The sequence below is a fragment of the Rhinatrema bivittatum genome, chromosome 14 (assembly GCF_901001135.1).
Source record: "Rhinatrema bivittatum chromosome 14, aRhiBiv1.1, whole genome shotgun sequence".
Lineage (NCBI taxonomy): Eukaryota > Metazoa > Chordata > Amphibia > Gymnophiona > Rhinatrematidae > Rhinatrema > Rhinatrema bivittatum.
Window position 1 is genome coordinate 72,080,409 of NC_042628.1, and position 144,179 is coordinate 72,224,587.

At 47.3% G+C, this 144,179-nt stretch overlaps 1 protein-coding gene across 1 annotated transcript; it reads right to left on the bottom strand.

The window, feature by feature from the left end:
• Positions 1-11,188: 11,188 nt before the first annotated feature.
• On the bottom strand, positions 11,189-111,625 carry LOC115076066 (B-cell receptor CD22-like). The gene is made up of 13 exons (XM_029577179.1): positions 111,565-111,625; positions 104,414-104,794; positions 90,961-91,254; positions 90,287-90,568; positions 83,915-84,175; positions 70,275-70,553; positions 58,727-58,993; positions 56,008-56,271; positions 51,983-52,079; positions 33,930-34,011; positions 20,162-20,298; positions 18,356-18,449; positions 11,189-13,098 (listed from the first exon to the last, which is right to left on the bottom strand). The coding sequence occupies exons 1-13, from the start codon at positions 111,596-111,598 to the stop codon at positions 12,925-12,927; spliced, it is 2,646 nt and encodes an 881-aa protein (XP_029433039.1). The 5' UTR covers positions 111,599-111,625; the 3' UTR covers positions 11,189-12,924.
• Between the last annotated feature and the right edge of the window lie 32,554 nt (positions 111,626-144,179).

The following is a 144,179-nucleotide window of genomic DNA, read 5'->3' on the forward strand; positions in this document are numbered from 1 at the left end:
TCTTTGCCTCCTGGTAATTCTCCTTTGTTCCTGTTTCCTGATCCTCGCTGACTCCAGTTCCAGGTTTCCTCGTTCTTGTGTTCCTGATCCTCAACATATCCTCGGATTGCCTCCTCGGACCTTGACTTCTGGTTTGCCTGACCACGCCGTTAACTCTCTCCAAGCCTGGACCTCTGCATTGCTTGACTACTCCGTTGCCTCTCTCCAGACCCAGACCTCTGCATTGCTTGACTACGTTCTTGACTCTCTCTCCTCGTCCAGACCTCAGCCTTGCTTGCCACTGCTTCCAGATTGCCACCAGCCCTGCCTCCAGCTTGCCCTATGACGCCTCTTTAGTCTACGTCCTGGACTTGGCCTATTCAGGCTTTGCCTGTTATTGCTCGAGTGCCCCTTATCTGACTTTGGTTCTATTGGCGCCCGGGTCTCCGGGACTCTGCCTCGTCCAGTACAGACTTCTTCTCTCCTCTGTTGCTGCCTCTGGGCTGACCTCGATCCTTCCATCGACGATGAAATACAGAGGCCCACCTAAGTCCAGCCGGCCCCGGCACCCAAAGGCTCAACCCACGGGGAACGAGGGCTGGTATTGGTGAAGCGCCAGTCAACCTCCGTCCTTCAGCCCACTCCGCCTGCCAATGATGGGGACCCGTAGGATCCCTCCTACAGGATGTGTCAACCCCACCTCGGCCCAAGGGTCCACCTCCGGTGCAACATTAAGAAAGGTGGAAGGAAGGCAAAACGGTTACCAGCATGGTTAAAAGGTGAGGTGAAAGAGGCTATTTTAGCCAAAAAACATCCTTCAAAAACTGGAAGAAGGATCCATCTGAAGAAAATAGGAAAAAACATAAGCATTGTCAAGTTAAGTGTAAAACATTGATAAGACAGGCGAAGAGAGAATTTGAAATGAAGTTGGCCATAGAGGCAAAAACTCATTATAAAAACGTTTTAAAAATATGTGAGGGAGTACATTAGACCGTTAGATGACCAATGAGTTAAAGGGGCTCTTAGGGAAGATAAGGCCATTGCAGAAAGACTAAATGAATTCTTTGCTTCAGTGTTTACTAATGAGGATGTTGGGGAGATACCAGTTCCGGAGATGATTTTTGAGGGTGATGAGTCAGATGAACTGAACCAAATCACTGTAAACCTGGAAGATGTAGTAGGCCAGATTGACAAACTAAAGAGTAGCAAATCACCTGGACTAGATGGTATGCATCCTAGGGTAGTGAAGGAACTCAAATTTGTTAGTTAAAATTGGTAACCTATCATTAAAATCACCCATTGTACCTGAAGACTGGAGGGTGGCCAATGTAACCCCAATATTTAAAAAGGGCTCCAGGGGCGATCCGGGAAACTATAGACCAGTGAGCCTGACTTCAGTGCCGGAAAAAATAGTGGAAACTATTCTAAAGATCAAAACCGAGAACATACAGAAAGACATGGTTTAATGGAACACAGTCAATATGGATTTATCCAAGGGAAGTCTTGCCTAACAAATCTGCTTCATTTTTTTGAAGGGGTTAATAAACATGTGGATAAAGGTGAACTGGTAGATGTAGTGTATTTGGATTTTCAGAAGGCGTTTGACAAAGTCCCTTATGAGAGGCTTCTACGAAAACTAAAAGGTCATGGGATAGGAGGCGATGTCCTTTCGTGGATTGCAAGCTGGTTAAAAGACAGGAAATAGAGTGTAGGATTAAATGGTCAATTTTCTCAGTGGAAAAGGGTAAACAGTGGCGAGCCTCAGGGATCTGTACTTGGACCGGTGCTTTTCAATATATATATAAATGATCTGGAAAGGAATAAGAGGAGTGAGGTTATCAAATTTGCGGACGATACAAAATTATTCAGAGTAGTTAAATCACAAGCGGATTGTGATACATTACAGGAGGACCTTGCAAGACTGGAAGATTGGGCATCCAAATGGCAGATGAAATTTAATGTGGACAAGTGCAAGGTGATGCATATAGAGAAAAATAACCCTTGCTGTAGTTACACGATGTTAGATTCCATACTAGGAGCTACCACCCAGGAAAAAGATCTAGGCATCATAGTGGATAATACTTTAAAATCGTCGGCTCAGTGTGCTGCGGCAGTCAAAAAAGCAAACAGGATGTTAGGAATTATTAGGAAGGGAATGGTTAATAAAATAGAAAATGTCATAATGTTCTGTATCGCTCCATGGTGAGACCGCACCTTGAATACTGTGTATAGTTCTGGTCGCCACATCTCATAAAAGATATAGTTGTGATGGAGAAGGTACAGAGAAAGGCGACCAAAATGATAAAGGGGATGGAACAGCTCCCCTATGAGGAAAGGCTGAAGAGGTTAAGGCTGTTCAGCTTGGAGAAGAGACGGCTGAGGGGGGATATGATAGAGGTCTTTAAGATCATGAGAGGTCTTGAATGAGTAGATGTGAATCGGTTATTTACACTTTTGGATAATAAAAGGACTAGGGAGCACTCCATGAAGTTAGCAAGTAGCACATTTAAGACTAAGCCCTACCATGCTACCTCACCAATATCATCGAAAATAAATCATTCAAAAAAGAACTGAAAACCTGGATCTTCAGCCAGACTTTCAATGATGATTTAAGCAAATTACACTTGTGATGCCTTAAGCCTCCCCTCCTTCTCCCTTCTTCTCTTTTCCGCATATTTACCCCTTCCTCCTCCCACTGCCTCCCCCTCTTGCCCTCCCCTTGCCCCTACCCCTCACCTCTTTTCCCCCTTCTTCCTCCCCCTCCGTCCCCCCTACCCCTACCTCCTACCCCATCCCCCCCTTCTTTCCTTCATTTCCCACTCATACTTTCTTGTATTTAGAGCACGAGTTTGTATCTACCTTCCTCGTTTTTCGTTTCTATACTCATTTTCGTTATTTGGCTTAAGTTATTTTAGTTATTTCCTGTTACAACCTGCTCCATGACCTGTTATATGCATATACCTTTGTTTCACAACTTGTTCTATGTACCATTGTTTCGTTTCAATGTAAACCGGGGTGAAGGCTTGCGCTAAACCTCGGTATATAAAAGCTTCAAATAAATAAAATAAATAAATAATCTAAGAAAATTCTTTTTCACTCAACGCACAATAAAGCTCTGGAATTTGTTGCCAGAGGATGTGGTTAGTGCAGTTAGTGTAGCTGCATATTCATTGTGGATATCCTGAAAACCCGGCTGGCTGGTGGGCCCCCAGGACAGGGTTAGGGACCACTGTTCTAAAGCATCTTTGCACTGTGCCCCCTGATCAGGGGCACAACAGCGAGCATAGGTTGGAAAATGAAACATACGAGCATGGTTTCCTTCCCCTGATCTTGAGAATGCCTCTTTCAATCCATATCCGCAGAAGTCCTTGCGTTATACGTCTAGCCTCTGTGAGCGGGACGGTTCTCAGCCAGGGAATACCTTGAATACCTTGCCTTCCCCAGGCATCAATGACGTTCAGATGCAGGAACCTGAGCATGATAAAACAGATCTGTGGCACCGTAGTTTGCGGGCGCTACACCTGCTTTTTTGGACAGGGAATGACTGAACAACTGGACTAAGGGATGAAAAATGGGACTTTACTTAAGTACATCTAAACAGAGAAAATATCATCCTATCCGCCAAATTCTGGGAGGAAGCTCTAACACTACCCCATTAGTTTAAATGGATCAGGAATAAGAAATAGCTAGAAACAGACTAAATGTTGCACCCGTCGGTTGCAGACGGCTGCGACATTTGCTGCTCACCTCATTTTACCCAGTAGCTTCAATTCTGGCTAAGATGGCCGTCTCTGCCTCTGCACGCCGACCTCCATGGCGTTCCCGGTACGGGCGAGGGCGATCCCGGTTGCCATCTTGAACCCGGAGTGACCGGGTGCGCGCCTGCCTCCTTCTTGTGCATGTCATGGCGGGAACCTCGGGGGCGTCCCCTCCACATGACGTCACTGCCTACGTGTATTTATGCTAACCGGACCTTCCTACCTACGAGTTAGCAAGGATTCCATCTTTCTATTCCTTTCTCTGAGACGCTTCGCATCGCTGTACCGGCGTTCCTGGCTGAGTGACTCAGGTACCCGCTCCTCGGGGGCCTTGCTGCACTCAGGGCTATCCGCTCCTCAGAGAGCCTCTCCTGCCTGTCTCACCTTCTTCAGCTAAGTGAGTTCTCCTGCATCGGATCTCCGCTGCTGCTGCTACGTATTCTCTGCTGCATCGTGAGTACAAGACCTACTCTTCGTTACCTCATCTATCCTGCTGTGTGGGATCCAGGAGCGGATTGGCCTATCGGGGAGTCGGGCATCCCCCGGTGGGCCGGTCGCTCCAGTCACGTGGTCTGCTGTGCGCGGCCGTGACAAAGCTGCACTCGGCAGACCACGAGATGTGTCCTGGGCTGGCCTGGGCGGCGAATACCCGGGCCGGTTGTCCTCGAGAATCCGCCGCTGGTGGGATCCTTAGGTTACCCTGCTCTGTGGACCACTACCAGAGCTACAACGCACAAGCTATATCTGAAGCAAGTACTTTCCGGGTTACCCCGCCTAGCGGATTACTACCGGATTTAGGCTGTCTTGTACCAGCTACTCACATCTGCCTCCAGCCTACCCCGCACGGCAGATCACTACCAGAGCCACCACGCACAAGATTATCAAGAAGCCAGGATTCCCCGAGTTACCCCGCCCTGCAGACCACTACCGTAGAATCCATCCCAGGTCTTCTAATTCCAGGACTGAGTTCACAACCCGCTCCTCGGGTTTCTCTTTGCTGTAATAATAAATATTCTCTGACTCCTGTGTCCATCACTACTGAGACCCTGCCTGTCGTGGAGAATCCCCACAGGGCTCCTCCCTGTGGGTGGAGTCAGCTCTCTGCACGACCCAAGGGCCCACAAACCAAGTTAAAACATAGCACTCAATTTAAATTGGAAGCTTAGAGTAGCAAATTCTTCAGAAGATCTGATGTTGTAAATAAGAACTTGTAATAGGACCTTTTCTGGGTCAAGAACATTTGAAAGGTAGCTCCTTTCAAATCTTAACCTGATTGCAACTGCAAGGATACTCACAAAGTCAAACAAAAGGGACCACATAACACCGATCCTTAAGAAGCTCCATTGGCTCCCAGTCAAATTCAGAATCCTCTACAAGCTTTTAGTAATCACCCACAAAGCCATTCTTAACATCTCTCCGCTGGACCTCTCGACCCCCCTGCAACTTCATACTTCAACCCGTCCTCTGAGATTAGCGCAAAGAGGGACTCTTAGAACACCTACATTCAAATCCTCCTTTAGTAAAAGAGCCTTTCCCACCGCAGGCCCCAAACAGTGGAACCTGCTCCCACCGGACCTTAAGCTGGATCAATGCCCAATTACATTCAAGAAGGGACTTAAGACGCTACTGTTCAGACAAGCCTTCCCATAACACTCGTCCTTGCCTCATCCTCCACGGACCTTCTCTTCCCAAGCTCAGATGCCTTAAGCACATTTACTTCCGCTGCCTAAGCCATCTAATATATGCATATGAGTTTCATTAAATCTATGGTAACTCTCTTCCATCCTCCCCCCCTCATCCTCCAACCCCCCTTCCTACCCCCTTCCTCGGACTACCCTGTTGCACCAAAAAAGCCAATTCTTATCAGTTCTTACCAGTTTGGTACGTTACTTCCCCATGCTTAAGCTGTATCCAAGTTTTTCTCTCCCCCTGTTCTATGTAAGACAATTTTGTCACTAACTGGAGTGATAATTAACTCTGTTATTTGAACTTCGGTATAGAAAAGCAATAAATAAAGAAAGAAAGAAAGAACAGTAGTAATTGCATCTTCTCCTAAAGCATTTCCAGCACCTTTGGAAGTCTGGAGGATTTCAGTCCTTCCGCCTCATTTCAATTTACTTCTTGGCCAGTATCACTGAAGTTACTAACAGGAAGGGAAAGCATGTAGAGGAATGGCTTTGGGAATGCTTTCCAACAGAGATCTGTAGAAGGGATGTGGGTAGGAGAAAGGAATTGTGATCGTGTGTTTATGGAAAGGTGGGGTGGGGTGTGGAGAGTGGGTGTTTTGTGTGAGGGGCTGTACATATGTGGATGTGTGGGGTGTTTAGGTTATGGGAGGTGTGTGTGTGAATATATGGAGGGTGAAAGTCTGTATGCAATTCTGGGTGCGTGGGGATGTATCTGAGGGCTAGAAAATGTGTTTGGGTGGGTAGGAGGCTGGTTGTGGGGTGTGTTTTTGGGGGTATGGCTCTGTGTATAGGAAGTGTGTGTGGAAGAGGATGAGGGTGGCATGGAGGGTTATAGGTGTAAGGGAGGGTGTGTGCATGAGGGTGCGGGGGCTATGGTGGGCTATATCAGGTGATGCAAGCGAGGGTATGTGGAGGTAAGTGGGGGGGTGTATATGCATGTTTGAGTGGACAGGAGCTTGTGTGGCTGTGGGTTTTGTGGGGGATTGTGTGTGTAGGGAAGTTTGAGGATGTAATTGTGGGAGTGTGTGGGGTGTCTCTGTAAATGTCGGAGTACGATGTGTCATGGGAGGTAGCTTGGAAGGCATCGTTCACCAGCTGCCTCGATTACTTTGTGTGTCTCTTTCTGTGGGAAGAGGTAGAGATGTGGGTGTAGTTATGGATGTGTGTGTGTGTGTGTGACTTTGGAACTGTGGAGAAGATGAATTTCAAGGTGCTTTGCCAGCTGCTTCAGTTATTTTTCTCTATCTCTGTGTTGCTCCTTGCCAAGGTGCAGGAAATGTGAAGAAAGATGGAGCAGAGGGCAGCATTCATTGGGATTGTGTATGTGTGTATGCGATGGATGAGGGTGTATGTAATTGGTATGTGCATGTGTGTGATGAGTGAGGGTGTATGTAATTGGTATGTGTGTGTATGCGATGGATGAGGGTGTATGTAATTGGTGTGTGTGTGTGTGTGTGTGTGTGATGAGTGAGGGTGTATGTAATTGGTAGGTGTGTGTGTGTGTGTATGCGATGGATGAGGGTGTATGTAATTGGTATGTGTGTGTGTGATGAGTGAGGGTGTATGTAATTGGTATGTGCATGTGTGTGATGAGTGAGGGTGTATGTAATTGGTGTGTGTGTGTGATGAGTGAGGGTGTATGTAATTGGTATGTGTGTGTGCGTGTGTGATGAGTGAGGGTGTATGTAATTGGTAGGTGTGTGTTTGCGATGGATGAGGGTGTATGTAATTGGTATGTGTGTGTGTGTGATGAGTGAGGGTGTATGTAATTGGTAGGTGTGTGTGTGTTTATACGATGGATGAGGGTGTATGTAATTGGTAGGTGTGTGTGTATGCAATGGATGGGTGTGTGTGTGTGTGTGTGATGAGTGAGGGTGTATGTAATTGGTAGGTGTGTGTGTATGCGATGGATGAGGGTGTATATAATTGGTATGTATGTGTGTGTGCGTGTGTGATGAGTGAGGGTGTATGTAATTGGTATGTGTATGTGTGTGTATGCGATGGATGAGGGTGTATGTAATTGGTATGTATGTGTGTGTGTGTGATGAGTGACGGTGTATGTAATTGTGTATATCGGAGGTATAAGGTTCTGTGTGTGTATGGAAGTGTATATGGGGGTATAAGGCTGTGGGGAGGGGTGTGATGGGTGAGGGTGTATATAATTGGATTATGGGAGATTTTGGGGGGATGGGGGCTCTGTGTGTGTGTATATGGGGGATATAAATCTGTGGGGTGATGGAGTGTATAATTTGATTATGTGAGATTTGGGGGATGGGGAGGTATAAGGCTGTGTGTGTGGGTGTGTATGTGGGAGGATTAAGGATGTGTGTGTGTGAGATGGGTGAGAGTATGCACTGGGGGGTGATAGGGTGTGTATGTATATGGGAGGTATAAGAGTTTGTGTGGGGGTGTATGAAATTGGGGGTGTGGGGGTGTAGGTGAGGGACATGTTTTGGGGAGGGAGTGTATGAGGGAGGTACAAGGCTGTGTGTAGGTGTGAGGGAGGTGTTTCTTAGTGTGGTAGCAGTTGTAAGGGTTTTGTTAGGGGGTTGTTTCTGTAGGAATGTGTAGGGGGGGTGAGAGGGTTAAAATCCTTTGAAAGGTCTCCTCAATATATTTACTGCTGTAGTTGCTGTTTCCCCCGAGATTAAAATGAAGTTTCCTGCTCATTATTTTATAGGAATGCCTTTTATTTTCTCTGTTAGCTTTGGGAAATGGGAATAGTGACCCCGAAAGACCTCACCTCAACATAAGGTTTAAGCTGTTACAAGTCCTCTCCTGATGTCCACGTTTTGCTGTCAGATCGGGAGAGGAGATTATCCTTTAGGCCTGTTATTCAGTTTTAGTTGAGCATCCCAATCACTTCAACATCAAGGGGGTCATTTTCCAAGGCGTTACCACGGGAGATAAATGCACGTTACAATGTGCGCTAGAGGCCAGTAAAGGTTTATTGTCATCCACGACAATTCTGAATGGCTTATTGAGGGGGGGAGGGGGAGGGGGAGAGAGAGAGAGAGAGAGAGAGAGAGAGAGAGAGAGAGAGAGAGAGAGAGAGAGAGAGAGAGAGAGAGAGAGAGAGAGAACCTTGCTATAGTGTCTCTTCCCTAGACAGGTATTTGTATCCCTATGAGAGGCCCACCTAGTAACTCGAGGTGGAGATTAGGTATGAGTGTAGGGGGTTGGGGGCCACTTTCACATTCAACGTGAGACGTACGAACAGAACAGTGGTCTCTTGTGAAGATTTGATGGCCTTCGGGGTGAGGAAACTCACTCCAAGATGAGATTTGGGCAATGTTCTCTCAAACTAGCTTGATGGACACTCTACCTGGGCAACATCAAGCTAGGTGGAGAGAACATTGTCCAATTCTCATCTTGGAGTGAGTTTCCTCACTCCAAAGGCCATCAAATCTTCACAAGAGACCACTGTTCTGTTCGTACGTCTCACGTTGAATGTGAAAGTGGCCCCCAACCCCCTACACTCATACCTAATCTCCACCTCGAGTTACTAGGTGGGCCTCTCATAGGGATACAAATACCTGTCTAGGGAAGAGACACTATAGCAAGGCGCTCTCTCTCTCGCTCGCTCTCTCTCTCGCTCTCTCTCTCATACTGACAATATATCATGCACTGCGATGATTCTGTGGGTGTTTTATTGCGCACCAGGAACACTTCGCGAGTTGCGCAAATGTATTCGTGAATGGCGAAAACATCGCGGCACGCGAAGTTTTCCCCTGCACGAAAAAAGCCTCATTTGCATGGGAAACGCCCCTTAATGCGTTACCAATGCGATATTGGAAAATGAGGCCCCAAGCCTCTCGCATACAGCACTAATAATCTGCCTTCAAGATATCAACAACCTCCTTACAAGCCTTAACTTAATACTAATAAAACGGAGCTACATCTCGTCTCGCAAGACAGTAACCACACAGTTTCCAACACGCTCTCCAAAAGTCAACCATCCTTCTCCCCTCAAGTCAGAAACCTCTGAGTCTTAATGGACAACCAATTGAACCTAAAAAGATTCATCAACAACACCGCAAAGGAAGGTTTTTTTAAATTACAAGTTCTAAAACGGCTGAGACCACTCCTTCACTTCCAAGACTACCGTTCAGTTCTACAAGCAATTATCTTTTCAAAAATTGACTATTGCAATTCCCTGCTACTAGGCCTTCCAGCGAACACCATTAAACCCTTACAGATGTTGCAAAAGGCCTCAGCCAGGATATTGACCAAGACCAACAAAAGAGAACATATTACTCCCATCCTAATGAATCTGCATTGGTTCCCAATCAAATTCAGAATAATGTATAAAGTACTAACAATCATACATAAAACCATTCACAATCTCAGTCCACTGGAGCTCAAGATCCCATTTCAGCTACATTTACCCTCCAGACCGGTGAGGTCTGCACATAGGAATACACTCCTTGCCCCACCCATTAAATCTTCTTTAAGAAAACGAGCTCTATCCACCTTGGGGCCGACGCAATGGAACTCTCTTCCACCAGAACTCCGGCTAGAACAATGCCATACTACCTTCAAAAAGAGACTTAAAACTTGGCTGTTCGACCAAGCTTTTCTTTCATACAGAGGATCTTCCTAGGTCATTACCTTTCACACCAACAGACTAGCATTCAGGCTAGTACTCCAACCCGACAGATGATCAATCTAATTAAGCTCCGATTTCACCTTGACCCTTAGTTAACTCTAGATTCACAGACCTTCAGCCAGTTAATCTCTGGCCCCATGAAAAAATCCTATTATTTGTTTTTTGACCCCGTTCCATGGCTCCAAGTTATTCTTTCCTTGTTAAATGTAAAAGCATTCTTACATGCTAGTTAATGTTATTCTGTAAACCGAAGTGATATGTAATTTTCTACATGAATTTCGGTATATAAAAGTGTAAAAATAAATAATCTTGCTGGAAGCCGATTTGGTTTCCACTTTCCAACTTAAATTTCACTGGTTACAAATGGAAAGTCGACAGAACGTAGACAAGGACATTCCTCAAAAGTGCAGAGTTAATGGACCCTGTACTTTCACTGGAAAGCAGCATTACTCTGAGAATAGTCATTTAATTTTGGCAAAAATGACAGGAGACGGGTGGAACCTTAAAAGATGAACCAATTTACTGAGAACAGAGTCCACTTGGACAATTTTGGCAGCGATGCTTGAGGTATAAATATGGAACAAATCAATAACCTAGAGAACCTACCTGAGGCTCTATGACTGTATGTTGTCTAAATTGTAACTCGTGATTCGAGGGGAAACAAAGTCTTGCTTACTCATGTGCAATGTTTAGTGGGAGTTGTAATGCTTAAAATGTTACTTTCATAACTGTCAAAATTGAGGTGCTGATGCCTTGTTTGCCCATAGAGCCCCAGGCTGGCACTGCTTTATAATCTGCATCTCAGTCTCTTCCAAAAAAAATGATTTGCAAAATAATATATTCTTCTGTGACTCCATATTGTCTAAGGTAACATGATGTGCCAGAGTATTATACCTGCCAGTGACCTGCTAGGTTTGTGAATCTGAAAAAAATAAAGTTATTTAAAAAAAATTGCAAGAAAACACCAATCAGCGTCTTTCCTATGGTGTCAGTACTGTAGAGTAGAATAGTGGATTGTTTTTCCTCCCAGGACAAGCAGGATGGTAGTCCTCACATATGGGTGACATCATCAGATGGAGCCCTGTCATGGAATACTTTTGTCAAAGTTTCTAGAACTTTGACTGGCATACTATACTGAGCATGCCCAGCATGACACTAACCCTGTGACCACCAGGGGTCCCCCTTCAGTCTCTCTGATGATGTCACCCATATGTGAGAACTACCATCCTGCTGTCCTGAGAGAACACCTGTTACAGGTAAACAACTCTGCTATCTCAGCACTGATCAGCATATTTCTCATGGCATCTGTGCTATAGAGTAGAATAGTGGATTATTTTATTCCAGCACTGATCAGCGTGTTTCCCTCATGGTGTCTGTGGTATAGACACAGTTCTTTTACAGGAAAACCTATTTAACGTATGCCATGTGTTATTTCCAATCGTTGTTTTGCCTCCTGTAAAAAGCTGGTGTTTGACTTAGGAACACAGCAAGCACAAGAAGACTGGTTTGCTGTTACCTTTCAAGTATATTGATGAGACTCCATACATCTATTCAGCATATTTTTCATGCATTAAAAAAAAAAATTCAAATCGATGATATCTGTGCTCAACAGTGATATGCTGATAGCACAAATGCTCAAATTTTGTCACTAGCAACTAAGCAACAGCATTAAAAACGATCTTGATACAGTCACAGAACTAAAGTGAAAGCAGTTGATAAAAATACTATTGGATTTTAAAAGCTGGCCACAGCACAGCATGCAGCAGTGAGCATTTGATGAAACAGACGAGAAGTCACTTATTGGATTTTGACGCGCAGTTTAAGAGAAGTGAATTCTAACGCTGGTGATTGTGCTTCACAAGGTCTGTGTGGAGGAGGGTGCAGTCTTTAATGAGAGAAGATCTTGACATGTCCCCTCTGCTGACAAGAACATACATCGGGTGGCTCTTCTGTGAGTCCCAGTTCATATCTGCTCACTCAGCTCACTGGATAAAAAATCACATATATATATTTTTACAGGCTTGGTTAGTGCACAAAGAAAGAGGGTGGATGCATGGAACAGCCTCTCAGTACTCAATATTGAGGAGAGCATGGGACAGTCACAGAGCGGTTACCTGGGGAGAGGGTAATTCTGGAGATCTGACAGTCTGCAGGACTGGGCCGGGATGTCTGCATTTACCCTTGCATTCTCAGTTCTTTCTCTCCGTTGGAATTTCAAAGCATTTAAGCAAGTGGGTTTGAAGTTCACCTGGAAGGTGTTTCATTTCAAACTCATTTGAACACAGGACTGCTTCTATGGCCAAGTCCATAAGCAGCCCTGACTGATACATGGGGGGTAACCTGCACGGCGCGGCAGATACTACCATGGGAAGCTTGCTGGGCAGACCGGATGGACCATTGGTCCTTGTCTGCCGTCATTTCTATGTTTCTATGTGAGATGGTTTGATTAAAGCCTTGCAGTACAGCAGCACAGATCACTGGTAAACGTCCTCACCTCCCCACCGCACCCGTGCATGTACTCTCACACACGCCAACGATTTCATTGAAACAGTTTGGAAACCCAATAAAATTCCCTCTGTCTAGGTTTTTGGAAGTTTTTGTGCTACAGGAGAAAGAAAAAAAGAAGGCAATTTCTTGGGTGGAGATTAGTTATCCATGGGTCTGGAATAGCTTGCAAAGCGATATTTGGGAATTAAATCCCCTGCCCCCAGAAGAGGACACTGCTTCCCCTTGCTCTGGTCTTTGTCCCGTGCCTTGGGCTGGCTCTCACTGCCGATTGCATCGTGTGCATAAGAAAGCGAGGACAATCCGTCCATGAGTAATCCATACTGGAAGGAAGTTGGCCAGCGATTCTGGGATCATGCCTGGCGGTTATCCCAGGGAGGGCGTCTCAGTGCCTCAGGGCTGCGTACTGGACCATGGTGTCATTGGAGTCAGAGCTGGACTTCCAGTCGCGCTGTTTCAGGTTAATGATGGAGGCGTAATGGATGTCCTCTTCCTTTTCGCCATTACTGCGGGTAGTGCTCATTTCACCAAAGTTCTCGTAGTCTGCGTTCGGTTTGCCCTGGGAACAGGAAACCAAATGTACGTGACAGACAGACAGCCTCACTGCAGAACAGTAGCAGCAGTGCAAGCTTCCTTCACATGCACACTAACTTAGCACTGCTTTTTCAAATATTTTAGAACATATTTTTCTACAGTAAGTTAAAAACTTTATTAAATGCCAGGGTTAACATGGACAAAATGCATGCTAAAACAAGAATAAAAACCAGTGCTAAAATCAGTGCTAGCGCATGCACATCCCATGTAAAAGAAGGCAATAGCTATTCGCAATCAAACTGACTGACAGGTGAGATAAGGATGATGTCAGCCAATCAGCGTTCACTTCTGGTCTAAGCCCTGCCCACTCCCATAGGAGTGAATGGGGCATAGCCCCACCCCTGGTCACACCCATCCCAGCCCTGGCCCCAACTCTAGCTCCGCCCCAGGCCCCGCCCATGCTCCTCCCCCAATAGAAGTGAATGGAGTGGACCCACGCCCCATCCCCAAACCAACCCCCTATGATGTCACTGTGGCCCTTCCCATTCCCGGCCCCAAGACAAACCCCCCTATGATGTCACAGGTATGACATCACCGGAAGTCCACCCCCTCACAACACCCCAAAAAACACACCCCCTAGAACGTCATTAGAAAGGGCCCTGTCACTTTTTAATGACGACAGAATTAATGGACTCTGGCTATTTTTTATGATCTCACTGGAAGTACAATACAAAACCCAACTCACCACCAAAAATACGTCCCCTAGAACATCAGCAGAAATGTCCCTGTTGCTTTTTAATGATGACAGAGCCGGAAGCATGCTTTCTTTCTAGGCCCTCTGTTTTAAAAGTTACTAGCTGTGAGGTGGCAGGAACCTGTGTCTAATTCTGTACATAGTGAATGGGAGAATCTCTCCCCTTCACTGTAGATACACATGCCCCAACCCTCTGGCAGAGTGAAATCTGAGCAGAGCATAATTAACAGCAGGGTGTTGAGTGTTGGAAGTTGTGGGACTTCAAAAGTGAATAAAACAAGGATTTAGTTTTCTTTTAAAAAACAGGCCTCTGTATTTACAGCCATATAAAACAAGCATGCACCAACAGATCTTAAAGAAATTTTATTATGAACCAGGCGCTGTAGGTAGCCAATCAGTCCCTTTTTTTTTATCTTGGTCACTGTCTGATTACATGTTTTAGCAGCCTGAAAAAGAGGATTTATACGAGCAAAACTACCTACAGTGTCTGTAGGGAGGCAGAGTTCGCGGGCTCACGAAACATTTAGGGGGGGCCTTCCTCCACTTTGCCAAACCCGTCAGGCCTTCTGTGACATCGCACTTACCTGCTTGCCTAGCCAGGAAGGCCTCGAATTTGGGCGAAAAACCCCCGGGGCCCCCAAAAGGGCACTTGGGGCTGCTAGGGCCTGAGACATCCAGACCTTTTTCCCTAGGTCGAACCATGGGAGACAGGAGCGGCGGGGACCCCCCAAACCCCGTGGAGAAGCCCCCCCTATTCGGCTCCACTTCTGCGGCCATAGCCACTCCCTCCTGTGATCTCAGCACCACCGCCGTGGTCCGCGAATGACTCCACAGCTTTGCTTGTCTTTCAGACCCCCCCCCGACCCCCCTAAAGCCCACTCCATGCAGAGGAGGAGGTCATTCAGGCCGACCGACGGGCTACCACAGGCCCTGCAGGTCTCTCTGAGCTGCTTGTCTGTCATAACAAGCACCAAGAAATAAAGCAAAGCAAAATAAAAACCCAAACAGGCAATCCTATGCCTGCCACACTTTCCCATGGCCCGGATCGCGAGGGGGAGGGGCGCACCACACGGCAGCTGTCAAACCCTGAGGAGGGCGCAATGCCCCAAGAATTTCCCACCGGCGCGGTGAACAGGCCGCTGCCACAACTGAAAACCGCGTGGCTCGTTCGGGAGGACAGCCAGCCCCCACCGGAGTGAATCTGCCCCGACCAGGACCACCCTCCTCCGAATCATCCCCCGATCCGCCCCCTTACTGCCCGGCCTGCACGCAACGATCTCGCCAAGGTTTCAGCCTGCTAGGCCGCACAGCCTGCCGCATGCATCTACTGATGCAAAAACAAAGATTTAAAGGCCCAGACACACAGGAAAGCACAAAAATAAAAGTAAGGGTACTTCCCTGTCCTGGGCAGGCCCACCCAGGGAACCAGACCACTGGCTGTCAGTGGCCCCAGGGTCGCAGGCTGAAGCTGGCCAGGGGCATCCAACCCCCCGTTCGCCCTTCTGCAGGAGCCTGTCACCTCGGGGAGCAATCTTCCTTAATATATCCAGTCAGTCAGGACTGCAGGGTTAGCACCTCTGCCATCTGCTGGAGGTAGAGAAATACTGAGGGACTGCAGGTGGCGCTCTCGTATATACGACAGTGCCCAAAGCTTTGCTCTCTGCCTCCATCTGCTGGTAGGGATGAATAAAACCCGCTTGTCTGGACTGATCTGGGCTTGTTCAGAAACCCTGTAAACTCCAGTTACCCACCCCAGCCCCTGAGAAAGCCAAGGGATGGGGGTCTTCCTCTGAAGTTTTGCTGAGCAGGAATCTCTCCCTTTCAAATAGTGAGGAAGGGGGGGGGGGGGGAGGGAAGGGGTCACAGGAGAGATGTCAATGACAATATTTCCAGGAAGACGGCAACCCTGCCTCACTCCCGGGTCTCCCACCCTGGCCCAACCTCTTCCCCCCGAGGAAATGGGAGATGGGTGAATGTGTGAGGCCCGCTCCCAGCCACTCGTTTCCCTTACCCCTCCCTTTTCTCCCGTCTTTTCTTCCCTTCCCTCCCCTGTCATTCCCTCCTCCTCTCCCATTCCCGCTCCCCTTTCCTCCCCTCCCCCCCGCCCTCTCACTCAGACTCTCTCTCCCCATCCTCCCCTTGCCACAGTGGCCTGGAGTGTAAAATTGTGCGCAGGCTGGGGATGCACAGCACCAGAGCGTGTAACGTTCAGTCATGGGCGCCCGCCTGCACGAGCTTACACTTACATTTCACTTGCCGCGCTTTGCCACAATGGCCTGACCAGCGAGACTGGTGCTGCGCATCCCGACTCTGGGCATAATCTCACACGCCAGGCCAGAATGGCAGGGCCTGACCAGCGAAAGGAAAGGGTAAGATCTCCAGGGCTATGCCCAAGTCAGGATGCCCAGTGCCAGTCTCGCAAGCAGGGCCATTTCGGTCACTCTCCTTCCAACTTCCAGCACCCGCCTCCCTATTCCTATTTGTAAAGCACCGAGCTGCATCAGTGCAGATTTTAAGTTAACTCACATATTTTAGCATGCTTTTTTTTTTTTTCCTCCTGCTTGATTTGCATCTCATTAGCTTACTTCATCCTGCAGTATCACGGGTTTCCAGTGCATATGAAAAGCCTTTACTAGCACAGATTTCAGCACAGGTTTTATTACATCGGCCCCCCATGTTCCACCGCAGAACAGGTATAACACGGGCAGTAACAGTGCAGGCTTGAAATACACACACTCACATTCACACTCACATGGCCTCATCACAGCAGCGGAAGCAGCAGTGCAAGCTTCCCTCTCACAAACACACACATACTCACATTCACATTCGCACGGCCCCATCACAGAAAAAGATACTGCACAGGCAGCAGCAGTGCAAGCTTCCCTCTCACAAACACACACATACTCACATTCACATTCACACGGCCCCATCACGGAAAAGATACTGCACAGGCAGCAGCAGTGCAAGCTTCCCTCTCACAAACACACACATACTCACATTCACATTCACACGGCCCCATCACAGAAAAAGATACTGCACAGGCAGCAGCAGTGCAAGCTTCCCTCTCACAAACACACACATACTCACATTCACATTCGCACGGCCCCATCACGGAAAAGATACTGCACAGGCAGCAGCAGTGCAAGCTTCCCTCACACAAACACACACATACTCACATTCACATGGCCCCATCACGGAAAAAGATGCTGCACAGGCAGCAGCAGTGCAAGCTTCCCTCACACAAACACACACATACTCACATTCACATTCACACGGCCCCATCACGGAAAAGATACTGCACAGGCAGCAGCAGTGCAAGCTTCCCTCTCACAAACACACACATATACTCACATTCACATTCACACGGCCCCATCACGGAAAAGATACTGCACAGGCAGCAGCAGTGCAAGCTTCCCTCACACAAACACACACATACTCACATTCACATGGCCCCATCACGGAAAAAGATGCTGCACAGGCAGCAGCAGTGCAAGCTTCCCTCACACAAACACACACATACTCACATTCACATTCACACGGCCCCATCACGGAAAAGATACTGCACAGGCAGCAGCAGTGCAAGCTTCCCTCTCACAAACACACACATACTCACATTCACATTCACACGGCCCCATCACGGAAAAGATACTGCACAGGCAGCAGCAGTGCAAGCTTCCCTCTCACAAACACACACATACTCACATTCACACGGCCCCATCACGGAAAAGATACTGCACAGGCAGCAGCAGTGCAAGCTTCCCTCACACAAACACACACATACTCACATTCACATTCGCATGGCCCCATCACAGAAAAAGATACTGCACAGGCAGCAGCAGTGCAAGCTTCCCTCTCACAAACACACACATACTCACATTCACATTCACACGGCCCCATCACGGAAAAAGATGCTGCACAGGCAGCAGCAGTGCAAGCTTCCCTCACACAAACACACACATACTCACATTCACATTCACACGGCCTCATCACAGAAAAAGATACTGCACAGGCAGCAGCAGTGCAAGCTTCCCTCACACAAACACACACATACTCACATTCACATTCGCACGGCCCCATCACAGAAAAAGATACTGCACAGGCAGCAGCAGTGCAAGCTTCCCTCACACAAACACACACATACTCACATTCACATTCACACGGCCCCATCACAGAAAAAGATGCTGCACAGGCAGCAGCAGTGCAAGCTTCCCTCACACAAACACACACATACTCACATTCACATTCACACGGCCCCATCACGGAAAAGATACTGCACAGGCAGCAGCAGTGCAAGCTTCCCTCTCACAAACACACACATACTCACATTCACATTCACACGGCCCCATCACAGAAAAAGATACTGCACAGGCAGCAGCAGTGCAAGCTTCCCTCACACAAACACACACATACTCACATTCACATTCGCACGGCCCCATCACAGCACTGGCAGCAGCAGTGCAAGCTTTCCCCCCTCACACCTCCCTGCACTCCAGAGAACGGGGATCATGTTCACTGCCCACTCCATTACCTGCAAAGACCTGCCAGGCCTCTGGACCGTGCTGTAAATAGCCCCGGCGTCCTGAGCTTGCAGGCTGATGCTTCTTCGATTCTTTGCTGACATTCTGGAAGAAATAAACCCCCAGTCACAATTTCACTGCTGCTCCCTGCTAGCGAGGAGGTAAGGGCTCAGTAGGGAAAGGGTTTAGGCGCTTCGCTTACCTCTGGGAGTTAGGCACCTAAATCAGCCCATCTGAAGAGTGACTAGAGTCGATTGCTTACATTTTGGAGCCTAAAATGGGTGGCTGAGGGGGCAGAGTTAGGCTGGTAACAAGTCAGGCATTTAGGCTGATTGCCAGCCCGTGTCACCTAACTTACATTTTTATATGTTTGGCAGAAAAGCTGAGCATTGTTTGAAAATCCCTTTGGGGGATTTACTTTATAAAACAGGTGTAGGCAGTTCTGGTCTTGGAGTACCACAAACAGGTCTGATTTTCAGGACCTCCACAATGAATATGCATGAGATAGATTTACATGCACTGCCGCCACTGTTTGCAAATATTCAGCTGAAGGCTGGGGGAGCGGGAGGGCATGAAGGAGGCCTCCTAGAGCACAGTGAGGGAGCTGCAAGTGATTGATAGGAAGGAAGAGGAGGTAAATGCAGAAATGAGGTGAGGTGACCAGGAGGCGGGAGAGGGATGGATGGGAGAGGCGAGGATGAAGTGAATGCATCTCCCTGAAATCAGCAAGGCAAACCTTGTTTATCTGACGCGATGAAAGAAAATCAGGGGATGAGGGTGCATGAAAATCATATGGGAGGGAAAATGACAGGAGCTGAGTGGCTCCTTATAGACACCTTTCAAGGACAGAGTCCACTTCATCAGATGATGGGTAAAATGGGTAAAATATATACAGAACAAAGAGAAAGCATTGGATTAGGCAGGACATGGCGTGGAGAGAGTGTTAATAGGTAAGTGTGAACAGACAGGAAGGACTGCAGAGGAGAACTACACGGGGAAGGGTTGCAAAAGATAATTCATAGGCTGATCCAGTAAAAGGTTTCAGGATCTGCCTAGAATCCCATGGCTGGAAGGAAACTTTCAGTGCATCGAACACTGCGATGAACGAGGAAGGCTGTACAAGGTTTTTTAATACGAAGACACATTTTGCTCTTGGGTTGCCGCACAATTTGAATTGGTGTGATATGATTAGACTTTTTCTGAAACTATTTCAGCACTTAGGGTAAATGACACCATTCCTATTCTTCCATTATACATTTACGAGTGTTTTTATGATCATTTTAAATGCCTTGTTTTGACCGTGCCTGGCTTGCTCTCTGAAATTTCTGTGGTCTGCTAATACCTCGCACCACGTTTCATGTCTTGACCCAGGTCATCGGGAGCAGGGCGAGCCAGTGCTGGCTTTGCTCAGTTCATCCATGGAATTAAATTAGTGATAACCCCAAGAACAGGGGAAGTAACAATTCCCCAATGCAAATCAAACCCAGCTCAACCTGCCCCTGCTGGTCTGCAGGCAGCGGGTAACCCTACAGTGTAATGAAGCACTGAGGGGTTCAGGGCTGAGAAATCTGTAGATTCCAGTTCCAAACACCAGGACAGAGTTAATAAGGCTTTTCTCCTGTTCTGTGTCTGTGGGGAAAATGCTTAGTAAACTATTCCCCACCGTTTTTTGCCCACAGCAATTCCCTTGAGCCGATCACCTGGCACCATCTGGTGGCCCTGCTTGAGTAATGCACTGTTCCAAGACACTTTCACAAGGATGTCCGTTTCCTAGGGAAGCTGCAGATGTTATGCTCTTGAATAAATAATAGTAATACCGGGAGATCTCTGACGCTGCTTCAGTGTAGCTGGGGGAAAACTGGAGGGAAGCGTAAGTGACCCGATCTTCGGAGGCGCAGTGCACAGACGCCCGGTTCTGTCTCACTCTTTCATCGGCGGTTTCGTCTCTGCTGTGCTGGAAAACACACCCACACAAAAAAACAAACCCCAAAACATTATTTGGGCTGCAACGTCTGGAGGAATTTATTACCCTTTTCCCATGCCCTGACAAGTCAAAATCAGGTCAGGTGTCATATCGCAGGATGGGAGAGGACTGATGAGAACTGCAAACCATCCGAATTTCAAGATATCCAGAATGAATATTCATGAATGATTTGCATACATTTGGGCTAAGAACCAGCTAAATGTGTATATTTGGATGCATTTATTTATTTTGTTGGACTTATTGCCTGTGCTTTTGAATTTCAGCCAAGGTGGGATGCAACATATTAGAAAGTAGCAATATTTTGATTATCTCAAAAACCAAACTAGACAAATCACCAGTCCCCCTGAAGAGGAGTGAAGCACTGTCTCACAATGCCATTGCTGCTTTTAAAATTAGTGCAAAGTACTAATTCTACTTCTACTAAGAAAAAGAAAAAAAAATAGCAAGCAGGTGGACAATTAAAAGATAATCTGATTGTTCTGGGCAGGAGAAGCTAGACTGCCAGAGGATGTGGTAAAAGCTGTTAGTGTAGCTGGGTTTAAAAAAAGTTTGGAGAAGTTCCTGGAAGAAAAGTTAACTAGGGGAACTCCACCGCTTTTACCTGGGATAAGCAGCTTAGGATCTATTTACCCTTTGGGATCCTTCCAGGTACTCATGACCTGACTGTTGAAGACAGGATGCTGGGCTTGATGGACCAGACCCAGCATGGCAAAACCTATGTTCTTATGACTATGGCAAGGGTAGACTCCCTTCCTCCAGGCCATTGGGAACAAGGATGTCAGTCACGCTCTGACACCATTATTTTGCATTAAGAAACTCCCAGAATCCTTGAAAGCGGGGCGTGGCAGAAGTGACTCAGACTCTGCCATTGATGCTGACCTGGAACCAGCTGGTCGCCCTGTCTACTAAGGGTTGATACTAGCTCCATTCTTTACAGACAGGCTGATCCAGTCCTGATTTTACCCCGCTGCCGAGTAGGCAGTTTCAGGCCTATTCCTTTCTTTTCTATTTTTGTTACTTGGCAGTTTGCTCTTGTTCTTCTGGGCTTCCAGTTGGAAGCAGCCTCTGCTTACCTATGGCACTATAAGTTTCCAAAAATAGAACGGCAAAGCCACCACAGGGGAAATGTATCAAAAAGGCAAGAAGTGGAAAGTCATTCATATAAAACATGGGTTCACAAAGAAGTGACAACAGACCCAGGTTTATTTCCCTTATCCTTGGTGAATTTAATCTTCATGTTGTCGACCCCTCTATTGTCCATCAAAACGCCTTTCTTTAATCTCCGACTCTGCTCTACCACCTCTACTCACCAGGATGGTCACTGCCTTGACCTAGTCTTTGCTTCCAACTGCTGTCTCTCAGACTTTGCCGCCTCAGTTCTTCTGATCTCAGACCATCACCTGATAATTTTCACATTAAATCACCCTCCCCCACAAACTTATCCAGTCACCACTTACACCTTTAGGAATCTCCAAGCTGTTGACCTTTGCATCTTTTCCAATGCTGTTTCATCTCTCCTTTCCTCCACAACTTTGTCTGAATCTGTTGATGAAGCAGTTCCTTCTTATAGCATTATACTCTCTTCAGCCTTAGGCACTCTTGCCCCTCCTCTTACCCGTCCTGTAAGGAGCACTAAACCCAGCCTTGGCTCACCCCCAGAACTTGCTACCTACGTTCCTGCAGCCGCGCTGCAGAATGTCTCTGGCTAAAATCATGTGTCCATGCACGACTTCATACTCTTCAAATTAATGATGACCACTTTCCAGTATGCTATTGCTCTTGCCAAACAAGACTACTATGTCCATCTGACAAACTCTCTTACATCCAACCCTTACAGTGTCTTTGCTTCCTCAAACTTCCCTCACCTCCCTCTCTCTGTCCAGACTATTGCTGACTATTTCCATGACAAGATTCACCAAATTAGTCTTGAGTTCTCAACTATTTCACTATTACCTGCCTCTCCCCCACTTCCTTCCTTCCTCTACCCTTCCCCTAGCCTCCGCTACTCTCTCCTCCTTTCCCTAAGTCATAGTGGAAGAAACTGCTCATCTTCTCTCTTCCTCCAAACTCACTACTTGTTCCTCTGACCCTGTTCCCACCCGATTTCTCAGCTCCATCTCCACTGCAGTCATCCCTTCCATCTGTCACATCCTCAATCTATCACTCTCCATTGCTACTGTTCCTGCTGCCTTCAAACATGCTGTGATCACACCACTCCTTAAAAAACCCTCACTGGATCCTACCTGTCCTGCCAACTATCGGCCCATCTCCCTTCTGCCTCCAAACTACTTGAACATGCTGTTCACCACAACTGTGTTGACTTGCTTATATCTCAAGCCATTCTTGAACCACTCCAGTCTGGTTTTTGCCCTCTACATTCAACTGAATCAGCCCTTGCTAAAGTTTCCAATGACCTGTTCATGGCTGAAGCCAAAGGTTTTTAATCTGTCCTTATCCTCCTTGACCTGTCTGCTGCTTTTGACACTGTTGATCATCACCTACTCCTTGATACTCTGTCCTCACTTGGATTTCGGTTCTCTGTCCTGTCTTGGTTCTCTTCTACCTTTTCCATAGCACTTTTAGTGCTTCCTCTGGCGGTTCTTCCTCTATTGCCATTCCACTATGAATTGGTGTGCCTCAGGGCTCTGCCCTGGGCCCTCTTCTCTTCTCATTATATACTAATTCCCTTGGTGTTCTGATTTCCTCTCATAGCTTTCAATACCATTTTTATGCTGATGATTCCCAGATCTACCTTTGTACACCAGAAATCTGTCCCAATTGTAAGCCTCCCTGTCTGACATTGCTGCCTGGATGTTACGCTGCCACCTTAAACTCAACATGGCCAAGATGGAGCTTCTTATCTTTTCCCCTAAGCCCATCTCCCCTCTTCCTTTCTCTGTTTCTGTAGATAACATGGTCATCACCCTGGTCCCATCCACCCATAACCTTGGAGTCCTCTTCGACTCCTTTCTAGCCTCTTCAACTCCTCTCTATCCTCTATGCATATCCAAAACACTGTTAAAAATTGTCGTTTCTTTCTTTATAACATTGCCAAAATCTGTCCTTTCCTTTCTGAACACACTACTAAAACTCTTATCCGCTCTCTCATCTCCTCCCACTTAGACTGTTGCAACCTGCTCCTCACAGGTCTTTTGGCAAACCATCTCTCTCCCTACAATGTATCCTAAATTTAGCTGCATGACTTATCTTCCGCCAGAGTTGCTATGCTCACATAACCCCTCTTCTGAAGTCACTCCCACGTACAGTTCAAGCTCCTCTTTCTCCCCTACAAATACCTTCACTCTGCAGCACCTCACTACCTCTCCTGTCTTATCTCTCTCTACACCTCTCCTCGTCCACGCTGCTCGTCGGATAAATCACTCCTATCCGTGCCCTTCTCCATTGCCAATTCCAGACTCCATGCTTTCCACTTGGCTGCACCGTGAACTTGGAAGAGTCTTCCTGAACTGCTGCATCATGCTTCATCTCTTGCCATCTTTAAATCCCATCTAAAGACCCACCTTTGTGAAACCACTTTTAAATGCCATGCCTATTTGTCTGCTTTTAGTCTTGCTAACTCACTTTTCTTTTTAATGATTGTCTTGCTTTATAAAATACCCCAAATCTTGTCTTGTATGATTGTCATATTCGATTTTAAGCTCTAAAGAGCAGGGACTGTCTTTTTTTATGTTTATACAGTGCTGCATATGTTGTACAGTGCTATAGAAATGTTAAGTAGTAGTAATAGTAGTGCATACAAGCTAAGATGAGTATAACAGTACCTACTAGATATCTTCTGCAGACATAATAAAAATAACTAGAAACAGGCAATTAGAAGGTTAACCCAACAGGGCCATGTTTCAGAATAATGCCCGCTTCAGGGGTTGCTCATTTCAATAAAATGAAATTCTAACCAGAAGATGGGAACGGCTGTCTTCCATCACTGTGTTAGGGTATAAGACCTCTGGTAGTGTTATATTTTAATTAAAACTAGTGTGGCGTCTGTACCACAGATATCTGTTAGCTAGCAGGAAACATGGATGGTCTTTATCTGCTGTCATGTTCTATGCATCAAACATTATTTTTTATATTTAATTTTTATTGAGCAAACAAGGAAATTATACATAACCAACCATCTTGACAATAACATAATCAGTCCAGAACAAACACTTTTTTGTTTCTCAGTGCATATATGATATGTTACATCAGAAGGACCCTTTGAAAGGTCTCTCTGCCAGCGCTGTGCAGTGAGAACTGGTCGCCTCCACCCAGCCAATGGCTATTTGTCATGTGCCCTGACACAACACCAACATGACTACCAACTCTGATAGTCAAATAAGAGACAGGCTAAAAGTAGTCACTATAAGAAAATCTGTGCTTTGAAAGACATTAATTCTATTTTCCCATATAAATTAATTGTATTTCAGAAAGCCAGCCCCTGAGGGAGCATTATTGCCGAATCATGGCCATGTTGGGTTAACCCTTTAATTAATGGTTTCTTGTTATTTTTATCCTGTCTTTAATGAGCGCAGAGGGCGTCAGATATGTACTGTTCTACTCAGCTTGTATGTGAAATAAACCAGGATTTGATCATTGGATTTGTACCGGATATCCATTCTTTTAAATAAAATAAATACATTTTTATTACTTCTATCCAAATGCACATTTTATGTAATTTACTGTCCACCACTTCTTGCCTTTTTTATTCACAGCTAGTTCATAACCCCCTGCCAACTCAGCCCAGCTATTGCAGTGATATTCCTTAGCCAGAGACCACAAACCATGGCCTTCTCCAAACCAGGTGTGACCCCTGTTAGGTCACTAAAGTGTGTGCTATTTGGTAATCATGAGAACTTTCCAGCAATGGAAGGCCCCAGAGAGGTGCGAGATAGGAAAATTTGGTTCTTACCTGATAATTTTCGTTCCTGTAGTACCAAGGATCAGTCCAGACTCCTGGGTTTATTCATCCGTGCCAGCAGGCGGAGACAGAGAAAGTAAAACTGACACTGCTTTATATATCCTGATGCCACCTGCAGTTCCTCAGTATTAATCTGTACCAAAGCTAAAAGCAAACAAACCATCATAAAAAACATTTGAATCTAAACTTGATAACAAACAACTTCTGATATCTGTAATGTACAACAGTTAAGCGGATGACTCTCCACCCTCCTTAATACCTGGGCGGGACTCTGGACTGATCCTTGGTACTACAGGAATGAAAATTATCAAGTAAGAACCAAATTTTCTTTTTCTTGTACGTACCGGATCAGTCCAGACTCCTGGAATGTATCAAAGCTTCCTAAACAGGGTGGGGCCTGGAGAGTCCCGCTCGTAACACGCTTTCGCCAAAGGACCAAGACTCCTGATCTGCCACATCCAGGGTACTTGCCAGGTTCTTATGGTCTGGATTGGCCACTGTTGGAAACAGGATGCTGGGCTTGATGGACCATTGGTCTGACCCAGTATGGCATGTTCTTATGTTCTTATGTCTTGCAAATGTATGCAGCGACTTCCAAGTCGCCGCTCTACAAATTTCTTGTGGTGATACCAAGTGAGCCTCTGCCCAAGAGGCCGACTGAGATCAGGTGGAATGAATCCTCAAGCCCTCCGGTACTGGCTTACCTTTGAGAATATAAGTGGATCCAATAGCTTCCTTAAGCCATCTGGCAATGGTGGCTTTGGATGCTTGAAGCCCCTTCTTCACAAAACAAAACAAAACAAAAAGATAGTCAGATCACTAAATCCATTCGTGATCTTAAGATAGCGAAGTAACGCTCGATGGACGTCCAATAGCCTAAGCTCACGAGCGTTGGGCTCAGAGGTTGCCAAATCCGAAAAGGCTGGCAGCTCAATTGACTGATTAATAGGGATGTGCAGAGCAAAAGTTTATGTTCATAAGTCCATAAGTCGAAAGGGGGTCCCATTTGCGGTCAATATGGACATATGGAGAATTCCATAAGTTGAGTCTATGTCCATATGTGCAAATAAAAATGTAAACCCCTCACCCTCCTTAATCCCCCCCCCAAAGACTTACCACAACTCCCTGGTGGTCCAGCGAGGAGTCAGGACGCCATTTCTGACCTCCTTTGCAAGGAGCACGTGACGTCGGCGCCACGTCGGAGTGACGCGGCGTCACGTGATTCCCCGCGCGATCGCTCCGGGACCCTCGTTCGACCCAAAAGGAACTTTTGGCCAGCTTGGGGGGGCCTCCTGACACCCCCAAGCTGGCCAAAAGTTCCTTTTGGGTGCAACGAGGGTCCCCCGGAGCGATCGCGCGGGGAATCACGTGACGCCGCGTCACTCCGACGTGACACGGCGTCACGTGATTCCCCGCGCGATCGCTCCGGGACCCTCCATTCGACCCAAAAGGAACTTTTGGCCAGCTTGGGGGGTGTCAGGAGGCCCCCCCAAGCTGGCCAAAAGTTCCTTTTGGGTCGAACGGAGGGTCCCGGAGCGATCGCGCGGGGAATCACGTGACACCGCGTCACTGTGACGTGGCACCGACGTCACGTGCTCCTCGCAAAGGAGTTCAGAAATGGCGTCCTGACTCCTCGCTGGACCACCAGGGAGTTGTGGTAAGTCTTTGGGGGGGGATTAAGGAAGGTGAGGGGTTTAAATTTTTATTTTGGATCAACAATCGCGATTTCCAACGTATTCAACATAGCTATGTTGAATAAGTTGGAAATCCAATCGTTTTCGCCTCATCACTTTTTTAAGTTAAAAAAAAAAAAAAAAGCGTTTTACATTTAAGTTCAAAACGAATGCACACCCCTACTGATTAATATTAAAAGAAGATACCACCTTCAGGAGACAGGATGGTACTGTCCGTAAAGACACCCCCCTGACCGATATCTTCAGAAAGGGATCACGACATGACAAAGCCTGCAACTCTGAGATTCTCCTTGCAGAGCAAATGGCTACCAAGAAAACAACCTACCAAGTGACATCCTTAAGAGTAGCCCTGCGGATAGGTTCAAAAGGAGCAACACACAAACCTCAAAGTACCAGGTTGAGATTCCAAAGAGGACAAACTCTCTTCACCGGCGGTCACAAATTTTTTACATCTTGAATAAATGGACCACATCAGAATGAGAGGATAAGCGGTAACCATCCAGGTTTCCCCTCAACGATGTCAAAGCTGCCACTTAAACTAAGAGAGTTGAATGCAAGGCCCTTGATCAGACCATTCTGTAGGAAAGATAACACGTCTTCCACGGAAGCACGCAAAGCCTGAATCTTTTTCGCCACACACCAGGACTCAAATACCTTCCAGACTCGGACATACGACACTGAGGTGGACTTGCGCCGAGATTGAAGGAGAGTAGTAATCACCGGTTCCGGGTATCCTCTTGACCTTAAATGCTTCCTCTCAAAAGCCATGCTGCTAGACAAAAACGATCTGCCTGTTTGGAAAATATGGGACCCTGATGTAGTAGACCTGGAAGATGATTGAATCACAACGGCCCCTCGACTGCTAGGTTTATCAGATCTGCGAACCAAGGACAGCGTGGCCACTCCAGGGCCACTAGCACCACCTCTCCTGGATGTCTCTCTATTTGCCACAGAATCTTGCCCACTAAGGGCCAAGGAGGGAATATATATAGCAGAACTCCCCGTGGCCAGAGAAGGACCAGAGCATCTACGCCCTCGGCATCGTATTCCCTGCGTCTGCTGAAGAACCGAGGAGACTTTGCATTGTGACAGGTCGCCATCAGATCGACCCAAGGACAGCCCCATTTCTCGCAAAGAGCTGCATCTCCGCATCTGACAACTCCCATTCTCCCGGATCTAAGAGCATGCGACTGAGATAATCGGCTTGTACATTCTCAACTCCAGCAATATGAGACGCCGGTAACTGTACTAAATGCTGTTCTGCCCACAGGATCAAGTCCTGAATTTCCAGCGACACCGCATGGCTCCTAGTGCCTCCTTGTTTGTAGATGTTGTCCGAGAGAACTCGTATCAAACGTCCCTGAAGTAAAGGCTGAAAAGCAAGCAAAGCCAAATGCACCACCTTGGCTTCCAAGCGATTGATAGACCAGGACGCCTCCACGTTCGATCAAGTGCCCTGAGCCGCTTGACTCTGACAAACTGCTCCCCAACTAGAGAGACTTGCATCCGTGGTCAGGATCACTCAATCTAGAATCTCCAAGGAAACCCCCTGCCGGAGGTTGGGTGTGTGTAGCCACCACAACAGACTGTCCTTGGTCTCTGGAGGGAGAGGAACAGGTTGGTGATACTTTGCAGACACTGGACTCCACTGTGCCAGAAGCACTCTCTGGAGGGGACACATATGAACAAAGGCCCATGGCACCAGCTCCAACATGGAAGTCATGGAACCGAGGACCTGTAACACATCCCAACCTCTGGGAACTCACAACTGCACCAATCGCTGAACTTGAGATAGTAGCTTGCGTACTCTCTCATTCGTCAGAAAGACTCTACCTTTGCTGGTGTCAAAAAACGCTCCCAGACACTCCAGAGTTTGGGATGGAACCAGGTAGCTCTTGGCCAAATTCATCACCCAGCCTAACAACCGCAAGGTCCGGAGTACCGCTTGCACTGCTGTATGGAAACTGGCCTCCGACTTCACCCGAATGAGCCAATTGTCCAGATAAGGATGGATGAAGATACCCTGTCATCGTAACGCCACCGCAATGACCACCATGATCTTGGTAAAGACATGAGGCGCCGTGGCCAATCAGAACGGGAGCGCCTGAAACTGGAAGTGCTGCCCCAGGACCTTAAACCTCAGGTAGCGTTGATGGTGCCTGGAAATGGGAATGTGAAGATACGCCTCTGTCAGATCTAATGAAGCCAGGAATTCCTGAGTGTGTACCGCTGCTATCACCGAGCGTAACATTTCCATCTAAAAACGGGGAACCCTCAACACTGTGTTCACTCGTTTCAAATCGAGAATGGGGCAAAAGGCTCCCTCCTTCTTCGGAACCACAAAGTAAATTGAATACCGCCCCATTCAAAGTTCCTCCGGAAGCACCAGGGCCACCGCCCCCAAGAGCGGCAACCTGTGCAAAGTCTCCTGGACTGCTCGGTGCTTCTGCAGTGAGCCACAGGGGAAGATTAGGAACAGGCCACGGACGGGCCGAGCAAATTCTAAGGCGTAACCATCCCTTATCACTCTGAGAACCCACTGATCCTGCATGACCTTGGCCCATTCTCCATAAAACCATGCTAGTTGCCCTCCTATAAAAGGAATAGCAGAGTGGACCGGCCTCCTTTCATTGAGCTGTCTTGGGATCGGAATCGAAAGGACTGCCCCCAGGACTGACCTCTAGGCGAAAAGGACCTCTGTGCCGCTGCCGCGGAGCGTGGTTGTCGAAACCTGTGATTGTCCCGAAAACGCGGCCGAGTAGGAAAACTCCGCCTACCCTGAGGTCTGTCTTCAGGTAAGCGAGGGTACCTTAGTATCTCCTAATTGCTTCACAATCTGATCCAATTCTTTCCAAAGAGGAGATGACCCTTAAATGGTAAAGACGCCAGCTGGGTCTTAGATAAAACATCAGCAGACCAGTTACGAAGCCAGAGGAGGTGCCTTGCTGACACCGCCGCTCCCATAATACGGGACGGACCACATCATACAATGCATCGGCTACAAATGCGATCGCCGCTTCTAACCGGTCTGCCTGAGCTGCTTGTGCACCCGTAGGTGTCTGCTCCTCCTGGGAACGCTGCACCCAGCGTAAGCATGCTCTCTGCATGAGGCTGGAACAAATAGCCGCACGGAGACTCAAAGCCGAAACCTCAAAAATCCTTTTGAGATGAATCTCCAGCTTGCAATCCTGGTCATCCTTCAGAGCTGCCACTCCCGCAACCGGAATGGTCATCTTCTTAGTGATGGTGGAGACCGCGGCGTCCACCTTCGGTAGGGCAAACAACTCCAGAGTCTGCTCCGGCAAGGCATAAAGCTTGGCCATAGCCCTACCGACTTTCAGACCCGTGTCTGGATTATTCCACTCTTGCTCCACCAAAGCCTTAGCGGATTCATGGTACAGGAACCTGGAGGAGGGTTGCTGCTTGCCCTGCAAAACTGGGTCCACACTGTCTTTGTGAGAGTCATCCGATGGATGCTGGAGTCCCAGCTCCTCCAGAACCTGATGAATGAGCGGTGCTAGTTCTTCCCTGCAAAACAACCGCAGGATCTTGGGGTCATCCCTCTCTACCGCAGGCCCAGGATCCAGATCGTCACCGTGGTCGGCGTCCACTATGTCCGGGTCCGCCGACCGAGTACCGGCCAGTGACGTCCCTGTACCGGCGGGAACTTCCTGTGGCGCCTCCATGGGCACTCACAATCCTCTAGCGGGTGCAGTGGCTACCTGTGATGCTTCGTGCATGCTCTGACTTGCACCAAAATTGGGTAGCGACCCGTCCTGAGAGACACCAGGCTCCAGGAGTAAAGGGGAAGGGTGTTGGCCCCCTCAGCAGGCCCAAACCCCTCATATTGTGCCAAAAATGCCTTGTGCATAAGCAGCACAAATTGAGGCGAAAAAGGGGCCAGAGCCCGCCCACTATCAGCCGGTGTCAAAAAGGGGCCCCCTGTCCCTCATCAGGACCTGGGAGCATCGGGGAAAGCACCGGAGGAAGATCCTCTCCAGGCCCTGAAAAACGTGGGCCTGACCGCCGGGGGATCCAAGATGGCCGCCGTTCCTGTGTCGAGACGGCTCACGCAGCCAGAAGTGCTGGGAGCTGCAGGGGAAGGAGCAGGACCACCCCTCCTGCGTTTGGCCGGCACCAGGAGCTCTGGGGGACCCTCCCCCCCGAAACGCATGCCGCACGCCGCACACAAATTGTGGCGATTTAGCCATGCCAGAGTCGAACCGCACGCGCGACAAGCCACTCCCCTCACCATTGCGTTGCCAACGGCCCGATGAAAAAGTAAAAGAAAAAAATCAGAAAATAATTTGCAAAACCCGATGAAAAACCCGTCGAAATCCCGCTGAGGGAGTGGGACAGCCGACCCAAGCTGTCGTCCCTACCTGTTCCTTCTAACTCCTTTTTTCTTCAAACTTTACTGCTCTAAAAGCAGCCTCACTGAAAAGTTCCTCCTCCTATTACCAAAGAGAGCTGTCCCAGCTCAATTCAGATAAATAATTAAAACAGAAGAGGAAAGTGAGGAACACAAATTTAGGGAGTCAACACGTGATAGGGAGGGATCCGGACCACCGGATGTGCACCTCACGGTTACTTGGGGAGCGGGTGTACAAAAGGGTCACCGCCCCCCAGCCGTCCCGCCTCAACCAAGCAGGGTAGAGGTTCCTCACGAGCAACCCCGACCCCTGGGAGGAAGGTTCAAATTAGAATCCAAACCCCCCCCCCCTCCCAAAACACCAATAAAAAAGAAAAAATACTGGACCAAAACTGCAGGTTTAAGCATTAGTCACCCACTGCTGGAGACAGAGAAAATCTGAGGAACTGCAGTGTCAGTTTTACTTTCTCTGCCTCCGCCTGCTGGCACGGATGAATAAACCCAGGAGTCTGGACTGATCCGGAAGGTACAGGGAAAAGGAGGGATATAGAGGAGGGTCCTTTCCCCAAAGGGAATGGCTTTGGAGGTGGTATATACGGTAGTATATATTAGGGATGTGAATCGTTTTTTGACGATTTAAAATATCGTCCGATATATTTTAAATCGTCAAAAAATCGTTAGGGCCACGATACAATACCAATTCCCCCGATTTATCGTTAAAAAATCGTAAATCGGGGGAAGGGGGAGGGCAGGAAAACCGGCACACTAAAACCCCCTAAAACCCACCCCCGACCCTTTAAATTAAATCCCCCACCCTCCCGAACCCCCCCCCCCTCAATGCTTTAAATTACCTGGGGATCCGGCGGTGGTCCAGAACGGCGGCGGTCCGGAACGGCCCCCTCAATAGAATCGTGTTGTCTTCAGCCGGTGCCATTTTTCAAAATGGCCACCGCAAAATGGCGGCGGCCATAGAAAAAAATGATTCGACGGAGGAGGTCGTTCCGGACCCCCGCTGGACTTTTGGCAAGTCTTGTGGGGGTCAGGAGGCCCCCCCAAGCTGGCCAAAAGTTTCCTGGGAGTCCAGCGGGGTTCCGGGAGCGATTTCTCGCCGCGAATCGTTTTCGTACGGAAAATGGCGCTGGCCATACGCGTATGGCCGGCGCCATTTTCCGTACGGAAAATGGCGCCAGCAGGAGATCGACTGCAGGAGGTCGTACGAAAACGATTCGCGGCGAGAAATCGCTCCCGGAACCCCGCTGGACTCCCAGGAAACTTTTGGCCAGCTTGGGGGGGCCTCCTGACCCCCACAAGACTTGCCAAAAGTCCAGCAGGGGTCCGGAACAACCTCCTCCGTTGAATCGTTTTTGTCTATGGCTGCCGCCATTTTGCGGCGGCCATTTTGAAAAATGGCGCCGGCTGAAGACAACACGATTCTATTGAGGGGGCCGTTCCGGACCGCCGCCGTTCTGGACCACCGCCGGATCCCCAGGTAATTTAAAGCATTTGGGGGGGGTTCGGGAGGGTGGGGGATTTAATTTAAAGGGTCGGGGTGGGTTTTAGGGGGGTTTAGTGTGCCGGCTCACGATTTTAACGATTTTTCACGATAGTTTACACACCCAAACGGCAACAATACGATTCCCTCCCCCTCCCAGCCGAAATCGATCGTTAAGACGATCGAGGACACGATTCACATCTCTAGTATATATAGTAAGGACCTTTGGGAAACGGTTTTTCTTGGAATTATAGTTTAAGACTCTGGAGAACTCTCTAAAAAGCAGTATTTGAACAGTTTTACTGATTTTGTGCTGCCTATTGGATGGGCCAAGAACTTGGGACTCTAAAATAAATTTTCTTTCCTTGTTTTTTGTGGCTTTTTTTTTTTTTTTTTTTTTTTTTTAAACTCTTTTTGAGCCTTACAGCATACGCTATCCCCCACAGGATGATTCCTGATCCAGGTCTGCAGACCATTTCCCCCTTACCCTTCAGTGCCTGAAGGCGGCCCCCTGTGAAGTGTGTGTGTGTGTGTGTGTGTGTGTGTGTGGGCGGGGGGGCGGGTTTGTTAAACAGGCCACTGAGCAATGGCTGAGACTCCCTTCCCATGGGATCTGTGAATGCTGCCTACAGCATCTCCAAACCCAGCAAGTCTGGGGAAGACCGGACCCAGGAGTAGAACCCAGGCAGGAAACCTCCAGGTGAGCATGAAATAGGATTAAATAAATAAATGAGATACCTCCATGCTTAATGTCCCGGGGGGTGGGGTTTAAACAGCCGTCAGAGCTAAAGTGGACAAAAAGGGGGAAAGGAGAGGTACTGTTGTAGCCAGAGACCTGCAGACGTAAGCAATGCTCCCGCTGTGTCTGGACTGTGGGGCAGCTCTTCTGCAGTCTGAACGCACTGGGCAGGCAGGCACATGGCATCCATCCAGACAATGGGAGGGCTGAAACACCGCAGGTGGAGGACTCTTGCACAGCTTAGAGGGAACACGTCCCTTTTTTTCAATGGGCTTGGCCTCTGTTGCTGAACTTCAGGCCCAAAAGTACCAGCGCAGCTCATTAGATAGCAAAGCGTTAAGTTCTACCGCCAGCAGTGAACCAGGGATCTGCTGACAAACCCTTACCTTCTTAGTCATCACAAAAAAGGAATCATTTCTCTCATCCTCTGGGTTCTGGATAATAGTTGGCATTCTCTGCTGCTTTTTCCTGTAAAAGAATGAAACGGTGGATTTCAGAATTCTGTCCAATGCCCCTCTCCAATGGGATTTTCAATTTGCTACCCACAGAATTACACATTGTCCATCGTACTCAGCCTTCTGGCAAGGGCACGTGATACTTGTTGTTGATTTCGGCCCTTTGTCCATCCTATTCTCCGCTGATATTAGCAGCAGCTCAGGATATGTCTAAGACAGGAAGGGAATTGTAGGGATAACATGGGCATTAGAAGAGCACTGAAAACGCAACAAATCTCTGAATAAGACACATGTGAGGAAAGAGAAGAGGGGCAGGAGAGAACAATAAGGTTGTTTTAAGGCAGCAGAAATAGTACGAGCAAAGAAAATACAAATAGCGCAGGCAGGGGACAGACTGAATTATTAGGATAAAGAAAGAGAGGGAACGAGGGGCAAAGGCCTGAATAGAAGAGAAAATAGAGGAGATATAACCTTATATAAGGGACATACAAAGGGGAGCTAGTTAAAAGGAGGAAGCGAGGATAGTGACGCAGAAGGCAGAAACTTTCAGCTAGTTCTTTTGCTCAGTATTTGCAGAAGGGGAGGCTGTAAAGTGATCTCGGATCTATTTACAGGGGAGGGAGCACTTGAAGGAAGAAAATGAGCGTGAAGGCGGCCATGGGATTGGATGAAGCAGACCCCACGATACTGGAAGAGCTCAAAAAGGTGCTCGCTGCGCCCCTCACAGCTCTGTTTGACGTACCCTTGAAGGAGGTGGGGGTGAGGATCTGAGGCACTGGAGGACAGCAGTTTTAATCCCTCGCCAGAAAAGCGTGGACAAAGAGGAGGCAGGTACCTATGGACCCCAGGCGGTAAGAAAAAGAGTGCCACACCTTGAAGCAAGTAGCTTATAGGACTCCAGTCAGCACAGCTTCAGACAAACTCGGCTCATCGTCATCCAGAGCCATCTGTTATTGTGAAGGCAAGCAGCTCTCTCTGTCCCCGCATTCTTTGGTTTGCCCAAGTTTCCAAGCCAGGACCACTTTTAATGCTTTACGCTTTCTCTCCTTTTCCCTTCTATCATGCTCTCCAGTAATAAAAGCTTAGTACATTTGACCCTCAATCAGCTGATTTGTCACCTCAGCCTATGACTATCAAATGTTACATAGAAACATAGAAATGACGGCAGAAGAAAACCAATAGGCCCATCCAGTCTGCCCAGCAAGCTTTCACACTTATTTTCTCATACTTATCTGTTACTCCGACCGCTGAGTTCAGGGCCCTTATTGATAGCTTTTTTATTCTAATTTCCTTCCACCCCTGCCATTGATGCAGAGAGCCAGTGTTGGAGCTGCATCAAAGTGAAGTATAAGACTTAATGTTTGAGGGTAGTAACTGTCATATCGAGCAATTTACCCCAATGTTTGTATACTCATACTGCTCAGATCAGTGCCTTGTTAGATGTTGGCTGGATGTAAATCCTATTTCTTCATTACCCCCTGCCGTTGAAGCAGTGAACTATGCTGGATATGCATTCAAAGTGAAGTATCAGGCTTAATTTGTTAGGGGTAGTAACTGCCGCAACAAGCAAGCTACTCCCACGCTTATTTGTTTACCCAGACTGTGCAATTCAGTCCTTGTTTGTTGTTGTCTGAATATAAATCTTTTCTTCATTCCCCCTTTCTTCTTTTCTTCATTCCCCCTGCCGTTGAAGCAGTGAGCTGCGCTGGATATGCTTTCCAAGTGAAGTAACAGGCTTAAATTGGTTTGGGGTAGTAACCGCCGCAACAAGCAAGCTATTCCCACGCTTATTTGTTTACCCAGACTGTGCAATTCAGTCCTTGTTGGTTGTTGTCTGAATGGAAATCCTCTTATCTTCATTCCCCTGCCGTTGAAGCAGAGATAACATTGAAGCAGAGATTTATGCTGAATATGCATTGAAAGTGAAGTATCAGGCTTAATTGGTTTGGGGTAGTAACCGCCGCAACAAGCAAGCTATTCCCATGCTTATTTGTTTACCGAGGCTGTGCTACCTTGTTGGTTGTTGCCTGAATGCAAATCCTCTTTTCCACTTTTCCTCTTGCCGTTGAAGCATAGAGCAATGTTGGAGTCTCATTAACCGTGTGAACGTTTATTGAATAAGGGTATTAACCACCAGGTAGTAGCCGTCATTCCCGCAGCCACCTCCATACCTCTTCTCTTCATTCCCACTCCAGGCTTTATGGATCAGCAGCTTTACAGCACCCCTTCCTGCTCTATACTCTTTGGTTCAGGTGTGTGTGAGCCACAAGTGCTATGCTCAGCTGCCCAGTCATGGTCCTCTCTTTCCCATTGGCTGAGCTATGTCTCTAAGAACCTGGGAACTACTATAGCCTTTCCCTGGCTCCCTTTGCTGTCTGGAGGCTGCCTTTCTGAGCTCTCTCTGAGCAGAGAGGAGCTGCATTTTCTGCTTCTTTCTCTCCTCTAGGAAGGGGAGAATCTTTTTCCCTTACTTTCTCCAGGGGAGTTGGACTTGCTGATGCTGCCTCACCCAAGGTAAACCATTTTTAACTTTCTGCTGAGGAATTTTCCCAGGCAAGGCACCTGGGGTGGGGCAGATGTAGCTGCGGTATTTCCCTCTCCCCTCCCCCCCCTCCATTTTCTTTAGTTTATCTTTAGTTGTATTTCTTTAGAGTTTAGTTTTGGTAGTTTTGTTTTGTGCTTGATTCAGTTTGTTCATTTGTTTTTGCATAGTTTGCAGGGTTGTTTGCTTGTGGTTTAGCTTTGCAGTTGTGTGTTTGTTTCTTAGATTGTGTAGGGTTGTTTGTGGTTTCTGTTTGTCCCTTTGTAGTTGTGTGTTTGGTTTGTCCCTTTTGTGTTCTTTTAAGTTCATAGTTTTGATTAGTTTGCCACCCTTTTTTTGTTTGAGTTTTTCCCTCCCCTATAGAGGCACCACCACTGTGCACAGCTTTATTTCCTAAGACCTCAGACCGGTTCCTCCATTGTTTCCTGGTCTCCTGAGCTTGCTACCCCTTCCACTGACCAAGGCTCGCTCTATCCATATTTTTCCCTCTACCCCCTGCCCATCCCTTTATTATTTTTACACAAGCACATCGAGGACCAAGGAGGCTGAGCGTTCCAGAAGAGGCACAATACGAGAGACACCATTAAGGCCCTTGTTTCACAGAGAGGGCCCTCCCCACATCATCACAGGCTGCTCCACTGATGCCTTGGGGCCAAACTTAAGGTCATCATGCTCCAGAAGGGCCCAGCCAGGTGGAAGCATAAGGACTCCAGCACACAACCTAAGCTTAGGAAGAAGGAGCCGCAATCTGCCCAGGTGCCCTGTCAGGAGTTGGAACTCAAGAGTCCAGGGGAGGGGACCTCGGGAGGATTTCAACGACCATCGGAGATTGGCATTGCCCAACTGGTCCAGAGGGTACAGTGGGCCCACCGCCGAGGTAAGACAGGAATGGAGGGAGCCCGCTCCATTCCACAACCAAAAGAGACACCTGCCGAGACGGATCCCCCCTCCCTCAGAGATAGTCCCTCAAGATGCAGTTAAACCCCAGGGAGGGCACACAGCAGAACCAATGAATCCCACGAGGGACCCCCAGGGCGAGCAACCCCAGACCAACTTAAGTCGGAACCTCGTGGGTAAGTCCAAGGATAGACTTCTCCAAGCCAATGCCAGCAAGGACCCCATGGGTAGCCCCCATGGTGAGTCCCCTGCAGGAGTCCATGACCCTTCTCTATCAGATGCCGGCACAGCGAATAGCAATTCAGACCGGAAGTAGGCCTATCCCACCCACCACCTCACCCCAAGGCAGCCAGGACTTCAGGGGTCTCGGGGGAGAAGCCCAGGGGGAAAGAAGATGCAGAAGAGGGGAGGAACCGGGCCCAAGCACACCAACCAGGGCCTTAAAATCCTATGCAGCCATTGTGGCTGGACCCCTCCCCACCGGAAATGGCAGGACCAAGCCAACAACACCCCCCCCACACACACACACACATCATCACAGGAGGGCGTTGTGGCCTGAGCCGTAAGCACGCTATTCAGTGCAAAATGTTAGCTACAGATGACATCCATTCATATGCCTTGGCAGCGGCACAGATAGTGGGGACAGAGAACGTCCACTCTGCCAGCAAGGAATTGGCAGATCAGTGATCTATCTACGCACCCTAGCCGCAATACACAAAGCCATAGTTACTGGGCTAGTAGTTGACAATATTTTCCACTCTCCAGAGCCCCTTGACGCACAAGGGGTAAGAGTAGTCCTTTCAAACGTCCCACCATTCCTGACAGAGGCCGGGCTGAGGCAGCAGCTCAGCTCCCTAGGGGAAGTGAGGTGGAAGGGAGTGGTCAGTGGAGTGCCTCAGGGATCTGTATTGGGACCCTTACTTTTCAACATATTTATAAATGATCTGGAAAGAAATACGACGAGTGAGGTAATCAAATTTGCAGATGATACAAAATTGTTCAGAGTAGTTAAATCACAGGCAGATTGTGATAAATTGCAGGAAGACCTTGTGAGACTGGAAAATTGGGCATCCAAATGGCAGATGAAATTTAATGTGGATAAGTGCAAGGTGATGCATATAGGGAAAAATAACCCATGCTATAATTACACAATGTTGGGCTCCATATTAGGTGCTACAACCCAAGAAAGAGATCTAGGTGTCATAGTGGATAACACATTGAAATCGTCGATTCAGTGTGCTGCGGCAGTCAAAAAAGCAAACAGAATGTTAGGAATTATTAAAAAAGGGAATGGTTAATAAAACGGAAAATGTCATAATGCCTCTGTATCGCTCCATGGTGAGACCGCACCTTGAATACTGTGTACAATTCTGGTCGCCGCATCTCAAAAAAGATATAATTGCGATGGAGAAGGTACAGAGAAGGGCTACCAAAATGATAAGGGGAATGGAACAACTCCCCTATGAGGAAAGACGAAAGAGGTTAGGGCTGTTCAGCTTGGAGAAGAGACGACTGAGGGGGGATATGATAGAGGTGTTTAAAATCATGAGAGGTCTAGAACGGGTAGATGTGAATCGGTTTTTTACTCTTTTGGATAATAGAAAGACTAGGGGGCACTCCATGAAGTTAGCATGTGGCACATTTAAAACTAATCGGAGAAAGTTCTTTTTCACTCAACGCACAATTAAACTCTGGAATTTGTTGCCAGAGGATGTGGTTAGTGCAGTTAGTATAGCTGTGTTTAAAAAAGGATTGGATAAGTTCTTGGACGAGAAGTCCATTACCTGCTATTAATTAAGTTGACTTATATAATAACCACCGCTATTACTAGCAACGGTAACATGGAATAGACTTAGTTTTTAGGTACTTGCCAGGTTCTTTTGGCCTGGATTGGCCACTGTTGGAGACAGGATGCTGGGCTTGATGGACCCTTGGTCTGACCCAGTATGGCATGTTCTTATGAAATTAAAAGGTGAAAAGGCTCAATGGGTGAAGGCAGATGAAGAAATGGCAGAAATATTAAACAAATACTTCAGTTCGGTATTCACTAAAGAAGACCCCGGAGAAGGACCGGCACTAATTAACAAGAAACTGGAGGGGAATGGAATGGGTGAAACTCCGTTTACGGAAGAGAATGTATGGGAAGAGCTAGGAAAACTGAAGGTGGACAAAGCCATGGGGCCTGATGAGGTTCATCCCAGGATGCTGAGGGAGCTCAGAGATGTGCTGGCGGCTCCGCTGTGTGACCTGTTCAATAGATCCCTGGAAACAGGAGTGGTGCTGAGTGATTGGAGAAGAGCGACGGTGGTCCTGCTTCACAAGAATGGGAGCAGAGAAGAGGCTGGAAACTACAGGCCGGTTAGCCTCACCTCAGTGGTGGGAAAAGTATTGGAGTCGCTGCTGAAGGAAAGAATAGTGAACTATCTATAAGCAGCAGAATTGATGGACCAGAGGCAGCATGGTTTCACCAAGGGAAGGTCCTGTTAGACAAATATGATCGACGTTTTTGATTGGGTGACTAAGGAATTGGATCGAGGAAGAGCACTCGATATCATCTACTTGGATTTTAGCAAAGCTTTTGATACGGTCCCGCACAGGAGGCTTGTGAATAAAATGAGAAGCTTGGGTATGAGTGCCAAGGTAGTGGCCTGGATAGGAAACTGGTTGAAGGACAGAAGTCAATGTGTGATGGTAAATGGAACTTACTCTAAAGAGAGAGCGGTGATGAGTGGAGTGCCGCAAGGGTCGGTGTTAGGACTGGTCCTGTTCAATATTTTTGTGAGCGACATCGCGGACAGGATAGAAAGTAAGGTTTGTCTATTTGCGGATGATACTAAAATCTGCAACACAGTGGACACGCCGGAAGGAGTGGAGAGAATGAGACGGGATTTAAGGAAGCTCGAAGACTGGTCGAAGTTATGGCAGCTTAGATTCAATGCCAAGAAGTGCAGAGTCATGCATATGGGCTGTGGAAATCCAAAAGAATTGTATTCGATGGGGGGTGAAGGGCTGATGTGCAAGGAGCAGGAGAGAGACCTTGGGGTGATAGTGTCTAACGATCTGAAGTCGACGAAACAATGTGCCAAGGCGATAGCTAAAGCCAGAAGAATGCTGGGAGAGAGCAATAAAGAGAAAGAAAAGGGAAGTAATTATCCCCTTATACAGGTCCTTGGTGAGGCCTCACCTGGAGTACTGTGCTCAGTTCTGGAGACCGTATCTCCGAAGGGACAGAGACAGGATGGAGGCGGTCCAGAGAAGGGCGACCAAAAAGATGGATGGTCTTCATCGAATGACTTATGAGGAGAGATTAAAGAATCTAAATATGTATACCCTGGAGGGAAGGAGGAGCAGGGGTGATATGATACAGACGTTTGGATATTTGAAAGGTTTTAATGATCCAAAGTCAACGACCAACATTTTCCGTTGGAAAAAAATCAGCAGAACCAGGGGTCACGATTTAAAACTCCAGGAGGAAAGACTCAGAAACAATGTCAGGAAGTATTTCTTCACGAGAGGGTTGTGGATGCCTGGAACGCCCTTCCGGAGGAAGTGGTGAAGACCAAAACTGTGAAGGATTTCAAAGGGGCGTGGGATAAACACTGTGGATCCATAAGCCTGGAGGATGGGAATGGCTTGCAGGAATGTCGGCTACTGCCTAGTTATTAATACCCTTATTCAATAAATGTTCACACGGTTAATGCGACTCCAACATTGCTCTATGCTTCAACGGCAAGAGGAAATGTGGAAAAGAGAATTTGCATTCAGGCAACAACCAACAAGGTAGCACAGTCTGGGTAAAGAAATAAGCGTGGGAGTAGCTTGCTTATTGTGGCAGTTACTACCCCTAACAAATTAAGCCTGATACTTCACTTTGAATGCATATCCAGCGCAGCTCACTGCTTCAATGGCAGGGGGGAATGAAGAAATAGGATTTACATCCAGACAACATCTAACAAGGCATTGATCTGAGCAGTATGAGTATACAAACATCAGGGAACTTGCTCGATACAACTATTACTACCCTCAAACTTTAAGCCTTATACTTCACTTTGATGCAGCTCCAACACTGCTCTCTGCATCAATGGCGGGGGTGGAAGGAAATTAGAATCAGAAAGCTACCAATAAGGGCCCTGAACTCAGCAGTCGGAGTAACAGATAAGTATGAGAAAATAAGTGTGAAAGCTTGCTGGGCAGACTGGATGGGCCTATTGGTCGTCTTCTGCCGTCATTTCTATGTTTCTATATGTTTCTTTGTTCTCATCTTCACCACCTCTTCTGGGAGGGCATTCCAGACATCCACCACCCTCTCCATGAAGAAATATTTCCTGACGTTGGCTTTGAGTCGTCTCTCTGGAGTTTCATATTGTGACCTCTAGTTCTACTGTTTTCTTTCAAATGGAAAAGGTTTGAAGTTTGTGCATCGTTAATACCTGTCAAGTATCTGAAGGTCTGTATCATATCTCTCCTGCACCTCCTCCTCCAGGGTACACATATTTAGATTTTTCAGCCTCTCTTCTCAGATCTTCTGAAACAGGCCCCCCCCCCATTTTGGTTGCCTTCCTCTGGACTGTTTTCATCCTGTCTCTATCCTTTTTGAGATTCGTTCGCCAGAACTGAACACAGTACTCCAGGTGAGGCTCACAAAGGATCTGTACAATATCTGTACATATCCGCTCATCATTCAATAAAGAATTGTTCAATCTACAAAATTGTCTGTTCTCTTTTTGTAATAAGGTAAACACCCCAAAGATATGAATGTGGTCAGACCATGTGATAGGTCCAATGCCTACACTTCTACAATCTTAACATGAATTAGATCTATTCTCGAGTAGGATTTACGGACCATGGAGAAACAGGAATAATCCCTAGCTAACGGATTGGGTAATAACCCCCATGGCTCCATGATAATCTTCACTTTAGCTCTCTGTGCTTTCAACCCAATCACTGGATTCGGGTGATTATCCACATTTGAGTTAAGGGTAATATTGAAATCTCCTCCCACTATGACATATACCTCTAGCATATCACTCAATTGCTTCCCAAGCTGTATGAAAAACTTCCCATGTCCCATGTTGGGAGCATATATATTTACCATCATTATCACCAATTTACCCATTTTAATTTTCAGTGCCAAATATCAGCCTTCTTTGTAATTCCTCATTTCCAGTATTTCGAACCTTAAGGTTACTGGAGAGCATAATACCCACTCCCCCATGTTTTTGTTATATAGCACTAGAAGCAAGGAAAATGTGAGGAAAATGTTTAATTTAGAGCAGATGTTCATTCTTTCTCTTAAAATGTGTTTCTTGTATCAAAAACGATTGAGGCTGGCCTAGCTCGTGCCTTCTCCATCAAACGTTGTCTCTTTTTGGGTACGTTAAGACCCTTAAGAAACCAGAGTAATATCAGCCATTTCAACCATAAACCATGATCTTACTCTCATTATTCCAGCCATCCCACTCAGCCTGCACACTCATCTCCCTCCCAATCCCCCATCTCTCCCTCGCTCTCTTCTCTCCCCTCCCCCAGTATCACCAAACACGTGTGCCTATCCCATGTGCACTTCCCTTGAGGAATAATGCCTTCCCCATATCATCACCACTCTACTATTTATACCACTCAACACCATTCCTATTAAAGCAAGAACAGAGTTCAACCTTTAATTATAAAAAGTATATTTAAGAAGTTGGCAAAACCCCAAATGAGCTTATTACGCGTTTCCATATAGCATCTGCCAGTGCTATCTCTAGGATCCAGGTGACCCAAAAGCCCCACGACTTATTTTCCAGATTTACGTGAAAGTAGTTCACTATCAGAGTTTCTCTGCAGCCTTTTCCCACTCTGCAAGTGTGATATTTCCCACCCTGGTAAAGCTTTCTCCTCTCTTTTCTGCAAACTATTCACCGCCTCTTCCAATGCGATGTGCTTCCACTTACAGTGAATGATATTCCAAACAGGTATGACCACTTGTGTCGTATATTTTCAGCTCTCAAAGTATCTGTGATTGGTTTCAATCCTTTATGGTATTGAAGAGTAATTGCTGAGAGATCACTGAATAGCTGAAGATGCTTATTTTTCCAGGTAATCTTGCCCATGCTTCTTGCTTTTTGCATTAGGCTATTATGTCCCTTGATTTATTGTGGTTTATTCTACCCAGTGCCTGATGCGCTCAATCCACTATTACCAATGATTGCCTCATTAGTCTCAAAATTTAAAATGAGCCCACACACTTCCTGGACAACTTGAACACAAACAACACACTCCTCCTCACCGGGTACCCCCCGATGCGTATATTATTTCTACGTGACCTGTTCTCCGTCTTCCATTTTATCCATCATCTCACCATTTGCCTTTCTCAGTCGTTGCAGTTCTTTGCCTTGCTGTGCCTTCTTGTCTGCCTGTCCCTTCACTCTTTGCTCCAAATCCAGAACTCTCTGCCCCAGCTCATCCACTTTCTGGCGCAATTCTCCCTCCAAAATGTGAATCTCTGTTTTTACAGTGGCAATATCATGTTTCAGGTCTTCAAACCATGGCAAGAAATCTGCTTGAGTCAGCCCCTCCTGGCCCGACAAGGCCTCTGCCAACTGCTCCGGCGTGGCAGGATCTGCTGCCTGCTCAACGCAACCCTCCAGGCCCACCTCCTTCATATGCACCATTGCACTGCTGAAGGAAAACTCCTTTAAATCGATTGGATTTTTTTCCCATGTGCCATGATCACACAATCAATATCTGGATTTGCCACTGTTGGAAACAGGATGCTGGGCTTGATGGACCCTTGGTCTGACCCAGTATGGCATTTTCTTATGTTCTTATGTTCTTATGTAACCTCTTTAACCCTTCCTCACAGGGGAGCCACTGTATCCCCTATATCATTTTGGTTGTACCTTTTCAGTTCAACTATGCCTTTTTTGAGATGTAGCCACTAGAATTGCACATAGTACTCTAGGTAGGATTATGACATTCTCCATTCTTTTCCTAATAATTCCTCACATTCTGTTTGCTTTTTTGACGATTACAGCGCACTGAGCCGAGGATTTCAAAGTATTGCCCACAATGATGCCCCAGATCCTATTCCTGTGTGGTCGCACTTTCTTTGGAACCTACAGTGCGGGTTACTTTTTCCCATGTGCATCACTTTGCACTTATCCACATTAAATTTCATCTGCTTTTTGGATGCCCAGTCTCCAAGGTCCTCCTGCAATTTCTCACAATCCACTTGTGATTTAACAACTCTTGTGTCATTGGCAAATTTGATCATCTCACTCATTCCCCTTTCCAGAATATTTATCATTATGTTAAAAAGCACCAGTCCTGGTATAGATCCCTGAGGCATAATCCACAATAATACATTGACGCCTATCCCATGACTTTTTATTTTTCTCAAGAGTCTTTCATGGGAGACTTTGTCAAACACTTTCTGAAAATTCAAATGCACTATATCCACCAGCTCACCATTATATGTTTATTAATCCCTTCAAAAAATGTAACAGATTGGTGAGGCAAGACTCCCGGTGTAAATCTATGCTGCCAATGTCGTATTAAACCTTGTCTTTCAATAAATTGTGATTTTGTTCTTTAGAATAGTTTTTACAATTTTTCCTGGCACTGAAGTCAGGCTTATCAGTCTATAGTTTTCTGCATCACTGCCCTTTTTAAAGATTGGTGTCACAGTGTTCACCTTCCATTCTTCAGGTACAATAGATGATTTTAATGATAGATTGCAAATTACTAGTACTAGATCTGCAATTTCATTTTTCAGTTCTTTCAGAACTCTGGGGTGTAAACCATCTGATCCAGGTAATTTGCTACTCTTTAGTTTCTCAATTGGCCCTACTTCATCATTTGCTTCAGTTCTTCTGAATCATCAACATGAAATACTGTTTCTGAGACAGCTGTCTAGCCAACATCCTCTTCAGTAAACATTGAAGCAAAGAAATCTTTCCGCTATGGCCTAAGTGTCGCTTCAAATCCATGATTGTCTAACTATCCAACTGTCTCTCTCACAGGTTTCCTGCTTCAGATATATTTTAATAAGTTTTTGTCTCTATGGTCAGCTTCTTTACAAATTATCTTTTTGCCTTACTTATCAATGCTTTACTTCTAGCTTGCCAGTGTTTATGCTTTTTTTCCTATTTTCTTCAGTTGGATGCTTTTTATTATTTTTGAAAGAAAGCTCTTTTGCCTAAAATAATCTCTTTAACCTCACCTTTTAACCATGCCATGGAATACATCTGGTCTGGGCTTCCAAGATGGTATTTTTAAACATTGATCAAAACAGAAATGCTGTAACACCACAATTTATATACTGAAAATTACTAATCACCACATGTGAAGGAACATTTTTTTAATTATACCAGACCTCATAAACAGGCATATATTGTAATGCTAAATAGCATGTGTTCAAGTTTGCCAGAGTTTATAATCACAGGTCATTGATAGTTTTTTTTCAATGTGCTTTCAAGTGTACTTTCGTGAAACCATTGCACCAACGGTGAGAATAAAAGTTGTCTCTTTTTTTTATATTAATTAATAAATATTCAATGTCTTTTTTTACGTAGACTTAGCTTAATAAATGGTGAAGAAACGCCATGTTCTTCCTGTGAGGCTAGTATGGAACAAAGCCCGACACTGGATCCGTGTTTCGGCTCATGCCTTCGTCGGGGGGCCGAAAATAGCTGTCAATACAGAAATGCGCAATTACTCAAACGTTAATCCAAAAATAATTTAATACTTATCGATTGTGGCGGGCAACATCAGTACACCAACTTGATACGGAACGGCTTGTGATGGCGGCGTCTGCCGATCATACGTTTCTTCAACAAAGTCAAAATGGGAGCGCGCCTTTACTTAAACGTGCTCGTGGCCAATCATGAGACACGGCGTCAATGGTGACGTAGCTGTCAACAGGTGGCATTTAAACCAAAGAAAACCATTCCACCGCAATATTGAGCCCCTGCGGTTGTGTGGTATTTAGTTTAAAAATCCATTGTTGTTCTCTAAGATGTAAGATGTAAGATATGACAATGTCAGACCCAATGATCCGCGATATAATAATTTTAGATCCACCAATAGAAGATCTAATCGTCGTTTTTTTCGGAACCGCTCACAAGCTTGGTCAGATACGGGAGGCCGGCCACAGACACGCTCACAGAGCACATTAAACCAACAGTCATAAATTTATCATCCTGTCAGTTGACTCCAGCTCAAATTCAGGTGTTGGAAAAAGGATTGTCTTTTGTTCCCTTTTACGTTTATGATCCTTTTCAATCTCGCTGTGATCTATACAGTTTTTTCAGGAAATTATTGATAAAGCTATTTTTTCACAACCATCCACCGACTATTGATATCTCTATGGTTTTTCCTAAATCATCGTGGATACCACCAGGACCACCGGACCCTCATATTAAAACTTTCATGGATTTGGTCTTACATGATTTGGGAATTGCAGAATCTATTCGTGATCCACCTAGATTCAATTTATCTAAGGAACAGCATTCAGCTCTCATTACATTAAAGAACATGACAGCTGTGACAATAAAACAAGCTGATAAGGGAGGTGCCGTTACAGTTATGGACAGTGTTTATTATCAGGACAAAGTTATGTCACATATTTCAGACATTAATAACTATTGTTTACTATCTGAGGATCTGGGTCCGGCTCTTTTATTGAAAATTGAAGAAATTGTAGAAGATGCGTTTATTGTTGGATTTTTGACTTCTAAAGAAAAAACATTTTTGATTAATTCAGCGTATAGCACTCCTACTATATACATGCTGCCCAAAATCCATAAAGACACTGTGGATCCACCCGGTAGACCTATTGTGAGTACTGTCGGTTCTTTGCTCGAACCCCTTTCGGTGTTCGTTGATAAGTTCTTGCAACCACTGATTCCAATGATAACCTCTTATGTAAAGGATACCAAATCCATGCTTAATATTTTGACCTCCATACAATCGTCAACTGAGGTGATATTGGTTACCCTTGATATACGTGCCTTGTATACTAGTATTCCCCAGCAACAATCCCTTAATATTGTTGAACAGAATTTAGAGACAAGAATGCGTCCTCATCGTGTACCAACCACTTTTTTGTTTGCTTTGGCAGAATTGGCGCTGAAAGAAAACTATTTTGTCTTTAATGGATGCTTTTATAAGCAAATTCATGGTACTGCCATGGGCACTACCATGGCTCCCAGCTTGGCTAACCTATTTATGGCTCATTTTGAAACAACACACGTATATTCTTCTCCTTTTTTTTCTCACATTTCTAATTGGGTTCGTTACATCGACGACATTTTCTTTTTATGGCATAGCAGTGTTCAACATTTACATCAATTTTTGGATTGGTTGAATTTGGTTGATAAGAATATTTTTTTTACTTTGCATTATCATCATTCTCATATTAATTTTTTGGACATTTTGATCACGAAACAAGATGATCATTTAATTACTTCGGTATATAAAAAACCATCTGATTGCAATACTTTACTGCATTTTTCAAGTTGGCACTCCTACAGTCTTAAAATGAATCTGCCCATAGGACAATTTTTCCGGCTACGACGCTTATGTTCTGAAAAATTTGATTTCCATGTACAAGCACAACATTTAGCCACAAATTTATTACAACGAGATTATCCATCTCACATTATTAAGAAAGCATGGAAACGTGCATCTAATGTACATCGCCAATGGTTGCTGTTAGATAAGCCGTCTACTGCTGATGAACATCCGCTTGTATGTACTATTCGCTTCTCTTCAAAATCTGCCACTATAGCGACCATAATACGGAAATATTGGCATGTATTACAAACACATACGATTTTCGCTGAATTGCCGATAATCATGTATAGCCGAGGCAGAAACTTAAGAGAGATACTCACTCATTCATTTTTTTCACCTGGTCATGCTGTTGTACAGGATTTACCTATTGGCCATTGGCCTTGCCATAAATGCTCCTTATGTTCACTTACCTTAGCAGGTCCTGATTGGACGGATATTCAAGGAAGAACATGGTCGGCTAGAGCTCAGATTGTCAGACTACTCATGTGATTTACATTATCAAATGCCCCTGTGATAAATTATATGTTGGCCGCACTAAACGCTCCATACGGACAAGACTTATTGAACACAGAAGTTGCCTACAAACTGAAAAAATTCAAGCTCCTATTGTAGCACATTGTCTCTCTAAACAACATCAGTTTATGGATTTAAAGTGGAGGGTAATAGATTGCATTGTATTATCAGGGAGGGGAGGTGATCCACAAAAGATATTGAACATTAGAGAACAACAATGGATTTTTAAACTAAATACCACACAACCGCAGGGGCTCAATATTGCGGTGGAATGGTTTTCTTTGGTTTAAATGCCACCTGTTGACAGCTACGTCACCATTGACGCCGTGTCTCATGATTGGCCACGAGCACGTTTAAGTAAAGGCGCGCTCCCATTTTGACTTTGTTGAAGAAACGTATGATCGGCAGACGCCGCCATCACAAGCTGTTCCGTATCAAGTTGGTGTACTGATGTTGCCCGCCACAATCGATAAGTATTAAATTATTTTTGGATTAACGTTTTGAGTAATTGCGCATTTCTGTATTGACAGTTATTTTCGGCCCCCGACGAAGGCATGAGCCGAAACACGGATCCAGTGTCGGGCTTTGTTCCATACTAGCCTCACAGGAAGAACATGGCGTTTCTTCACCATTTATTAAGCTAAGTCTACGTAAAAAAGACATTGAATATTTATTAATTAATATAAAAAAAAGAGACAACTTTTATTCTCACCGTTGGTGCAATGGTTTCACGAAAGTACACTTGAAAGCACATTGAAAAAAAACTATCAATGACCTGTGATTATAAACTCTGGCAAACTTGAACACATGCTATTTAGCATTACAATATATGCCTGTTTATGAGGTCTGGTATAATTAAAAAAATGTTCCTTCACATGTGGTGATTAGTAATTTTCAGTATATAAATTGTGGTGTTACAGCATTTTCTGTTTTGATCAATGTGTAACTGTTTCCACATTCAAAACATTTTTGAAGAGAGTCTTCTTTGATCACATTCATTTTTAAACATTGTCCATGCCTGATGTCAACTCTTAACATTTGTAGTTGCACCTTTTAGTTTTTTTACAGTATTTTTCTCATTTTGTCAAAGTCTTCTCTTTTGAAAATTAAATGCTAGAACAGTAGATTTACTTAATGTCCTCCCTCCAGTCATTAAGTCAAATTTGATTGCATTATGATCACTGTTGCTGAGCGGCCCCACTACCGTTACCTTTCACACCAAATCCTGTGCTCCACCAAGAAATGTTCTGCTCTCTAGCAGGACCTCCCCCCCTCTCTCTTCAGTTGGAAACTCCAAGAGGAGGGGGCAGGAAGGAGAGAAAACCTTTCCTTCCCTGATCTTATCCAATCTTTGCCCTTGGGCAAACTTGTTTCTTGTCCTGCTTAACTGTTAAACAGGAAAGGGACCTGGGAGAATTATCTCAGATGACCTGAAAGTTGTCAGCCCTCATTTATTGTCCATCATAGCACCTTTGATAAATGAGGACCCATTGGGGACACATGCCTTTGCACGGTCAGTGAGGTGGATGCAGTTTCTACCTATTTAGCTGTTTCTCACTTTCTGGATGATGATATATTGCGAGTTCATCTTTGACTATCAATGTGCCAAAGCAACATGGAAAGCTTAAGCAGAGAAATTATCAGAAAAAGGAAATAATATTTCTCTTTTATAGGTCATTAGTTAGAATGTACTTTAAATGTTCTGTAGGTCATACATTTATAAGAAGATTGAGAAAAGGGCTACTAAAATCTTAGGGGTAGATTTTCAAATAGCGCAAATTGGCTTACTTTTGCTGGCGCATCAGGCGCCAGCAAAAGTACGCTGGATTTTAGTAGATACGCGCGGAGCTGCGCGTATCCGCTAAAAACCTGGATCTGTGCGCGCAAGGCTATCGATTTTGTATAGCCGGCGCGCGCCGAGCCGCGCAGCCTACCCCCGTTCCCTCCGAGGCCGCTCCGAAATCGGAGCGGCCTCGGAGGGAACTTCCTTTTGCCCTCCCCTCACCTTCCCCTCCCTTTCCCTACCTAACCCACCCGCCCGGCCCTGTCTAAGCCCCCCCCTTACCTTTGTCGGGGGATTTACGCCTCCCTGAGGGAGAAGTAAATCCCCGCGCGCCAGCGGGCCTCTTGCGCGCCGGGACGCGACCTGGGGGCGGGTACAGAGGGCGCGGCCACGCCCCCGGACCGCCCCGGGCCATAGCCACGCCCCCGTACCCGCCCCCAAAACGCTGCCGACACGCCCCGAAAACGCCGCTGCGCTCGGTCCCGCCCCCGACACGCCCCCCTCCGAAAACCTCGGGACTTATGCGAGTCCCGGGGCTCTGCGCACGCCGGTAGGCCTATGTAAAATAGGCTCACTGGCGCGCAGGGCCCTGCTCGCCTAAATCCGCCCGGATTTGGGCGGATTTAGGCGAGCAGGGCTCTGAAAATCCGCCCCATAATATCCCTACACAGAGATGCTTATGAAATTCAAAAAGTATTCACCAGAGGAATGAGGGGGAACATGATAGAAGCAATATCATATTTAGAAAGCTTCAATAAAGTTCAGTAAGGTACAATTTTTCATAGAAAACGAAAATTCATGGATAAAGGGTCATGATAGAGAAAGGGTGGTTCAGAGGACAAATAGGGAGTTCCTGCTGTACTGAGAGGTAGGTGGATGCCTGGAATATTCTTAACAGAAATGGTTAGAAACCAAAACAGTGCTAGACCTTACATATGCCTGAAACAGATAGAGAGCAATGGTAAAAATAAGATTGAAATTTTGAGCAAAAAAGAGGGGTGGGAGGGGGGGGGGAGTGTCTAGGAGTTTATTTAAGGATGGGAATTTGTAAGCTCAACCACCCAGAACAGAGGAAGACCAAAGAAGGCAGAAATTGAGCAATCTCCTGCAGGTGATCAAGCTAGCATGGCTGACATCTGGGAAATCTCCTTAGCCACAGCAGTGAAAACAGGAACAGCCAGGCAGATTGAATGAATGAATTGATCCTTATCTTCTATCGTCTACTATGTTGCTATGTTTCATTTTTTGCTAGCCTCTACAGAAAGCGTCTCAGGTTAGACACAGATTATTCTAACGTTAAAAGGGGTTTAAGATACAAATGGAACATATGCAAGCTCCTTCCTAAAAGAAGGATTAAATGAGGACCTCACTGTCATAGCATGCATTGATATATCATGTGATGTCATATTTATAGGGATGTTACTATCTCCATATATTGTAAATAGTCACTATTCAGTGCACAATGTTACTGAATACGAGTGCAACTAGGGTTGCCAACAAGCTCCAGGTCATGAAGGCCATTTCTAGTTTTGCCTCTACTGCCTCCATGGATTTGTAGTTCCAATTTCTTTAAGAAAAGCAGAGGTTACAAATCACATGGATGCACTGGAATAAACCGGGACTTAGCACAGCCTGTCCCTGACAACTTGGTGACTTCTTTCTGGCATCTATAGCCAAGGAACATCTTACCACAGCATGAAACGAAGAATGAGCAGAAGCAGGAAGACCAAGCAGATAAGGAGTCCAATCCCCAGGGCTACAAACTTGATGATGCTTGTGGAACTGTCTGAAGAAGGGAAAAACAGACATGGTGAGCTTCAGAGCATCAGTCATTTCCATTGCATCACAAGATAATAAAGAGAAAATGAGCAATTTGGCCTAGAAGTATCATGCAACTGTGTATCAAAATACCTCCACGGATGACTGACCTAATCATCCTGTTGATATCACTTTGCCAGCACCACATTTATTTATTTATTTATTTATTTATTTAGAATTTTTATATACCGACATTCTTACATTAAAATGCAAATCATACCGCAAATACACATAAAATATTTGCAGCACAAATCCACAACCTGTCTTTTTCCCTTGTTTCCATTCTTGAACCTGCATCAGCTGTCGGAATGTGATATTTGTTTCACGCACCCTTTCCTACCTCATGCTGTAGCTACTGGGTTTTTAACCCTTAAAATAAAGGTATGATAGACTCTGATTTTCCAGAAGAAAAGTCATCAGCCACCTCTAAGCGGTTCTCCCTGATAAGTTTCTAGAGCAGCTACTGTCCCTGTCCAGTCAGACCAGCTCTCACCTCAACCACAGTGAGAAACAGTAGGATGGGATGAATAAGGCAAATTTGTTTCATTTGGGGGGCCCTGAAACAAATTGGGGGCCCCTGAATGAAACAAACCTTATTTGTTGAATTTGTTTGAGTACAAAATGCATCGGGCCGAAGCCTAGCGTGACACTGGCACCTCAGTCTAAGCTTAGGTCCAAAGCCGGGGCCTTGCCTAAGGCATAGGCCAAGGCCTATGCCTTAGGCAAGGCCCCAGGTCTTACCCCCAGGCAAGGGACTCAGGTCTTACCTGGCCTTTGGGTATCCTTGGCCCGGACTCAGGCCTGACTTGGACACAGGCCCGGTGCTGCGACCCGGCCCAGAGGCCAGGTCCCAATGCTTGGGCCTTGGCCCAGACCCAGGCCCAACACCAGAGCATGACCTGGAGGCTGGATCCTGAAGCCGAGGACTTGTCGTCCTCTTTTCTTCCGATGATGTTTGCTGGAGTAGCGCCAGACTTAATTTACTCCGGGGCACTCACCCCAGTGGACAGCACCTTTTTTATGTTTCACAATGTGTACAGCATTGCCTTACATCAAAATGGCGTTGTTCATTGGGGTGAATAGAGTGGAGTTAATTAACTCCAGTGCAACCCCAGTGGATGGCGTCAGAAGAGAAGAAGGTGACGAAGAAGCAGCTGTGAGGCCTGGGTTCTGGGCCTAGGCTTAGGTCGAGGCCCCAGCTTTTGGACTCGGCCTCTAGGCCAGGCCTGGGTTTGGGCCGAGGCCTCAGCATCGGGACCTGGCCTCTGGGACAGGTCGCAGGGTCGAGCCTGGGTCTGAGCTCTGGCCTAGGCCGAGGTTCAGGTACCAGGACCTGGCCTCCAGCTTGGGTCAGGGCTCTGGCCTAGGCCAAGCCCCAGGCTTCGGGCCTGGGTTCGGCTGAGGCGTCGGACTTGCGTAGGCTGAGGTTGCGGCGATTATATGGCTCTCTTGGCCTATGCAAGGCTGAGGCTTTGGCCTGGGCCTAGCCTCACCAGCAGATCCCTACCAAGTGGGGGCCGGGGTGATACTGGCCCTGGCAGTTTTCAGGATGGGAGGCCTCGTTTCTGTTTTTCAGCTGTTTTTTGTTTTTTTTAATTTATTGTTTGATTTGTTTTTTTCTCATGAATGAAACAAATCAAACAATCCATGAACTGAAAATTGAGGGAAAAAAATCTCCCAATAATGAACCAAAAACAAAAATGAATTTTTTTCCTCTGCTGAAGCCCTTTTACAGTACTGTCACCTTTTTATTAAATTCTCTGACCAGGGGTGCATTGCAGGAATATATCGGCCAAGGGGATTTTTTCAAAACCAGCTCCTGGCGTAACTGACGCACTCATGCACTTTCCCTGCAGCACATGTGTCAACAGCTCCCAAAAGCAGGCCAAGTTACCTCTGGAACCTGACAGAATTGAGTCAAAATATCTCCAAAATAAACATCTTGTGACTTAAAAATAACACTTACAGCATGTATATTGTGCTTGTATGGGGTGCTGTAAAACCCTGCAAAACAGTAAAAAAAGTCCTTTGGAACTGGTATTAGGTCTATTGTAATGTGCATTGGGTATGAGCTTGGCCCTCAGAAAGCCACAAGTAAACTGGATTACAATTTCAATATAGAAAATCTCCATATCAAAACTGCAATAACTGCCAGCACTCAAACATTAACAACCCTACTTATGAAAGGGCAACACTGTGATGATTACACCAGACCCTAAAAAGCCATTATTATTATCCCTACTATTAGGGAAACAAAAAATCCAAACTGCTACAGATCCCTACACAGAACCTACCACACTAGCAGAAAACGTCAACCAACTCAGTCACACACGCAAAATACAAGCAGACCCTCACAAAAATTTATTAACCATAAATAATAATACAAATGTGCAGACAAAAACTGAACTGTTAACTGCAACAGGCCAGACTATTATGCAGTGCAACAATGGAAAAACAGAAATATTACAATTCCTCAGAAAACATCAAAATCAGTAAATATGAAGGATCAATAGAAATAAAACCATACTAATAAAAAGAATATTTCAAAACAGCTGACAAATAGAACAACATCTAATAACTGAAAACTCATACAATTTTCTAAAGACCAATAAAATATTTCAAACACTATGCAATACTTAAACCTTAAAAAGGATAAAACAAAAAATCCCCGGCTGTTCATACCTGGAATCTTTGGATTTCCAGATGCCCTGAGATTGTTGTGGATTATCTGGGGAGAGGTGAGGGGTTGTTCCTCCCAATCTCTCTCTCTCAGATATAAACACACATGCTGAATCATAGAACATGCTCTCACACACACGGACACAGACATGCACTCACATACACGGACACAGTCATGCTCTCACATACACACAGACACGCTCTCACATACATGGACACAGTCATGCTCTCACATACACACAGACACGCTCTCACATACACGGACACAGACATGCACTCACATACACGGACACAGTCATGCTCTCACATACACACAGACCCGCTCTCCCATACACGGACACAGTCATGCTCTCACATACACACAGACACGCTCTTTCATCCATACAGACATACACACACACACATAACCTCACAGATACACACACACATATGCTCTCACTCATTCACTTCCCTCCCCCTTCCCAGTAGAAGTACAGTGGCAGCCTCCTCTTTCAGCCCCCACGGCAGAGGGACTCTTCATTTTTTTGAGGCTGCGGGAGGGTTGGGGGGGAGGTGGAGCTATTGCTTTTCTTCCGGCGCTTAGTGCCTCTTCCTGCGACAGCCCGGAGAATGCGCTTGTGTGAAGGTGGAGGCTGAGGCGGGAGCACTCTTGCTGCTGCTTCATGGACGCTGCTGCTTCTTGGGGCCACTGCTGCCTCTTCCTGCAATGACCGGCACTCTTCTTTTTCCTGCATGGCCTCTTTTTCTTCCCTGGCGTGCGGACCCACCACTTCCTCTTCCGGGCCACGTGGACAGGAAGAAGGAGAAGTCATGCCGTCACCTCCCCCCCGCCCCCAGACTGGTGGCGCACCAGTCCTGCATGCAGGTCCTCTTCAGCAGCCCCGCAGATCTCTCTTCATGCCGCGGCTTGCAGGTTCTCTTCAGGCACAGCAGAATGAGCTATGAGGTAGCCTACAGGCCTCACTTCCAGCATGGCTTCATCTGCTCTGCCGCGGTTTTGTAGATCTTTTTTTTCAGGCCGCAGCAGCCCTTCTCATTTTTTTTGGCAGGAATCCTTATTTTAAAAACAAGAAAACATGTGATGGGAGTGACCGGCCCACCGGCCCTGTCTCTGACCCTGAAGGTCCTGGGAACTCAGCTGGTGACCCAGAGCTTGGGTTGCAAACAGAGAGTTGGAGCTTAAGATGAGGAAAAGAATGACAGAGAAACTCTCTTACATGAAAAGCTGACGATGGTGGCCTTTGATGAACTGGCTCCAACACCATTGTTGACTTCACACTGGTACTCTCCAACCTGATCCTGGCTCATCTTCCTGAGAGAGAGCTGCTTCCTGTGTTCTTTTACCATCACTGCTTCACGGTACCATCTATACTCGGAGACTGTGGGATTGGCATCGTTCTCACATACCAACACGACATCGGAATATTCTACTATCAACTCTGGGGCCGGTACAACGAGCACTTTCACGTTTCGTGGAGCATCTGAAAAAAATAACAAGTGAATGAAAGATTGATGTTATAGCTGCAAATCTCCAGTCCAGTTCTGCATAAGTATTTCAGAGTTGCACGTCCATGCATGCAGAGGGGTAAAAGCCAGGACTGGGGCAATCTATGCTAGATGCATGGAGGCAGACCCTGCCTTGAACGGTGGAAAGCACAGGAAATAAATATATAAATATATGGCAATCCCAACTTTAAGGTTACCAACTAATTCTATATTTTCAGGGCAGGTTGATCCAGGCTTGGTTTTAACTCCAGTCTGCACATGAACAAAGCTAACTAGTGACTCATCCATTCCTAAAAGCGAGCTGCATCCTCCTCCATTCATTGTTTAGGGTATCTATCGCAGACCTGATTCAGCTTGCTTCCCATATGATGTCAGCACCATAGAGTACATTTCGGAGGAGTGGCACCACTTACTGGAATATTCTTTCAATTGCAACATTTCGTTTCATCTGAAAATTCGCATATGTGCAACCAACTCCTCTGGGGGCACTTGCCTAATCAGGGTGACTCTTGTTGCTTTGGTCTGCCAACTCCATATTGGCTGGACGCGCATTAGAGGTGGCTGCTCTGTTAGTTTTCAATGGGGAAAAGTAAGTGGGGGTCTGGTTGGGAGGAGGGGAAGCAAAGTACACAGGGCCAGCCCCAGATTAACCATTTAGCGACATGAGCACGTGCACAGGGCAGCAAGGGAAAGGGGGCACCACAGAGTTTTGAAAATTTGCATTTTTTTCTGTTGCCCCCTAGTTAAGTATATAATTTGCTTATATTGCTTACTACTATTTAGTGTTAAACAATTAAAAAAAACAAACGATAATATTTAATATAGTTCTGGGGGATGGCCTGGAAGAAAACGTAATTTTTTTTTAATCTATTTCACCTTTAGCATTCACTTATTGAGTCTTAATGTCTTGTCCGTGAACCCATGGAAGGGCCGAGCGGGAACCACTGCTGGCCTGTACTTGGGGCATCAGTTGGCCTTAACCTGGCCCTGCGTGCAGCGAGTGCGTTTTTTAAAGCTCTGAATGCACCTTTGTGGCCTGTTCTTTGGTGCAGGCGGTAACACGTGTGGCTGCTTTGCACCTGTGTGCCGCATGCTGGTGGATGCTGAAAGGGGAATTCAGCGAGGAATTTTCCTTTGAGATTGGGCTCACAGGCCCAGGGGTACTCTGTAGCCAGAGGGCTGCATGCGCTATAAGGGAGTCTCATTATTGGCCTCATAATATGGAAACGCCGGAAAACGCTTTGCAGGAGCCTCTGTCTTTAAGGCACTACTAAGCTGGACTGAGGAAGGTCGAATGTTACAGGGTAAGATAAAGATAGGAGCTTTCCGTTCATTCAGAGGAAGGAGCCTGTTCGGTGAACCATCCCTAGGAGTGAGATTTCCCGCTCCAGAGAGATCTTTTAGGTGCCTTTGGAGCAGCGCCAATCCACAACCCGAAAGCAAGCAGCAGCAGCAGGCTCTTCTTTGGACCGGGTATTTAGCACCTTCAGCATCTGGCATTTCCAAAATCTCGAGAGCGTCGGTGCGGATCCGAGACTGATCCAGCAGCAGCCCAGCAGAAAGGACCCGAGGCCTGGATCCTTGGAGTGAGATTTCACAGGGGGGGCTCAGTGTGCGAGCAATTCCTGCTGGTTTAGGTTGGTAGAGCAGGGCCTGTGGATGTTGATTTCCTGAAGGGACTCCAGGCCTCAGCCATTTGGACTCTCATACTTTGGTTAACTGGAGATTGCCGAGGTGAAACCTGCTCTCCTTTCACACGGGGCCTGAATGCTCATCCGCAGGGCCTGGAACTATTTTTCTGCTGTGGGTTTTGACGCCGAGATCTTCTGATAAAAGTGGCCACCAGTGACACCCGGTGGTGGAAAGTTTTAATACAGGGCAGCACTGATTATTCTTTTACTTATTTGTAAGTGAAGTTAAACGATTTAATTATAAAATATATAGCCCGCCAATCATCAGATCTCAGCGGGTTACAATATAACTTGGTTATGTTTCTCTTGATTTTTCCCTCCCCTAATAAATTTTTTATATTTACTTTGCACATTAGATTTTATAAGTAGTTTGGTGGTCTCCAGGCTATTTACCATTACATTGTAATGGGTGACCTTCTTCTGAGGAGCAACCGGGGAGTGGGAGGGGAGTGGGAGGCATCGGTGTTGCCGTTCTGACGATTAACTGAAGGGGCAGGTGTCTCGACCCCCTGCAAACGGGGTCTATACTGGACCCAGGGCCTGTGGCGCAGCCTGCGAGGAGCGGTGAGGAGGACTGCGGAAGGCAGCAGGAGGGTTTGTTCAGTCAGTTTTCTCCTCCTCAGTCTGGGCCACACCTACCCATGTTTGCTCGGTGAAAACGCTCGGGGGTTGTTGGAAATAGTATTTTTGGCCCTGGGAAGGCCGTACAGTTTAAGATTCTGCAGCCTTGGTTACTCACACTGCACATCCAGAGAGACGCCTTTGGATCGGACCCTACCGATCTGGTTTCCAGCTTCGCATTCATAGTCCCCCGCGTCTGTGCTTTGGATCGTCTCAAACGCGAGCTCAGGATCGTGACTGCGAGTATAACTGCGCCCGTCTTTGTACCAGGTATATTCTGTTGCCTTCGGGTTGCTGGCTTTGGCTGAACACCTTAGCTTTATAGAGTTTCCTTCTCTTATCAAACCACGATGTAAAACCTCAATCTCTACCTCTTTGGGAGCGTCTGAAAAAGAAAGATGTGAACAGAAGGCACGTTTTTATTTCTTTGGCCCAGCAGTTACAGCTAGAAGCCTTCATTCCCAGTTTCCTGATTAAATCTCTCTCTCCCTCCCATCTAACTGAAGCATTGCAGCCACACTCCTCCGCCACATCTCCTTCTGGAATCTGCTGCCCAAGCCCCCTGCATCTGACCAGCAGGTGTCAGTGGGGTGCTTTTGGCTGAGATGCCTTCCTCTCAGGGGTGGCAAATGCTGCCTCTGCAGGATCCTCAATCCCAGCTAGCATGGGAAGCAGGAGGTGAACCCGTCCCCTACATGGCTGCATATAGGACAGCCACTGACCCAGCCCAAAGGTCTCCGTTTCAGAAAGCTTTTCTTGCAATACTAACAAATGCTAAATATTCTTTACATGATACAGAATAAAAAAATACCCACATGAATTAAAATACGTTAGGAACAAAAAAGGGAAAAAGAGCTAGGTTAAGACTAAGAGGAAGCATGAAACCCAAGAGAGTCCAGCTGACAATCTGAGCAGTCTAGGTAGCACTGACTGCATCAGGGGAGACTATAAAAGCACAAAGTACTGCATCATTTTTTATGTATTTTCCAGACTCGCACAATGAATGGCCTTAGACCAATTTTCAAAGCAGACTTATGCACATAAGTCTGCTTTGAAAATGATCCCACACAGTTACACTTGCTGTTATATCGCATATGTTTGAAAATCCAAAAAAATGTGTGCAAGTCAAAAGTCCAGCCTCGGAAATGTCTCTGCTTGCTCTGGGTAAAATTGCCCATGAACAGGACATATGCACAAATTTATCCACATATTGGGCAGGCAGTTTTGTAAAAGCCATTTCTGTGGTTAAAGTTCTGTTTTACCTTGCAGAAATGCCTTTATAAATGATGCTCACTATGCAGATCACAATTAGGCCAACAACATAAGACATATAACTCTACGATTATAATGCTTCTGTATCGCTCCATGGTGAGACCGCACCTTGAATACTGTATACAATTCTGGTCATCGCATCTCAAAAGAGATATAGTTGCGATGGAGAAGGTACAGAGAAGGGCGACCAAAATGATAAGGGGAATGGAACAGCTCCTCTATGAGGAAAGACTAAAGAGGTTAGGGCTGTTCAGCTTGGAGAAGAGACAGCTAAGGGGGGATATGATAGAGGTGTTTAAAATCATGAGAGGTCTAGAACAGGTAGATGTGAATCGGTTATTTACTCTTTCGGATAATAGGACTAAGGGGCACTCCATGAAGTTAGCATGTGGCACATTTAAAACTAATCAGAGAAAATTAGTTTTCACTCAATGCACAATTAAGCTCTGGAATTTGTTGCCAGGGGATGTGGTTAGTGCAGTTAGTGTAGCTGGATTATAAAAAGGTTTGGAGAAGTCCATTACCTGCTATTAATCAAGTTGACTTAGAAAATAGCCACTGCTATTACTAGCATCAGTAAAGTGGGATATGCTTAGTTTTTGGGTACTTGCCAGGTACTTGTAGCCTGGATTGGCCACTGTTGGAAACAGGATGCTGGGCTTGATGGACCCTTGGTCTGACCCAGTATGGCCTGTTCTTATGTTCTTATGATCTTAGGTGCTAAACCAGTGGTAAACATCATCATCTTAGTAAGGGATATTCTGAATTATAATTCTTTTCCAGCATTTGAGAAAGATAGGGTTAAATCTTACTGGCCTGTAGCCTGTTTTACCCAGGTTGAGTGGGGTAATGTGAGGGGCAGGGTTAGGAAGTTTCTTTTTTAGGTCATACGGAGTCAGTGGAATAGCTGAGGATTAGAACTGAAACATGAAAATTGGTTCTTACCTGCTAATTTTCGTTCCTGTAATACCACAGATCAGTCCAGAAAAGTGGGTTGTGTATCCCTACCAGCAGGTGGAGTCAGAGAACAATTAGAATTTTGGGCACTGCTACATATACGAGATTGCCACCTGCAGTCACTCAGTATTGACCTGTACCCAAGCCCATGCTAATAGAACTAAATAACGAAGGGTAGCACCCAACCAAATTTCTGGACTACCACTTCGCAGCTGGCAAAAACCAGACCGAACAATTGCTAAAAACTGCTCCATGAATCATGTCTGCAATAAAGGAGCTTTAACAATAAAAAACTTAAGCAGGTTGTGACCAAGACAGTCTTTCGGTATCTGAAGAAAGGGGTGGGCCTCTGGACTGATCTGTGGTATTACAGGAACGAAAATTAGCAGGTAAGAACCAAATTTCATTTCCTGAACATACCCAGATCAGTCCAGAAAAGTGGGATGTACCCAAGCCACCCTACACTGGGCGGAAACCCGAAAGACCTGCACGAAGCACACTCTCCCCGAAGGATGGTTCATCAGAAGTCTTAACGTACAATTGGTAATGTTTCGTAAAAGTGTGAATAGACGACCACACCGCCGCCCTACAGATCTCCTGAGGTGACAGTAACTGACACCCTGCCCAGGAGGTAGCCTGAGCTCTAGTGGAATGAGCTCTGAGACCCAAACGCACCTGATGCCCTCGGGCTATGTATGCCACGCAAATGGCTTCTTTAATCCACCAAGATATGGTCGCCTTTGACGCTTTGTCCCCCTTTGGGCCACTAAACAGAACGAACAAATGATCAGAACGTCTGAAGTCATTGGTAACCTCCAGATAATGCAATAAGACGCGCTGCACATCCAAAAGATGAAGGTCTCTGTTCTGAGAAGACTCCCGGGACCAGTTAAGGAACCCCAGAAGCTCCAGTTTGATTGACGTGAAAGGCTGAAACCACCTTAGGGACAAAGGACGGAACCATACGTAATGATACCTGATCGTTGTAAACCCGAAGAAAAGGATCCTGACAAGACAGCGCCTGCAACTCTGAGATCCAACGGGCCGAGCAAATGGCCACCAAAAACACCGTTTTCAAAGTCAGATCTTTCAGGGAAACTCCACGAAGAGGCTCGAAAGGAGCGCCACATAGAACTCGCAGGACTAAATTCTAGGGATGTGAATCGTTTTCCATATCGTCTTAACGATAGAAATCGTGTGGCAGGGCAAGAAAATCGTCTTAGGCACGATTTTTTAGTTAAAAAATCGTTAAAAATCGTTTTTTCCGATTAGTGCGCACTAACTGGGAGTTAGTGCGCACTAACTGAAAATGATACAATTTGACACTTTTCAGGTCAGTTAAGGTCAGTTTAGGAATGAATATGTATTCCTATTGGCTGCCCTCTTATTTATTCATGTTACCAAGTTTCCTACTGACAGTATATGGGGGATGGGAAATGGAAACAGTTGGTAGCTTGACAAAACAAGTAATGTGATCAGTCAATGTGACTAGAACTTGTGCCCTAACCCTGATACCAGGGGTATTGTGATCTTCCTGCACACAGTGCCCTATCCCTATTAATACCAGGAGTGTTGTGATCTTCCTGCACACAGTGCCCTATCCCTAATACCAGGGGTGTTGTGATCTTCCTGCACACAGTGCCCTATTCCTGATACTGGGGGTGTTGTGATCTTCCTGCACACAGTGCCCTATTCCTGATACCGGGGGTGTTGTGATCTTCTTGCACACATCCCGATATCAGGGATAGGGCACTGCATGCAGGAAGATCACAACACTCCTGGTATTAATAGGGATAGGGCACTGCATGCAGGAAGATCACAACACTCCTGGTATTAATAGGGATAGGGCACTGCATGCAGGAAGATCACAACACCCCTGGTATCAGGGATAGGGCACTGTGTGCAGGAAGATCACAATACCCCGGAGGAGTGAGGGTCAGGCAGCTCCCCCCTGTCTGTGAAGCCAGCCTCTCACTAGTAATGCAGGGAGGGAGCTGTCTCAGACTTCACCATCCTCCCCCCCCCCCTTACCCACACACCATTCACTAGCTGGGACATGGGGGAAGTCAGGAGTGAGGGTCAGGCAGCTCCCCCCTGTCTGTGAAGCCAGCCTCTCACTAGTAATGCAGGGAGGGAGCTGTCTCAGACTTCACCATCCACCCCCCCCCCCCCCTCACCCACACACCATTCACTAGCTGGGACATGGGGGAAGTCAGGAGTGAGGGACAGGCAGCTCCCCCCTGTCTGTGAAGCCAGCCTCTCACTAGTAATGCAGGGAGGGAGCTGTCTCAGACTTCACCATCCTCCCCCCCCCCCCCCCTCACCCACACACCATTCACTAGCTGGGACATGGGGGAAGTCAGGAGTGAGGGTCAGGCAGCTCCCCCCTGTCTGTGAAGCCAGCCTCTCACTAGTAATGCAGGGAGGGAGCTGTCTCAGACTTCACCATCCTCTCCCCCCCCCCCCTCACCCACACACCATTCACTAGCTGGGACATGGGGGAAGTCAGGAGTGAGGGTCAGGCAGCTCCCCCCTGTCTGTGAAGCCAGCCTCTCACTAGTAATGCAGGGAGGGAGCTGTCTCAGACTTCACCATCCTCCCCCCCCCTCACCCACACACCATTCACTAGCTGGGACATGGGGGAAGTCAGGAGTGAGGGTCAGGCAGCTCCCCCCTGTCTGCGAAGCCAGCCTCTCACTAGTAATGCAGGGAGGGAGCTGTCTCAGACTTCACCATCCTCCCCCCCCCCCTCACCCACACACCATTCACTAGCTGGGACATGGGGGAAGTCAGGAGTGAGGGTCAGGCAGCTCCCCCCTGTCTGTGAAGCCAGCCTCTCACTAGTAATGCAGGGAGGGAGCTGTCTCAGACTTCACCATCCACCCCCCCCCCCTCACCCACACACCATTCACTAGCTGGGACATGGGGGAAGTCAGGAGTGAGGGACAGGCAGCTCCCCCCTGTCTGTGAAGCCAGCCTCTCACTAGTAATGCAGGGAGGGAGCTGTCTCAGACTTCACCATCCACCCCCCCCCCTCACCCACACACCATTCACTAGCTGGGACATGGGGGAAGTCAGGAGTGAGGGTCAGGCAGCTCCCCCCTGTTTGTGAAGCCAGCCTCTCACTAGTAATGCAGGGAGGGAGCTGTCTCAGACTTCACCATCCCCCCCCCCCCCCCCTCACCCACACACCATTCACTAGCTGGGACATGGGGGAAGTCAGGAGTGAGGGTCAGGCAGCTCCCCCCTGTCTGCGAAGCCAGCCTCTCACTAGTAATGCAGGGAGGGAGCTGTCTCAGACTTCACCATCCTCCCCCCCCCCCCTCACCCACACACCATTCACTAGCTGGGACATGGGGGAAGTCAGGAGTGAGGGTCAGGCAGCTCCCCCCTGTCTGTGAAGCCAGCCTCTCACTAGTAATGCAGGGAGGGAGCTGTCTCAGACTTCACCATCCACCCCCCCCCCTCACCCACACACCATTCACTAGCTGGGACATGGGGGAAGTCAGGAGTGAGGGTCAGGCAGCTCCCCCCTGTCTGTGAAGCCAGCCTCTCACTAGTAATGCAGGGAGGGAGCTGTCTCAGACTTCACCATCCTCCCCCCCCCCCCTCACCCACACACCATTCACTAGCTGGGAAATGGGGGAAGTCAGGAGTGAGGGTCAGGCAGCTCCCCCCTGTCTGTGAAGCCAGCCTCTCACTAGTAATGCAGGGAGGGAGCTGTCTCAGACTGGTATCAGGGTTAGGGCACTGTGTGCAGGAAGATCACAACACTCCTGGTATTAATAGGGATAGGGCACTGTAAGAGATGACTGTAGTAGATTGAATAAAGATCTGATGTTTCTGCTCTCCTCACACCAAACAAAAACAACACACAAGCAGAGAAGCCCTTCTTACAAAGCTGAGCTAGTGAGTTAAGTAGGAGGAAAAGTAAACATACTGGTGCCAGTGTGGCTACTTAAAAAATACACTTACCAACAATCAATTACATATATTTGAACTGTGTACAGTTCCAGCCAGAACCACCTTTCTAAAATGCACAGTGATTGGCAAATTCAACATGCACTAGCATTTCAGGTGCCTGCTAACAAAAATAATAAACAAACAAGTTCTAGTCACGTGAGTGCTGATCATTACATTACTTTTTTTGTCAAGCTTCCAACTGTTTCCATTTCACATCCCCCCAACCATATTGGTAACATCAATAGATAAGAGCACAGCCAGCCAATAGGAATACATACATACATATTCATTCCTAAGTGACCTTTACTGACCTGGGAAGTGTGAACACTTTGTTTCATTTTCTGTTGGTGTTCGTTAGTTTCCAGTTCCATTTCCCATCCCCCCAACCATCACCTCAGTGGTAACCTTGGTAATATCAATAGATAAGAGGGCAGCCAGCCAATAGGAACACATATTCATTCCTAACTGACCTTCAGTGACCTGGAAAGTGTTTATTTGTATCATTTTCAGTTAGTGCGCACTAAATCGAGTTAGTGCGCACTAACGGGGAGTTAGTGCGCACTAACTCGAGTTAGTGCGCACTAACACGATTTAACGATTTTTAACGATAAATCGTTAGAATTTCTATTGTATCGTGTTCTATAACGATTTAAGACGATATAAACATTATTGGACGATAATTTTAATCGTTGAAAAACGATTCACATCCCTACTAAATTCAAACTCCAATCCGGACACACCGAATGGATGGGAGGGTGCAAATGTTTGACCCCCTTAAGAAACCGAGCAATATCTGGATGCGCTGCCAGTGAACAGCCATCAAAGTTTCCCCGCAAGGCACCTAGAGCTGCAACTTGTACACGAAGGGAATTGAACGCCAAGCCCTTAGCGAAGCCCTGTTGCAGAAAGTCAAGCACCCGAGGAACATGCACCGCTAAAGGGTCGCAGGAACTCTGATGACACAACATCTCAAAAAGCTTCCAAACTCTCACACAGGCCATAGAGGTGGCTGGACATCTCGCCTGTAGGAGGGTGGAAATGACTTGTTCTGAATAACCCCTCAAGCATAAACGTTGCCTCTCAAAAGCCAAGCTGTGAGAGAGAAGCGATCCTCCCGATCCGAAAATATGGGCCCCTGACGTAGCAGATGCATTAGATGAGCCAGCTGAAGTAGACCCTCTAGAGCCAAGCGTACCAGATCCGTGAACCACGGATGAAGTGACCACTCCGACGTCACCAGAATCACCCTTCCTGGGTGCCGCTCTATGTGACGGAGAAGCCAACCTATGATGGGCCAGGGCGGGAAGGCATACAGAAGAATCCCCGTGGGCCAAGGATACACGAGAGCGTCTATGCCCACCGAGCCTGTTCTCGGTGACGGCTGAAAAAACGAACTGTTTTTGCGTTCACCTGCTTTGCCATCAGATCCAGCTGAGAAGTTCCCCATCTGGCGCAAATGCGATTCCACGCCTCGAGAGATAGTTCCCATTCTCCTGGGTCTAGTTGCTGACAGCTGAGATAATCGGCTTGCACATTCTCTACTCCCACGACATGGGTTGCAGCAATGCCCTGAGATGGTGCTCTGCCCAGGTGAACAAAAGACGTGCCTCCAGTGCTATGGCGGGACATCGAGTCCCGCCTTGCTGGTTGTCACATTGTCCGAGAAGACTCTCACCATTCTGCCCTGGATCCAGGGAAGAACCGCCCACAGGGCCAGACGTACAGCCCTGGTCTCGAGCCAGTTTATGGACCAGGATCTTTCCATCGCCGACCATAGCCCTTGGGCGGACCTGTCTGATTTATCTCAGAGCGCAATTCGATACCTTGCCAGGCAAAGTGCCCCCCAACCTGAGAGGCTGGCATCGGTGGAGATTATCAGCCAATTCAGAGTGTCCAAATCCATCCCCCGTTCCAGATTGTCCAGTGACAGCCACCATGACAGACTGTCTCTGGATTCTGGAAGTAGAGGCATTGGTAGATGGAATTGCTCCGACACCGGGCTCCAGAGAGACAAAAGCGCACGCTGTAAACGTCTTAAGTGAGCGAACACCCAAGGAACCAAGTCCAAGGTTGAAGCCATGGAGCCAGGACCTGAAGATGATGTAACACTGTGGGATTGTTCCTTCGAAGAAGGGAATGTATTTGTTCCTGCAACTTCCCTATTCGGTCTGCTGCTAGAAACACTTTGCCCAGCAAGGTATCGAATTGTGCTCCGAGATAAATCAATTTCTGAGTGGGCTCCAAGTGACTCTTCTGCACATTGATTACCCAACCTAGGGATCGCAATGTGAACATCACCATGGGCACTGATCTCTTGCAGTCCTCCCGAGACTTCACGCGAATCAACCAGTCGTCCAGGTACGGGTGGACCAAGATTCCCTCCTGACGAAGGAAGGCCGCCACCATCACCTTGGTGAACGTGCGAGGAGCTTTTCGAGACCAAATGGGAGGGCTCGAAATTGGAAGTGTCGTCCCAAGACTTTGAACCGCAGAAACCTCTGGTGATTCGGCCGGATCAGAATGTGTAAATACGCCTCCGTGAGATCCAGAGAAGCGAGAAATTCCCCTTTTCGAACCGCGGCCATCATTGTCCTCAGGGTTTCCATACGAAAGCGAGGAACCCGAAGGCAACGGTTCACCTTCTGCAGATCGAGGATGGGCTGAAACGTGCCCTCCTTCTTGGGGACCACAAAGTACACGGAGTACCGACTTCATCCCTGTTGAGCCTCCGGAACTGGGACAATAGCTTTGAGCTTGAGAAGTCATTGTAGAATCACCCGGACCGCTTCTCGCTTGACACTTGATGCCACTCGGGACTCCACAAAAGTTCTTGGGCGCGAGAACTCCAGTGCATACCCGTCTTTGATCACTTCTAAGATCCAGTGGTCGGATGTAATTCTTGCCCATTCCATGTAACAGTTGGATAATCTGCCTCCAACAGCTTCGACGACGGGTGCTCGTGTCTTCATTGGGGTTTTTTATTACTTCCTGCACCAAGACGTCCCGAATCTCTTCCGAGCTGGCGACCCCCTCAAAATGACTGCTGGCGCCCCGAAGCAGGAGGTGCAGAGTATCTACCTGCTCTGAAGCAGTGAGAGTCCCGAAACCTAGCTCGAGGAGGGAAGACTTTCTTAGAAGATCTTTTATCTTCTGGCAACCGATTGCCCTTGGATTCGGCAAGCAGCTTTACCAGCTGATCCAGATCCTCCCTAAACAGGAGCTTGCCCTTAAAGGGTAGATTACAAAGCTAGGACTTGGAGGACAAATCTGCTGCCCAATTTCGCAGCCAGAGGAGATGCCGCGCTGACACCAAGGACACCATACCACTCGCCAAGGTCCTTACCAGATCATACAAAGCATCTGAAACATAAGCGATGCCTGCTTCTAGGTGGGCGGACTGCAGAGCCCGACAGTCACCCGTACCGGCCCTGGCAGCCGACTCCTGGACCCAACACAGACAGGCCCTCTGCATGAGGCTAGCGCAAACCGCCGCCCGAAAGCTTAGCATGGCAACCTCGAATGCTTGCTTCAACTGGATCTCCAGCTTGCGGTCCTGCATATCCTTAAGGGCAGTTGCCCCAGCAACCAGGATACTGGTCTTTTTCGTGACTGCCCAGACCGCAGCGCCCACCTTTGGAATCTTCAGTAAATCCAAAACATCAGACGATAACGGGTACAGTTTCGCCATAGCTCTGCCCACCTTCAAGCCGGAATCCGGAGTCTCCCACTCCCGGGTCACTAGTTTGCGAACCTTCTTAGGCAGAGGAAAATATGTTGTGGGACCCCTAACGCTGTCGAGGACTGGATTGACGCCCTCGTTGTTAGACTCTTCTTGAGAAACCTTAAGTCCCAGAACTTCAAGGACCTGGGGAATAAGGGGTCTTAACTCATCCCGCTTGATCAAACGCACTACGCTGGAGTCATCCCACTCCACAGGAGGGTCATCAGGCTCATCCGGATCATCAGTAGCCACATCAGCTGGATCCGGCCGCAGATCTGGGTCTGCCACCCCTACTACCCCAGAAGTCGGCGTCGTCCCAGACCCCAGGATCGGATCTCGCGTACCCTGGGGAGAATCCCCTGTGGGGTGAGCCTGATCAGGGAGGCGCTGACGAGGGTCTGTACCCCGACCTCTTTTCTCAGGCAGGTCCGAACCTGCCCCAGGAGACTGGGCCGCTTTACCGCTGAGCGTTTCCTTGCCCTCCGGGTCCCCCTCCCCCACTGGAGAGTCTTCTGGGGTGATATCATCAGTTCCCACGGTGAGGTCTTCCCTCACTGGGGTTAGAACAGGTGGAGAATCCTCTTCCCACGAAGCCGAAGGCAAGACAGACATTCTCTCTCCGAGGGAGGAGTCACGAAACCCTGAAGAGCCCGCTAACCCCTGGGAACACGCTGCACATAAGGAGGCCGCATCTAACGCCTGGCCGCGTGACCCACACACGCGGAAGGCCTGCGATTCTGTTTTCGGTGCCATCCGCAGCAGCGCGCCAATAGTCTGAAGTGAAATAGAAAAGGACGCAAATAAAAAAAGAAACGCTCTGAGCCGCGACGCGGATAAGATTTCAGTCAGGCAGGACTAGAAAAAAAAAACTTTTCGTGCTGCTTTGGCTGAGGAGAAAAAAACGCCGCGGGAAAGGAGCCTGTGTATAGTGAAATCGCAAGGCCCCCAAGCAGGGAAGCGGCGAGTAAACGAGGCATACGGAGAAAAACTCACCCTTGCCCTCAGAAAACGACCCGGAGCCCCGGGAGCTGAGGGGAACACTGATGATAGCTTTCCCGGCCGGCCTTAAAAGACCTGGTCCCTCCTGCACCTCTCCTTACCTCAGCACTGAAAACTGTCAGTCAGCTGCTGAAAACAGCTTTCTTTTTTTTTTTTTTTAAATTAAACTTTACCAAGACACAGAGAAAAGCTGTTGCAGGAGACAAGGGAGCAGCTGTAGCAGAGACGGTGGTGAGTAGCCAGGAGGCCCTGGTCGTCAGACACCGAACTGTGGCGGGCGAAACCCTGACAGGAATATCCAATTCCCCGGACGCCCGGCTTCTACTGAGGGATGGCCCACGAAGGAGCCTAACACCTCAGGAAGCGACCATAAAGCAAAAAATTTAATTCAAACTAACTAAATAAAAAATATAACTAAAGACTGCAGGTGTGCATTCGTAGCATCCACTGGAGTCAGAGAAATACTGAGGGACTGCAGGAGGCCCTCTCGTTATGTAGCAGTGCCCAAAGGTCTAATTGTTCTCTGACTCCACCTGCTGGTCGGGATACACAACCCACTTTTCTGGACTGATCTGGGTATGTTCGGGAAATAAGATCACTCGCTCGGTCACGCTTACGGCATAAGTGACAGAGCTGGTCTATTATGTTGGTTCTAATATTTTCATGCATCATTGGGGGAGGGGGGCATGGCATGAACGCATCTGGCAGGATTGCGCCATCACTGGGGTGTACAAATAATTTTAAAGATACTTACAGAGCACATTGATGGTGACGAACGCAGAGGCTGCTTGCCCAGCATCATTTATAGCTTGGCAGCCGTATTGCCCTGAATCCTGCTCAGTGATTGTCCTGAACTGTAGCTCATTGCCATTTGACTGTAGCTTCTTAAAGTCGGTCTTCTTTTTTGATATCCAGTGGTATTCAGAGACGGCTGGATTGCTGCTGTTATAGGTGCAAGTTAATGTAACCATTTCACCCCGTTTGATCTGTTTCCCTGGTGAATTCAGAACTATCTCAACTGACCTGGGAGCATCTGAAATCCAAAAACAGGGTTTTTTTGGTCATTTGTGTCCTCACTGAAGCTGATCTTAGGCACACGTTACAGTTATCGGTGGTGCCGATAACAAGAAGGGGTTCAATTCATCCATGATATTACATTACATTTTCAATTGATATTGCATTTATTTATTAACCTTTGATATTCTCGCTTTTCCTAGTGCAGAGATACTTAGTCTCCACTAGCCTGTGTGATCCCCAGCTTCATCCCTGGGCCGGGAGTTTTGTAGTTTGCAGACCATCCCTGCAGGCACCTCCAGGAAGGTCATTAGTAAGCAGGATGTGCCTGAGGAGCAGTGAGGCAATCTGACCTAGAGAACTATGGGGTCTCCATCAGATGGCCCTAGTTCCCATTCGATACTGCACCTCCTTCAGAGGATGGCTGGAGTGGAGAGCCCCTGAGGCACTGGGGGGAGGGGGAGGGGGGCTAGCCTGGGTTCGTGTACGGCAGGGTAGTGTTGGTTCTGAAAGGAGAAGGAGCTGCTGCAGTGTGCTCTCCAAGTTAGACCCCCATTAGGTACAAGAAGGGAGAGAGACTGCCCTGCTACGTCTACGCCAGGACTGGAGGGAAGAGAAATAGAGGACGTTTTGCTGTTTTTTTTTCCAATTTGTACAGTTTTATCCTGCACCATTCATGGCCCTGCTCAGTACGGTCAGGAGGAGCTGTGCAACTTTTCGTCCAGACCAAGGAGCTTACAGTTCCCTACTCAAGGAGAAGGGATAAGGTTTCCCCCAGTTTGCGCTTTTCCTATTTTATAGGGAAGGACGTCTTTTTCTGGCACCCTGCCTTACTTTTAAGAGCTGTTTTCTAGTAGAAGCTTTTCTTCCAGGGAGGCTGCATCTGTTTTCATCTGGAGAGGAATTCAAGGGAGGAGGATAATCTGGAGATCCCCAACGGAGTTTCTATCCCTGGGAAGCAGGGCACTGACAGATTGGGCACTGGAAGTACTTGTGAGGAAGAGGGACATCCACACCTAGCATGGCCTGGCCACTTTGAGACGCTTGTTCCATGGACACCATGGAGGATAAGAATGTGTCCACCTCTGCACCTTCTTCTGCCCTGCAGGTCTCCACACCGACCTCCCCCAGCAGTCAGACCCTAATAGAGACACAGCCACACTAACAATCTCTACTCCTCCTCTAAGGTTAAAGAACCTGCATGTAAATGGACATTTGATTATTTGCTTCTATTGATTCTTTCACAATTGATCACAGTAAACTTTATTTTGAACACCCATTCAGCGAGTCCGGCCTGCTTTGTCAAGGTACCGGCCTCGAAGGACCAAGGTAAACACAAACAAGGAAGGTCATCGCTGCCCTGGGTCTTGAAGATTATCCTTACCCCCAAAAGAAAGAACCCATCCCTTAGCCCGAGAAGAGGGGGAAAGAGACTGCGGATGTAGCCCCCCAAAACAAATTATTTTACGACCCTTTGGGATACAGAAACCCCTTCGAAAAAGGGTTTCACTGAGTTGGCTTTTGGTATTTTTAGTTGACGTTCAAGGAAGTTGGAGCTATTTGTTTTTGTAATCTCCATCTTAGGGCTGCACAGCCTGAAGCAAGGGAAGTGGCTTTTGTCTGTGGTTTTGGAGGGCTGAGCTAGAGGAGCAGTGTGGTTGCAGTAAAAGTTTTGTTAAAAACCCCTCCAGAGTGTCCAGCTTTTTTTCTTCAGTGTCAATGGTGTCCACAAGCTAGGACATCCCAAGCATGAGCACTATGTGTAGGGGTCCCTACCCCTGTGAGCCTAGGACCCGAGGTTTTTTTTCCTCCCTGCTGGAACAAACCCTAGCACTCTGGTGGCCTGCCGTGAACTGTGCTGGTGTAGTAAACCGAGAGGAGACAGAACGGTGGGAGCAGACGTGGCCCCAGGGACGAGAGTGTGCCCCTGCTGTCATAGGTCCTCGAAGAGGGGGTTGCAGTTAGATAATCTCAAGGCAGATTACATTCAGATTTATAATTAATACTACAATACAGCTGCATCATATTGTACAAATGGCACATGAAGGTGGAAGGCATAGAAACACGAAGGTTAGAGAAAGGTAAATTGTAAATGGTCAGCTCGAAAGCAGTCCATGGTAAACAGCTGTTTAGGAGGGTTGGGTAAGCTGTAAAACAGCAGCTTATTTGCTGCTATTCGGTCTCCCAAAAGAAGCATGCAGCAGGGGCAGCAAACAAAAGGTCAGTAGGGCAGCATTACAGACTTCCCACTGCCACCGATCTGGGCCAGGCAACCCTGCAGGCACCGGAGAGGAGCTCAGGGGGCAGAATGGACAGCATCATCAGCATTTCCGGCTGAATGGACCCACAGGAGAGAAGAACCGACGGGATGCAGAGAGGCAATCCAGGGCCATGGGAGGAGAAAGTGGGTCAATCCAGGCCACCTGACCCCTTGAGTCACTTCTGAGGGCTGCTGCAGTGTCACGAGGCACCCCATGCCCCTAAGGTTTACCCAGCAGCTACAAGAATCAGACGAAGCTGTTTTGATTAAGGGGGAAGGAGAAGCGTTTTGGAAAATGTGTGCAGGTTCTGTGGGTGTGAAGTCATTATCAAAGGAAATGCCTGTGTAAGTTACAGGGAGGAAGATCTTCAGGCTTTTTGAATTGTTACTGTTTTTGCCTCCATCCCTATGTTCTTTTCTGCACAAAGGTCCAGCTTAAGTATGAAGAATTGAAGGGAAGAGAGGTGAGGATGGACGCCAAACCTGCCGATCTGTGGATGTGGATGATATTAGATCACCATTTGCTGAAATTAAGGCCAGGAGAGTTTGACTGGTTTGATACTTCTGCTGCTAACAAGTGAAAACATCTCTATCCCTGTCCCGAGTTATTACTAGAGTATGTTGGTATTCGAGGCCAATATAATGCACTCACACTGGGAATCGAAAGCCATAATACTCATCTTTTTTTAAGTAATGGCTCCATGTTGTATGTATTATTTTGGCGAAAATTGGACAACAAAGTCATTACGTAAACCGTGGTGCATTATTGAAGGGACATGCAATGCGAAAATCGGTAGGCATGTGCATTCGTTGCTTCATTCGTTTGATTCGTTTCGGCGGCATGCGCATACCTGACAAATGGATAGTGTGCGCACAGAACATCTGGTGTGTGCAAATGTACTCAGCGTGTACACATGCTTACACCATTCATTTCTGTGCCCACACTAGGTACGTGCATACCACTGAAACAAATCAAACGCATGGAGCAACGAATGCACGTGCCTAAAAATCGGTCACCCTCCATCCCTCATGATCAGCACAGCTTTCCTCTCCCTAGAGGTATAGCACTGACGGGACATGGCCCAAGCATATATGTTTCCCTTACACACATGCTTGAATACACAACCCCTGAAATGCTGTCCTGGCCTCACATCCTCGTAGCACCCTTAGCATGTCGACAAGTTTAGGGGCAGTGAGCAATGGAACATTGTGTCCTATGCAACTGCTCCACCTTTGCACCTTCTACCCTGCAGGTCTCCACACTGACCTCCCCCAGCGGTCAGACCGTAAAAGAGGATTCCATCTTCTGGGACTCTGGAACCTTGTACAACACATCCACTGCACACACTGGGAGAGTGCCCTGTAGGCTAAGAAGCCGTTCATACCTCTGGCTGTCATTGCTCTGTACAGGAAACCATGTCACATTGCACATATACGTACTCATGCCATGCGTACACAAATAGGCACAAAGAGTGGCTGTGGTCACTTGCTCTTCTTGTCTCTTCTCTAAAGACCAAGTATTAAAACAGCAAAAGTGCTTTCAATTCACTACTACTGAAGAATACCCATTTTTGGATAATGGATCTAACCAGTCACTTTCTTTTCCCATAGTTTCTGGAAGCTTTTTAGTTTGTTTTAATTTTATCATACAGCAGGCAATCCATTTTTTGTAACCTCAAGAAACTTCTGTTAATTTTGCAAAACCCCTTACTGATTTATATGCCTTCGCATTACTAACATGACATCAACATGAAATACCACTGGCTGACATTTCGATCAGGGATACTATGGGGTCAATTTTAAAAGCCCTGTGCACGTAAATCCAACTGGATTTACATGCGCAGGGGATTTGCACGCCGGCGCGCCTATGTTGCATAAGCTGCAGGCGCGTGCAAAGCCCCGGGACGTGCGTAAGTCCTGGGGCTTTGCTTGGGGGGCGTGCTGCGGGCGGCGCAGCATTCGGGGGTGTTCCAGGGGCGGGACCGAGGCCTCAGAAGCAGCCCCTGGGCCAGGGAATGGCGCATGAGCAGGCAGCCGGCGCGCGTAAGTTACACCTGCCTCAGGCAGGCGTAACTTTTTCGACAAAGGTAGGGGGGGATTTAGTTAGGGATGGGGGGGTGGGTTAGATAGGGGAAGGGAAGGGAAGCCGGGGGGGGGGGGGGGGGCTGGAAAAAAGTTCCCTTCAAGGCCGCTCCGATTTTGGAGTGGCCTTGAAGGGAACGGGGAAAGCCATCAGGGCTCGGCGCGCGCAAGGTGCACGTGTGCACCCCCTTGCACACGCTGACCCTGGATTTTATAACATGCGCGTGGCAGCGCACGCATGTTATAAAATCGGGTGTAGATTTGTTCGTGCCGGGTTGTGTGAACAAATCTACTCCCACGCGTATGTTTTAAGATCTGCCCCTATATGTTTAAGCACTACAAACTTCTGTAATGGTCAGATATCAATCTTGAGTTTTATAGCAAAGAAAAGGCAAAACCTTTTAGTAAATCTCATTACAAACAGCAGTCATCTGCACTTTTTACCTTTAAAAATTAGATCTATTAGTTAAAATTTGTAATCTATCATTAAAATCATCCATTGTACTTGAAGACTGGAGGGTGGCCAATGTAACCCCAATATTTAAAAAGGGCTCCAGGGGCAATCCAGTAGAGCCTGACTTCAGTGCTGGGAAAAATAGGAGTGAGGTAATCAAATTTGCATATGATACAAAATTATTCAGAATAGTTAAATCACAAGTGGATTGTGATAAATTGCAGGAGGACCTTGTGAGACTGGAAGATTGGGCATCCGAATAGCAGATGAAATTTAATGTGGACAAGTGCAAGGTGATGCATATAGGGAAAAATAACCCATGCTATAGTTACACGGAAAGAGATCTAGGTGTCATAATGGATAATATATTGAAATCGTTGGCTCGGTGTGCTGCGGCAGTCAAAAAAGCAAACAGAATGTTAGGAATTATTAGGAAGGGAATGGTGAATAAAACGGAAAATGTCATAATGCCTTTGTATTGCTCCATGATGAGACCGCACCTTGAGTACTGTGTACAATTCTGGACGCCGCATCTCAATAAAGATATAATTGCGATGGAGAAGGTACGGAGAAGGGCGACCAAAATGATAAGGGGAATGGAACAACTCCCCTATGAGGAAAGACTAAAGAGGTTAGGACTTTTCAGCTTGGAGAAGAGACGGCTGAGGGGGGATATGATAGAGGTGTTTAAAATCATGAGAGGTCTAGAATGGGTAGATGTGAATCGGTTATTTACTCTTTCGGATAATAGAAAGACTAGGGGGCACTCCATGAAGTTAGCATGTGGCACATTTAAAACTAATCGGAGAAAGTTCTTTTTTACTCAACGCACATCAAAGGTCCGATGGAAGACAGCCACAAAGCGAGACAGTTCCTGAAGGAGTGAATCGGAGCACTCCCACAGGGGGGAAGCCCATGCCAACGCCTTACCCTCAAGTCGAGAAAGGAAGAAGGTAATCTTCGTGAGTTCAACCTGGAAGATAGACGGCTGCAGAGAAAATTGCATGTAGCATTGATTGATGAACCCTATGCAGAGCTTGGAATCCCCGTTGAAGCGGGGTGGAGCGGGTAGGGCCAGCAAAGTCCTGGAAGATGAGGGCAATGGCTGATGGCTGGTTGGAGATGGAGTTGGAACCGGAGGGCCTGCATGGGTATCAAGACAGGTGTGGAGATGCTCGACAGAAAAGACCAGTGCCTCGAGGAACCGCTGCTGCTCTTGGACCTTGGAAGCCAGGCCTGGGATGGCCTGGATGACGGACGGCTCCACCAAGTCCATGGCCTTGGCAACCTGTTGCACCAGAGGTGGACCCTTGGCTCGGGGTGAGGTTGATGCTACCTGCAGGGCAAGCCCTACGGGTCCCCACCATTGGTAGGTGGAGCTGGCTGAGTGATGGAGGCCGGTCGGCCCTCATTCGCCGCAGGTTGAGCCCTTGGGTACCGAGGACGGCTGGTCTTAGCTGGACCTCCATCTGAGGACTCCCAGGGTACGATGTCGGGATCAGCCAGAGGTCAGCAGCGGTAGTAGTAATAGGAGGATGAGTCCAGATGAGGCAGAGTTCCAGAGACCTGGGCACCAATGAAGGCAGGATCAGGAACCAGGAACAAGCCAGGAACCAGGAACACAGACGAGAACCGGAGCAAGCAACGAGCACACGACTAGTGTGGAGACCTGTTGCCAAGGCAAGGAAGCACTGGCTGGGCCCGGCCTTATATAATGGGACCCAGTGACGTCATCATCCAGGGCCGCAAGGTGGTTTCCCGCCGTAGCCCCTTTAAAGCATAGACAGGTACACGCGCGCCTAGGAGGCGGCATGGCGCTAGTCGGTGGCATCTCCCCATGGGCCACACGGGGAGACCCACCGCGGCGCTGGAGAGTCCACGGAGGAGCTGGGGACAACGGAGAAAGCTCGGGTGCGCAGGCGGCTGCCCGCAGCCACGAGGGAGGTCGAACTGGGAGCAGGAGCCAGCAGTTGGGGGTAAGTGAGTCTGGATGCGGGCCTGCCGCAGGTGGCACACGCAACATCCCATTGTTGTTGAAGGGGATGTGTCAGGAGGAAACAGGAGGATTGAAGCCCCAGTGTGGATGCTGGGGATGTGTCAGGAGGAAGCAGGAGGACTGAAGCCCCAGTGTGGATGCTGGGGATGTGTCAGAAGGAAGGAGGAGGATTGAAATCCCAGAGTTATTGTTGGAGACATGTCAGGAGGAAGTAAGCTGAGTCAGACTCCAGTTTTCAACATGAAGTGAAGTTAGAGGCAGCAGGGTGTGACAGGCCAGGCCCCAGTTTTGTGGATGTGGACAAGTCAGAAGGTAGCAGGATTTGTCAGACCCCAGTGATGGTAGACACTAATAGGGCAAGGCAGGTGGATTGTGTCAGTGCAAGTTGGCCCCTGTGATGTTTTTGGAGACATGGCAGGAGGAGGCAGGAGATGTGAGGCCCAACCGGCAGTATTGGGGGCACGGCAGGACTTAGTAGTGCATGTGTTCCAGCCCTGGATCTGACTTTTCGGGTCTGGGCAGTAACAGTAGTGTAGTTGTTGAAGTTTGACCCAACTGGCAGCGCTGGGGACTCAGCAGTGGTGTGTTGAGACCTTGGAATGGCTTTTCGGGCCGAGGAAGCAGCAGCAGTGTGGTTCTTGAAATGTGGCCCAACCGGGAGTGTTGGTGATACAGCAGCATTTTGTTTTAAAATTTTTCTTTAGAAATTTTTTTTAAAACCGCTGCTCCAAAAATCATAGCAGTTTACAAATATGTCATACATAATAAAAATATACTTATGTAAATACAAAATAAAATACAAAACAAAGAATAACAAAACATACAGTAAACAGTAAAGTACATCTGCTGGAGGATTATTTGTTTGCCTTTCCTCACTGATGAGATGCATTGTTTAGTGCAAATTCTTCTGTGTATAACCAGGTCTTTACACATTTTTGAATGCCTGAGTATCACTTTGCATTCTAAATTGCTGTGGCAGGGTATTCCACAGAGAAAAAGCTCTGTCTCTTACTTCACTAATGTGTGCCTGCCGAATTGCTGGGACTTCCCGGAGGCCTTTATTCTGTGATCTTAGCATTCTTGAAGGAGTGTAGATTCGCAATGTGGTACCTGCCCTTGGAACATTCATGGTGTTAATCAATTTGTGAATTAAGATTAAGGTTTGATTATTTAATTCTTGCTCTAATTGGGAGCAAGTGGCAGGCAGCAAGTACTGGGGTGATGTGATAATATTTTTTTTCCTGAAAGTAATTGGGCTGTGGACTTTTGTAATAGTTAAAGGGAACTCAGAATAGAAGCAGGAGCTCCCAGTAAAAGGGAATTACAATAAACTATCCCTGCAAAGATCAGCGACAGCAACATTCCTCTGAAATCTTCCATCCTTAATAAAGGTTTTAAATGTTTTAGCATGCGAAGTTTCATATATCCTGAGCAGATTATATTTTTAATATAAGTTTTCATTGAAAAGTTTGACTCAGGAATGACCCCCAGGTTACGAATTGTTTTCATTATAGGTTTGGATATTCATCAAATTCAAATTTTATATTCTCTGGTACATTCTTGGTCCGGGACAACATTATGATCTCTGTTATTGAAATGTTTAGAAATAGGCATTGGTGTGTTGTGGCCCCTGGATTGGCTTTTCAGGTCGGGGGGACAGCAGCAGTGTGGTTTTTAAAGTGTGGCCCAACTGGCAGTGTTGGGGACCCAGCAGGCAGATGCAGTCAGCCAGTCACTAGATGTTCCTGGATGTAGGCCCCCATTGCTATTATTGAGGTATGGCAGGCAGTCAGGCAGTTAAAGGACCTTCAAACTCCTTTTACTCATCTTGCCACTCGCATAGAAAATCTGGAAAGCTCCGGGTTATCACCACACTAGCTTCTCCATCAGGTACGGTGACAACCTGGATTGATGAGAGTTTATGATGTCTCGTGTCATCAAAAACAGTCTTTCGCTAGGGACCCTTGGATTTTTGGATGTCCAGATGTCGCTTGTGAAATATTCACTGCTCCCCTGTGTCTTCGACAGCAGCACCTGCAGATGGCTTCAGCACTGCTTGTACAAACTGGGGATGACCTTTCTGCTGAAAGTGGACCTGGAGAACACTTTATGGTTTGGTGCTAAGAGCTGCAGCAAACGCCTGCGACCCAAGTTGTCCACCACCTGCAGGGGCTGATCTTCTAAAGCGATCATCTCACCAATAGTCCTTGTCATCACTTTGGATACTACCTGCTCTTTCCCCATGACAGTGCCACCGAACACAACCCCATTTCCACCATTGTGGGTTGTCGCTTCCTAGGTATAGCTGGGGACTGCTGCTGCTGGCCTGCCACATGACTTGTAGAAGGAGCTGAAGGCTTGGAAGCAGCTTGAGAAACACTTGCCCCTTTTCAAATACTAGTGTCCTCTGGCTTGCAGAAGGGGCCCCCTGTCTACTCTACTACCATCCCCAGGTGCATATTGAAGGGGATGCTGCTTCTTCAGGTGATGCTTCATCCCAGAATTACTTAAGTGGCCCAGTGCTTCTCTCAGGTGATGTCCTTCACACAGTAGTTACAACGCGCAAAGCCTGGATCCTCCCTGATTTGAAAATGGCTCCAGACCACAGATTTCTTTCACGATCCCTTGCCTCTGTCTACATTCTTGGGGATGGATGAAGCTGCTGGCACTGAAGTGGCGGTGGAGACAGATGGAGCCTGAGAAACTGGGGCAGAGGATTCACTCATCCTCTCTTCCTGCACTGTCAGTGTGGCTTACTGTCCCTCACCAGCACCAGCTCCTGCTTCTCTTTCCTCCATCAGGGATGTGGAAGCTAGCACGGTACTGAGTGAACCTCCTAATACTCAGTCTTCAGCTAATGCCTCTCCCATCTCTTCCTCAGGAAATCCTTTAAAGGGAGATTGTTCAAGCTCTGATTCAGAGGAAGAGAATGACAAAACTGCTTAGATGGCCTCTGCTGCACTAAGGGACTGCACTGCTGGTGCTTTAGGTTTCACTACTTGTACTTGTACTTCTAAAGGAACTGGTGGTTGCGGCTACTGCTAGTGCCTGCCCTTTCCCTCTCCTCTGACACAACAGGCTCTGGCTGAGACACTGATGGGACCAGCATATCCTCCCCAAATTTAAATTTTTTGTGGATTGATATGCCTGTCTCTCCTGCTGACGTTTTGGATTTGAGAAAAATCCTATTTATTTTGGTTGGGGGACTCACTGTTGACTTGTTTACAAATCCCCTACCAACAACTATGGACTGCCCAAGTCCTCTAGTATCTTTGCCTGACAAGATGGGAATTTATCTGCTGTAGTGCCTTATTGGGATTTACAGTAAATGATGGGCAAAAGATGTTTTAATCTTTATTTTATTTCTTTAAATTAAGTGGATGTGTGTGTGAGACACACTGACACTGACTAGTGTGACTACAGTGATCCCTCTGTGTGTAACGCTGAACAACACACAGAGAGAATGCACTACAGTAAAACTATTTTAGTATTTTACTCTGCTGACTAGTACACAGAATGAACACGCACAAAAGCAAAGAATGGTATAATGCTCTAATATGTGTGTAATAGCACAGCCATACATTAGTAATAAATGCAGTAACAAAATTAATGAATCCACAAAGTGGCTGGCTGTCCCTGTGGTGGTGACTGACACAGACGGCTCTCTTTCTGGATGCACTGACCCTTGTACTCACACAGACCCAGACACAGAGAGTTAAAACAGCCTCTCTATTTTGGGTTCTGTGGCACAGCTACAGCTAGTAGCACTGACACTACACTGGTTCACACAGCAACAGGTTTAACATGTAATAAATCACTGCAAACATAGCCACTGCCAGGCAGAAAGCTTGCCTTCCCCCAGGAAGTGCGAAGGGGATACAAAAGACTAAGCTTCATCTAGGTCAGTGGCAGTGGCAACCACAGTGAGATGTTAAAAAAAAAATTCAAATCCTGTGCAAATTAACCCTATGTGACAGCAACTAAAAGGATTAGAAAAGATGGAATGTTTCTGATCTTGAACAAAAGCACATTTGATACCAAAGACTGTAGTAAAATACAGAATTCATACACAACACCTAAGCACTATGTATCCTCCACGAAAGTAAGATCCAAATGCAAGCTGTAACGGTCTGTGAATACTAAAAGAAGAGACAGAGCAGTGATTTGCTGATTTAAAAAATGCTTCCCTCTGATACATTCCTGTTGCGCGCCCGTCCGCGTCCGGCCCGCGCACGGGCCTGCTCACCTCTCTGACTCCTCTGCAGGTCCCGGGTCGGCCTCTCTAGCGGCAGCCGCGAGCTCCTCCAGGCCTTGGTGTCCTGTGGCGGCGGTCGCTGGGCCTTCCACTGCGCACCAGGCCTCACGCCGGAGTTTGGCGTCTCCTGTGGCGTTGGCCACGCCCCTACTCGTGCGGGCTGCCCGGCCTCTTGTAGGGCCAGGGGTGGGTCCTAGCTCTGCGGCGCGCCCTGATTGAAGGAACTACTTAAGGAAGCTCCTGCCTGCACTACCTTGCCTTGGCAATGGGGTCGGCATTGTATTGTGTGCTAGATTGTCACTGCGTTCTAAGCCTTGTTCCAGTCTTGTTCCAGCCTCGTTCCAGGATCCTACTGCTCCAGCCTTGTTCCTGCATCCTACTGTTCCAGCGTCCCTCTGTTCCTGCGTCTGTCTGTTCGTCTCCCAAGTAGTACCCTCGGACTGTCTCTCTGGTACGGACCTCGGCCTGTTCCTTGACCTTCCTGTCTACTGCCTGCATCATGACCTCTGCCTGCCTTACGACCTCGTCTGACCTCCGGAACCTGACCTCTGCCTTGTTGATTACTCCTCGGACTGACCCTCACATTCTGACCTCTGCTTGATTGACCACATCTCCTGATTCCGACTCTGTCCCTTGTCTTGTCTTTGCCTACGTTGTTCTGGTCCTCCTTGCTCCACCTGACCTACAGTCTCGAGTCTGACCACGCTCCCTTTCTGTCCGTGGGCACGCCTGTCTACTACCTCTCCAGGAGACCCTGCTAGGCCCACCTAAGTCCAAGCGGCCCGGGTCTCTACGGGGTCCACCCGGGGGGACCACGAGCTTCCAGTGGTGAAGCTCTTCACTGCCTCTGTCTCCTCCAGTGCTCTGCCCCCTGGGGGCAGGAGCTTCGTGGTCCCTACCATGGAACCGTTCTCCACTGCTCCAGGACAAGGGTCCACCCCCGAGCAGGACAATTCCCTTGTTTTGTCAGTCTGGTTTCCCTTACAACAGATCCCGGTTCTCCTCTGACCTCACACATGTCATAGACATAGGTTCTTATGGAAACTCCCACATGACCTGCTCAGCCTCAGGCTCTGTCTTTCCAATGCAGCCAATGCTTTTCAAAGGAAAACGTAAACGAATGAAACAAATGACACATGCTTCATTTGTGGGACTTGCTCATTCATTTTGGGGGGCAAACAAATACAACATACCTGTTGCAGATTGGCGTTTTGTTTTAAACAAATGCACATCCCTAGTGTTTAGGACATGGTTACAAGCTGTCTTGTCCTTTGCTACTTTTGCATGACTCATCTGTGCATTCTACCTCTCCATTCACATTCGCTGCTCCTATGTATAATTTGTCTTCCTCTTGCATTTCATGTCTTCCCTCTGCTTCTTGCTCCCTGAATAACATGCAGCAGCCTCTGTAATGGGCAGAAACCTGCAGTGGGGTTTATCTTGGAGGGGAAGAGTTATCCCTGCATGCAGCCTCATTTCTTCTTCAGCTCGTGCTGATTTCAGCGTTCTCTGATTTGCTGCTTGTCTTACTGCCTTTTCTTCTTTCAGCTCAGCCAGCCCTTACCGGCTGCTTTTCCGTATCCGGGAGAAGAGGAAGAGGGCAGCAGCCTGGAGAAGGAGGGTGGTTCCCTAACACCCCAAGAGGCGGCATCTAGGACCCTGCCTTCTACCACCCAGGAAGGGGCAGGAAAAAATGTATTTTTTGCAAAGGAAAATGTGTGAGTTACTGTTATCTGCTATGTGACTTTTATGAAAAGGTTTACTGATGTGTGAATAATGAAAATGAAGAAAAGAGCTAACGTATTAGCCGAGGGGGTAACATTTCTGCATTAGGCTAAGCTGCATGGGGCTACGTGGATCCTTTTCTGCCTCCATTGGCTGTGGTGCTACATGAGAGCTGACATGTGGGGTGTAAGCGTGTGACAGGGAATGTGAGAAGGAGAGGAGCATATGTGGGTGCTTGCCAGGAAAGTAGGGAATGTTGAAGCTACTTTTCAAAACGTAAGTGCTGTGCTAAGTTGTGGCACTTGCGGTACTGTCTGTTTAATTTGTGATGAGAAGGCCCTTCCAATTGGGACCTTTCCAGGTCTCTTTGCATATTCCCAATAATCAGATGCAAGAGTACGACAGCGCGCCGGGCCTCATATCTCACACTAGGCCTGCGAGGTGCTACACTCACTCTCATTCTCTCTCTATCACAGGGGGTGAAGCGTTAGACCTTTGTCTCTCAGGACACTTTCTGCTCTGATCTGTCCCTGGGAGTCGCTGCACCTCAGTGACTGAGGTTAGGAGTTGTATCCTTTTTGGTTAGGTTTGCGATTTTGCGTACTTACACATCACGTCCACTCTCACAGCCGGAGAACTGCCATTACCCAGGGCGTTGCTTACTTCACAGCGATAAGAACCCGAGTCAGAATCGTGTAATTCATTGAGGTGGATTTCCTTTACAGTGTGATCTGGGACCAGGACACGGTCCTTATACCAGGAATAGGATGTCACTGGAGGGTTACTCAAACTTTCACACGTTAACGTGAGGTCGTCGCTCTCTTTCACCGGCGTCTTAGACATGGTAATCTTGGTTTCTCTTGGAGTATCTAAAAGAAAGTGAAAAAGGATTTTGTTTTCAGGGATGGCAGAAATGCAAAACTTATTTCCTGCCATTAGAAGCATAAAGTGATTAATCTCTGAGAGGAATTTCTAGCATCAGTTCTGCACTCGTGCATAACTGGGAACAGTCAGGATTTCACTTGAGACTCAGGGAATTTGCAGGGTCTCAGGGGAAACACTAGAAATCTCAGGGCCTCTTTGTACAGGAGAAGTGGGGCGAGCCTGGAGCAGACACTGAAACTAGAGGGGCTGCAATACACACAGAGCTCAGTCTGCAGCTCACTCAGTGAAAGGGAGCGTGAGGGGTGTGTATAAGTGATGGAGCTGTGACTTATAGGGAGTGGGAGCAAAGAGAGTGCTGGGATCAGGAAGAGAGGAAGGGAAGTATGCTGGGAGAATCTCTGGGGGGGGTGGACGGGGACAGGTGATGATGGGTAGAGGAGAGAGAGAACCTGTGCAGGTGGAAGAGAGAAAGCTGATACATATTATTCCATTCCTCTCTCCTCTCCATCACCCCATCTGCTAATCAATAGCAATCTCAGTGCATGGTGCTGACAGTGTGTACTGAGCTGAGCAGAGCACACCACCAGGTCACCAGAGTGCTCCAGGTCAGCAGGAACAGACTGAGCCGCTTCTAATTCTCTCCCTGTACCACCATAGGCTTTCTAGGGCCAATTCTACTCATAAAGGTTGGAAATCAGATAAGCAGAAGGTCATCCTCAGTCAGGCAGCAAGAGGTTAACCCATCCCTCAGTGTAAAGCTGAGGGATGGGTCCTTTCTAAGGACATCCCGCCCCCCCCCCCCCCCCAAATCTCCAAGCCTACAACAGCAGCAGCTGTAAATGGCAATAAAACTCAGCGCTGGCCCCACTGAAAGGCCTGTGGTACCTCACCCTGCACACAGGCTTTCAAGATAACACTAAGCCCGGGAAGGAAGAAGGGCTGGGGGCCTCAGGAGGCTTGTGCTCAGGGCCGATGCTTCCATTAGGCAAACTAGGTGGTCGCCTAGAGCACCAAAATGTTAGGGGGTGGCAAAATCCCAGCAGCATGAGGACCAAAGAAGGGAGCGCTGTGCTGGCGTAGGGGATAGGAGTGAATGACCGAAAGTTTTTCTAAGGCACCAAATACTCTTGCACCGGCCCTGCCCATGCTAGAGAAGTGTCAGAGTCAGGGGATCATGGGATGGAACCACGAGCCTCCTCATTCACCCCTATTGCAGCACCAAATCCTCCGTGGCTGGGTCACTGCCTCCTGTGACTGGGGCTGCTTTGTGCGGCTTGTAGATCAACGCGGCGACTGGACACCTCCATCTTCCAACTCTTCTGGGCCTTTCCCTTAGACAAGCATGGTATGTGCCTATATTTAAAGGGCCTTTGGTGGGAAAGGCACTGCAGTGCCCAGTGATGATGTCAGCAGGATTTGCCTAGTTAAGCCCTTCCCGCGCTCTTTCTCATTGCCTCAGCAACAGGTCTCCTGCCTATTAGCAGTGCATTGCCACTGAATTCCAGTGTTCCTGATGCCTTGTCTCTTCAGCCTTGCCTCGTCTAGCTGTGTCTTCTCTAGCCTTCCTCATCCAACCTTCATTGTCCTGTCCATCCTGTCTAGTATCTTCTGTGTGTCTTCATCCACCCTTGGCCCGACTCTCCAGATCTCGACCTCTTGCCTGGACCTGACCACGATTGCCTGCCACCTGGATCTAACCTCTTGCCTAGACTTGACCATCCTTGCAGCTCAGAAATTCGAAACACAGAACAATTTGCCACAAGAAACAATTTTCAAGGTCAGTAACTGCAAGGAGAGGTTATGCATTGGATGAAATGTAGGGTCCACTAAGAAATCCAAAACCAGATTTAGACTCCACAAGGGCAAGGTTAACTGCAAGGGAGGACGAAGATATTTCACTCCTGTCAAAAAATGGCCACATCTGGATGAGCCAATAAGGATTCACTATTCATCTGACTCCTGAAACAGGCAAGAGCCGCTACTTGCACTTTTAAGGAAGTAAGGGCCAACTCTTTTTATTCAATACATCCTGCAAAAATTCCAAAATAAGCAGGTTCTTAACCAAATGAGTAAGAACGCCTTGTTCTTCACACCAAGCCTCAAACACTCGCCAAACCCGCACATAGGCTAAGGAAATGGAGAACTTTCTCGCTTGTAGCAAGGTGGCAATCACCGCAATAGAATATCCACGCTGCAGCATCCGAGCCCACCCAAGGGCCATACCATAAAACAAAATTGAGTCGGATCTTCATGAAGAACAGGTCCCTTCCTGAGCAGATTCCTGTGCACTATAAAATGGAGGAAATAGTCTACCAGGAGCTTTCGCAGATCCACATACCATGATCTCCTGGGCCAATCTGGTACCACCAGAGGCAACATCCTTCTAAGACCTTCGACCCGCCGAACCATTCTGTCAAACACTGGCCAAGGGGGAAGGCATATACAGCAGCTTGTCCTCCGGCCATTCCTGCATGAGAGCATGTGACTGAAAAATCAAACTTTTGCATTGCAAGAAGTCGCCAGCAGGTCTAGAAATGGAAGGCACCAGTGATCCTCTATCAGCTGAAATGGCTCATCTGACAATACACATTCTCATGGATCCAGACTCTCCTTGCTGAGAAAATCTGCTCTTACATTATCTTTTCCTGCAATGTGCAAGCCCGAGATCTCCTGAAGATGCACTTCTGCCCATTCCAAAAGTTGTTCTATCTCCTGCAACAATTGCTGGCTTCTTGGTTCCTTCCTGCCAATTGATGTAAGCCACTGACGTTGCATTGTCCAACATTATCTGGAGAGCTCGACCCTGCAATCTGCCGCTGAAATGCACGCATGCCAACCAGACTACCCGGACTTCCAGCCGACTGATGTTCCAGAGACACTCTTCTGCACTCCAGCGCCCTTGTGCTGTCAGTTCCTGATAGTGAGCTCCCCAATCCTAGAGGCTCACATCTGTCATGAGCACTAATCAGTCTGGTAATTTTAGGAAAACTCCCTTTCTTAGATGAACCGCTTTAACCACCTCGGTAGTTGACAGAAGACCTCCATCGGCAGGTGAAGCTGAACCAAATAGTCCTGATACTGTAGGCTCCAATGAGACTATAGGGAGGCTGAAGAGGATGCATGTGCATCCTTGCCCATGGCACCACTTCCAGGATTGCCGTCATCAAACCGAATACTTGCAGATAGGACCACACTGTTGGGCATGTAGTGTTCATCAACAGATGCACCTGCGCCATCAACTTCTGAATACGAGCTTCCAGCAGGAAAACCCTACCCTGCTTCATGTTGAACCAAACACTGAGATACTCGAGCGACTGAGATAGCTGAAGACTGCTCTTGGCCAGATCCACCACCCATCCAAGCTCCTGCAACAGGGAGATCACCTTGCAGGTCATCAGTCGGCTCTCTTCCAGAGACTTGGCCCAAATCAACCAGTCATCCAAATACGGGTGAATTAGGATCCTATCCTTTCTCATGCCACCACCACCATAACACTGGAAAAAATTCTGGGAGTGGTGGCCAGACCAAAAGGCAGTGCTCGAAACTGATAGTGGCATCCCAAAACTGAAAATTGCAGAAAACGGTGCTCTAGTTGAATGGGAAATGCAGGTATGCCTCAGACAGGTCCAAGGAGGTCAGAAATTCCCCCGACTGCAAGGCCATTATCACTGAGCGCAATGTTTCCACGCTAAAATGAGTCACCCACAAATGACGGCTGACCCCTTTGAGGTCCAGGTTAGGACTAAAGGAGCCCTCCTTCTTGGGAACAATGAAATAAATGGAATATCGACCTGTATTATCTTGCGACGTGGGCACTGGAACCACAGCCCTCAGACTGAGCAGCCTTGAAGTGTACACTCCAGTGCCTGCTTCTTCTGCGGGGAGTGGCAGGGAGACACCATGAACATGCCCCATGGAATACTGGGAAATTCCAGCACATATCTTTCTTGTATCACCTCCAGGACCCACTGGTCCAATCTGATTTTGACCCACCGCTGAGAAAAGAGAGAGAAATGTCTCCCTATCTCCAGTTACTGGAAGTGGGAAGGCAAACCTTCATTGGGAAGATCAGGATGTTCCACTGTCTGAACCCGTGCCCCACCTGGGCTGTCTGGGACGAAAGGACTGAGACCTACTGAAAGGTCAAGTCCTCTGAAAGGTCCGGGCTTGGAGAGAGTCAATGGCGTGGTCAGGCAAAGCAGAGATTCGGGCTTGGAGAGAGTCAATGACATGGTCAGGCGAAGCAGAGGTCCAGGCTTAGAGAGAGTCAATGGTGTGGTCAGGCGAAGCAGAGTCGAAGTCCGTATAGGCAATCCGAGGAATGGAGCAAGGCAGGAACCAGGAACAACGAGGAACAGGAATGTAGGAGTGAGACGAATCTCTAGGAGGCAATGAGTACTCGACCAGCAAGGAGACCTGTTGCAAAGGCAAAGCTAGGGAGCAGAGCCTGAGCTTAAATACTAAAGCTCCATTGACATCATCATCTGGGGCCACGGCTAGGTTCACACCTTGGTCCCCACTTAAACATCAGTGCTGCGCGCACGTGCCTAGGGAGGGGCAAAGCGCCGAGAGGGAGTGTCTCTCTGCAGGCCACGCGGAGAGGCCCGATGAGAAGCAATGGACGTGGTGGCTGGACTGGGAATGCCGGGGACTGCAGCAGGGCCGGAGGCATCGGGGGGAGGCCCGAAGATGGAGCTGACGGCCCACTGCCACCAGCGAGGAGGAACCAGGAGCTGGAGTCACTGTAGAAAGGTGAGGGGGCCGTGCCATGGGTCTGCCGCGGACGGCATGCATAACATTCTCCTTCTAAAGTGTGAAACAATCCCTAGTAGGGAGATGCACGTCCACCATCTGCTGGAGACAGAGACTGTGATGTCAGCTCTGCTCCATCTCTATCTGCTGGTAGAGGTGCATAACCCACTGGCTCTGGAGTCATCTGACTAGACACTAAGAAATACAAAGTTTAAATAAAATAGCTACACTGGGACAGAGGCACAAAGTCTTCACTGTCCATCCATGGGTGTGAGCTGGGGTCATCAGGCCTTCTCTGGCCTTATCTTTACCATCCTAGAGCGAGTCACTACTGTCCAACCTCCGGGTATGAGTTGAATCAGCAAGTCCTTTCCTTAGGGCAGAGGGGATTTCCCTCTCAGAGCCAGGACCAGGGTTCCAGGAATATTTCTCGAAATGTCCAAAAATCCTTAAGCAATTAAAAAACACTCTGAAACATCTCCCTTCCTATTCTGTATAGCCAGGGGTGCAAGGCCCAGCCCACAGTGGACCAGGGAAAGCAAAGCAGAAGAATCTTCAAAAACAGATCTAAAAATGCTAGCCTGATGTCTCACCCAGAGAAGAGCCCACCACTCAGGGTGGTGCTGTAGCAAAGTGTAAGGCTCCAACCAGGGGGTCGCCGCATATTCATAGCAGATATCCTGAGAACCCCACTGGCCGGGAGTCATTCAGGAACCACCGCGATCCCTATCCCAGACAGCTTATAAGACCAAAGGCAGGTAAGAGAGAGAAGAATCCGCCTCCATGCCATCAGAGCCCTACATTTTAATTGTTATTTAATTAACCCTTAAGACTGTGTATAAATCGGTGTTACAACTGACAGAGCCCATGAGCAGCAGGATTCTGGAGATGCAGTTTGAAGCTGCCATGCACTACCAGGTGTTTTAGGACACTTTTGTAGATTTAGGAATACCAGGGGGCTTAATTTTTCTCTGTACAGACTGAGCCATGCGTGGACTTCTACATCCTGCTTTTTATTATGCAAATCAGGTCCACCATTCTGTGCAGACAATGGCAGAACCAGGGCTGACCACCCTGTCCTGCTTGAGGCATTGGTTGCTCCTCTACAGAAGGTCATAGCTAGGCTGCTCTCACTAGGGGGATGCTGCCAAGTCCTGGCTTTACTGCCATTGCATCTATGGACATGTAGTTCCTGCTTTGCTAAAACACTGAAAATGCAAGTCCATAAATGCTTTGCGGTAAAACCTGGACTGGCTCCGCCCGATCCTCCTGATTTGAGTCCATCCTTTGTAATGCTAATGTTAAAATGCACAGAACCACGGCACTGAGGTAGAGGAACTTACGTTGAACGTTAATTTTCAAGGGTTCAGAAATGTTGTATCCAACGTCATTAGTCGCTTGACAGGTGTATTCCCCAGCATGCTCAACAGCCGCACTATGGATCTCCAGCAGTGGATCAGATTGGAATAACTTCTTATTCTTGTGCCAGCTGTAACGGGACACTGCTGGGTTGCTGCTCCCTTCAGCACAGCGTAAAATGATGGCGTCCCCTTCCTTCACCGTTTTTGTAGATCTTGCCAACACCCTCTCATTTCCAATGTATATTTGGACAATTTTAGGAGCATCTGAAACAAGAGATGAGATTTGGTCCTCACAGGGATATGATAAATGAATGACAGAGAGGGGACTCTCTGCTGCCAGGAGGGTAATTCTGGGATCCATTCCTGCCTCAGGCCCCTGCTTTATCAGCACTTATGAGCCTTGAGGGGAAGAAAGAGACAGGTGCTGGCCTCAAGAGGTCATCCAGTGACCAGTCACAAAGCAGCACTGGAAGGAGCTGTTGTGGAGCTGCATCCTCTTCTTGGCCACAAGAGGTCACTCCAACGCTCAGCATATATAAAGAATAAAATAAAATACCAGGGATGGGGGATATCTGGCACCGTGTATGAAGGGAAAGAATCCTTACAGGAGGAATACACAGAAAAAAAAAATCTGACCAAATTCTATGCAAACTCACAGATTACATTCAGCAGAATTTCACTTTTGGACCTCTTATTCTGTTTGTCAGAGAATCGGCAGGTTAAAGTCTTGTTATGGTCCATCCAGGATGGGGTAAAGGTCAGTGTGTTCTCGGTCCTTATGCCATTGTTATCCCTCTGAACTCTCAGTGAATCAATGCCATTCACAGGCCCCTCCCAGCTGAGACTGATGGAATAGTCAGGGCAGTAATAGTCAACGGAGCAGGTGATGGTCGTTTTTTCTAACTCTTTGATGCCCTTGGCTGCAATAATTTTGGGATCAGGCGGTGAATCTAAAATAGTAAAATAGGTGATTAATGCAAATGTACTGGAACCAATAACTTTGCCCCTTTTGTTAAATGATTGTTTATGGTTAAAGTTTACCCCCCGTTCTGTGTAAACCGATTTGATATGGTTTTTACCATGAAGGTCAGTATAGAAAAAGAGTTAAAGAAAGAAAGAAAGAAAAATTGGTTCTTACCTGCTAGTTTTCGTTCCTGTAGAACCATGGATCAGTCCAGACTGCTGGGTTTTGATTCCCTTCCAGCAGATGGAGACAGAGAAAAACTTGAAGAGCACCCCCTCTTAACCCGGTGAAGCCACCTGCATCTCCTCAGTATTTATTTATTTATTTATGGTATTTCTATACCATCTTTAACAATATATAATTGACCAAAACGGTTTACAATGGTAAAAAATTGAAATAAAATAAAATAGAATAAAATAAATCAAATCATAGAAAGTAATAAAAAATAACTCAATAAAATGACATTAGCTAACTTGTGTAGATTAAGCATAAACCAACATTACAACCAAGATAACTATAATAAAATAAATAATATAAATTGTTGCTCGCGGCCAGGCCCTTACCTCTTGATTCCTGGACCCGCTCCCGTCTCCGGAGTCCTGGCTTGCGGCCTGTTTGGAGGCGTCTCCGCTGGGGCAGCGCCGCCGTGAAGGTTCCGGGGGATGCCCTGTTCCTGGGCGCCTTTGTAGCCCGTTTCCCGCCAGTACAGACTCCGCCCAATTCTTGACGTCAGACGCCGCAGCCTTGATAAGCCGACCGCGGCCATCCAGCCCTTGCCTTGCAATGGGTTAGCATTCTGGTTTCCTGTTGCATTGTGCCCTGGAGTGACCCACTTGGCTATGTCGCTCCATTCCTGCTACAGCACCTGCTTGGTTCCTGCCTGCCTGCTACAGTTCCTGCCTGGTTCCAGTACCCGAGCCCTGCTACAGTTCCTGCCTGGTTCCAGTACCCGAGTCTTGCTACAGTTCCTGCCTGGTTCCAGAACCCGTACCCAGTTACAGTATTGCTACTGTCCTAGTCTGGTTCCAGTTATCTGTCCTGATCCACAACCCGCCTAAGTCCCAGCGGCCGGGCCCCTACGGGCTCCTCCCGGGGGGGCTTCGGCTTCCAAGGGTGAAGGCACCCAAGTCCCAGCGGTTGGGCTCCTACGGGCTCCTCCCGGGGGAGTACCAGCTTCCAGGGTGAAGAGCTTCTACGTCCCACCTGAACATCTGCCTCCCGGCCCGCTGTTCATCAGAGACATTGTCCATCTTGTCATAGTCTCCAACAGGTCGGCCCAAGGGTCCACTAAACTGAGACTCCCACAACAGATTGCAAGGCCATGGACTCGGCGGATGCGCCTGTTCCCTTGGACCTGCCAGGGTTGGTCCAGCAGCTGCAGTATCAGCAACAATACCTCGAGGTCCTCAGTGGTTCGGTAGGGGAGTTGTCAGCCCGACTGGATGCCCGGGCCTCCTCTGCCCCAGAACCAGCACCCAAGGGCCAAGATTCATTGGTGACTCAGCTGCCAGCACCCTCCCGCTACGCTGGTGATTTAAGGACCTGCCGCGGCTTCCTGAACCAATGTTTCGTACGGTTCTCCCTGTTGCCTCGGCAGTTTCCCTCGGATGCGGTGAAAGTGGCATACATCCTGTCCTTGCTCAATGGGAAAGCCTTGATATGGGCTTCTCCCCTTTGGGAAAACAATGATTCTTCGCTAACGGATTTACAATTGTTCATCACGAACTTTCGCCAGGCCTTTGATGAGCCCGCCCGAGTAGCCATGGCTACGTCTGATCTGCTGCAACTTCGTCAGGGGACTCGCTCCTTGGCAGACTATGCAATGGAGTTTCGAACTTTAGCCCAGGAAGTAGGTTGGTAGGATGGTAGTCTTAAGGCCATCTTCCTGGAAGGCCTCTCCGATCGCATTAATGATGAGATTGCGGCTCGAGACTTGCCGGAAGACCTCCATGCCTTGATCGATATGGCTGCTTGTATCGACTGCCGCCGACAACAACGGGCCAAGGAGCAGCACTCTTTTCGTCATAGTCCAGCTCAGGGACCGAGATCTGCACCCTCTCCTACGAGCTCTCGCCCAGATGTCCCCACCAGCGAACCCATGCAGCTGGGATGGGCCCCGCTTTCTCTTGAAGAAAGACAACGTCGCCGTTCCTTGAAATTGTGTTTATATTGTGGCCAGAAGGGTCAATTCTTGGCACGCTGCCAAGAGCGTGCGGAAAACGCCAACGCCTAGGAGGTCGGGAGGAGCTCCTCCTAGGCTGTGCTACAGCTCCTCAATGTACTGTTCCTGTTACTCTGGAATACCCCGGAGGCTCTTTTGAGACGATGGTGTTCCTGGACTCTGGAGCCGGAGGTAATTTCATCCTGCACGACTTAGTCTCCCAGTTGCGAATCCCTACGCATAGATGGGAGGTCCCATTATGAATTACCTCGATCCAGGGGACGCTCCTTCCTGGTCCTGTCCAGCTGTCCACTGCACCCATTACGGTCCGCACCGGGGCGATCCATTCAGAGGAGATAGCCTTCCTAGTGTTGGATAAGGCTGTCCACCCTGTGGTGCTAGGGTTGCCGTGGTTACAGAAACACTCGCCCACGATTCAGTGGGATATGCTAAATGGAGTCCCTTCTGCCTAGCTAATTGTATGGAGGTGCCTAGGACCCCCTCACTTCCGTTGATGCACTCGGCTGTGGGTCCCCCTGCACCTTATGAGGACTTCACCGATGTATTCTCCAAGACCAAGGCGGAGATCCTTCTGCAGCATTGACCGTATGACTGTGCTATTGACTTGCTACCTGGTACCATGCCCCCTCGAGGTAGGGTTTATCCCTTATCCATACCTGAGACCCGGGCCATGTCCAAGTACGTTGCAGAGAATTTGGCCAAGGGGTTTATCCGCCCATCCAAGTCGCCTGCAGGGGCGGGCTTCTTTTTTGTCAGCAAGACGGCTCGTTGAGGCCGTGTATAGAATATCGAGGCCTAAATTCGATTACCAAGCGAGACCGCTACCTGCTCCCGTTAATCCCGGAGCTCCTTGATCGGCTTCAAGGAGCGAAGATTTTCACAAAGTTGGACTTACGAGGAGCCTGTAATTTGGTCAGAATCCGTCCCGGAGATGAGTGGAAAACCGCATTTAATACCCGAGACGGGCATTACGAGTACCTCGTGATGCCTTTTGGCTTATGTAATGCCCCGGCGGTGTTCCAGCACCTGATGAATGAGGTGTTGCGGGACCTTCTGAACATCTGTGTAATTGTTTACCTCGATGTTTCCCAGGACCTGCCGTCACATCGTCAACATGTCCGCCAAGTGCTCCAGATACTTAGGGAGCATGGCCTATACACGAAACTGGAAAAGTGCAGTTTTGAGAAGACCTCCCTGTCGTTCCTAGGCTACATAGTCTCTGCAGCAGGCTTTCTAATGGATCCTGAGAAAGTGGCGGCTATTAAGAATTGGCCCCGGCCCAGGGGTCTTAAAGCATTGCAAAGCTTCCTCGGCTTTGCTAATTTCTACTGTCACTTTATCCCCGACTACTCCCTTATTGTGGCTCCGTTAACTGCTCTCACCCGAAAGGGCGCTAACGCGCTAAATTGGCCTCCCTCTGCCTGCCAAGCTTTTGAGGCCCTCAAGGAAGCCTTTTTACTAGATACCTGCCTTCATCATCCGGATCCCAGCCGGCCCTTCATGGTGGAGGTTGATGCCTCCAATGTGAGCCAGTACTCTGATTTTGGACAGCTGTTACCCTGTTCATATTTCTCAAAGAAATTCTCCCCGGCTGAAAGCAACTACTGTGTAGGTGACAAAGAGTTGCTAGCCGTGAAACTTGCCCTGGAAGAATGGAGACAGTGGTTGGAGGGAGCCAACCACCCAGTCACGATTTACACCGATCACAAAAACCTAGCATTCTTGAAGCAAGCCCAACGCCTGAATCCAAGACAAGCTCGATGGTCGCTGTTTTTTGATTGGTTTGAATTTACCTTACGCTACCGACCCGGCTCTAAGAATGTTCAAGCTGACGCGCTCTCACGCTCTTCTGAGGTCGAAGAGACCCCGGATACCTCAGTATATCTTGGACCTGGAAAAAGTCAGCCTTGCTGCAACCTTGTTGTCCTCCCAAGAGAAGACCATCGTTCCGCGTCGCTCCAGGAGAGCAGTCCTTGCTTGGGCCCATGACTCCCTCACTGGGGGCCATGCTGGTTGGAAAGGGACGTTAGATTTGTTAAACCGTTTCTACTGGTGGCCAATGGTGAGACAAGACGTCCAAGCTTTTGTGGGCTCATGCCCTACTTGTACGGTTCAAAAACCACTCCTCGGGAAGCCCAGGGGCTTGTTGCAACCATTGCCCATCCCGGTGGAGCCTTGGACACATATCTCCACTGATTTCGTTGTGGATCTTCCTGTCTCAGGAGGTAATTCGGTCATCTGGGTAACCGTGGACCGATTTTCCAAGATGGCACACTTCGCTGCCTTGCCAAAACTTCCTTCTGCCCCTGACCTAGCTGGTCTGTTCGCTCAGCATATCTTTAGACTTCACGGCCTTCTGCAGGATATTGTCTCCGATCGAGGACCACAGTTTACAGCCCGCTATTGGAAAGCCCTATGTAAGCGCTTTAATGTGCAACTTAGTCTTTCGTCTGCATTCTGCCCCTGTCACATGGTAGGAGCACTGGATGGCCCGTGCCATTTTTAAAGATGGCGCCGGCCGTCCATTACTCCTACTATGTGACAGGGCCTGGCCAATGGCACGGATACCCTGTCACATGGTAAGGGCAAAGGGCCATCGGCGCCATTTTTATTAGTGGCAGCCGACGGCCCCGAGAGCGGGAGATCGCTCCCAGGACTTCCACTGGACCACCAGGTACTTGTAAAAAGTTTTGGGGGGGTTCTGGAGGGTGGGGAAAGCTAAGGGAACAGTTTTAAAGGATCGGGTGGTTTTTTTGTTTATCGGCTCGGGCGCAGCCAATAAACAAAACCGCGATCGGGCCGCACAAAAAAAAATTAACGATGTGAATCGGAACCGGAATCGGAACCGATTCCGATTCACATCTGTACTAACAACTGAAAAGCAGGTTGTTAATACAAACAAAAAACACACTTTGAAATGTCTGTATGCCAATGCCAGCAGTCTAAGAAGTAAGATGGGAGAGTTAGAGTGTATAGCAGTGAATGAGATTGACATAATTGGCATCACAGAGACTTGGTGGAAGGAGGATAACCAATGGGACAGTGCTATATCAGGGTACAAATTATATCGCAATGATAGGGAGGCTCAACTTGGTGGGAGTGTGGCACTTTATGTCCAGGAAGATATAGAGTCCAACAGGATAAAGATCATACAAGAGACTAAATGCTCAGTAGAATCTATATGGGTAGAAATCCCATGTGTGTTGGGTAAGAGTATAGTGATAGGAGTATACTACCATCCACCTGGACAAAATGGTCAGACAGATGATGATATGCTAAGAGAAATCAGGGAAGCTAACCAATTTGGCAGTGCAATAATAATGGGAAATTTCAATTACCCTAATATTGACTGGGAAAATGTAACATCAGGACTTGCTAGAGACATAAAGTTCCTGGATGAAATAAATGACTGCTTCATGGAGCAATTGGTTCAGGAACAACAAGAGAGGGAGGTATTTTAGATTTAATTCTTAGTGGAACGCAGGATTTGGTGAGAGAGGTAACGGTGGTGGGGCCTCTTGGCAACAGTGATCATAACATGATCAAATTTAAACTAATAATTGTCCTTGTAAATGTGCTATAAAATTGAATGGGCAAAAATATCAATATACTGACCCGGAACAACTTACAGCACTTTTGGGGGTTGAGAAGGATGGCAAATAAAAATAAAAGGGGAATTAGTCTACAAATTTTCTGAGTTAATTCATGTAAAATGCTCTTAATTTGATACACTTCTCTTCTTTGCTTGCTAATAATACAGAATATGTTATAGGGAAAAATTGCAATATTATTGTATTTCCTAAACTATTCTCTTACATATATCTGTAATTACAATTGCAAGTTACTGCTTGTACTGTAATTAAAAATTTAATAAATAACGAATTAAAAAAAAACAAACAAAAAACTAATAACTGGAAGGGGGACCATAAGTAAATCTGCAGCTCTAACACTAAACTTTCAAAAGGGAAACTTTGATAAAATGAGGAAAATAGTTAGGAAAAAATTGAAAGGTGCAGCTGCAAAGGTTAAAAGTATTCAACAGGCTTGGACATTGTTTAAAAATACAATCCTAGAGGCGCAGTCCATATGTATTCCACACATTAAGAAAGGTGGAAGGAAGACAATGGAAAATGTCATAATGCCTCTGTATTGCTCCATGGTGAGACCGCACCTTGAATACTGTGTACAATTCTGGTCGCCTCATCTCAAAAAAGATATAGTTGTGATGGAGAAGGTACAGAGAAGGGCGACCAAAATGATAAAAGGGATGGAACAGCTCCCCTATGAGGAAAGGCTGAAGAGGTTAGGGCTGTTCAGCTTGGAGAAGATACATCTGAGGGGGGATATGATAGAGGTCTTTAAGATCATAAGAGGTCTTGAATGAGTAGATGTGACTCGGTTATTTACACTTTTGAATAATAGAAGGACTAGGGGAGAAAATTCTTTTTCACTCAACGCACAATAAAGCTCTGGAATTTGTTGCCAGAGGATGTGGTTAGTGCAGTTAGTGTAGCTGGGTTCAAAAAAGGTTTGGATAAGTTCTTGGAGGAGAAGTTCATTAACAGCTATTAATCAAGTTTACTTAGGGAATAGCCCCTGCTATTAATTGCATCAGTAGCATGGGATCTTCTTAGTGTTTGGGTAATTGCCAGGTTCTTGTGGCCTGGTTTGGCCTCTGTTGGAAACAGGATGCTGGGCTTGATGGACCCTTGGTCTGACCCAGCATGGCAATTTCTTATGTTCTTATGTTCTTAAGAAACTTCTGGTGATCTTTGTGAATCCCTATATGCTTCCGTCAGAGCCAGGGAAGCCAAGATCTCCCCACTGTGGACCTCCGCAGGGTCTCCATCCGAGAATGCGGCACTTTGAGGGTCCTGTTTACCTTTTTCAGGTCCAGGATCGGGCAGAAAGAGCCTTCCTTTTTCAGTACCACGAAGTAGATGGAATAACGCCCCATATTCCACTCTCCCTGCGGAACAGGAATGAGGGGCTGAGGCTTTCTAGCCTGTGGAGGGTCTGCCGAATAATCTGCTTTTGCTTTTTTTTAAGAGGACATAGAGAGGACATAGAGAGGACATGAATAGGTCTCGGAGAGGCTGAGCAAAGGTCAATGCATAGCCGTGTTCTATGATGCTTAGAACCCACTGGTCGTATGTTATCTTGGCCCATTCCTTGAAAAAGCAGGGACAGCTGGGATGGAGGAATGGGCCCTCCGCATCTCATTGGGAAGACCTGGGCCACAAGGATGCCTGGCCGATGCCTTCTCGAGTTGGTCCACGGCTTCGAAAGGAAAAAAGACCTCTCTGAGGCTTGCCACTGACCCGGAGCAAGGGCTCTGCGCTATCGGAAGTGTCTCTGCCCCCGGAAACGAGAGCAGGTCAGAAAAAAGCATTTCCATGCCTTAGGTTTGTTCTGACTGTATTGTCGCCCTGAGATTTAATCAACTATCAGAGTCTCCTTGCCGAGACTGCAGCATCTTTCGTCTTGCAGGAGATATGAAGGGGGTCATAAAAAGCATTTGCACCCTACACTCCCGCCGCCTCCACGTGCTCTACCCGTGCTGAGTCCTGAGGCGGCAGGTCCCTGGTAGCCTGCAGCTGCTGCACCCATCTCAGGCTGACCCGAAGCATAAAACTGCTACAAACAGCAGCCCGAATGCCAAGGACCGAGACTTCAAATCTCCACTTGAGATGTGCCTCGAGCTTCCTGTCCAGGAGATCCTTAAGGGCCACCGCCCCTGCCACTGGAATAGTGGTCTGTTCTGGGATGGCTGACACAGAGGAGGCATCTACCTTTGCAACTTTCAAAAGCTGCACGGATTCCTGGGGCAAAGGGTAAAGCTTGTCCATAGCCTGGCCCACTCTCAAGTCCAACTCCAGACCAATAACTGCTGAAGCATATGATGGAAAACTTTGCCTGTACCTCGCAAACCAGCAAGGACTGGATCTACCGAATCCTGTGCCGAGACCTCTGGAGGGAACTCAATTCCTAATTCTGTTAGGACATGCAGAACGAGGGGGTCCAACTCCTCCCTGAGGGCCAGGCGATCGACCTTTGGGTCGACTCCCTCCAGGTGAGGAACCGAGACGGGCGGAAGAACCAAGGCAGTGTCAGGCTGACCTCTGAGGTCCGAGGCGCCCTTGGGTAGGGCTCAAAGCTCCCTTGCATGGGGGGGTCACGAAGCTTCCGGGCCCTAGAGATCACTGCGGCTCCAGCCTTCCTGGGAGGCCCCTCTGGCCGCCCGAGCGGTGACCCACTGCTTTGCTGCAGCTGGCTAGCTGGGCATGCTTAGTGCTTTAAGAACTCAAAGCCTGGAGTAAAAACAGCTGGGCCTCCCAAAGCCCCCTCCAGGGGAACGGGATCCACATCAAAAAGATCGGGCAGCAAGTCCTGAGGGCTCTCGGGGCTCGGAAGAGCAGGGGAGAGATCTGGCGGGAGATCCCGCCGTTCCCGCGCTTAGCGGGAACAGATTGGCCCCTGCCTCCTGCCGAGTGGAATGTTTGCCCGCACCGAGGGACTTCGCCACTAACCCCCGATGCAGCCCCCGAAGATCCCTCCCTGCCAGGGAAGCCACAAGCGCACAGGCCCGTGCGGGAGAGCCGAGACGCGGCCTCCCTGCGTGCCGAGCAGCGTGCAGAGCGCAGCGCGGACGCTGGGGAGCGCGTGGGCATGGCGCCACCGCGAAAGTAAACTCAGGCAAGGAACTCCCGGGACCTGACAGGCGGTTGCAGCCCCCGGCACAGCCTCGGAATGAAAAGAGCCTCGCACAGCCGTGCAGCAAATAAGAGCCGAAAAAGAAACTCGCTCAAGGAGTAAACCAAAAAAAAGGAAAAGACTGCTATCACGGCACACAGGCTGCTCCAGATCCGGGCTGGGGGAGGGACCGGACCACCGGTAATCACTCCTGGCGCCTGACTAGATTGGGGAGCCTCATGGGGTATCCAACCCCTGCTGTGCCTGACCTGCTACCAGGGGGGGTGGTCCCACCAGGACCTGCCGACCCCCTGGGAGGAATGTCCACTTCCTGTTGTCCTGCGTGATTTCTCATTGTCTTTGTCTTTTTTCTTGTGGGTTTTGCACCACCTCCATCTGCTGGAGACAGAGAAATACCGAGGAGATGCAGGTGGCTCACCGGGTTAAGAGGGGGTGCTCTTCAAGTTTTTCTCTGTCTCCATCTGCTGGAAGGGAGGCAAAACCCAGCAGCCTGGACTGATCCGGGTACGTACAGGGAACTGAACTTCAGTGGTGGTGGAGAATGAAAGAGAGAGGAGGGTGACGGGGGGGAGCAGCGAACCTTTTCTCAGATTCAGGTTTGTTTTTTATGTGGGCTCATTGTCCTGCAACCCCTGAGCCCTCAGGATTCCAGCCCCATCCCTTCAGAAGCCGCTACAGATTTACCCTGAACCTCAGCCATAGCTCTTACTCACAGGGCAATATCCAGCAGTGGTAAATCTTCTAAACAAAACCCAAAAACCAGCAAGTGGCCTGCAACCTCTACTGCTTCCCAGAGGAGACAAGTGCTAAAAGGTTGATGAACTGGCAGAAGATCACCACAGACATTCAGAGGCTCGGTCTGGCGAACCTTTGGAGTTCGCTGGACAAGAGCCAAGATCTGAATATTACGACCCACTGAGCAGTGTGTGGGGGGCGGGGGGCTTTCCAGGGGCAGGGCTGAAGGTTAGCAGTGCGCAGAGATACTGCTCACTGGCCGGCTGAAGTTATGCACATAGGGCGGGTCAGAAAAATGCCCGTCCTGAGCGTATCCAGGTGCAGCTGGGAACCTAAGGTCATCCGAGGGTTTGCAGCAGCAGACTTGTGCGGATAAGTCCTGCTGAATATCCGGATACCTTGCCTGCTCCTAGGCCTCATCTGCAGATCTCCCCAGACCCGGGTAAGTGGGAGCTACGGAGGATCCTGGCCCAGGCATTTTTCAGGGTGGGTGGGGCACGGGAGGCCTTGGGATCCCCCTTTTTTTTCTGTTTTTATGGTGGTTTTTTTTAATGCTTATTTCATTTTTTTTTTTTAAACTAAAGAAACGAAACACACATTACATGAAACAAAATTTGTGGCGAAACCCCCCCAAAAATGAAACAAAAAACAAAGTGAAATTTTAAATTTTTCCCACCCTATTATTTAATATTAAAAGTAGGGCCAAAAAGAGGCCAACATTTTAGAGAGAATTTGGCTACGTTTACTAGGGGGTCATTTACTAAGCCGCGATATGGCTATAATGCACGATAAACTCTGCTTATCATGGGAAAGAGCCATATCACAATTATATTCCATGATATCGTGCAATAGTTAGTCCAAAACTATCCCCTATATGAAAAGCTGCTTTGCATGCATTTGCATGCAAAATTATCCATACAAAGCAGCTCACACATAGTTAATTTGATGCAAATGCAATCAAACGACTGGTTGAAGCCGAGTTATTGCAGGAAAAGTTAGCAAACTTTTCCCTGGAGGCATCAGGAAGCTAAAGTACCTCCTGATGTCTCCAGGCGTCGACTTAAAGGTCCCAGAGGCCCAAACTCGTCTCTGCAAAGTGCAAAAAGCCCCCCCTGGGAAGGTCAGTTTAGATCCCTGCCCACCCCCCACTGCCTAGGAGGTGGCGGTGACCCCCTGAAAAAAAACCCAAAAGCAATTTTAAAGTGTGCCGTGATGTCCCGCTTCTTACCCCTACACCAATGATGGTGAACTCCAGTCCTCGAGGGCCACAAACAGGCCAGGTTTTCAGGATATCCACCATGAATATGCATGAGGAAGATTTGCATGCCCCTTCTCCATTGTATATGCAGATCTATCTCATGCATATTCATGGTGGATATCCTGAAAACCTGGCCTGTTTGTGGCCCTCGAGGACTGGAATTCACCATCACTGCCCTAAACCCTTCCATTTGTGCAAGAATTGCTTTCCTCTCCCCTCCCCCCCAGCAAAAGCCAAGCCCCCCATCACAATAAAAGCCACATCCCAACCTCCTGCCCCCCCCCCCCCCCAAGCCCCTATCCCCCAACAAATAGCAAAATGCCTGGGGTTTATACCCCCCACCCTTGAAAACAGGCCCTGGTGGTCTGGTGGGGAGCAGGACCCCACCCTTGGACCTCCCTGTAGCTGTCGCAAGATCTGTTATGGGCTGCCTAAGATGGGCCTGGAGCACCGCCCAGCTCTGGGTCCGGTCGACACCCCATTTGTTTCTAAATTAAAATGATAAAAAAATTCACAAATTTGTATGGAGTAGAGGGTTATAGCAGCAAGCTACGAAGTAAGGAAACCAGGATTTAAACCCTCCGCCACTCCTTGTGACCCTGGGCAAGTCGCTTCCCCCTCCACTGCCTCAGATAGCGAGTCCTCCGAGGACAGGGAAATACCCACAGGACCTGGATGTAATCGGAAAGGCAGAACAGAAATCCAAATCAATAAAGCTACTGGAGTTAGTGCGCACTAGTACAACTCAAACAGTGCACACTAAATCGAAAACTGGGAAAAAACTAAACAAAAGGAAACCTAACAAAAGAAAGAGGGGCAGACATGTAACCAGAGGCGGCGGCACGTCCGGGATCTAATGATTCGCAGGGCAGCTGAAACATCCTCAGCTCCTGAGACCATCCCTTCAGCGGCTTATCCGGAAAGGTCTTCAGGTACTTGGTATCTTGCGCAAGTGGCCATTCGGGAGTAGATAGTCAAAGCTGCCCGTGAAAGTAACGTAGCTGGTTAGAACATAACCGGCTAAGCTACGATGCATATTCAGCGGGACGGCGAAGCCACTGAATAGATGCGTATATATATACGCACTTAGCCGGATAATTATGTCCAGCTGCTCTAAACTGAATATCGGTAGTTAGTTGTATAAATTATATTAATGAGTATAAATTATACGGCTAACTCTCTCCGCCCCAAATCCGCTCAGTCCTCGTCTATTTTCTGTGCGTGCAACTTTCAGCCATATAAGGGATTTATATGCTGGGCAGCAGCCGCTGAACATAGGCACATATTCAGCGACTGCTATTTAGCTGCAAAGTCCCACTTAGCTGGCTAAATAGCGCTGAATGTGTTTGAATATTGGGCCCTGTGTGTTTAGCTCTCTTGGCGTTTCTAAAACTGGTCTGATTATTTGCACAGGAAGCTCATTTACATGCTGCTTATCACAAGAGTAGTGAGTGCGCCATTTTTAATTAAAGTTCACCATTCAAAAAAATAAATATTACTGAAATCCCATTCATCCTCTCCAAGAGCGTAAGGATTGCTTCTCCTGGCTTTCTGGAGTCTACCGAGCCCTTTGCTCCTTCCCCACTCGATTCCCCCCACTTGCACATAAATGTAGCAAGGAGCTCCATATATCTTGATTGTTTTGCATCGAGGGATCTCATTATTACTCACTTCCTGCTGGACATTCTCCATTAATGAGGTCTCATGTTTCTCCCAAGGGCCTGGCCTGTCTTCCCCTGCCATGGTGCCAGCGGCATCTCTCCCTCTCTGCTCTTTAGCGGATGACTCCACTCAACATGTGCTGACGCAGATCTCCGCACAGAAAACAGAGCGTGCTCGGAACATTACCTTGGGGTACTGCCACTATGGGCTTATAGGGGTTCCCCAATTTCTGAGTCCTACCAGGCAAGGTAAGATGCTCTGGGCAGATACAAGATAATGAATGAATGAATGAATGAATAGTGGCCCAGGGGTTTGCATAAAAGAGGTCTTACTCCTCATTCCTCGCTTTCAGCATTACTTCCTGATTCAGCGCGCCATGCTCCCTCTGTGGCTATCCAGGCTACAAGCCACCTTCTTCAGGCTACTTTGAAATCTTAAACCCTGACTCTCTCTAATATTAGTCTTGTTTATTTTAACCACTTTAAATTTCTTGTGATCTCTTCTTCATCCTGTAAGTGTCTAGACCTCACAGTGAACTCCACAGAGAGGAAATATCTGTCTGCTATGTGTATTTGTAAGTAGTAATAGTCTTACCAGTGATATTAAGACTCAGGAAGGGCATTGACATCCACTTGCCACTTTTCGACATTAATCGGATGCCATAACACCCTTCATCCTCCTTCCGTAAATCCTTTATTATCAAGCCACAGTTACTTTTCATGTCCCCGAGGAATGACACACGGTCTGTGTAGTTGGAGCTGACAGTTACACTGGGCACAGAGTGATACACTACGGTCCCCTTCCAGTCCTTCTCCTCGTAGACTGGATCGCGAATCCATGACACATTCTGGAGTTCCTTTTCAGCTGAATTTGTTTTCCATTTATACGTACAGTCAAAGAAAGCGCAGGAGCCCGTCCAGGCTGAAATGTTTACAAACTTAACTTCCCAGAGTGGTGCTAGGCTGCAAGAAAACCCTGCACCAAAAAAAATGAAACAGGATTTTACTATGATACAGGAACTGTACAATTCAAAGAAGACAAATGTGATCACAGGTAACAGCAATGAACATTTCTCTCTCACACACACATTCATTGCCTCACCACAGCACAGGCTCCCTCCTTTTCATACACACACTCACTGCCCCATCATAGAAGAGAGACAGCATAGGCAGCAACAGTGCAAGCTAGATCTCTCTTTCTTTCTCTCTCTCTCTCTCATACACACACACTCACACACACACTGCCTCATCATAGAAGAGAGACAGCATAGGCAGCAACAGTGCAAGCTACATCTCTCTCTCTCTCATACACACACACACACACACTCACTCACACACACACACACACACACTGCCCCATCATAGAAGAGAGACAGCATAGGCAGCAACAGTGCAAGCTACATCTCTCTCACTCTCTCTCTGTCACACACACACACACACTGTCCTAACACAGTACAGGCAGCAGTGCAAGCTTCCCTCTCTGTCTCTCACACACACACACACACACACACACTGCCCCACCACAGCACAGGCAGCAGCAGCAGTGCAAACTTCCCTCTCTGTCACACACACACACACACACACACACACACACTGCCCCACCACAGCACAGGCAGCAGCAGCAGTGCAAGCTTCCCTCTCTGTCACACACACACTGCCCCACCACAGAACAGGTGCAGCATGAGAAGTTAATTCTCTTTAACAGTTGTGCTTGGAAGAGATTCCTTCCTAGAGCTGGGCTGTATTTATTTGTTGGGGAGGTCTCTTCTACATCCTGTCCGTGAGCTTTGGGGGAAGAAGGTGTCAGACAGGGCAGTTTCCTCCCTCCAGGTTTGACATAATTTTGATCACTGAAGCGAGGGCTAGTGTGGTCTTGAAAGCTTGTGTGTTCTTTGCAGGACCTTTCTGCTGATCTAATGGCCAGCAATGAGAATCATGTCCAAGCGGGCAGCCCAGGGCACAGATCCCTGTCAAGGGCCAGACGGCAGCATCCTGCAGGCCATAGACTGCACACCTCAGGAAGAGTTTTATGCAACCTTCTGACCGCCTGAGAATCTCTTAAGCTTTATTACCACAAAATATTAGCTTCCCAGTTTTACCCATCTGGGACGTGTCCCACACAGGCAGGAAATAGATTCCAGAAAGCCACATCAGCTTTTTTCAGAGCATTGCAAGCCTGGGATCTGTTTGACAGACACAGACATCAGCGCTCGGCCTGGTTCCAAGCTTCCAGCCTCTGCTGTCTTTAGCTTCCTGTTCTGGCTCGGGGTCTCTCTTTCTCGTTCTGTTCCTTTCTTTACTGCTTGGTTTTCGGTTCCTCTTTCCTTGTTCTCTTTTTTTACAGCTCTGTCGGTTCTTTCTGCGCCAGCTATTTTAGTACTTTCTCTCCCTTCTCGCTATCCCATTCTCCTGCTGCTTTCCTTCTTTCCAGTCCTCCTCCTCCTTCCTTGGCCCGCTCCCACCCCTCCCTCTCCATTCCCTGCCATCCCTAGTGCTCTCATCCTTCTGGTTCCTTTCCATCTTTTATTTATTTCAAAGTTCTTGTAGACAAAATAGCAATGCTAAGTGAGCAGCATTAGTTCAGAAACATTTAAATATGCGCATTACAATAGGTTTAACTCATTTGAATAAACAAAACAGGCCAACTTTCTTTAAAATAAACATCCTCACTCCCTGTCCTCTCTGCCGCTTCCTCTCCTCCATATTCCCAGTCCTTTCCTCTATTCCTGGTCCTCTTTCTCTCCCTCATCATGGATCCTATCTCCCTCTCCCTCCAGCAATACATAGTCCCATCTTCCTCCTATTCTCAACCTCTCCCTCCAAACAATAGCCAAGTCCTTTCACCTCCTCCCTCTCTCCTCACATCTCTTTTACCCCTGACCTCCTTCCTGCCCAGATAAAATCTGCCCCACTTCCAATCCCTGGCGTCCCCTTCATCTAAAATCTGGGCCTCTCTGTCCCACCAGCCCTTGTCCTCTCCCCTCGCTAGTCCTTTCTCCTTCGATCTCTGGTCCTCCCTCTCCCTTTGTCCTTCCCTTCCCATCTCGGGTTCTCTCCCTCTATCCTGGATCCTCTCTTCTGCTTTAATACTCCCATCCCATGTCTTCTCTTGCTCTCCCTGTCCCCCAAATCCATTCCCCCCACCCATCTATGTACAATTTCCCTCTCTCTGCCCCTCCCCCCCCCTCTCGGTAGGTCTCCCTCTTACCCTCTGATTCCTGGCGCTCTCAGTCTTCCCTCCCCACACTGCCATATCCCCGGCTCTTCTCTGCCTCCCCACTGCAGCCGGCAGGAGGAGGAGCAGCGGGACAGGCCACTCTCATGGTAGAAACAGCTCACACTGCCCGACTGGTCCTGTGCAACAAAGTGAGCTCACACAGGGGTAAGGGAGGCAGGGAAAAGCTGCGGACAGGAATATGGGGGCTGAAGGGAAGCCCCTGTGAGCCGTGGCATGTAGTGACATTCAGTCAATGCACAACATCACTTTCTCTTCTGCTCCCCCCACGACCCTGACATAATCATCTTCCATTCCCTCTCCCCTCTCATCCCATTAAAAAAATCTACCTCCACCCCCTGGCATAATCCCTTTCCTTCCCCCCCCCAGTCCCAATGGCGCCCCCTCCTGGCTACTTTCCCCTGCAGCATCAGTCCCTTCCTTTTGTGGCTGTGGCTGTAGCAGTAGCAATAGAACAGAAATTTAGCGCTGCCGGGCCTCACCCACGGAGACCTGTGCGAGTGGCGGGGGTGCTACAGGGATCGCACACACTGCCTTCCACCTCACACTGCCTTCCCTTTCTTCTGAACTGCGCTGTCCTTCTGCAATCCTCCTGCCCCCTCTCTCCATCCCATCCATAGACGGGAGGCAGGCAGGCTCTAATTTCCTTTACCCTGGTTCTGCGGATGCACTATGACAGCGCAGTACCTGTAGATCTGGCGCAGCACCCCCAGCCTCCAGCCCTGCATCCCTGCACTGACGAGGTGGGGGTCATTACAAACTTCCTGGGCACTGACGCAGCCCAGGGAGGTCCCTTTGGGCTTTGTTAGAACTCTCTTCTAGGTCCCTTTGATGTGGGTCTTGGTAATAGCCTTAAATAATCTCTCTGGGACAGTGCTTGGGGTTCTAACGAGAAATAAAGTTACAGAAACATTATTTAGAACAGTGACATTCTAATACAATGTACGAGTCCTGGGAGATGAATCCTTATGCAAGATGGAGCCTTATCTTTCTGTTACATGTGTAGCCTTCGCTTAGCAGCTAGATGGCTCTAGGTTCCTTAAGGTCAGGCATTTTATCAAGTTTTAAGATCTATAATCTTATTTTCCCAAACTTTACACAGGCTTTTAAGCAATCGGAAGGAGTTGTAAAGAGCAAATGAGTGGTTTTTTTATTAAGTTTTAGGATTTACAATGTTACTTTATTAAGCCTTTTCTCTCTATTATGTTTTAGAGTTCTTATTTAAATTAAGATTGTTTTTAAGTTTTATTTTGATATTAATATTTAACTGAGTATTTTATTTTTTTATTATTATTTTATAATTAATTGTCTGATAAGATTGTAATTTCTATTTTATGTGAGTTGCGAACCATTGTGATGGCACCCCAAACGACGGTATCTAAAAATTGTCAAATAAATAAATAAATAAATGGCAACTTAGTGGGATTTTCCATTCCTTTTCAGTCTTTCCAATGAGCTGACTGTGATTGCCTATCCCAAGGGCATAAGGAGGAGCTAAAGATATAGAGAGCATAGTCATTTTGGTTGGCTCTGGAAGAGTCAGGAGCTATTTTTCCTTTCACCCTTATGAGTTTGGTTCTACTAACCCAACCTGGTATTTTTCCTGCATTCAGAGACCATTCCTCATCAGTATGCTCCCTGTCTGCCTCATTTTGGAAGAGAGAGGTTTTTGGAGACTTTTAATCAGATTCTGGAACCACCCTGTGCTTTGGGAGAAGGACAAGCCACAATCTTGAGGGCAGGGGCTGGAGACCTGCGAGCTACCCCTCTACTGCCTAGAAGAAGCAAAGCAGTGACAGCAGTGCCCAGTGTGGGATTTTTGGATTTTGAGGAATTTGGGGTTTTCCCCTTTTTTGCTAGTGTGGAGGTTTTTCCCCCACCCTTCCTCACAGAACTGGGGTTAAAAGATGGAGAATTTTGTTCAAGCCTGGAAATGTCAGCCTTCTCCTTCCGAGAAGTCACATAGAGTGGAAAGAGAGTACAGGATCTGGAGACGCCTAACCAGATCCCCACCCCAAATGGACCAGGACACAGGCTGTGGGCAAGAGGTAGAACTTTGGGTTCAGGGAGGATCTTTTTGTGCTTTGGGATGCCCCAATAGGATTCCCCTTATAGTCTGGGGCTTGGACACTGATGAGTAAAAAGTGACAAGTTCCCCCTCAGGACTTGGAGAGAAGGATACAAGCTAATCCTCAGAGAGACTATGGAAATAGTTTCAGTTGTGGGAAGTATGCTGGACTATGATAGATATTTTTTATTTACTGTGTCCAGCCTTTCTGTCTCCGAGAAAAATTTCGTGCTAGAAAGAATCACACATTAAAGGAGAGATACTCCACCACTTGGGCCTTCCCTCCACAGCGCGAACTCTCCCCCTGGGATCTGAAACGAGAGGGAATAGTATGGAAAGAGAAGCCCCGAAGAACAAATACTTTTATGGCCCTAGAGGAAACCGCAAAGGGTTACACATGGGAGCCTTCACCTTAAACACTTGCAAAATCCCTCTCAGGATTAAATTGAATGACTTGTCTAAGTGAATGGTCCTAGGGCTCCCCTACACTCTGAGACAATTCCTGGTATCCGTGCTCACAATGGGCTTGCTCTGTCTCCATTGTTGTGCCAGAAGTGCACTCTCCTTCTCAATCTCCTCTTCATTCTTCCTGATGTTTGTACCTGAGGGGTACTATTGCCTGCAGCTCCCAAAAATGATGAATTCATGCAAAACTCCTTCAGTCTCACAAAAAAACCCACCAACAGAACTAATGTGGTTTCCAGAACCTATTATGATAAACCTATAGCAGGAAAAAATGCAAAACGCAAAAGTGAAGAGTTAAAATAGGAACTTGAAGCTTCCGACTCACTTCTCAAATCCAGATCCTTCAAAATAGCAACTAGAGACTACGAACCCATAGTCCTTGCGTCTGCAGCTCCTACCAAACGCACAGCAACACCTTGTTGCCTGCGTGCCTAACATACTAGCACAGTAAATGTCGGCAGAAAAAGACCCAAGCGGTCCATCCAGTCTGCCCAGCAATCTTTTAGATTAATTGCTGCTCTGTGCAGTAACTCCAGTCAACGCGGGTTTTCCTTTTCTTTGTCTCCATCATGCGTATGTGTTTATCTCATGCTCTTTTGAATTCCATTACCATCCTTATTCTCAGAACCTCCTTTCCACACAACTGTCTCAACTCCCCAATAGAAAAATGTGTGGATCAGTATATAAAAACCTGGACTGCACCATTGCTGCACACAGTATTGGGGATGCATAACAAATAGCACCATCCCACGATTTACTCTATCCAGTCTCAATATGTCCTTTTTGTGAGGCCCTTGCAGCTGATAAGGAACCAGTTCTTCTTTTAGGGGTAAACTCTGGGGTCCCAATCTAAACCCTTCTTGAGTCAACCCCTGTATCATGGCATTGAATCTTAGCTACCAGTCCTCAAGCTTTCTTAGATCTATGATTTGAGTGAGGCTTTGGGTTTTCTATGACCAATTGGGCTGGGAGCAAATGGAACTTGTTCTCTGATGACAGAGGGATTTTTCTACTTGTTTGGAATCCAAGTTGCCACAGAAAGCTGAGACTGTAATACCTGACCGGTCGATTACAGGTCTGGAGAAGGAAAGGGTTGAACCTTATTGATAGACGCCAGCCAATGCTGCTATGTTGCTGTAAGTAATTGCCCATTATCTGCTTCTAAGTAAAAGCCTTTGGAAACATCAAGCACTTGTGCTGTGTTTTATTTCAGAGAGACCAGGACATAAAATGAGTCATTCCTCACCGAAGGGCCTTGAAGGGTATCCTTCCCTTCAATAGACAAAAACTCCTGTGCCTGCCTCATGCTGAGAGAAAGCTAATTGTATGATGATTTTACCCCTTCTATGATGTAAGCTCAATAATGACAAAACAGGATAAAAATGTATTGGAATCCTTTTGTCATGTAAATCGCTTTTCCTCTGTGAAAGAGGCAGCAGTCAGAGTCATCTCTGAGGTTCGCAAGGGTGAGAGGAAGCCTCAGCTAATGCGAGAGAAGGAAACGAAGCAGCAAACCCTCCCTCCCTGACTCACGTTGGCCTTGGAGCAATCTAGAGCCGTCCCTGCAGAAGAGCGGGGCAAGGAATGATTGGGGAGGGGGGGGGGGAGGGGGCAGTCAGACACTTGTAAACAAAATCATTGCGGCCACCACTTCAGCCCACCAGCGAGTGACTGAGATCCAGCGAGGAGATGTACTGAGTCCATGTTTACAGCTGCCTTTCACCTGGCTTAAAGAGACATGAGATATAGAATTTAGTGCACTGTCACATGACAGAGCGACCAATCAAAGAGTCCCAGAAGAGAAGGTAATGCACGGTCACATGATGCAGAGTCAAGGCACGGTCACATGATAGAGTCAAGGCACGGTCACATGATCCAGAGCCACCAGGCAAACCGCAGCGTTCTTAGTTGCTGTGGGAAAAGATTGTTGCTTCCATGGGAAGGTTGTACGGAAAGGATTAGAGGATGCAACACTCACCCTTCGGAAAGAGCAGCAAGGGGAGAAAGATCATTGTGAACTGGCAGAGCAATTTTTCAGCCATCCTGAAAAAAAACACATTTCATGAAAATAATATTAGGAATTCATGTAAAAATTAAATATTATATCCAGCACCCCAAGCTAGTCTGTTGGCACTTTCTTTATTAGAGCTTCTATCTTGTCTTTCTGTAACCAATGCTCTGTGACCTCCACTGGCTTCCAGTTCCCTGTTGAGCCCAATTTAAAACCCAGTATATTCCTTTCAGATTCCAAAAAGGACTAGCTCCTGCCTATCTGAAAGAGAGCTTTTCCTTTTACACAGCAAGGCTGAGATCTGAAACGGATCTCCTTCATCTTCCTGCTGCCAAAGACTCCAGGCTGTCCTCCACCCTGCTCCTCCCCAGGCTCTGACAATCCCTCCCAGCAGGGGCCAGACTGGCTACCATTCTCTCACAAGGTGAAATAAAACCTATCTTTTTCAGCAAGCATTCACCTCTCCGCTCACTGTCACCAGTCTGACCCTGCTATACTCCACATGGATACTTAAAGCCAATGTGTACTTATTTATTTAAAATCACTTGTTACCTGCACCTTCCAAAAGTTTGGGGCAGGGTACATAAAAACATGTAACATTGTTAGTCATACAAATATTAAAAAATAAAGTTAAAAAAATCATTGCTGGAGTTACAGGAATAGTTTATATGTTAGGTGCTATATAATGTCAACTTTTTCTTTGAATTTGTACTGCACTGTTTTATATATTGTAGGGTCTTGCAGCCCCAAACGTTTCGGTTTGGTTTGTTTTTTTAGTTTCCGGGAGGTTTCATTTTTTGGGTTCAGTTTGTTTGCTGAATGAAAATGTCCCATTAAACTGCAAAATAATATCCAAAACAAAAAATTAAAGGAAAAAAACCCAAACAGGTCCTTCACAGCCCGGAAAGCACCCTCCCGCTCTGACAAAACTGAACCCGTGGCCTGCCTAGATGGGCTTTCCTGGGCTCAGCCAGGGCCTCCCCATGCTCCTCCCACAACTAACATGAAAGTGACAACCTGGGGCCCTGATCTACCCAACTGGGCATCCCTGAGCCCCTCTCACCCCCGTTAGAATCCGCCAGAGTCGGGGTCCTTCCTCGCCTCCATTTATCCCCTTCTCATGGGCCTCCGAGGAAGCCCACTCGCTCCTGCCCTTAAGGAGTCTAGGGCTAGGGAGGGCAGATTTTTAATGGAGATGAAGAAGGGCCCAGAGAGGTCCAGCCAAGTAGGCCCAGGCCCCAGACTTCTTTTACTGTTAGTGTTAGCAGTGGTGGTGGTGGTGGTGGGGGGGGGGGGGGGGGTCATGGGGAGGCACTAATTGGGCTCAGGGAAGTGCATCAGAGTAGGCCCAGGCACTGTTTTCAATTTTGGGAGGGTGGGAGGGTATCTCTAGGGCTGTGAGAGGTCTATCTTTGAGGGGCAACAAATATAAAAATACCCCTAAATTTTCAGGTATTTTCATAGGAAGCTATTTTTAGTTTGTTCCATTCAGAATAAACTGAAAGTGGCCTCATTCATTGCATTTTAGGCATTCATTTTGAATGAATGGACATCCCTAATTGTTCTGTATTATACGTACTGCATTACCTCCTGCTACCCTATAAGTCATGCCCCTTGCCCCGTTCCCAATCTTTGCTACTATCTATTTTGTTGATGTGTAACACTTAAATATCTTGTACCTCACTCTAAGGTAGGTGAGTAAGTAATAAATCCTTGTAATAAATAAATACCTACCGTACATCCCCCAAGGTAGTTAATACATTGAAATCGTTTACACCCAGCTACACAATCAACAAATCTGACCTTCACCCACCAAGTAATTCAGTTATCTGTAGGAAGCTACATAGGGCTTAGTTATCTATCTTTCTTTCTCAGCCCCCCCCCCCCCCCCCCAACTAAGCTCTCTGTTTCATGCTCCAGCCTCTCCTCTCCCAGGAAGCCTGCAGAGAACAGGAGGGGAGGGGCTGACTTTTTCCATGGAAAGATTGACACAATTAATTGTGAATCCCCCATCAGACTGCTGCCTCCAACCTCACTTAATTCACCTCCCTTTCCTTTGGCCCCTGCCACACTTTCTCCCTTTAATGAAATCCGAAAGGAGGAAACTGCCCCATCTTCTCTCCTCCTCCAAATTCCAAACTCACTACTTGTTCCTCTAATCCCCTTTCCACCCGGTTCCTCAGGCCCATCTTCCCTGCAATCATCCCCGCCATCTGTCACATCCTCAGAAGATCACTTGTTATTGCGACTGTCCCATCTTCTCTCAAATATGCTGTGATCAGGCTACTCCTCAAAAACCCTTCACTGGACCCTACCTGCCCTGCTAATGTCCCTTCTCCTCCCTCCCTTTCACATCCACACTGCTTGAATGTGCCGTTCACTTCTGCTTTCTTGACTTTCTTTCCTCTCAAGCCATTCTGGATCAGCTCCAGTCTGGCTTTTGCCCTCTATGTTTTATGGAGACTGCTCGTGCCATAGTATCCATGACTTCTTCATGGCCAAGGCCAAGGTCCTTTACTTGATTCTCATCCTTTTTGACCTATTTGCTGCTTTTGACACCGCTAATCACCATCTACTCTACCTTGGTTTTCTTTCTACCTCTTCCATCATATTGTATTCACTAGTGCAGGTGTTGCCAACTCTGGTCCTCAAGAACCACCTGGTTTTCAGGACATCCACAATGATTATGCATGAAATAGATTTGCATGCACTGCCTCCATTGTATTCAAATATCTAATGCATATTCATTGTAGATATTTTGAAAATCAGGCCAGTTTGTGGCTTTTGAGCACCGGAGTTGGCCATCCCTGCTCTAGTAGTTCTTCCTCTAGCGCTATCAGGCGGTTTACCTCAAGGCTCAGTCCTTGGCCTTTTTCTCTTTCCTTTCTTCCCTTGTGCTCTGATCTCCTCCCACAGCATTCAGTTCCACTTTTATGCTGATGAATCTCAGATCTGTCTTTCTATGCCAGAAATTTCACCAAGAATCCAGTTCCAAATCTCAGTGCTTGTCTGACATCGCTGCCTGGATATCCCACCACCACCACCTTAAACTTCACATGGCCAAGACAAAAATTATTGTCTTCCCCATAAATCCCATTTCCCCTCTTCCCTCTTTTTCTCATTCTTCCTGTAACCGTGGCCCATAATCTTGGGTTCATCTTTGATGCCTCTCTCTCCTTCTCTACACACATCCAAGACAGTGCTAAAGTGTGTCATTTCTTCTTCTAAAATATTGCAAAAATCTGTCTCTTCCTTTCTGAGCAATCTACCAAAAGACTCATCCACTCTCTTATCACCTTCTGCTTAAACGTTTGCAACTTGCTGTTGGTGGCTCTCCCGCTGAACTGTCTTTCTCCACTGCAATCTTCAAAATTTGGCTGCATGACTTTATCGTCCTTCAGCAGCATCACTATGACCATGTAACCTCTCTTTGCAAGTTGCTACATTGGCTCCTTGTCCGTGTCTGCATACAATTTAAAATTTTCTTACTCCCCTACAAATGCATTCACTCTGCAGCTCCTCATTGCCTATCTTTCCTTTTGTCTCCTTACACCCCTCCTCATAAACTCAATTCACTGAGCAAGTCACTCTTATCTGTACCCTTCTCCTCTACCGCCAACTCCCAACTCCACGTTTTCCACCTTGCTGCACTGTATGCATGCAATAGACTTCCTGATTCAATGCGTCATGCACCTTCTCTGCCTAAAAATTCACATTTTCAGACTACTTTTAAATTCTAACCACATGTCTTCAGTAAATATACTTCTCATAGATGTTTGTCATGTATATTTCTAGTAGGTAGATTGTAAGCTCAATGGAGCAGGGACTGTCTCTTATGAGTATCTGTACAGCAATGCATATGTCTAGTAGTCATTGGGTGAGGTAGAGGCTTGACCAGACAGTGCAGAATAATGAAGAGCCACTCTGCTCGCTAATTCACTCTTGCCCTGAAGGGGTGAGATTGGCATGGACAGTCAGAGTGTTTAAACCCTGAAAGATCTCTTTTCTAAAGTCAAACCAAAGATGATTTTGATATAATTCCTGCATGGAGTAAAGAAGTTTGAGAGGTCCATATTCAGTAAACCAGAAAATGGTTTACTGAATATGGACTTATCCTGCTGAATAAACCAGTTTATTCAGCAGGATAAGTCTCCTGCTGAATAAACTGGAATAAAGTTAACCGAATAACGTTATGTGGATAACATTAAAGCTAACCAGACATATTCTGAATATAGCTGGGTAGGTTTACAGTGTACCCAGATAACTTTAGGATTATTGTGAGCTACGTCCAGATTTGTCTGGATAATTTACCTATATTACTTTGGATTTTGGAATTATCCAGATTTTTATTTATTTAGGCATTTCATATTCTGTCGTTCCACAAGAAGATCACAATGGTTTACAGTATCAGCATTCATATTCTTGGTCAGCAATCATATACTGTGTCAACACAGTATGTGATGTTAGCACTACAACAAACACATACATTCAATTACCAAATGTGTCCACTATTCCCTCAAACAATCACAAGATACCTTGTTCGGGAATATGGGGCGTTAGAATTCAAAGATAAGTGCAAAATTATAATATATCCAAAAAGAGTTGAAGTAATAGTTGGTACACTTATAGTTATAATAGCATTCAAAAATTAACTAAAAACATTTTTTTCACAAGGAAACGAATAGTTGGACTATTTCACAGAGTAAATCATGTAGTTTGAATACTACATGATGAAGCCTAGTATGATGGTTATTATATTTATGGCGTCTTGTGATTGTTGAGAGAATAGTGGACATATTTGGTATTTGAATGTATGTGTTTCATGTGCACCAATAGTCCCAACAGCAATATAGAGTGGTTAACGTGAGCAAGAGTGTGAACACCACAACAAATACATATTCTAGTTCATATTCATACATATTCTAGGACATCACAGTAGTAAATATATAATCTAGTTCATATTCATACTTTTTTTTGGGGGGGGGGGGGGATGTCCCAACAGTAAATACAAATTCTAATTCTACTAACAAAACACTTTACGTCGTTCATTACTTATTGCTCACTCCACTAACATTATCTCTTGTACCGACGATGAAATTATCAGCATATTGTAATTTTACGTTAAATCGTATGCATTTCTAAAAAGCCATGTTTTCAGTTCTCGCTTGAAACTCTTAGTTTCTGTTTTCTGATGTAATGACTCTGGAAGAGAGTTCCACAACTTGGAAAGCCTGCTATGGAAAACGTTTGGTCTCTTATTTGCATTGTGTATATTCCGAATAGAAGGTGTTGTGTTCGTGGACCCTTGGCCCGAGGTGGTGTTGGCGCCACCTGTGGGGGAAACCCCCACGGGTCCCCACCGTCGGGTGGCGAGGCCGGATGGGAAGCAGAGGCCAGCTGGAGGTTCACCAGTACCAGCCCACATTCTCCGCAAGTTGAGCCCTTGGGTATCGAGCCAGCTGGTCTTAGGTGGCCTCTGCATGGATGATCCCAGAGAGTTGGCGAGAGAGCAGGGTGGCAGCCAGCAGAGAGAGGCCTGAGGCCGAAGCCAAGAGTGGAGTCAGATCCAGTCCAGTGGGACAGGCAGGCGGAGAGTGTGGGCAGGCCTGGTCCAGGATTCAGAGGCTGGCGGCAGGATGCGTAGTCAGGTTTGGTCCAGAGGTCAGAGGCAGGCGGCAGGATGCGAGGTCAGGTCCGGTCCAGAGGTCAGGCAGGAGGAGGTCTGTCCAAGGAAGCAAGGAACAAGTGGGAGCTGGAACTAGAAGATCCAGGGCAGGAACAGGGACCAGAGATGGGTGCAGGAGCAGGAGCGCAGGCACTGGAGCAGCAACTCAGGAACTCAAGCAAACGAGAGCAAGGAGACCCATTGCCAAGGCAAGCTCTGACTGTCAGAGCTTGCCTTAAATACTCAAGGCTGGAAACATCATCACTAGGGGCCGCAGGAGTTTTTCCCACCGCGGCTCCTTTAAATGCTGGCTGGCAGTGCGCACGCGTGCCTAGTAGCAGGGGCCAAGCAGGGCAGTTGCGTCAGCATGGACGGCATGGCATCGTTCCCGTGCCACGGCTGGGAGTTGGCCCGCGCGGAGGTTGAAGCAGCAGCACACCTCCGCCGCAGAGGGGAGAGCGAGGAGCAGTCCTGGGCTGAGCCGGGAGGCGGCAGGAGCGCGGCGACGACCGCCAGGTGTGGCCAAAGAGAAGAGATCTGTGGCCCAGGCCCGGTGCTAGGAGGTAGGAACAGGCTTCTTGAGACTGGAAATTGTAACAGTAGCCCCCGGGAGGTCTGGGCTTACCAGGATGAGCTGCATGGAATTGTCTCAAAAGTTCTTTGTCCAGTATGTTAGATGCTGGCTCCCACGAATTCTCTTCGGGGCCATATCCCTCCCAGGAGAGAAGGTATTCCTACCTTTGCCCTCTCTTCCGGACGTCGAGGACCTCCTGAACCTGGTAGGTAGGGTCCAGGTCTGAGGACAGCGGAGGAGATTTGGGAGGTTTGCGAGATGGACACAATAGGACCAGCGGCTTGAGTAATGAAATGTGGAATGTGTTGTGGATTCGTAAGGAGTGCGGGAGACGGAGCTGGTAGGAGACTGGTCCAACGCGTCTTGCAACTGAGAATGGACCAATGTACTTGGGTGCCAACCATTGCGAAGACAATTTCAGGCATATGTGGCATATGCTCAGCCACACTATTTCCCAGGTGGAAGACTGATGCTGGCCTGCGGTGAGCGTCTGTGGTTTTCTTGGTGCGGTTAGCGGCCTCCTGGAGCATCTTAGTTGTATGAACCCACACCGCCTGAAGAGCTTAGGCAGTGGCTTGGGCCGCAGGAGAAGAGACAGATAGGCGTACAGGCAAAGGAGAATATGGTTGTCAGCCATAGACAATCAAGAAAGGTGAGGCTCCCGTGGATTCGCAGACGTGGAAATTATGTGAAAATTCCGCCCAGGGTAGCAGTTGCACCCAATTGTCCTGTTGCTCGTTGGAGTAGGCCCTCAGGAAAGTTTTCAGGGAGCGATTGGTGCGCTTTGCCTGTCCATTCACTTAAGAAAATGCCATACTGGGTCAGACCAAGGGTCCATCAAGCCCAGCATCCTGGTACGCAGTGGTGAGGCATAACTTTACCCCGAACTTTTGGCAGAGGGTTCACCAGTTCCAAGCTACAAACTGGGGCCCACAGTCAGAAGTAATATACTTGGACAGACCGTGTAGCCGGAAGATTGGATAAAGAAGAGGCGGGTTAGTTCAGGAGCAGACGGCAGAGCAGGCAGAGGGAAGAAATGGGCCATCTTAGAAAAGCGGTCCATGATTACCCAGATTGTGGTATGACCATTGGATTTAGGGAGGTCTACCACGAAGTCCATGGATACATGAAACTACGGAACCTTTGGAATGGGTAAAGGTTATAGGATCCCCCATGGGCAGCCCATGGGCACCTTCTGTTGGGCACATGTGGCACTGGAATCTATGTAGGCTTGGGCGTCCTGGATTATGTTGGGCCACTAGTAATACCGCTGGAGTAGGCTTAAGGTGTGGGCCCGCCTGGAGTGCCCAGTGAGCTGAGAGACATGGGCCCAGCGCAAGACCCTTTCACAGAGTCTGCGGGGACTACCATCTTCCCGATGGAGGCAAGCAGGTGAATGCGAGCAGGGTCGATGATGTGCTGAAGAGCGTCAGGTACGTCTTTCGGTTCAATTGAGCGTGACAACGCATCCGCTTGTAGGTTCTTCTCTCCTGGGCGGTATCTGAGGTCAAAATCAAACCGAGAAAAGAAGAGCGACCAATGAGCTTGCCTGGCGTTGAGACGCTGGGCTTGTTTCAAGTGCTCGAGATTCTTGTGGTCGGTGCAGACAACGAACCGGTGTTGCGCTTCCTCGAGCCAGGGGCACAACTCTTCCAGGGCCAGCTTGATGGTGAGCAACTCGTGATCATCAACTCCATAGTTGCTTTCGGTGGATGTGAACTTGTGTGAGTAGAATGAGCATGGATGGAGCTTGCCCTTGGGAGAGCATTGGCTGAGGACAGCCCCAACCCCCACAGAGGAGGGGCCCAGTTGTTGCAGGCATGGCCTTTGAAGAAAAGCCTCCTTGAGGGTCCAAAATGCCGAGATGGCTTCTGGCGTCCAATTCTTCGGGTCCGCACCCTTCTTGATGAGGGCTGTGAGGGGCGCTGCAATGATGGAGTAGTTGGCGATGAACTGGTGGTAGTAGTTGGCGAATCCCAGAAAGCACTGGAGTGTGCACAGGCTGGATGGTTGGGGCCAATCTCGGATTGACTGGAGCTTGCTGGGGTCCATGGCGAAGCCATTCCTGGAAACAATGTAGCCAAGGAAGGGTAGGCCCGGCTTATCAAAAACACACTTGCCCAGTTTGGCATACAAGTTATGATCCTGGAGACACTGAAGGACTTGGCGCACATCCTGCCGGTGTATCTGTAGATCCCAGGAGTAAATCAGGATGTCATCCAGATAGATGAGTACCTTGGAGTAGGGTAGGTCCTGGAATATTTCGCTCATCATTTGTTGGAAGACCGCCAGAGCACTGCAAAGGGGGTCTTCCAGACGTCCGTAGGGTGAATCCGGACTAGATTGTAGGCACCCCTTAAGTCATGCTTGGAGAAGATGGTGGCGCCTTGCAGGTGGACGAAAAGCTCGTTGATTAAGGGTAGTGGATATTTATCTTTGCGGGTGATGGCGTTGAGCCCCATGTAATCAATACAGGGGCAAGGGACCCATCCTTCTTGGTGACAAAGAAGAAGCCAGCCCCTGTGGGTGATGAAGAGGGCCTGATAAAGCCTTTCGCCAGTTTTTCCTTGATGTAATCGGCCATCGCCTGAGTTTCGGGAATGGAAAGTGGGTAGACCCAACCCCAAGGGGGAGAGGTCCTGGGCAAGAGTTTGATGGCATAGTCGAATTTTTGGAGAGATGGTAGGATATCGGCCCTCTGCTTAGAAAAAACGTCGGCGTAGTTGGAGTAAGGTGCTGGTATCCCAGGGGTTGCAGTGGAAAGGGAGAGAGGCTGGGAAACCTCCACCGGTTCAGCAAGCTTACGGCAGGGCTCCCGGCAGCGAGGACCCCACTCGGAGAGCTGCAGGCTGGCCCAGTCGAACTGGGGGGAGTGGCATTGGAGCCACGGCAGATCCAAGACCACCGGGTGGATGGACTTTTCCAGGATGTAGAACTCAATTTGCTCGTGGTGGAGGATGCCGACCTGCAGTTGGATGGGTATGGTGACCCGGGATATCCTCCCTGCAAGAGGATCCCCGTGTATGGAGGCGATGGACAGGGGTACCTCAAGCATCTTGATGGGAATTTGCAGGTGATGAGCCAGGTTCTCCCACAGGAAGTTTCCACCAGGTCCTGAGGTGACCGGGGTGTCGCAAGAGAGTCTGGCAGGATTGGCAGTGCCTAGGGTCAGGGCCCCTGCTGGCCCTAAGCCAAAAAGTTTCATTGGTGGACTGGGCATTTGGTCAGTTGATGCCCTGTGGCTCCACAGTACAGACAGAGCCCCGACTGTCTGCTGTGAAGGCGCTCTTCGGGAGATAATTTGCCCCGGCCCAAGAGCATGGGTTCTTCAGAAGTTCAGGGGTTACAAGCTCCCAACGGGGTCCCCCTCCAATGAAAGCCAAATGAGATGTTTCAGAAGGAGGGCGATGGGGAGGCCGCAGCTCCCAGATGTGCTCTTGGGCCCGACAATCTATACAACTGGCTAGGTCGATCAGCCCCTCCAGGGAGTCAGGACGTTCGGGGGCTGCGAGTTCGTCCTTCAGTGGGGAAGACAGCACATCCAGAAAAATGGGTCGGAAGCAGTCCTCCTGCCAACCCAGCTCGGAGGTGTTCAGTTTGGAGTTAACAGTCTGCTTGGGATTAGCAATCTGTTATTTAGGAGAGTTGTGGGTGGATCCTTGGACAGGTGGCAGATGACCACACCCCTGGGGGAAGATCCCGAGAAGGACCACCGGTCAGGCTCAGAGTATGGAGACAGACACACACAAGTTCTTTTATTAGACAGTTTACTGAACCACCAGAGGTGGCAATAGTGAGCTGGAATGCCCAGCTGGGCTGTAGTCCTTCAGATACTGGAACAGCGATCCCTGGAGGCTGAACTGTAGAGAAACTGAAATATAGTGAGTAGGCAGAGTATGCAGAGTTCATGTACTGAACCAGATGGTAACACTCACACAATGTCTCATAGAAGCCCAGGAGCTGGAATGTATAGGCCCTCGAGGAGCGAGTACCTGGTTCCAGGGAAAGCTCTGAGAGAGCGATGGTAACTCACTGATGTAGTTGGCAGTGATGACTTCCAGGCAGAAGAGAGTACCGAGCAAGTCTGGGAACGAGGGCCCTCGAGGAGCGAGTACCGGTTCCAGACTGTCACCTGAAAAACAAAGGAGAGAGAGAGGCCCCCGAGGAGCGGGTACCCCTAGTAAGTCCGAGGAGGCAGAGTAGCTTAGGTAGTGTAACCCCTTGCTAACTCGATGTGTTAGCAAATTCTAAGACCTTATATATCCGTCGCGGGTGACGTCATCTTCGGGGGACGCCCCCGAGGTTCATGCCATCGCCGGTATTTCAGTCGGGGCCGCGCTGTGCGCCCTCCAGGAAACATGGCAGTTTGCAGCGTCCAGCTGGTCCGGGGACACTGGAGGACTTCGGCAGAAGAACGCCGCGGCAGCCAATCTTCCTGCGGATAAAGAGGGAGGCGCCAAAGAGGTAAGGAGGGCGAAGAGAGGGCATTGGGAACCGACGGACACAACAGTACCCCCCTTCAAAAGGCGATTTCCTCTTCGGGTACCAGGCTTAGGTTTTGAAGGATGCGCGAGGTGGAACTGACGAAGCATCTCTTTCTCCAGGATATTGGTCTGAGGGTCCCATGAGTTTTCTTCGGGACCGAAACCTTCCCATTATAGAAGGTATTCAAAAGTCTTGCCTCTTTTATGAACATCCAGAATCTCTGTGAATTTGAGTTCTAATTTGTCTTCTGCATTGATGACAGGTAGATCTTGAATCTTGGAAGAAAATTCACTGAGTATGTTGTAGATATCAGCAGTGATGGATGAGCTGCTGGGGACGTCACTGAGATCTTCAGTGGAAGTAGCGAAGTTGGGGAACGTCCAAAACCCACTTCAAGTTGTAACACAATAGTGGATCTTCTAATTTGATGAGGGGACTCCTCATGTCTTCCACTAGACGTCTGAGAATGAAGTTGCCTCCTGCTCCTGAGTCCACTAGGGCAGGAGTCTGAACCGTGATCGGTCCGTAGGTCAAAGAGGCTGGGAGAGAGAGCGGAGGTGATGTCATGGTATGGCCTAAGAACAGTCCTCCTGCAGGACTTAGGCCCGTCCGTTTTCCGGACGAATGGAGCATGTGGAGACATTATGGCCGGGCTGACCACAGTACGTGCATAGGCCGAGCTTCTTCCGAAATCTTCTCTCTTTGGAGGTCAAGCGACCGTGACCAAGTTGCATAGGTTCATCTGTATCAGCAGCAGGGACTACTGGAACCATCCAAGGTGTAGAGACAGCACTGGCCTGTTTCAACCCAGGTAACACCCCTAGGCCGGAGTTCCTTTACCTTGTCCCGGAGACATAGATCAATCCGAGTAGCCAGGGATATTAATTCGTCCAGAGAGTCAGGTGTTTGGCGAGCGACCAGATCATCCTTCAAACGGTTATCCAGGCCTCTGCAAAAGAGAGTCTTGAGACATCTGGGGTCCCAGCGTAGCTCTGCCACAAGAGTTTTGAACTCGATGGCAAATTCAGCCAATGATCTGCTGCCTTGCTTCAAATCCACTAAAGCAAAACCGGCTACAGACATTCGAGCAGGTTCATCGAAAACAGATTTAAATAAGTCCATAAATCCTTCTATGTCCTGCAAAATGGAATCCTTGTGTTCCCACAAGATAGATGCCCAGGACAAGGCCCTACCATCCAGGTATGAAAGGATGTAGGTAGTCTTGGAGAGAGCTGTAGGAAATAGAGACGGCTGTAAGGCAAAGTGCATGCAGCACTGGTTCAAAAAGCCCTGGGTCTTCTGGATTTCTCCAGAAAAGCGGATTGGAGCCGCCAGTGGTACAGCAGTCTTTAAAGTTACCTCCGGTGACTGACCTTCTTGGTTGGAGGCTGTGCCTTGAACCTTCTGTGTGTGAGGCTGATGAAATGCTGCAGTAAATTTCTCCAAGGCATCTTGCTGCTCCATTATGCGCTAGGCCAGGCCCAGTATGGCCTGCAAGGCATTCAGTTGTGCCGGATCCATGCAGTTAGCAATCTGTTAAGCTCAGAGTTAACAGGCTGCTTGGGATTACCAATCTGTTTGTTATTTAGGAGAGTTGTGGGTGGATCCTTGGACCGGTGGCAGATGACCACGCCCCCGGGGGAAGATCCCGAGAGGGACCACCGGTCAGGCTCAGAGTATGGAGACAGACACACACTAGTTCTTTTAATAGACAGTATACTGAACCACCAGAGGTGGCAGTAGTGAGCTGGAACGCCCGGCTGGGCTGTAGTCCCTCAGATACTGGAACAGCGATCCCTGGAGGCTGAGCTGGAGAGAGACTGAAATATAGTGAGTAGGCAGGTATGCAGAGTTCATGTACTGAACCAGATGGTAACACTCATACAGGGGTAGATTTTATAAATGTACGCCCACGCGTACTTTTGTTCGTGCACCAGGCGCAATCAAAAGTACGCCGGATTTTATAAGATACGTGCGTAGCCTGACCTGACCTGTGTGAGACGTGCAGTTTTTATTGACGGAATTGGTAGTAAACCTTTGTTAGCTGATTGGAGAGCCCTCTGTGGAGTGTGTAATCGTATTGTTGTGTTAAGCCAGGTTGCATGTTCATCGTAAATCAGTTTGTATTGTATGTGGTATTCTACTGGGAGCCAGTGTAGTTCCTCTAATACAGGCGTAATGTGATCTTTTCTTCTACTTCCTGTTAACATTTGTTTTAAATTGTGTGCTCGACCTTTGGGTGTTTACAAGAACAACTCAGAAACTAATTTACTCTACTACTCTTTATTGGATATCATTCACAGGATTATTTTATATCATTATATTATCTCATTCACAGCATACACAACATATGAACAAAAAATGAAACTGGATATATAGTTAAGTGACAAAAATGAGTATAAATACTTACATAATGGTTATAGCTAGCAAAGCTCTCGCGCAGGAACAAAAAAATGTCTCTATCTAAATTACTTCATTTCTGTTCTACTTTATATAGGTTAAAAGGCAAACACAGCAAACCAGCTGGTTTCTGCTTGCATGTTTTCATACCACAAATCTTATTGCCTTCTCTTGCTTAGTCTCTCCCTTATCTTTTCCCTTGCATTCCTTAATACAGATTGCCTGTTGCGTACCCTCCACAAGTCACCTCTATCATCTGGTTTAATCCAGAAATGAGTCATACTCCATATCCAATGCCATTGGATATATTCCATGAACAACCCAGTGGTGAGGAATTACAGAAATGGATAACAATTGGATGTTACCAAAAAGGTAAAAAATGGCTGCACCCTAATGGAAAAAAATGTTTAACTACATCAGAAGTGTTGCGGTATTTCTGTGCATGGCATGCAACCATGCATCTGTCTGCCACCGCGTTATTAGCTGGTATACAAAGTAATCACTGGAATCAAAATTTATATGCTTTAGCTGTACAGGTAATTCATAACTGTCTAGTTTGTTCTACTCATATAGCTCGTCGAGGCCCAGCTGTGAGTCCTGGAAGTTTGCCTATTCCCCAGGGACCAGGTTTGGAATGGCACATTGATTACACTGATATGCTTGAAGCAATCAAAGGAAAACGGTATGTATTGGTATGGGTAGATAGCTTTTCACATTGGATCGAAGCTTTTCCATGTACAAAAGAAACAGCTCATGTTGTCATTGATACCTTCTTGCATGGAATTTTGCCTACTCATGGTTGCCCAATCAAAATTGTATCCGATAATGGTACACACTTTAATAACCAAATTATGAGAGAGTTACAAGAAGTTTGTGATATTATCCACCGACGTGTATCTATTTATAAGCCAACATCAAATGGTTTGGTAGAACGCTATAATGGGATATTGAAAACAAAACTAAGAGTATTGCTCACAGCACTGAATAAAAATAAGACAAAAAAATTATATACCTGGTTAGATGTACTACCACTAGCCTTGATGATTATACGTAACACGCCAGGTACCATTCATAAAATTACTCCATTCCAATTACAGGCAGGACGGATTATGAATCCGATGATAGTAAAACGAACTGATACCCAAGTGGAATATTGGAAAAAGGTGCAACCCCTAATGGCAATGGCAGCAGACCTGGTACAGGCTGAATCATTGAAAGCCCCTAAAAAGACGTTTTGTGCTTCTTTTTCTGTAGGTGATCAAGTGCTGAGAAAGAATTATACACACAAGACTTGGAAGGATCCGATCTACTTTGGTCCATTCACTATCACAGGGTTGAGCCACACTGCTGCTCGTTTAACAGAACATTCCACCTGGGTACACTTGTCAGATATTTGCTCCTACAGACCCAGTCCATAACGTCATGCCCAACTTGACTACATTTGTTTGGACTGTTATCCTTTGTCTGGGACTATGGGGGGAATTGAACTCTTCAGCATCCAGTATTTTTGACATAGAAACTGATTCACTTCCTACACGTTTTCAACACAATCTGTGGCTGCGTTTAGCCAATATTACAAATGTCACTTCCTTTTGTTTGACGTATAGTTTAGATTTACATTCAATGTTGGGATCTTGTCTTATTCCAGTGTGTAAGGTCCCGAATGATATTGCAAATGATACCCAGTTGCCGCTTATCACTACTGCTTGCTCTTGATTCAATAAAGCTAAAGCTTTGGAAGTAGTATTAATAGATTTTGCTAATGTACAAGCCAGTTTTGTGACTTCAATGTTGGCATGCATAGCCAAAGCAGGTACACTAATCAAAGTTAAAGCTAATGCTAGTGATTCTTGCTTACTATATAATGAAACATTTCCATCACACGTGGGTGCCAAATATATAATTGTTTAACTACATCAGAAGTGTTGCGGTATTTCTGTGCATGGCATGCAACCATGCATCTGTCTGCCACCGCGTTATTAGCTGGTATACAAAGTAATCACTGGAATCAAAATTCCAGTGAGTACTTTGTATACCAGCTAATAACGCGGTGGCAGACAGATGCATGGTTGCATGCCATGCACAGAAATACCGCAACACTTCTGATGTAGTTAAACATTTTTTTCCATTAGGGTGCAGCCATTTTTTACCTTTTTGGTAACATCCAATTGTTATCCATTTCTGTAATTCCTCACAACTGGGTTGTTCATGGAATATATCCAATGGCATTGGATATGGAGTATGACTCATTTCTGGATTAAACCGTGTTTGCATGGCCATTAAGTGCACGGTAAGGATTTCTGTAGCAGCTTTATCTGCTAAGTCATTGCCCTTCGCCTCAAAACTCGTGTTCCCTGTATGTGCTGGCATCCATACTATAGCAGTTCGAGAACCAACACCTTCCCTTTGTGATAACAAAGTAAGTATTTGTTGCCAATTATGAATGTGTTGTAAGGGTTGCCCCGCAGCAGTTATCATGCCCCTTCTTTTCCATTTTAACAAATGATATTGTAAGGAACTAACTACATAAGAACTGTCAGTGTAAATCGTACAATCTCTATCATTACCTGCGGCTTTGAGGGCTGCTATCACAGCCAATAGTTCAGCTTCTTGTGCTGTGACTCCGTTTTGTGTATGATATTGTAATTTAGAAATGATACTTAAGTCCGGTGTCACTTGCACCGCAGCAAATGCTGCTCGTTGATCCCTCTGAGCTCCATCTGTAAACCATATTAGTCCCGCCTCAAGAGGGTCAAATTGTATTAGTAATAGTTCTGGGATATCTTTTCTTTCCATCTGCTGTTGATTAGTACTGGGAAAGAAACAGTCTAGTAATTTATTCTGAGCTTTCGTAAGGGGTGCCGTCACAATATTCTGGCCATTTAATACTGCTTGATATTTACCAAATCTAGATGCTGTCAATGCCGCTTGACTAGTTGATAACAAATAATGTATGGAATGAGCGCAGTGTAATATTAACGCGCTGTATGGCATGACAGCCCGCCATTTCCCAACTGCTGCAACAATGGCTGTTAGTAACTTTGGGATCTCAGGGAGAGCCATTTCCACTGGGCTAAAAGAACCAGATAGAAATGCTACTGCTCGTTTCGGGGTATCTTCCTGATTTACAAAAGCAGCCCATGTATGTCCCATATCTCGGACCCAAATATGTACATTCAATCGGGGGTCTACCGTACCTAGAGGTTCAGCTTGTAACAATGCCTGTAATAATTCTCGTATAATCATTTCGTCATTTTCAGTCAAAATCACCTGCGCATTAGAGCTGGTACCAGCCAGTACCTGTAGGTGCCTCAGTAGAGGTGAAATGCGCGCAGAATATCCTGGTATCCATTGTCTACAATAGTTAAATGTTCCCAACAAACCTCTTAATTGTTTTAAATTGTGGGGTAACTCTTGTTTCTGCAACTCTAACAGCAAATCTTTTGTTATATATTTAGTAGTTGAGGATATTATTTGTCCCAGGAAATTAACTTGAGTTTTAGCTAATATACATTTCTTTCGATTACACTTGTATCCAGCTTCACCCAATACTTGTAACAGTTTATATGTCCATTCCCAACATTCTGCTTTATTATCAGCTGAAAGCAATATATCATCAACATAGGTGAACAGGGATACAGAATTTGGTAATTTATTCCTAAACTGTTCTAGATCCTTGTTTAATTGTTTTGAGAAAACAGTCGGGCTATCCGTGAACCCTTGTGGCATTCGAGTCCATCGATATGCCTTAGTGCCTAATACAAAGGATGTTAAATCACGGGAAGCCGCATGTAATGGAATTGCAAAGAATGCATTAGATAAATCAGTGACAGAATTAAACTTATATATAGGCTGAGTTTGTAATAACATCAGAGGGTTAGCGCAAACTGGATATTGTGGAATCACAACATCATTCAAAGCACGTAAATCATGAACAATTCTGACATCATTTTCTCCTTTTGGTACAGGGAACAAAGGGGTATTATAGGGTGATTGTGATTCCTCAAGAATACCATGGGTTAAAAGTTGTGCAATATGTTTCAAAGTAGATTTCATTAATTTTTCTTTAACTGGGTAAGGACTCACAAATGGCCCCTGTTTACCTGACATCATATTAATTTGGTAGGCCTGAGCTGATTTTGCTCTACCATAAGGAGCCTCTTCTGTGCTCCATAAATCTAAGGGTAACTGATCCCATTTCCATTCATTCGGGATTTCACTTTCTTCTCCGTTTCCTACAGTTGTAACTAATGAAAGAAGGCTTTTAACCGCAGGAATTTTAAACGTTAAAGTTAATCCAAATTGGGTCAGTAAATCTCGCCCTAATAAATTTACAGGACAATGTTCAGCAATCAAGAATTTCACGGATGCCTCCCTTTTACCTTGCGTGGTTTTAATAACCACTGGGGTTAATTCAGTTAAATGTGTCTCACTAGGCTTCCCATCGAAGCCGATAGTAGGTTTCCAGAGATCTTTTAACAGCATTTGGCTTTACACAGATAACAGATGAAGTGGCGCCCGTATCAATTAAAAACTGCATCGGGGTCTGGTGGGGACCTACTAACAACTGAATAAATGGTTCTGAGGTCTGTAAAAACACAGTGTCTCCGTGTACGATCCCTTCGTTCCCTGCATTTTGTCAATATGTATCAGAAGGCCCCCACACAGGGTATTGCGAGGGTTGGCCAGATTGCAACTGATCTGGAACAACCGGCGGTGGTGGTGGTGGTAATGCTTGTGCTGATTGTGGTATGTGCCCCTGAGCTCCAGGCGGTCTGCATTCGCTTGCATAATGGTCTGTTCGCATAGTACATACCACAAATCATGTAAGAGATAGAAGGGCCGTGGAACAGTGAGAATAGTTAAAAGGGAGGTGTCAGGGAAAGTTTCTCCTCGGATTGTGAAGAACGGCCCCCACCTCGTTGCTAAATCCCCTGTGTGAAGAAACAAATGCCAGTGTGAGCCAGCAGCCTTTCTGGCTCACAAGGGAGGATTTGATGATTATGCCCCGGGTTCAATTCCCGGTTTTATCCACCATTGATGAATATACTGATGTTATTTCTGCTAAATACCAGAAACCTTGAATGCCAGACTTGCAAGAGGAATGCCAGGCTCTGCAGGAAGAGTCATAAACAACTAGATAACAGAAGAACTAGTGAGACACAGGATGATAGGTCCTGCCGCGGTCGCCTCACACGGGGCACCAAGATAAGGGAGAGACTAAGCAAGAGAAGGCAATAAGATTTGTGGTATGAAAACATGCAAGCAGAAACCAGCTGGTTTGCTGTGTTTGCCTTTTAACCTATATAAAGTAGAACAGAAATGAAGTAAGTTAGATAGAGACATTTTTTTGTTCCTGCGCGAGAGCTTTGCTAGCTATAACCATTATGTAAGTATTTATACTCATTTTTGTCACTTAACTATATATCCAGTTTCATTTTTTGTTCATATGTTGTGTATGCTGTGAATGAGATAATATAATGATATAAAATAATCCTGTGAATGATATCCAATAAAGAGTAGTAGAGTAAATTAGTTTCTGAGTTGTTCTTGTAAACACCCAAAGGTCGAGCACACAATTTAAAACACATTCTTGCCGCCCTGTTCTGCAATATCTGTAATGGTCTTATAGTGCAATCTGGCAAGCCCAATAATAGTGCATTGCAGTAGTCGATGGTTGAAAAATTCAGTGCGTGTAGTATAGTTCTAAAATCCTTTTGGCTTAATAACGGTTTTAATCGTTTTAATATCATTAACTTTCCGTAACCTTCCTTAACCTTTTGTGCTATATGTTGTTTTAAACAAATTTCATTGTCAATTATTACTCCCAGATCACGTACCTTTTCAGACAGTTTGATTGTTAGATTGTCATTAATAGTTATTGGTGTTTGAGTAATTTTTGAAGCTTTTCTTTCTAAATGCATAAATTCAGTTTTCTCGATATTTATAATAAGTTTCATCTGTGTTAAAACTCTGTTTGATTATGTTTAGATACATAGCTGCTAGTTTCAATGTTTTGTCTAGGCTATCCGTTACCAGTAAAATCAACTGAATATCGTCCGCATAAAAATAATGGCTAATCCCCAATCCCGCTAAAAGGTGGCATAGTGGTATCTATATAAATATTAAAAAGTGTAGCTGAAAGTGCTGATCCCTGTGGTACTCCCATGTCTAATCTGATTTTTTCTGAGAATGTATTATTTATTTGTACTTGAAAAAATTGGTTTTGTAAATATGATTCAAACCATGAAATGGTAGCGCCACTGAGTCCTATTTCTTTAAGTCTAATAATATTACGTGGTTCACCGTATCGAATGCTGATGATAAGTCAAGTAGAATCAGAAGGTATTTTTGGCCGTTATCAAATCCCCTTAGTATTGTATCTGTTAATGATAATAATAGTGTTTTGGTACTTAGTGTTTTGGTACTTGCCAGGTTCTTGTGGCCTGGTTTTGGCCTCTGTTGGAAACAGGATGCTGGGCTTGATGGACCCTTGGTCTGACCCAGCATGGCAATTTCTTATGTTCTTATGTTAAAATGTTTTCTGAATCCATGTTGGGAAGGATATTTTATGTTATTGTTTTCTAAGTGTTCGGTCAATTGAATTTGTATTGATTTTTTGATTAATTTAGCCATGAAAGGTAAATTTGAAACGGGTCTGTAGTTGCTTAACATAGATGAATCCAAAGTTTTTTTCTTTTTAATGGGTTTAATAATAGCTCCCTTTAGTATATCTGGAAAGATTCCTTCCTTTAATGAAAGATTAACAATATTAGCAATAATTGGGGCTATCAATTGTTTTAGGGGGTTTTAGTGCTAAAGTGGGAATTGCATCAATTATATGTGTTGCGCTAACGATGGGACGGAGCACAACTGGGAGCTCTCCAGTGTGGGACGAGGAGAGTATGTGCCCTTGCAGTGTGAACAGTCCAAGTCTGGGAGTCAGGAGCCTCGAATCCTCCACCGACCTGCACGCCCATGAGACCACCAACGCAATGGTGGTCTCTGAGTGGTCCTCCGACTACTCCAAGCCCTTCCGGACCTGCCACAGGGTGCAACAGAGGCGGCAAGCCGGACAGAGGTCACAGTGGGAGAAGGCCGAAGGCAGTGCAGCTTGGAATGAAGACTCAGACGTAGCTTGGGACGAAGACAGGAAACAGAGAGGGATGAGCAAGACCCTCAGGCACCCTACACAGCACGTGGGGCTGGTCGCGGACCGCACTGTCCCCTATGTGCCCTGCACAGTCGAGCGGCTGGTTCAGGACCACGAGGGGAGTGGGACAGGCTCAGGAAGTCTCGTAGCGCAGGATTGCACTAACCCCTTAGATCCTCCGGAGTCGGGACTTGGAAAGACAAAGATAAAACTTGGAACTTGGAAGCTCAGATTAAAAGCAAGGAATCTCCACAGGACCTGGAGCATTAGGACAAGATACATAAGGCTGGGGAGCACACGGAACTTGGAACATCAGGAACTTCACTGGAACATCACTGGAACATCAGGAACATCAGAACAGAGACCAGGAAGACACAAGAAGATCCGTGGATGAAGATCAGAAATACCTGGTTAGGAGCTGGAGATGAGGAGCCCATGGGAGGACTAGCCCCTTGCCGAAGCAAGGACTGAATGACTGAAGAGCCCTTATATAGGGCTGAAGAAGGCAACTCCCTGGGAGGAGTTCAGGAGGAGCCAGAGGAACCACTCCCTACTGGCCCTTTAAGTACAGAGGAGATGCGGCCGCGCCCCCTAGGCAGAGGGGGCAGGACCCTGGACAGCAGCTATGCTGCCACTGAGACGAGGAGGAACAGGGCGGGCCGAGGAGCAGGCCCAGCGTTGTCGGCGGCTCTCAAGCCGAGAGAGGCAGGTGGAGGAGTGGCTCCATGCCGCAAGGAAGTCCAGAGACTGCGGCCTTCGGACCACAGCGAAGATGGCGGTGGCGGCGCGAGGACAGTCTGGTCGGCAGGTGGCAAGGCCCGCCGTGCAGGAGGAACAGTGGGCGGACTCCTGACTGCTTGGTGTGACGAGCTGTGGCGTCGGGGGAGTTGGGCCGGCAAGGTAAGGAGCTGCTCGTGGCTAGGCCTGCGAACAGAACCGCAACAATATGGGTTTAGGTTTTTTATCATATTCTCTAATATTGACACCTCGTTGAATTTATTCCATCTAGTTACTTCTCTAGATACCATTTTTACTTCCTGCGGTGAGTTGGTTTTTATGCTCTCAAGTAAAATATCAATTTTCTTTTTGAAGACCCTAGCTATTTCATCACATCTTTGTTCAGGAAGTTCCTGATCTTGTAGATTGTTGTCATTGGTGAGTTTATTTACTGTGCTAAAGAGTGTTCTGGGATTATGTGCGAACTTTTGAATCTTCAATCCATAGTATTCTTTCTTTGTTTTTTCTATCCATTTTTTATAGTGTGCAAGGAAGGATAATGTTTCAATTGATTTATTTTTTCTCCATTGCTTTTCTTTCTGAGCGTTCTCTTGGCTTATTTATTTATTATTTATTTATTTTAAATTTTTATATACCGGAATTCCTGTATGCAATACAAATCAGTCCGGTTTACAAGTAACGAAAGAGGTTGCCCTGGTCTGGGAAGTTAGACCTGGGTTTTTTTACATAGAACATGGAACAATAACAATAAACCATTGAACATTATTACAAATAACATAGAGTGTAACAATAGCGTTTAACAGATTTAACCTTTTTTACAAGGAACTTTAGTAGCGAATATGGTCTGCAGTAGACGGTTATATAAAGGTGAATAATGACTGTTAGAATTGTGAATAAGCAATTACGGTATGAAAATTAAGTGGCAAGGTGTTGGTGATACCCTGCAATGGTTGGATCTGAAAGTCAGGAGGAGGTGCCTATTGGAAAGCTTGCCTGAAGAGCCAGGTTTTTAACCTTTTTTTGAACTCTAGTAGATTGGATTCGAGTCGAAGGTCTGGTGGGAGCGCATTCCATTGGTGTGGTCCCGCAGTGGAGAGTGCTCTTTTTCTTAGTGTTGATTTGGCAGGAGCTGCGGCTAACGTGCCTTTGTAGGCGCTTCTGATGGGTCTGGAAGATAAGTGTGGACGAAGTTGGGTTTGTAGAGATATAGGTGCGACGTTATGAATTGCTTTATGAATGATGGTTAATGTTTTATATAGGATTCTCTGTTTGATGGGTAGCCAGTGGAGGTTGCTCAAGATGGGGGTAATATGGTCTCTTCTCTTCGTGTTAGTTAGGATTCTGGCTGCGGCATTTTGTACTATCTGTAGGGGTTTGATGCTTCCCTGATTTGATGGTTATACCAAGGTTGTTGATTTTTAGCATTCGGAACATTAACTGTTTTAATTGGATTTATTTTGTCTGCTATTCTGTTTGTTACTTTAATCCAGGTATTTACAGCATTGTTTCCTGTAGATATATCTATTTCATCCATTTTAACTGTAACCACTTTTTCTAGTTCCTCTGTGTCAAATGCGGGCCGATATTGGAATTTTTGGGGGCAACTTGATTCTAACTTTGAATTATTGTTAAAAGAAATATTGGCATCAATCAGAAAGTGATCTGACCACTGTACAGGAGTATATTTTAACTGTGAATTATTCATTTCTTTTATATTACAGAATATTAGGTCAATTGCATGACCAGCCTTATGCGAGGCTTGTTTAGTAATGAGATTAAGACCTAGGGCAGAAAATGCCCTAGGTCTTAATTTCAGTCTTAATGAGTGTCTGGCATGCATTTGAGAATGGGTCAACATTCATATGGAGATTAAAGTCTCCTGCAATGATTGTGGGTTTAGCTATATTTATTTATTTATTTTTGGATTTTTATATACCGAAATTCTTGTAAGAGATACAAATCAATCCAGTTTACATGGAACAGAAATACAAATATGCCCAAGGCCTAAGTCGAGGCCCTAGGTTATACATAAAACAATAGAACAGGAAAAACTCCATATTAAGATTAGTAGCCAAAAATTCTATTAGAGGAGAAACATTAAGTTCAAGTAAACCTGGTGGACAACATAGAATACATAACTGTAAATTGGGAGAATCAAATAATGCGATTTCTGAGATAAATTCTGAGATAAATTTCTGAGATAAATTCTGAGATAAATTCACTGGTAATAGTTTAAGACCTAATTCTTTATTTGCTTTCAACATAAGTCCTCCTCTTCTTCGATGTTCCCTAGGTATAGAAAACGTTATATAATTTCCTATGGCGACTTGATTAATGATCACAGAGTCTGTAACTTTTAACCACGTTTCTGTAATTGCAATGAAATCCGGTTTGCAGCCTTGTAACAAGTTTGTCATGGTGGGCCACTTTTTTGATAATCATTGATCATTGATAAGTAGAAACGAAATTAGTAAGATATTATTGATGAGATTGGATTCTTTTAAGTTGATTGATACGACATCCCTTGTGTGAAAATGCTTTTTCATAGTGAAGTTCTCATCGATCTGAATTCGTAGGTCTTGTACTTGATCTGATGGAGTAATATTGATAATTCCTAGGTCTAGGGTTGGCAGTTTGATTATCATGTTATTTCTCCTTAACCAGATAAATTATCTGGATACATTTTCCCTACTCTAAAACGTCCCAGAATGCCCCCAATTTATCATCCTAAATTTTATCCAGATGTTGACTTACCTGGGCAGGAAATTTAAATCTCAGTGCTTGACCGGGTAACTCAGATGTTTCCAGAACAAATCTCTTTGAATATGGACACATTCATCTTTACACAAAGATTCTCACACCTGCACATGTGGCCAACCTTGCACCAGCTGACAAAGACCTGAGTGCATTTTGGAAATCTGCAGCTGCCTGAGTCCCACAGCTGGCAGTGACAGCATTAATGTCAATTAACTGCAGGTGCTGAGTGCAGCTTCAGCATATTCAGAAAAACTAAAAGGACCTTCTCAAGAAAATATAAAAAGGATGATTGCACTTTTTCAGTTCATAACAAAAGTGACATTTCACAGTCAAAAGTTTGTAACTTATATCTTTAACTCATGAATAGTTGATTTTTATGCATAGCAAAGTTTGTATTTTATATAGTTTAAATATTTAAAAACATGAAAGTTATCAATTAAAAATGGACTTATTTTGAACAACAGGAGATGTGAAATTTTATGCAAAACTATACAAATCGGTTACATAATTGCCACAGACTTTAGAAAAATCTGCCATAAAATCTTGAAAAATCTGTTGCAGGAAACCAGTGGCTATCATTATTTATTTATTTTATTTATTTATTTAGAAACTTTTATATACCGGTATTAGTGGGGACATCATACCGGTTCACATATTAACAAAAGATTTAGAAGTACATTTCAACAGGGGAGGCGAACTGGGCAGGGGGTTAACCTAGAGCAGTAGGGAAAATAGATTAAACAACAAGAAATCAACAAGAGGTCATAACAAGAAGACAACAATGTACATTGTGATTAGATTCCTTAATATAAGGAAAAGGGCGGTCACCTAGGGGGTATGAGCAATAGAGGGAAGGGAGGGTCTATTCTGTGTAGGCTTGGTTGAACAGGAATGTTTTTAGTTTGTACAGTACGTGGTATAGGAAGGAGATAAATTTCCACCAGGCAAGATAAGTTTAGACAGGCACGAATTTTGACTTAGGCAACTGCCTTCAGTGCCAAATAAAGGTAATCACTGCCATGTTATGCCGCTATACGGGCCTGCCACCGGCTGCTCTCTTAAACCAGCACCCACAGCGGCAACTAAAAAAAAAAAGTGAATGCGGTGCCTGTGAACCAGCGTGTGCTCACAGACCTGCGATGGATGCGGTGCCTGTGAACCAGCGTGTGCTCACAGACCTGCGATGGATGCGGTGCCTGTGAACCAGCGTGTGCTGACAGACCTGCGATGGATGCGGTGCCTGTGAACCAGCGTGTGCTCACAGACCTGCGATGGATGCGGTGCCTGTGAACCAGCGTGTGCTCACAGACCTGCGATGGATGCGGTGCCTGTGAACCAGCGTGTGCTGACAGACCTGCGATGGATGCGGTGCCTGTGAACCAGCGTGTGCTGACAGACCTGCGATGGATGCGGTGCCTGTGAACCAGCGTGTGCTCACAGACCTGCGATGGATGCGGTGCCTGTGAACCAGCGTGTGCTCACAGACCTGCGATGGATGCGGTGCCTGTGAACCAGCGTGTGCTCACAGACCTGCGATGGATGCGGTGCCTGTGAACCAGCGTGTGCTGACAGACCTGCGATGGATGCGGTGCCTGTGAACCAGCGTGTGCTGACAGACCTGCGATGGATGCGGTGCCTGTGAACCAGCGTGTGCTGACAGACCTGTGATGGATGTGGTGCCTGTGAACCAGCGTGTGCTGACAGACCTGCGATGGATGCGGTGCCTGTGAACCAGCGTGTGCTGACAGACCTGCGATGGATGCGGTGCCTGTGAACCAGCGTGTGCTCACAGACCTGCGATGGATGCGGTGCCTGTGAACCAGCGTGTGCTCACAGACCTGCGATGGATGCGGTGCCTGTGAACCAGCGTGTGCTCACAGACCTGCGATGGATGCGGCGCCTGTGAACCAGCGTGTGCTCACAGACCTGCGATGGATGCGGTGCCTGTGAACCAGCGTGTGCTGACAGACCTGCGATGGATGCGGTGCCTGTGAACCAGCGTGTGCTGACAGACCTGCGATGGATGCGGTGCCTGTGAACCAGCGTGTGCTCACAGACCTGCGATGGATGCGGTGCCTGTGAACCAGCGTGTGCTGACAGACCTGCGATGGATGCGGTGCCTGTGAACCAGCGTGTGCTCACAGACCTGCGATGGATGCGGTGCCTGTGAACCAGCGTGTGCTGACAGACCTGCGATGGATGCGGTGCCTGTGAACCAGCGTGTGCTGACAGACCTGCGATGGATGCGGTGCCTGTGAACCAGCGTGTGCTGACAGACCTGCGATGGATGCGGTGCCTGTGAACCAGCGTGTGCTCACAGACCTGCGATGGATGCGGTGCCTGTGAACCAGCGTGTGCTGACAGACCTGCGATGGATGCGGTGCCTGTGAACCAGCGTGTGCTCACAGACCTGCGATGGATGCGGTGCCTGTGAACCAGCGTGTGCTGACAGACCTGCGATGGATGCGGTGCCTGTGAACCAGCGTGTGCTGACAGACCTGCGATGGATGCGGTGCCTGTGAACCAGCGTGTGCTCACAGACCTGCGATGGATGCGGTGCCTGTGAACCAGCGTGTGCTCACAGACCTGCGATGGATGCGGTGCCTGTGAACCAGCGTGTGCTGACAGACCTGCGATGGATGCGGTGCCTGTGACCCAGCGTGTGCTCACAGACCTGCGATGGATGCGGTGCCTGTGAACCAGCGTGTGCTCACAGACCTGCGATGGATGCGGTGCCTGTGAACCAGCGTGTGCTCACAGACCTGCGATGGATGCGCTGCCTGTGAACCAGCGTGTGCTCACAGACCTGCGATGGATGCGGTGCCTGTGAACCAGCGTGTGCTGACAGACCTGCGATGGATGCGGTGCCTGTGAACCAGCGTGTGCTCACAGACCTGCGATGGATGCGGTGCCTGTGAACCAGCGTGTGCTGACAGACCTGTGATGGCCCCACCCACACTGGCTCATAGGCCCTGTGCTGACGTTTTTTAAAAATTGCTACCATTTCGGGTAGAGATCTCCTGATGGGGGAGGAACGAGGCATTGGAAGAGGCCATGGGGAGGATCTGGACAGCAGCATTCTGGAAGGGAGGGACCTTTTGTACAGGTCAGTGATACCCCCACCCATGTGTTAAGTGCAGCCCTGAGTTTAGAGAAACTTTGCATGTTTGTCCAAGTGGAAAATGTTCTGCTCCTCGTCCGTGGCAGAATGCAAACTAACACTGAATTTTATTAAAAAAAAGTTTCCTTCATGAGCGATCCACTTAAGGACAGTACAGTATATTTCTGCATCACAGCACAGCTGTGAATACACAAGGGAACTTCCTGTGCACAGCTGGAGCAAGCTTAGAAATATACCACATCTGATCTGTCTGTAGTTGGTCTCTGCCCAGCTTTGCACTGTAATTGCAATGATTGAAACAAACTTTTAGTTCTCCTCTAAGTGCCTTTCAGATACTGAAAGATAAATGTTTGGGGTGCCTGTGTGTGCCACTGGTCTGTGACTCTCAGTTCACATCTGCCTCAGCTTATTGACTAAAACCACTGGCACTCACTCACTTTAGAAAGGAACTAGACTGCAAAGCTCAGGATATATTTCAGCTTCATTACTGCCAAACGATCAACCATTAAACATCCAATAAGATCAGCTCAGAGCTCCCCTAATCCTTCCTCTCCCTCCACCCTCCCAAACATCCAGAACTTTGTAAAGACAAAATTATAATCTCCAATACATCACTATATGAGAGAGAAGAAACGAGTGACAAGAAAACTCTTGACTTGAAGAGGATATTTTTACAACAATTTGTTGAATGTGAAGATGTAAGCTTCAGGACTACAAAACTCCCTCTCTGCATGTAGAAGGGATTATAGATGTCCTGAACGTCTGCACCTGTAAACATTTGTTGACTTCCTGAGGGTACCCTCTCTACTCAGTGAGGTTCTTATTTTTCTTAAATTTTGTTATGATCCTTGTAATGCAGAGGCAGAGTTCTAAAGGACAGCAGGCTTTACTCTTCAGCTGTACCCACTGCTTATTTCAGAAGGGGAACTAGTGTTTCCAGATTCCGACTTTTAAACTGATTCTAAGGGTGTAATACATCACTTTCCAACAATGGGCATCATAGTGGACAATACTTTGAAATTCTTGGCTCAGTGGTCAAAAAAGCAAACTGAATGTTAGGAATTATTAGAAAGGGAATGGTGAATAAAATGGAAAATGTCATAATGCCTCTGTATCACTCCATGATGAGACCACACCTTGAATACTGTGTACAATTCTGGTCGCCGCTGTTACGAATGGGCTCAGGCCCGGAGTCGTGAACACCACTAACAGGGGTGTCTCAGGGTGGAGAAAGGCAGGACTGCAGAAGAGTCTAGATGCTGGCTGGTGCAGGCAGGAATGAGTAAACCCTATGGGCAAGTGGGAAGGTGGAATAGGCAGACTGAGTCTAATACTGGCTGGAGAAACCTGATACCAGATGCATGAAGGTAAGGGTGAACTTGAATACTAGAACAGCATGGAGGTATGTGTGAGCGTGAATGTAGGTAAAGGTGTACAGGAAACTGGAACTGGGTGCTGGTAAGGATGAATTCAGGAAGCGTGCAGGTAAGAGTGATAATGGCTGGAGGTATAAGTGACTGAATTGAGGAAAAAAGACTGACAGAGAACTGAACAGACAAACCAGGACAGCACTAACATTGAACATGAAACACATAAGCCCGAAGGCAGCAGAGCGGAGAAAGCCCATAGGCCACAGACAGCAGGCAGAGAGCCCGTAGGCCACACACACACCATAGGCAGAGGTCCGTAGGCCACACACACACAGTAGGCAGAGGGCCCGTAGGCCACACACACACCATAGGCAGAGGGCCCGTAGGCCACACACACACAGTAGGCAGGGGGCCGTAGGCCAGACACACAATAGCAAGGCAGGTCAGAAGGCCCGTAGGCCACACACACACAGAAGGCCCGTAGGCCAGATACACAATAGCAAGGCAGGTCAGAAGGCCCGTAGGCCACACACACACAGAAGGCCCGTAGGCCAGATACACAATAGCAAGGCAAGGCAGGTCAGAAGGCCCGTAGGCCACACACACACAGAAGGCCCGTAGGCCAGATACACAATAGCAAGGCAAGGCAGGTCAGAAGGCCCGTAGGCCACACACACACAGAAGGCCCGTAGGCCAGATACACAATAGCAAGGCAAGGCAGGTCAGAAGGCCCGTAGGCCACACACACACACAGAAGGCCCGTAGGCCAGATACACAATAGCAAGGCAGGTCAGAAGGCCCGTAGGCCAGATACAGCAAGCACGGAAGGCTAGAGCAGGGAGCCCAGGCGAGCTCGATGCCGAAGCACCGATGGAACTACTAGACAGGGTTATAAAGGAGAGTCTGGGACATAAAGTAGACAGGAAGGAAGGAGTGGGCCAGCCCATGCTTGTGGGGGACCTCTGGTGGTGAGGCGGCTGCATAGCAGCCATGGTCGTAACAGCCGCATCTCAAAAAAGATATAATTGCGATGGAGAAGGTACAGAGAAGGGCGGCCAAAATGATAAAGGGGATGGAACAGCTCCCCTATGAGGAAAGGCTATAAGAAATGGCTGAAGGGAGATATGAGAGAGGTCTATAAAATCATGAGTGGAAAAGAATGGGTAAATGTAAATCAGTTACTCTTTCAAAAAATACAAAGACTAGGGGCACTCCATGAAGTTAGTAAGTTCCACATTCAGAACAAATCAGAGAAAATTCTTTTTCACTAAATGCACAATTAAGCTCTGGAATTCATTGCCAGAGGACATGATTAAAGAGGTTAGCTTAGTTCTTGGAGAAGTCTATATTTACTGTTATTAACCAAGTAGACTGTGGGGTAATTTGCAAAAGAATTTACAGGGGTAAATGTAACATACTATTGTAGTAATTTTCAAAAGCCATTTACCCACGTAAAATACACTTACCAATATAAATGCTATGGACAATTCAATGGCATATATTGTAGAGATTTTCAAAAGCCCGCTTATATGAGAAAAAGTGCATTTACAGGTGTAAACCCAATTTTAATGTAAATGCATTTTAAAATCAGGCCTTTAGGGAAACTACTTATCACTGAGTGATAGCAGCATGGGATCTATTTAATGTTTGGGTACTTGCCAGGTACTTGTAACCTGGATTGGCCACTGCTGAAACAGGATGCTGGGCTGGATAGACTCTCAATCTGAGCCAGTATGGTAATTCTTAGGAGTGAATTTTAAAGAGTTGCTCATGTTGAAAGGTCCATATATGCGAGTATATGAGCCGAGCGCAAGCAACTCTTATTTTAAAACTGGAAAAATATATGTGCATGTATGCGTGTGCGCACGCAACAGAATGCATGAGAAAAAGTGTGGATTACGGGTGGATCGGGGAGGGTTTGGGTGGGGTCAACATTTACACATGTAAATCCAGATTTTAAAACCGGTGAACGCACAGCGCGTTGGGCTGTTACCTGCGCTTATTTTTTTTGCCTTTTTTCAGGTATAAGTCAGAATAAAACTCGTTGTAGCCAAAAACTGACTAGGTGAGGGGTCTGGGTAAACTGGGGGGCGTGCAGGTTGAAGAACCCGAGGGGTCTGGAGGACCTAGAGACAGATCTACTATTGTCTGTATAGGCAGTATACAAAAAATTCTTAAATAAATAAACTGGTGGACGAAGTGGTCAAACTGGTTATTTCCTTCATGTGCGCATGTCTTAAAATGTGCACTCTTGCAAGTGTAAAAGCTGACAGGTCCTAAGGAAAGACATGTGAATAACCTTTCCTTATAACTGCTTAAAATTAGGAGCGCACATACACGATTTTAAATAGTATGCGCGTACTTGCACGGATGAGTTAAAATTCCAGCATATGTGTTGCGAACCCGCAAGCAGGCTCTTACCTTCCTCGGCTGGCCCGGTCCGGCTCCCGATGTCGTCACCGGCATGGCAGGAGCCGTGCCGGGGTTCCTGGAAGCGGCAGGAGGCCGCCATCGTGCCGGCGCGACAGGAGCCGTGCCGGGGATTTCCCTCATGGCATGGAGCCGCTCCGGTCTTGCCTCTGCGACTGGAGGCTGTCATCTTGCCGGCACGGGTGGGGCCATGCCGGGGTTCCATGCGGCAGGAGATCACTGCCGACGTCTCTCCAAAGCGGCAGGGAGCCGCGGACTCCAGTTCCTCTTTGCGGCCCTAAGGTCGCAGTCCTCAGTGTTTTCATGTGGCTGGAGCCCCCCTCAGTCCTCTCTGTGTGGCAGGGATGCTGCCACTGACATCGGGGCCTGCGCAGAGGCCCAGCTCCTGTTCCTGCACTCACAGTGGCAGGACGCTGCTATCCAGGGTCCTGTTTCCTCTTCCTGCCTTCTAGGGGTGGGCCTGCGTCTTCCAGCCTGAGTTAAAGGGCCAAGAGGGAGTGGTCCCTCTGGCCCCACCTGCAAACTCCTCCCTGGGTGTTCCTGCTTCAGCCTACAAAAGGCTTCTTCCATCAGTCTTTCTTCGCAAGGAGTAAGTCCTCCTTAGGACTCCATCTCTGCTTCTCCTCCTAGACACGCTGTTTCGTGTGGGATCCTGTGTCTTCTTCATTGTTCCATGTTACGGTCTCTGCTCCGATATCTTTGATGTTCCTGATGTTCTGATGTCCAGATGTCCGCCTGTTCATGATATCCAGTTGTCCACTTGTTCCTGTTATTCCGATGCCCGCCTGTTCCTGATGTCTTCAGCTCCGCTGACCCATCCCTCGTGGACCGCGACCAGCCTGGCTGGATTAAGTAGGGCACGTAGTGGCCCAGTGGTCCGAGACCAGTCTGGCTGGACTGTGTAGGGTGCTGGTGGGTCATTCCATCCAACGGTGCCATGGAGTCATCTCATCTCTTGTCTGGCCTGCCTTGTTTCTGATGTCCTGATGTCTTCCATATTCAATGTCTGCTTTGCCCTGCCTTGCCTTGCCTGACCTGTTTCCTGATTGGCAGCTCTAGTCTCCAGGACCTTCTGTTGCTCCTGGTTCTAGCCTCGGTTCTGACCTGTCTCCGAGCCTCCGCTCCGGGTTCTGTACACCAAGCCTGGGAAGCCTGGGGTTTTGTCCGGAGGCCTTGTCTCTCAACTGAACTCTGTCTTGCCTGTCTAAAATGTGGTCCACGACCAGCCCAGCTGGGCTGAGTAGAGTGTCCTTCGGCATTGGCCTAGAGTCTTCATTTACCTTGTCATGCCTTGAGTCCTTGTCTGTTCTGCAACGCCTTGAGTCCTTGTCTGTTCTGCCTTGCCTGATGTCTTCGTCTACCTTGCCATGCCTGATGTCTTTGTCTGCTTTGCCATGTCTTGTACCACGTCTCCGTCCGGCCATGACCTCTGTCCGGCCTGCCGCTTCAAGCCACTACCCAGTGGCTAGTCCGAAAGGGCTTGGAATGGTCGGAGGACCATTCAGAGACCACCATTGCGTTGGTGGTCTCAGGGAAGCGTGCAGGTATGGTAGAGGGTCAGGATCTCCAGTCTTCCCAGCAGGGACGTCACACCACAAGAGCGCACATTCCTTGTCCCGTGCTAGGGAGCCCTCCCTTCCATCCTCAGTGCAACAATATGTGAGCTCATGCCACCATACGTGCTTATGTGGGTGCATGCGCTTGTTTTAAAGTTGCCAATTTATGTTCTTCTGTGTATCAGCCAACCAGAACTGAGATATGAAATAAAACCTATGAAGGTGTAGGCCATGGATAAGTGATATTTAAGAGTGTGATGCCATTAAGACTATGGAGGTGGTACTTTTACTCTTTTGATGATACTGTGAAGTTGCCGTTGCTGAGCATTGCTT

Bases quoted from the DNA above. Each gene is read 5' to 3' on its own strand.
- LOC115076066 (XM_029577179.1), bottom strand. From the start codon at position 111,598: ATGATCTTTCTCCCCTTGCTGCTCTTTCCGAAGG. The intron at 91,255-104,413 runs GTAAGACTATTA...TTACTATTTTAG, and splicing joins CCTGAGTCTTAATATCACTG to ATTCACCGCCTGATCCCAAA. The intron at 56,272-58,726 runs GTGAGTAACCAA...TATTTTTTTCAG, and splicing joins CGTCTCTCTGGATGTGCAGT to ATGCTCCACGAAACGTGAAA.